Genomic DNA, 144,179 nt, shown 5'->3' with positions numbered 1-144,179 from the left:
AAATCGTACCAGAGAAATAGCACAAGATTGTAAACAAAAGTAAAAAAAAAAAAATAAAATAAATCAGAATAGGTCTCAAATAAAAGATAAAATATATGAATAGAATATAATTGCTAAAAAGATACATATACACAGTGATATAAAATAGAAATATGCTTAAATTACCCTTAAATCTAATCATGTTGTTAACATAAGGTAATTTACATATATACAGGTAAAATGGCTTACATGTATCAAATGATACCTGTGTAACAGCATGTATCAAAAGCATCATAGCAATTAATATAAACAGATAAACAAAATAAACAACAATAATAATATAAAGGAATGTATATGACTTAATATACAAAAACCCGTAACCATTATAATACGATGTATCCCCTAGCATAAAAATAAGGGGGTAACATCCATGAGATCAATGTTTTATAATCATATGTGAGTGTCCCTAGCCAGACAATAAGGGGCACCCACTACACTATCATAAAAGCAGCTAAGACACAAGGTGAATGCAAATGAAACAAGGCAGGAACTAAGACGAACTGTTTAGGGTGAGGCAGGTAGAAAAGGAGGGAACTGAATCTTCTACTACAAATTAGCTAGAGTCAGGGGAAAACTATGTTACCCGCTGTACTGCTGGGAATTTCAGAGCTTCCAAGGACTTAAGGTAGTGACGTTTGAACACTGTCGGCGATTTCCATCCGGTATAACTTTTTCAACTCAATCGAGTTCATATGTTGGTTAAATAATTAATTGAGGTGGCTACTGCCCTGACATCATGTGCTTTCGGGAAAGAGTCAGGATTGGCTTGCTTAATAAAGTACAGGATTTGCTGCCTGATGCCTTTAATGGATAAAGTTCCACCTTTTTCCCTCTTAAAGAGGGGACCCGATGAGGATGAGGAGGTCCTGGACAGAAAGGCTCGTAAGGTTGAAACTGGGCAAAGGGATACATCTTGTGGAAGGGGTAGTACCTTCCAAGGTTCCCACCTCATCAAAGGATCTTCATTCTTTGCTAAAAAGCTACGTTCCGGAGAAAGTAGGACTTCCCTGTGGGAAGGAATTGAATATGATCCGGATCCCTGGATAAAGCCGACAGTTCTGAAAATTCTTGCTCCTGAAGCTAAGCTTAATAAAAATAGGGTTTTTCTTAAGAGCATTATAAACGAGCATGTGTCATTATCGGTTTCGGAAGCCAGTTTTTAGACATCGTTTAAGAACCATGAAACTGACGTAGGTCTTACAGAAGGCCTAAGTCTAGCACATGCCTTAGGAATAGACGAGAAGTAGGAATCCGTCAAGTCTATGTTGAATCCAAATTGAAATATCACTTTTTTCAAAGCTGACTTGTTTGTCGTAATTGTGCTAGCTGCTAAACCTTTTTCAAATAAAGACCTGAAAAAGGATATAGCTGAATTAACTGTCATGATTCTAATATCTGATTCTCTCAGGAAGATTGCTAACTTTTTGACAGCAGCATCATACTGTCTCAAAGTTGAATCCCTTTTATCGGATTCCAAGAAGAGAATATTCTGAGGGTCAATATTCGCATCTCTCTTTGCCGCAAACTTCATGAAATCCATAAAGTTTAGGGTTTTGAGAATCCCTGAAGAAGCGAACACAGTCGTTCGTTTGTACTGACTGGAGAGCTTGGGACTGGGGATCCGAAGAGGACGAAGGCCCAGCTCCAAAATTAGAGGATACCAGTTGCTCTTCGCCAGTCTGGGGCTACTAGAGCCACTTGACCCTTGAATGTCCTGAGTTTGTCCAATACTTTCATGAGAAGATTCACTGGAGGGAAGACATAAATCTTCTCCCAGTTGTTCCAGTCTAGAGCCAGGGCGTCCGTGGCATAGGCCAGAGGGTCCAGGTTGGGGGCTATATAACACGGTATGTTTGTGGTTCGCTTGGGATGCGAAGAGATCCACCTGTAGCCCTGGGACTCTTTGAAGGATCCATTGGAACGAACTGTTGTCCAGTGACCATTCTGACTCTAGGGGGCACTGAATCGGGATAGGGAGTGCGTCTGCTATGACGTTTCTCACTCCAGCTATGTGAGTGGAGGAAAGATGCCAACTGAACTTGTCTGCCAGGGAGAAGATGGCTATCATGACGTGATTTAGATGACGTGACTTGGAGCCTCTCTGTTTTATACAATGTACTACACTGCGCTGTCCAGGACTAGCTTTATGTGGGAGTACTTTGGTGGGCGTAACCTTTTTAGAGTCAAGACACTGCCATTGCCTCCAGTACGTTTATATGGAACTGACGGAACTGAGGTGACCAAGTCCCTTGAACCTTTTGACCTGGGAATACCCTCCCCAGACCGCTTAAGGACGCGTCTGTGTGGATGGTGATCCCTGGTGGAGGGAACTGAAGGGGTACTGACATTGACAAATTCTTGACTCTCGCCCACGGCCGAAGTCGATTCTTTAGAATCAGAGGCACTGAGGATAGCTTGTCCCTGGACCTGACATTTGCTCGCGAGCGCCAGATTCTGGTTAGGTCTTTCAGTTTGGCTTTCATTAAGACGTTCGTCACGATGCAAACGGAGAGAACCCAGGATCCTTTCCTGAGCTCTCCTTGACGCTAGTTTGTGACTTAGAAATTGCTTGACTGACTCGCTATTCTTTCCTTTTGGTTGATGGAATCGACAGATGTGGGAGGATAGATTCCAGTGAATGCCCAGCCACTGAAAGTTTGACTCTGGAGTGAGTCTTGATTTGGTCCTGTTTATCTTGAAGCCTAGATATTCTAGGAACTGAATCACTTTCAGTGTAGCTCTGTTGCATTCCTCGACTGATGGGGCCCAGATCAACCAATCGTCGAGATACGCTACTACCATAATCCCTTGTGATCTGAGTTGTTGCACTACCACTTCCGCTAGCTTCGTGAACACTCTGGGTGCCACGTTGAGTCCGAATGGAACTACCTTGAAGGAGAATGTCTGGTCTCCTATCTTGAAACCCAGGTACGGACGGAAGTGTCTTGCAATAGGGATATGATAGTAGGCGTCTGTAAGATCGATAGAGGTGGTGACGGCCCCACGGTGGGGAAGTAAGGTCCGCACCTGTGGAGATCGTGAGCATCTTGAACTTGTCGCAGCGGATGGCTAAGTTTAAGCGGGACAAGTCTAAGATTACCCTTCTTTTTTGTGAGCCTTTCTTTGGCACGCTGAACAAGCGACCTTGAAATTTTAGTCTCTTGACTCTCGCTATAGCTCCTTTCTGAAGGAGGTCCTCCGCGTACTCTGTCAATTCTTTGGAAGGAAGTTGACGGAAAGGTCTGGCTGGAGGTGGGTTCGTCAACCAGCTCCAACCCAGACCTTTTGACACTATGCTCTGAGCCCATTGGCTGAAGTTCCATCGGTGGCGAAAGTGAAACAGCCTCCCTCCTACCTGAAGTTCTTCATTGGTTCTGGTAACCGCCTCGGCCTCCTCTGAAGTGCTTTCCCCTATTAAAGGGGCCTCCCGATCCTCTCCCACGAAAGGACCGCTTACCTCTGCCTCCCTTACCCGAGCGGTCATACTTCTGTGAAGCTTGACTCTCGAAGGCTTGATTGTAAGCTGGAGAGATGGCGTAAGAGGTGGAGGGCTGAGGCTGAGGGGATATCACATAAATTGGCTGTGATTGACCCTTAGAAGTGGAAGGTTGGGCTGTCTGCACTAACGGCACCGCTGGCACTTGTTGAGGAAAGCGTGGTTGCTTTTTCTGGTAAGGTTGGAAACGCCTGGGTTTCCTCTGTCCCTTACCTTTAGCTGTCAGGTCTTGCCTCCTCTTAGCCGTAAGGCCCCAACGGTCCTTAAGGCTCTGGTTCAACCTCGTAGCCTCTGACTGGACTTCCTTTACCATAGCTTCTGGGAAGAGATCTGCTCCCCAGATGTTAGACGAGAGTAACCTATTCGGCTCATGCCGAATGGTTGCCTCTTGTAGGACATGCTTCCTACAATTCGTCCTAGCAGTGGCAAAACTAAACATATCTGACTGTACCGTTTGAGTCAGGGATTTGGTCATGAGTCTTAAAATCGGTTCTGATCCATAAGCCATGGTTGCTACCTCAGTCATAGCCATAGAGTTTGATTGATCTGGCCAGCCGCGATTTTGCGTCAAATTCAGCCTGAATAAGGCTATCTGGGAGCCTGGGTAGCTTTCACCAAACTGCTCCATAGCACAGTCCGGTTTGAGTTTGCCAGCTGAGAAGTGTTCGGCAAGTCTTCCCACAATTCTCCAACTGAGGGGAGTAACGGAGATGTGGGATCTGCTTCCTTCAGCTGAGGTATAGGTTCCCCCTTCTGGGCCGCTGGGATGGTCGACCTCGCGATCTTGGTTAGGAACGGGAGCGGGGTACTCTCATCCATTGTGAAAATGGTAAAGGGACTCTTAAACGGTTGTATCTTGGTATTAGAACAATCCATGTCCTCTAAACACCTGAGCCATTCTCTCTGAGCCTGGTCTCGTGAATAGAGGACTGTCTCCTTTGGTACCCTATCGTCCCGAACCATAGCCGAAGGCGTAAGCCTTGCGTAGCCTATGAAACGGAGGCTGGAGGTCTTCCGGGTAGAACTCGAAGTCCTCTATTCTTCGAGTCCCAAATTCCGGTATAGAGATGAGACCGTCCTGGAAGGGGGCGTATGATGCTACTCTCCATGGGTTGTTCTAGAGAATGGAGGTAGTGAGTCATACGGAGGAAGCTGAGTTCCACTTGTGTTGGAAAGTGGAGGAGAGGCTAGAGGAGCTTCTCTCAGCCCGGCTATAATGGAGTCCTGGGAAGTAATCCTGTCCGACAAACGAGAGATCATTTGTTCCATGCTACTCTTTAGGGACCCAACCAGGTCGCCCACCTGTTGTAACAGTCCAGCATTGGAGTCCAAAGCCGGAGCTGCTGCGGAGGTGGAGGGGAGGCTCTGAATCGGAACCAAAGGTAGCGGAACTGGTGACTCTGCCGGAGTGCGAGATCTCTCTCTTTGGATGGATTACTCCTCGCAGGACTTAGAGCCGGAGCTAGAAGCTTTAGACCTGTCTGCTCCGGGATTCCCAGCCGGAGACTTACGGGAGGAGGATGAAGCCGAGGCCGTCTTCTTAGACGACGACGACGTCTTAGTCAAGGTCATCACTTTAGTCTTGACCTTAGGTCTAACCGAAGCGTCAGAGGAAGAATATATTTCGTCACCTGTAAAGCTTGGAAGGATGGAGAGGTTGCAGGGGTAGAAGAACAGTTACGCCCAAGGGTGACCCTTGGGTGTCCACCTTACCTACCTAGACAACAGGTCGTCTATACCTACCATAGGTTCAACATTAATATCCAGGGTCGCGACGTCCGTGGAGAATAGCCGGTCTTGATCAGTTAATGAGGCAGCCAGCTGTTGTTGGATGAAGGCGATAGTCGGGGCCCCAGCATCTACCGGGTCGACGTCTGTCGCCTTGCCTCCGGGGAAGATTAGTAATGCCAACCGCTTTCTCCAGGATTGTAGGGCTGTCCCTTGGCGGCGTTCTTCCCAAAACCGCCGACCCAGGCCCGCAGGGTAGCCAGCGCGGTATCCCTTACTGCCATGGCGCCTGGAAAGATGAGGCGGGGTAGTTTTAGATTTAAGAATCACTTACAAAACTAAAACCTTAAAGTAATAACTTAAAACTAGATGCCTTAAGTTAAAATAAATGATGAAAACTTAAGCACTAAAATAGAAGCGGAGCAGCTACTGGAGATGGAATACTTACCCCTTCCAAAAGCTGGCTCACCAGATCGTAACATATGGTACAACGTCTCAATGGTACCAGACCTGGATGTCCCCGTGCGGAGTTAGGCGGCATGGAGCATGGGGACCGGCGCAAACTTCGATTGTCCACATGGGTCCTGAAGTGTGGCGGAAAACAAATCCCGGATGCTCAACAGTTGGTTGGCCTGGTAAGTGGGGAAGAAAGACACATGAGTTATCTTAAAAAGCATCACTTACAGACTAAAGGACAGAAGAACTCCGTTGCATGCCGGAGCTCGGAAAAAATTTGGGCATAACCCCTCCCTGCATCGCCTGAATAGGCTATAATCCCGGAGAGATCCGGTAAGACATGTAAGGGAGGGGGGATGGTTTAAGGTACTTAAGATAAACTTATAGATAACTTAAACCTAAACACAAACGAACCGGACTAGGTCCAGTGCGTAGCGGAGTGTAGTAACTCAGCAATACGGTAAGGTTAGTAGTGACCCACTGTATGTTCCGGTCCACTCTGCTGGGTGGACTAACATCTTTCCGCTGGATACCAGGACTCCGATCAGGAAGGAGCCCTAGTAAGGTGGGAAAGGGCGAGAAGACATACAGGCTCGAGCTAGCCCGGAGCGACAAGGTAGCAACGGAGGGGGGGAAAGGCCAGAGCCCCCCACAACGTACCACCCGGCCGGACCGAGAAGCCGGAGAGGTCGAGACCAGTCTGGGTCTGTCCCGACTCCCTAGCCCCTCCGCCTGAGGGGAGAGAGGGAGGCAGGCTCGGGGTTATGCGGACGCGAGCATGGGCAGACCGACCCACCCCGCCCGACTCTATGGAAGAGCGGGAGGGGGGGGAAGGGTGACGGTGGGGCAGGGCGTCTGGCTGTCCCGTGATCACGTAGTGACCACGAGGCGGTAAGACCAAAATACGACAACTAAGCCTAGGACAACCAACTGATCAGAGAGATGCTATCGGGAAGCAACTTGAACTGAAAAGCGGTAGCATATAGGCCCACTGGGCCAAAACCAACTGATCAGAGAGATGCTATAGGGAAGCAACCGAACTGATGAGCGGTAGTATAGGCTCAAAGAGCCAGGACCTAGGCTAAGCCAGACGCCTCACTAACCTAACTAAAACAAAATACATAATATAAATAAATAAAAATGAAAGAAAGAAAGCAATATAGTAGGAGAAAAAATCCAGGAGTGTACGACTAACCCGCAAGGCAAGTCTATACCACTCAAAGCTAGTCAGAGGCCGATACTAAGAACCTGGACTAGGGTCTGGATAGAAGAAGCCTACATAAGGTAAAATACATGCATGCATGACAAACCTGAGTAGACCGTACCCTAAGTAAAGCGGATAATAATATAGAGCGTACATAAATAAGGGGGTGTTCTAGGTATGGGAGACCAAGAACGAACCCACCACGAGGCAGAACCATGCTGCCATGCTTCCGACCCGAGATCGTATTTATACCTAAAAAACGGCAAATACTGTCTCAGGGTGCCGGAAAAAAACCAACTAACCGTACTACTGAGTACTTAACTTAGGCTGCTGCGATAGCTGCACGCTCCATTATAGAAAATCCAATGAAAAGGGCACAAAAAACACAGAGAGAAAAATAACACGTGTGACTCGTGTGCGCTAACTGAAAAGGATGGCCACCAGAGGCGCAGCAGTCGCAGCATGGGATGGAGTAGTAGTAGTACGAGCTGCTCACCTCTGTGGGTCGGCTCCCCTCTTGGAGGGTTTTTTGTTATAGTGGGAGATTTCTATGGCATTTGGCGGTCGTGGTAGTGGTCTCACTCGCCTAGTGTTCATACCGACACCTGGAGGGTGAGCGAGTCAGTTATACTGACCTTTTTCTTTATTTTATTTATTCTCTGGTATGTGTTAGTACATTTACCCTAGAAATAATAGATTAAAGGATATTTCGCGCAGCGACACGAGCTGAGCCCAGAAAGGGGGTTAACCATAGTATTGGAAGGGTTCTTTTAATAGTATTAAGATGGTAGAATTGTAGATTCACTTTTGAAGAATTAGACTTAATTAGGTTGAGGTTCTTTAGGTGGGGAGGGGGGGATCTAGGATAAGTTTTGAAGACTATAGTATCAAGTGAGGCTAATCTAGGTACAGGGGAGAGGTTTTTTTTTTTTTTTTTTTTTTTGGCCAATTTTTTTGTATTAAGAAGAAAATAAGGTTTAAGGAAAATCAATTTTCATTTAATACCCTCCAAATCTTTTCCCATCATATTGCCCCAATTATGACCATATCAAAAGCCCCAACATAATAATGTGGCTCCTAAAGTGGGGCCTTTGATGGTAAAGAGTGGGGGCACATAATTGGAGATGGCAGGAGCAGGTTTGGAAGGTGTTTGGTTAGGTGAAGGGGAGCAAGGTTGGAATGAGAGGTGGGATAGGCTGGTGTACATGATGATCAGCATTCAGGATAAGTTACAGGAAGCCCAGGCAAGGGAGAACAGATTGGTTACAAGGATAGAGTGATGGATGAGAAAGTGTGTGAGATGGCAAAGAAAATGGCCGAAATGGCTAAGAGGAGCTCCAGTGTTGGGAAGGAAAGTGAGAACGATGAGGTGCAAGGTGTAAGGAAAGGATTCCTGAGAAAGAAAAGGAAGTACTCTTCATGGATGAGGAAGGTATGAGTGAGGTGAGTCAAAGCACTGAGGAAGAGAAAAGTCAAAGCACTGAGGAAGAGAAAAGTAAGAAAAGAAAGGGAAAGAAGGAAACACAAAAGGGAAAAGTTGTGAGGAAAGAGGAGTCTAGTTCCTGGATTTTGATTGGTAGTTTGAACTCAGAAGTTGAGGATCGGAAGATTGGAAGTAGTAGTAGTAGTAGTAGTAGTAGAGTAGTAGTAGTGATACAGAGGAGAAAGTAGCCAAAATGGTGTTCCTGTGGAGGTTCCCCAGGATTGAGAAATTTGGCATCGAGAAGGGGAGAATGAAAGAATGTGGATGAAGCAGCTGGGAGAGTTCCTGGATGGGCGGTTGAAGATGTGTTATAGAAGTATGTGTGAGGGAGAGCCAGGTTATGAGTCAGTCATATCAAGAGTAATTGAGCAGGTGAGAAGAAAGAAAGGAAGCATGGTCTACAAAAAGGACGATAGGTTTGAAGCGGCAAAAATGAAAGCTAAGGAAGAAGAGAAATGCTCCCTCAGAGTGAAATGAAGCTTCTAACAAGATGCTAGAGTGATCATCCTCTCCTTCTCACTGGTTCTCCACTGTAACATTTAGTGGGGATCGGTGAGGGGGAAGTGTCTCCCTCAGGAGTTGAAACAATGAGTGGAAGGAAGGTGCCAAAGACCTCCTTAGGTGTCATCAGCAGAGTGTCAAAAACACCAGGGATACCTTCCTACCCTTCTTCTTAGCTGCAAACTTTAACCATTGTTCTGACAGCCACTCCCAGAACTCAGAACATGGGCTATCACAGTTAAGAAATGTCTTCTGCAAAACGTGCATAGAAAATTGGGAATCGAGGCAGTACTGCAGCACTGTAACTGGACAAAGTAGCACCTTGTCCCAATCATCACCTATAGAGTAATTTATGGGGAGGGGGAACAAAAAGGACTCAAATCTGGCAACAGACACCCATGGATTCTGAGTCTTCGTTACAAATTCTGATACCAACTCAAGTATAAAGACTCCCATCCCCTCACGGCTCAAACGAATTTTGGAGATCTCTGCTGTGTTGTACCTAGCGGTTCCAAAAGTGGGCGGGTCTCTGTCACTTACACAAGCGATGGCAGTGCCACCACAAAATCTGAATTTTGGTCTGCTGTGGTAAGAAGCTTGCAGCTATACAATTGCTTAGTATGTATAAAATAAAACTTTACTTTATACTTACCGTCATTTACCGTAACTATCGAGCATTTATTAAGAGCGACGTTAAAATTGTCAAGTTGTTAATAAAACCTGTCAATTCTCAATGGTGGCTTCCTTAAGTAAAAATAAAATACATTTTCATTCATCCCTCACGCAATGGAGACCTCAAGAAAGAATACTACTAATTAGTAAATTGAAGCTGCAGGTTGTAGCCAAGGGTGAATAAAATTAATAACTGCCCAGGCGAAATTGATATTTGGAACTGGAGAAATCACATCGATTGCGTATACAGGCAGTCTCCGATTATCGGTAGGTGCTCTGCGATTATCGGTAGGTGCTCTGTTCACGGGGGGAGGGAGGATTGCAGAAAACCGCCATTAATGGAAACTCGGTGATTTATGGCACTTATGGCACTGAGTTTCGGTTAATGACGCCGATAACCAGTTAATGGTGCGTCTGTTAGGTATGTCATGGCGCTGATAACTGAAATTCAGCCATTATGGACACCATAAATTGCCAATTTTATGGCACTAGACAGGGGCAATAAAGCCAGATCGTCATTGACCTAGTCCGCCAATAACCGGGGACTACCTGTACAATGAAGTAATATGTGCACGTTTCAACCAAACTTGTTGCTTTAGGAGAAAAGGTATCTCCGAATTATATCTCTTCTAACAACTAACGGCAATGAAGATATCAATAATACATAATCAATCAGTCAAGATTTTGAGAATGTAAACAATATCAAATAAAAATGGTGCACATGACAATGTTTATATTCTGTAATACAGTAATAATATAATAGTAATAACTGTAATTGGATACATGCAAAACAACTTTTATTCAAGACATCATTATGATAAATAAATATAGTTGTACTGTCTAATTTTTGCAAATACAGGCGGTCCCCGGGTTACGACGGTTCCGGCTTACAACGTTCCGAGGTTAACGACGCTTTTTCTTAAATATTCAATGGAAAAATCCGTCCTGGGTTACGACGCTTGTTCCGAGGTTACGACGCTGACGCTTCCGACGCTCCGAGTTAACGGCGCTTTTAAAAAAACGCATACTATGATAAAAATCCTTTATAAGTTTTAGCACAGTATATTAATAAAAATAAGTTTCTGGTTAGATTACAACAAAAAATTTTGAGATTATGATGATTTTCGACACTTTTTATGTTGTATTTTTCTATGTTTTTTAGTGACGCCTCATATGCGGAACTAGTTTCCGAGCGAATGAATACATACTAGTTTACATATAACAGTCCAAAAGCGCAAATAATGAAAAAAATCATTGCTTGTTTCCAGTAATAATAACAAAACGAAGTTTCTGGTTAGATTACAACGCAAATTCCCAAGTATCCAAAGAGAGACATTATCCAGTAATTTGATCAGAGAGAGAGAGAGAGAGAGAGAGAGAGAGAGAGAGAGAGAGAGATAGAGAGAGAGAGAGAGAGAGAGAGAGAGAGAGAGGCGTCTTCCGACGCTCCGAGTTAAGGACATAGAAGTGTTCGTTTCGTTAAACGGCCTCTGACTCATGCCAGTAAATGTTTTGTTGATACTAATAATATAAGCCTATTTAAAGATCGTTTACTTTAATTAGTCTATATGATACTAAATAGTAATCAACTGTTCTTGTAGCCCTCAATATTTAGCAAAATCGAAGTATCCAAAGAGAGACATTATCCAGTACGTAATTTGATCAGAGAGAGGAGAGAGAGAGAGAGAGAGAGAGAGAAGAGAGAGAGAGAGAGAGAGAGAGAGAGAGAGAGAGAGAGACGCTTTGGCAACAATGGTCTCGGGGGTTTTTATAGCTTCCTTCTGCTTGATGATCGTGGATATTGTAGAAGGATTTCGACCATACTCGTTTGCCAAATCGACGATACGAACGCCACGTTCATGCTTTGCTATAATTTCATGTTTTGCTTCCATCGAAATCATTTTCTTGGGTTTTTCTTATCACCTGCTTTGTCTTTAGCTTTGAGACCCATGTTAATAATAAAATAGACAAAATAACACGAAAAATAGGCGCAAATACAACGAACTAAACAACGACGTGTTAACATGCAGCACCAACAAACAAACAGACTGAACGCCATTTATCGGTCGCCTATACAACTAACACTCATCGCAAAATCGTATCTCAAATATTTCGTTGTATATCAAGCTTGTATTTTCGCAAATTTTTCTGTATATCTCAAAACATTCGTATATTTAGGGCAATCGTATGTCAAGTTTCCAATGTAATTTGATCAGAGAGAGAGAGAGAGGAGAGAGAGAGAGAGAGAGAGAGAGAGAGAGAGAGAGAGAGAGAGAGAGAGAGAGAGAGAGACGCTTTGGCAACAATGGTCTCTGGGGATTGACGTAACGTTTAATTCTGAACGATAGGACAGAGAAGTGTTCGTTTCATTAAACGGCCTCTGACTCATGGCGGAGGAAATGTTTTTGTTGATACTAATTATATAAGCCTATTTAAAGATACATTTACTTTAATTAGTCTATATGATACGTAAATAGTAATCAGCTGTTCTTGTAGCCCTCAAGATTTTGCAAAATCACTCCAGGTTGTACATAAAACTTCAAGAATGTAATGTCACAGAGGATTACAATAGTACCTTCAAGAACCAGCATTCTTTTATGAAAATAACTCCAGGTTGTACATAAAACTACAGGAAACAACATGTAGTGTAAACCAAAGGATTACAAGTAAGGTTTTTATAACTTTTTATTATTGTTTAAGACATATTCCAAGCGTCGTTCCGGCTTACGACGATTTTCGGTTTACGACGCGTCTCAAGAACGGAACCCCCGTCGTAACCCGGGACTGACGTAATCACTTTTCTCCAAAAACCATTTCAGTTTTGTGATTCAGAAGTCGTCTCATACTACAGATTTGAGATAAATTCATAAAAATTTGCCATGATTTAGACTTAGTTGTATCTAAAGGTCATCTTATACACGGAAACATGCTGTAAGTTTCACAGACATCATCATTATTAGTACCAAGAAAGATAGCTGAGCACTACTGACATCCTCACTGCTCTTTTAAATGAAGAAAAATTGTGACTATCAATTTTGGACAATCAATGCTTTCACCCGTACATATTCCTATTATTATTTTGTATCCAGCATGTTTACTTTCATTAGCCCTTGGGTATCCAGAATTAGCATGTCTTAACAAGTTGGTAACTGAATCATTCCTGTCTTGGTGATTCTTCTCTTAAGTCTCTCTACGTATTTTAGAAGATCTGGAATGGATTACTGATTACCCATTGTTTTATGGACATTCACCCTCAGTTAAATAAAAGCTTTCTGAGACATATTTTGTTTATTATCTCCTTGGTAAACTATATATGTATACTATATGGTATATAATATTCCTGCAGCTTACAAAATCATATGTTATTGGCTAGATCATCATGATGGTCATTTGCTAATTTCTTTTAGGAAGGGATGGCTTTGCTGAACAAATCTCAAAACTGAAATATAAATGCAAAATATAGACTTCCTTTGGATGAAACTTATATGGAATGACTGATAGGTGTGGGATATCTTTGAATGTACAAGTATGCCAGGCTACATCATTGGGTCCTTGTTTGCGTATCAGATTTTGCCTTTTGTCAGGAGGCCAAACCACTGAGGCATTTGGTGAATGTAGGGCTACTGTGCAAATACCTACCTTACTTTAGTTTTTTTTGCCGTTCAATCGATCTACTATATTTCCAACCTTTTTCTGTCTCCCAGGGACTGTTCTGGAGGATATCTGAAGTCATTTTTTAGTTTTTCTGTTAAAGTAAACTATTGCGCTGGCTTCGTCTGTTGTTTGCCCTCAGATCCTACCAAATACTGAGGCTAAATGTCTCCATATTGGTATGTTGATCTCCCATCCTCTAATCATCAAGCATACCAAACTGTAGCCCTCTAGTCTCAGTGGTTTTTATTTTATTCAAGGTTAAAGTCCATAACCGTATTTCTGGCAGCGCTATGGGACACCAACAACATAGGACTCCCACCGAACCGTGGCTGAGTTTCATGGGCGGCAGCTAAAAGTTTTGGGCCATGGGCCCTGGCTGAGGCCACCATCAGACAGGAGGAAAAGTCGACTGCACGAAGAAACTTTGGCGCATTTTTTAAATATTGGTGTTGTTCTTCTGCCGGGGGTTTGTACTCCCTCTAACTTTGGCTGACCATCATACTGTTGTTACATCAATCTTCAGCCAGTTTTAATGGCCTCTAATGTTTCACTCTAATGTTTCACTGACATCCTCCTCTACGTTGTAATCCAGCAACCCTACTCATGTTTTACATATGTACAGTGTTACCCCCCGTATTCGCGTTCTCCGGATTCGCGGACTATCACGAGTCACACATTCTTCGCAGATTTTTTCCTTTTTTCTTTGGAATCTATCTAGCAAATTTATTCTTGCGGACCTTTCGGACTCTCGCCCTTATTCGCGGAATTTTTTCCCTTTCCGACGAAAATAATCACTAATTAGTGTATTTTGATGTTTATTTTTTTTTTCATGACTAAATACATTTTTATGATACAAAAATGATTTACTAATTTTCAAATATTAATTTTGATTAATACTGTATTAGTAAGTTTAATAAGTTTACATGATATCACATAATAAAAATAATAATTCTCTCTCTCTCTCTCTCTCTCTACTACAAAGTTTGTTTTTTTTTTTTGTATGATAAATAAATGAATTTACTATTTGTTTTCAAAATATTAATATTAATTTATACAGCAATAATTCCAATTCCATTAAAATAAAATACCATAGTGAATTAGTAAGATTTTAGCTTATAAATTTAAAAAATTATGGAAGAACGAAGGAAATCCCCACCCCGTCAGATTCTTTCTCTAATCAAGGTACTAAAACTCAGATATACGTATCAAGTTAAGTGACCAGGAGGGGGAAGGAGCTGAGTTTGTGGCTGCCATCACCGTGGGCATGAAATTTCCAAACCCTCTCTCTCTCTCTCTCTCTCTCTCTCTCTCTCCTCGTCTCTCTCTCTCATCGTCTCTCTCTCTCGTCTCTCTCTCTATCCTCTCTCTCTCATCTCTCTCTCTTTTAGATTTTTATGGCGTACATATATGCGTAAATAATGTTTATTAATATTTTCATAATAATAATAATAATAATAAATAATAATATTTCGGAAGGAGACCCTCTCGTAGACATGTTTTTTTTTTTTTTTTTTTTTTTGTTTTTTTTTTTTTTTTTTTTTTTTTTTTTTTAAATGACTGCTGCTTCAGCACTATTAATCTTATAAAGAGTCTTCTCTACCTTTCTGATGACGGCTTTCTCGTTGTTGCTTAGACTGGCGAGCAACGCACCAAAGGGCATGGTAAAAATTCGGTTGAGTCATTTGATTTATTATTGCTTATACAATTCTCTCTCTCTCTCTCTCTCTCTCTAACGCGACGTTTCCTCCTGATCGACAGGACATTATCAAGCGATAACTGCTGAGGGACTGAATTCCAGTGGCGAGTCCTCCTTCCTTTTATCGTGGTGTTGCGAGCTCCTCCAGTACGGTCAGAGCACTTCTCCGGTAGGTCGAGTTTTTATTGGTTCCCGGGAAGGTGACTCATACGGCGGGCGTTGACGAGTCTTGCAGACCTTCTCAGGTAGGGGGTATCACCGGGAGCCTCCTTGATTGGCTTCTACCTGAGTGACGTCACCCCTGGTATTATTCTCATGTCCGGTGTTCGTTCCATGCGCGCTGGTACTTTAGTTAGGGGAGAGAGGGGTGTGGTCCTCCTCACACACGTCGGTATCAGGAACGCTTCTTGGGTGGTATTGAGGGGAGGCTTTTCCTCGAGGATGAGCAGCGCTTCTAGAGACGCAGACGTCGTGGGTCAGGTGCTCTCCCGATGATCTTAATATTCCTGACGATGTCGTCTCTCGTGATGTTTCTGCGGTGTACTGCAAGGGCGTGCTGCCCTAATGGCGCCCTCCTGGGCGTGGCAGGAAATCCTTTTTGACAGGCGATCGTCGTCATGCGATGTAAATCCCAGGCATCATTTGGGCGGGGGCATACGTATCGGTAGAACGACGTTGGACTGCTTCAGGGGGTGTCCTGCCGGTGGGGAGGGTTGTTCTTCATCAGGAGGTCTTTCGTACGCCGATTCTTGTAGTAAATAATGAGGACACTCTCTTTCCTTCCTCCATGGGTACTCGAACAAACTCGTAAACCGAGAAACTCGAGCCGCCCTTGACAAGTGGTACCATGACGAAAGGAAGAGAGAAGGAACATTCCGCCCCCGGAGGATATCAAACTTTCTATAAAGCCTTCATGCACCACCAATACAAGGAAGAAGAAGCAGCCATGAAGAAAATAATAGAGGAAAACACGTCCGCCCCATGGAGGAAGGAAAGAGAGTGTCCCTCATCATTTACTACAAGGAATCGGCGTACGAAAGACCTCCTGATGAAGAAACAACCCCTCCCCACCGGCAGGAGACCCCCTGGAGCAGTCCAACGTCGTCTACCGATACGTATGCCCCGCCCAAGGATGCCTGGGATTTACATCGGCATGACGACGATGCGCCTGTCAAAAAGGATTTCCTGCCACGCCCAGGAGGGCGCCATTAGGCAGCACGCCCTTGCAGTACACCGCAGAAACAAATCATCACGAGAGACGACATCGTCAGGAATATTAAGATCATCGGGAGAGCACCTGACCACAGACGTATGCGTCTCCTAGAAAGCGCTGCTCATCCTCGAGGAAAAGCCTCCCTCAATACCACCCAAGAAGCGTTCCTGATACGACGTGTGGAGGAGGACCACACCCCTCTCCCCTAACGAAAGTACCAGCGCGCATGGAACGAACACCGGACATGAGAATAATACCAGGGGTGACGTCACGCAGGTAGAAGCCAATCAAGAGGCTCCCGGTGATACCCCCTACCTGAGAAGGTCTGCAAGACTCGTCAACGCCCGCCGTATGAGTCACCTTCCGGGAACCAATAAAAACTCGACCTACCGGAGAAGTGCTCTGACCGTACTGGAGAGCTCGCAACACCACGATAAAAAAGGAGGAGGACTCGCCACTGGAATTCAGTCCCTCAGCAGTTATCGCTTGATAATGTCCTGTAGATCAGGAGGAAACGTCGCGTTAGAGAGAGAGAGAGAGAGAGAGAGAGAATTGTATAAGCAATAATAAATCAAATGACTCAACCGAATTTTACCATGCCCTTTGGTGCGGTTGCTCGCCAGTCTAAACAACAACGAGAAAGCCGTCATCAGAAAGATAGAGAAGACTCTTTATAAGATTAATAGTGCTGAAGCAGCAGTCATTTTTAAAAAAAAATAATAATAATAATAATAACTGTAATTACAAAAATCATATGTGAAAGTATTTTTACAAATACTACGATAATCTCTCTCTCCTCTCTCTCTCTCTCTCTCTCTCTCTCCTCTCTCTCTCTCTCTCTACTCTCTCTCTCTCTCTCTCTCTCTGCAGAAACGGAGAAATTGCAGATTCAGACACAAAATGAATAATTATGATGAAGGAAGATCAATATTATGGAAAAGTGGATTTTTTTAATGTCAGAATTTCTGGAAATGAAAAAAAAGAACAACATACCAGAACAGGAAAGAGGGACATGGGAAAATCCTTATTACTACCATTATTAAATGAAGGAGAAAACACGCAAACCATCATAGTGATGAATGCGCAGGGTTTAGTTACGAGTAACTCAAAAAGAAAAATAGAGTACTTAGAAGAACTAACCCAAAAATGAAAAAGAAAATAGATATAATGAATATAAGTGAAACCTGGTATTCCCAAGAGACTTGGGAATGATGATCAAATAAAAGGGTTCCAAACTTATAGATCAGATAGAAAAAATAGGAATCAGGGGGAACGCAATATATGGGAAAGACAAAAAACAAGGAAAAATATATGAGAAATATAGTAACTCAGAATGTGAACTAATAGCGGTAGATTTGAATCTGAACTGAAAAATTGATGAACATAGTAATATATAGACCTCCTAATACTAAAGAGTTTGACTTAATAATTGAAAAAATGGATTGGATGATATATGTAGAAATCACAAGGACTGGACTATTCTCCTATCTGGTGACTCAAAAACTTCCTTTCGTAGAATGGAAAGAACGAATAGGAGATTGTGGTTGTACTTATACATATAAAAAAGAGAGTAATAGTAGTGCAGAAGATAAGAGGCAATTTGAAAAGCTATTAGATATGCTACTAGAAATACAACATTCAACAAATAAATCACCTGCCAACAAGAAAGGAAAATACTTTAGACCTAGTATTTGTGAACGAGATGAATTATGTTAAAGAAATAATAGTTTATAATGCGAGTATTTTCAGGGACCATAATGTCATAGAATTAACAGTCATTCCAAAGCAAGTGAAAATAGAGATAGCAAGAAAATGAAAAAGTGGGAAGGATATGGAAAATACAACTTCTACAGTAAAAAAATATAAAATAAAATGGTCAGAAAGTTAATGAAGAATTAAACAAAGATTGGGATAACATTTTCGTAAGTGATGACATAAGGGTAAATACGGAGATATTATATAAAATATTGGAGAAAATAGTGGAAAAATATATACCGAAGAAGAAAAGTAAACATCATTCATGCATACCAAGAGAAACAGAGGATCTTGTTCCAGAAAATCAGAAAGTGGAAAAAAGGTCTTGCAAAAGAAAAAAATGCATGGAAAGTTATAGAACTAAAAAGTAAGATAGAAAATGCAGAACAAAAGATTATACAATCAAAAGAAAATGAAAAACGGGACTTGGAAGAAAAACCCTATTAAATATCAAGCAAAACCCCAAACATTATACTCATATGCGAAGAAGATGAATAAAAGAAGAATAGAAATAGGCCCTCTGAGAATTGAAGGGAGATTAAACGAATGAAAAAAAAGGAAATTTTGCCAACATACTGGCAGGACAAAAAATCTAAGAAACGATATAAGAGAGAATTCACCCCTAGAATAGATAATGAAGATAATGATATAGAAGTAAGGGAAGAAAATAGTGAATATTTAGCTGACATAGAAATTAATGAAGTGATATTGTGCAGGCAATTAATGAAATTAAAAATGGAAGCTGCTGCAGGGCCGGATGGAGTCCTGATATTTTGTTAAAGAAAGTAGTTCATTCTATCGCAAAGCCACTTGCAATATTATTAAGACAAAGTGTAGATTACAGGCAAGATTTATGATGAGCACAAATTAGCATATATCACCCCTACTTTCAAAAGTGGATCAAGACTAGAGGCAAGTAATTATAGGCCTGTGAGTCTAACATCACATATTATGAAAGTGTATGAAAGGGAAATGAAGAAAAATATTATGAAACATTTAATAAAAAATAATTTGTTTAATATAGGACAACACGGTTTCGTACCCGGAAAAAGTACACAAACCCAACTGTTAGTTCCACCGTGAGAACATATTCAAAAATATGAAAAGCGGAAATGAAACAGATGTGGTTTATCTAGACTTTGCAAAAGCTTTTGACAAAGTAGACCATAATATATTGGCAAAGAAAATTAGAAAACACAATATCGTAGATAAAGTAGGAAGATGGTTAAAAGAATTTTTACACAACAGAAAACAGATAGTTATTGCAAACGATGAGAAATCGGATGAAACCAAGGTAATATCCGGTGTGCCACAAGGTACGGTGCTAGCTGCAATATTGTTTGTTATTATGATTGAAGACATAGACAGTAATGTTAAGGATTCGGTAGTGAGTAGTTTCGCTGATGACACAAGAATAAGTAGAGAAATTACTTGTGATGAAGATAGGAACGCTCTACAAACAGACCTTAACAAAGTATATGATTGGGCAGAGGTAAATAGGATGGTATTTAACTTGATAAATTTGAATCAATAAATTATGGAGACAGAGAAGGAAAGCTATATGCATATAGGGGACCTAATAATGAGACAATCACAAATAAGGAAGCAGTTAAAGACCTTGGTGTGATGATGAATAGGAACATGTTATGCAATGATCAAATAGCAATTCTGTTGGCAAAATGTAAAGCAAAAATGGGAATGTTGTTACGGCACTTCAAAACAAGAAAAGCTGAACACATGATTATGCTTTATAAAACATATGTTCGTAGTCCACTTGAATATTGCAATATGATATGGTACCCACACTATCAAAAGGATATTGCACAATAGAGAGTGTACAAAGGTCCTTTACAGCTAGAATAGAAGAAGTTAAGGACCTAGACTACTGGGAAAGACTACAATCCTTAAAATTATATAGTCTAGAAAGGAGAAGAGAACGCTACATGATAATTCAGGCATGGAAACAGATAGAAGGAATAACAGAAAAATATCATGGAACTAAAAATATCAGAAAGAGCAAGCAGAGGTAGATTAATAGTGCCCAAAACTATACCAGGAAAAAATAAGGAAAGCACAACAGGACATTAATCCACTACGCCACCAGCATCGATAATGCAGCATCTATTCAGGCGCTTTGCCAGCTCATCTGAGGAATATCAGGAGTGAGCGTAGATGTGTTTAAGAATAAGCTCGACAAATATCTAAACTGCATCCCAGACCATCCAAGATTGGAAGATGCAAAATATACCGGAAGATGTACTAGCAACTCTCTGGTAGACATTAGAGGCGCCTCACACTGAGGGACCTGGGGCAACCCGAACGAACTGTAAGGTCTGTAAGGTAAGGTAAGGTCTCTCTCTCTCTCTCTCTCTCTCTTAGCGATGTATGTTTTTTGGATGATAATTTACTAATTTTCAAATATCAATATTAATGTAAACATCAACAATATAAATTCATTAAAGAAAATACTAAAGTGAATTAGCAAGATTTTAGTTTAAAAATTTTTAAAAAAAAGAAATTACGTAAGCAAGAATGAAAGAAAATGCTCTTTACCCGCATCTCTCTCTTTGAAAACCAGTAGCAAGCCGAGTTGGCTGGGGTCCAAAACAACTGTGGTGCCATATCTCAGGATAATGTAAACTCTCTCTCTCTCTCTCTTACTGAGATGAGAGAATTTCTATGGTACATGTGTATGTTTATTAATATTTTTGCATAATAATAATAATAATAATATAAACTATATTCAAAATTCATATGTGATAGTATTTTAAAGAAGTACAATAATCATACACTTCACTTTTTTAAATAAGGACAACCCTCCCCCCTCTTCTCTCTCTCTCTCTCTCTCTCTCTCTCTCTCTCTCTCTCTCTCTCTCTCTCTCTCTGCTATTGGCTGTTTATATATTTCTAAATGGTAAAATGTTTAAGATTACTTTAAAATGATATTAATAATATCCAATTCAATGGTATATTTGATGTGGGATAATACTTTAAGTAGACATTGGGTATTTGTGATTTCACATTTCCATTGTTCCCTTGTAAAAAGAAAATGGATGTCTCAAATAGTAACAGTATGAAAGAAAACGTGCATGACTGAATACTTATGGGGGGACTGAATTATTTTTTCACATACGTAACTAAGTCATTCAGTACGTACATAGTATGTATTTAGTATAAACATAAAATGTAAGATTTACTTTAAAATAGTATTAATAATATTTCAAAGATTAATATGAACCATAATAGGATATTTTATGTATAATTTGATGAAGGCTGGTCTTTATTTAAGGGATACTTTGGTATTTGCATGTTTAGGATAGGAGTTTATGAGCATTTTTAGAGGGGGGTTCCAAAAACATTCGCGGATTTTAACTATTCGCGGGTGGGGGGGTCTGGTTACACATCCCCCGCGAATATGGGGGGACCACTGTACAATCGTATTCTACATACAATCAAGCCCCAGTATTTGTGAGGGATGTGTACCACAATCCCCTTGAGTAGTTAATATCCAAGAATACTTGACAACCCTCTAAAAATCCTTATAACAGCCTCTACTGATAGTTCAAACACCAAAAAAAACCATAGAAAAATTGCTTATACCTGAGTATTTAATTGTTTTATCACAAAAAATACATTTAGTCGCAAAAATTATATGGAAAATACAATAATTACTGAATATTTTCTCTATGAAAAATAGGATATTTTTATGATAAAATAATGTTTACTTATTAACTTACCTGGTAGTTACCCCCCCCCCCCCCCCCCCCCCAAAAAAAATTTTTTTTTTTTTTTTATTTTTTTTTTTTTTTAAGGGGCCAGCTTTTTGTAGTCTCTGACGTAACGGCAGAATTTCGAATTTCGCGGCAGCGCTAATTGACTGGTCAGGTGATTCCTGTACCCCATCCCTCTACCGGGGGAATGCAGAAACTACCACAGCTAAACCTCAGAATTTTGATGCCTACCTGTCCATGTGAGGGGAGGTGGGTGGCTCTAATGATGTAACTACCAGGTAATTATACGTAAAACATTATTTTATCATAAAAATATCATTTTTACGTATGCAACTTACCTGGTAGTTACATATAGCTGATTGGCACATTTTGGAGGTGGGGCCATGGCAGCTAACCATATTAAATGAGGAATTTCTATTGGAATTTAGTAGTTCTCTTTTAGTCCTTACCTTTTAAGATAGCTGACTTGAAGGTTACTGCCTCTTAAGTCTGCTTATCTTGAAAGCATTGACGAAGTACACGGAGCCTTGCGTCAAGCTATAGACACGTACCCAGCATTGGCGAGGTATATGGAACCGTGCGCCAAGCTATATATAGGTACCAGCATTGGCGGGGTATATGGAGCGCCACACCAGCATTGGCGTGATATATGGATCCGAGCGCCAAGCTATAGACATTTACATGTAGTCTAGGGCTAACCGTGGACTGACATGCGATAATTATACGTCTGCTCATGGAGCCGTACACAATAAACAATAAGGACAACAACAACATGGGAATCACCTTTAAACCTAAAATATTTTTACCCCCTTTACCTAAATGGGGGACTTAGGGTAAGGTCAACCACTAGTTACACTTCCGTACCCTCAGACACCCATAAAAAACAACACCCAAAGATACGTAGGGCCCCAACGAGAAGCACTTATTGTAATTTCACTCTTCACGTCTCTCAAGTAAAGAGAAAAAGCAAAATACTGAGTTGCATCTCCAGTATGTACAGGTTACAATATTGTTCAGCGACATATTCTTCTGAAACGCCAGAGATGTCGCAATGGCCGTTACTCATGTGCTTTAAACACTAAGGAGTTTAAACTGATCATCATCGCACGTCGCATGTGTCTCTGTTATGACGCTCCTCATAAAGAACACCAGAGCGTTCTTAGAAATGGGTCTTCTGGGATCTCTGACAGAACACCAGAGACTCTTTAGGTTGCCCTTAATCTTTCTTTTTTCTTCTTTCCAGGTAGAAGTTTAAGGGTCCTGACAGGGCACAGGGATCTCTCTATCTCTCTTCACTAAGGGTGAGAGCCCTTTGACCTCAAAACTTCAAAGCCAGGGCTAGGAGGGATTTATCGTTCTTCGCTAAGAACCAAGGTTTAAAAGAGCAGATTGCCAACTCCTTTAAACCCTACTCTAGCATCCAGAGCCTGAAGCTCGCTAACTCTTCTAGCAGTCGCCAGCGCTAAAAGAAACAGAGACTTTTCTAGTCAGGGCCCTGAAGGACGCCTGTTGATGGGGGCTCGAACTTGTCCGATACTAGGAACTTGAGAACCACATCTAAGTTCCAACTAGGCAGTCTAGAGTACTAATTCTTAGTCGTCTCAAAAGATCTGATAAGATCATGCAGATCTTATCCTGCGCGATATTCAGATCCCTGTTCCTGAACACCAAGGATAGCATGCTACAATAACGTTTAATCGTAGAGACAGCTAAGCTGCATTCTTCTCTTAAAAAAGAGAAGGAAGTCAGCAATTATGGTCACAGAGGTATTGGATGAGGATAATTTCTTCGTCCTGCTCATCTACGAAAACACTTCCCACTTCAAGTGGTAGACTCGCAAGATTGATGACCTGCGGCTCTGATGATCGAGCTAGCAGCCTTGTGCTAAAAGCCTCTCGCTCTGACAAATCTCCCGATAGTCTGAAGGTAGTCAGGCAGAGAGCGGGGAGTTTTAGTGAAACCTGTCACAGTGGGGTTGTCTGAGCAGATCTCTCCTGAGTGGAAGAGATCTGGGGAAGTTCACCGATCTTCATACCAGTACCTCTGTGAACCATTCCTGAGCGGGCCAAAAGGGAGTGACCAGAGTTAGTTTCGTTCCTGTTGAGGGGACGAACTTTCACAATACTTCCCCCAAAATCTTGAATGGGGGAAACGCGTAGCCGTCTATCCCTGTCCAGTCTAGAAGGAGTGCGTCTACCGTTATTGCTCTTGGATCCGAAATGGAGGAGCAAAAGTTGTCCAGTCTCTTGTTCTAATTTGTGGCAAAAAAGGTCTAAGTGTGGTCTGCCCCCAAAAGCTCCACAACATCTGCAAATGTCTTGATGGAGAGTCCATTCTGTGGGAGGATTAGATCTCTCCTGCTCAGCAGGTCCGCCCTTACATTCTTTTCTCCCTGAACAAAACTCTGGTGAGAAGTGTAATTTCTCTCTCCTCTGCCCACAGCAACCGGTCTCTTGCTGTTTCGTACAGGGAGACGTAAGGGAATGAGTCCTCCCTGTTTCCTTATATAGCCAGAGCCGTGGTGTTGTCTGAGTTGACCTGGACCACCGAGCCTCTGACTTCTGGTTCGAAACTCTCAGGGCCAGGAAGACTGTATTCAACTCCTTGTTGATGTGCCAGTTTCACCTGGTCACCCTTCCAGGTGCCTGACACTTCTTTCGCCAACTAGTATTGCGCTCCCCATCCTGACTCTGAGGCTTCTGAGAACGACACTAGGTGCGGTTCAGGTTTTTAGAAGAGACAAGTCCCTGTTCATTCTGAGTGGGGAAAACCACTAACTCAGCTCCTATTTAACCCTACCAGGCTCGGGAATGTGTCCACAGTGAAGTTCTTGGTACACTCAAACTAAATCTAGACAGCAGTTCGTAAATGACACGGCACTCTGACAGCTGCCGACTGACTGCGTTCGGTATCGAGGTAAGTTGTCCAAGAATCCGAGCAAGTCACGTGACTTTAGCCTTGAAGGGTTATGCCGAGAGACCATAAAAACGTATATTTATTTGTCACCGAAGCCGGATGGCGAGTTGATGATTCTGTTAAGGCATGTGCCCAACACAGGTGAAAGTCAATTGCCTTCTAGAGACCGAGGTTCCTGATGGCAAGACATTCTCATAGTAGTGAATCTCAGCTAAGGAGAAACAACACTATGTGCCGTAGAAGACGAGGAGGACAGAGAATGCAACGTACTTCTTCACAGCCGAATCGAGAGAAAGATTCTCAAGATTCTGAACCCGTGCTTACCAATGACTGAAACGCTACCCTGTATCTCATTGCTGTCCGGTGAGAAGTCGTAATTGCTCTGAAAGCGGGGCGTTTTTCAGTAATGAAATAACCCCGGGAAGTACTGCCTGTGTAATAAATACATTTTAGAATTACATAATCTGTAAATAAAAAACCATTGACCTGAGGTCATTGGCATAGGAGGGTCCTACGTGACCAATGCAAATCTAGATCACGCTATGCGATGTCTGCAGTAGCCTGGTTTAAGTTTGTTTAGAAATGTCATCGTTTTGCATTACTGATAACTTTGCATAACAACTCCATGGGAAGCGGTTGACCTGTTAACCTACACCAGAAACTTGTAACTTCCGAGCCGGCGGACTACGTATGTTTTTATATGAATCGCTGAGATAGCTAATGTTTCGCTATCGACGTGATGCTCTAAGGTTCAGTTCATTTCCAGCGATCAAACATATCGGTCTCCGACCGAACTGCCTCTCTTATTATTGAGTTACGAATAAAGCTGTTGTACCTTTTTCAACTTATCCGTTGAATCATCTCCTTTAGTTTAAGAAGAACCACTCTACTAAGATATACATAGGAGACGGAAGGAACCAGAAATACTTATGAATGACAGTCGTAAGGAAAAACAAACAGTTTTTCGCAAAAGCGAAGAGACTAATACCTGCAGAACTGCTTCTCATGGGTTGAACAATTGGAAGCAGAGCTGTCAGGCCTGGGAATAGGCGATGTCTTCCAATACATCTGTTAATTCGGGGTGAACAATGAACAATTGCACGCCTACGAATAAGAGATATTTTTTGAAGACAAACTCCGATGTCTGAAGAAAAAAACATTATCGCAGTGCGATCCAGCGGGTAGACTAGTACAGACTTTTGCTATAGTGCGGTAAACAGAAAAAAGAGAGTCCAAGAGATATCTCTGTTGAAAATTTCTCACAATGTCGAAGGCGATGAAACCGAGCATCACAGCAGTAGATGGTCATTCATGTATGCGAGAATCCCCGTTAATCACAGACCTAAGTCCGTGATTGTTGGGCAGAGATACGGTTCGGCAGCCAATCATTGCAGGGGAGAGAGAAGCAACCGACCGTACATCTCGGAGAGCCAGCTGGTACTGAGCTGATATCGCAGTGACAGCAGAGCAGACTCATACACTGTTAGCTCTCGCCGACTCGTCATCCTGAGTTGCCATGTAATCCATTCCACGAAGGAATGCGTTCGGCTAGAACCATCGAGCATAAAAATACGCTCGAGCAATTATATTTAAGCGAAACGGATTTCGGTAAATATAAAAGCTGAGCTGGTGTTGTCGTGACAATACCATAAGTATCTAAAACCAAATCTGGTAACTCATGGGAGGTTGCAGGGAGCCCCGATTAGCAGTTCAATTATGATACTAGATGTCTTGGTCACCATCCGTAGAGCTCATTACGGTATGCGCATACACCATGGACAGTTCAACTGCTTAACAGAATCATGTCGCGAACGGTAAAATACATATTATTTTTGTAGGTTTCTGTATAACTACCTCCATCCTACATTCTTTTCCCTACGAGGGAATGAGAGTAAGGATTGGAGATCAACTGCATTCGTTCTCTAGTCAAAAAAGAAATGAAGGAGAAGTCTTTCCCCGAAGGAAAGCTTTAATAGTAAACAGAGTACCGAAGACGATAGTTCAATCTTCTTATCTTATTGGGCAGAAGACTTCATGGACACTGTCTATGAGTCTGCTTTGCCTCAAGAGCCTCAGCGAGGTAGTGACCTATGACTGAGAGCTCTTCTGGATCTTGTCAATGGGGGCTTACCCGCTTACGCGACAGAGCCTTATTAGGATCTTTGTCAATGGGGACTAGCCCACTTACATGAAAAAGCCTTTTTGGATTTTGTCAACGGGGCCTTACCCACTTACATGACAGAACCTTTTTGGATCTTGTCAATGGGGGCTTACCCACTTACATGACAGACCTATTCCAAGAATTCGAGCATTTGGCGAGATTCCTGAATATCGATAATTATCGTCTTCAGAAACCTCTTCCAACACAACTCCAGGAGAAGAGCGCTTCCTAGGGGAGGAACTCTGCGAAGGAGAAGCACTTCTATCAACTGAAGAGCGCCTGGCAGGAATAGGGTGCTGCTGCTAGTCTGGCGCCTGTCCGGAGAGGTGCTTCTGTCCAAGGTATATAGAATAAGCTATATACCTTGCTTCTGTCTTACTGGAGAGCGCCTAGCAGGAGAAGGGATCCTGCTGGGATCCTGGCGCCTGTCAGGAGAGGCGCTTCTGTACACTACCGTATCCAAGCGCTTGGGAGATAGGCGCCTTGCGGCTACCTAGTCCTAATCCGTGCATCTGGTAGCTTGGCATTTAGCGGCTACTTCTTGAGAAGCCAGGCGCTTTGGCATCTGGTGTAACGCAGTTATCGTGTCATCAGGCTGGCGCCTTAACGATATTATAACCAGAAATTGAATCCTAATCATCTCTATTCTCCAAAGGCGAACGCTACTACTCGCATAAGTTTCTTCTCTTGTCTACGTACATCAGACTGGCGCTTATCAGTCACCTCGCGACTGGAAGACTTATGCTTCCTCCTCTTCTTCAACATCGGTCTCTCTACTTCCTCAGAAGTCGAAGAGAACGCTTCCGGCGCCTCCCAAAAACTACACGACAGCTCTTACACAGAAGCCGCGATCTTCTTCCTGGGAATTGCGGCTGGCACAACTTATCTCGTTCTCTTTAGTGTACGAGATTCATCTTAAACCTCCAACCTCTGCGAGGCGAATAGTTTGCGCTCGAAGAAGACAAAAGACACTTCTGCAATACTCCTTGAACACCTTTATAGCATTGCTCTTCTTCCTCAGCTGAAATTGCGGCAGAATCGCTGAGGGGACGACTGCGTGGTTCAATTCCGCTCGTCTCCCTTCGGCTTTCGGCATGCCTCCTCCCAATGTCCGGGGAGTTTGGCAGGGGCCCAGGCCTAGGAGAACGAGAGGACCGAACAGCCGCCTCCTCCACTGCACTATCACTTACAACACTTTCTTACTCTTTAATCTAGCATCAAAGTATGCACAGATTCTCCTAATCTATCCATTGCTGCCATAAGCACGCTAAAATCTTAAATCCATCTGTTCCCGTAAGCTGGCAACGGTGTCGGGTTTTGAAACAAACGGTGTCAGGGTCAGGAAATATGTTAGGCGGATCTGGGTTAGACATAGAACAAGGAAAATCCTGACTCTCTAATTCCTGAGAAGCTAAGGAAGAAGTCCCTAGATGAAGCTTTCCTTAATTTATCTTTCTAGCTTTCTCATATAACTGTCTAAACTCCTTCAAGCCTTTTCAGTCAAATCCTTACATTCATCACGTTAAACTTTTGCTACAGTTCTGACCTCTGCAATTAACGCACAAACAAAGTGCGGGTCTAACCTAGCTTTAAGTAACATGGTTTTGTAACCCTTGCTGCAAAACCCTAAAGTGAGATTCCGAATCTGACATTATAAATTTAACCCTTATGAAAATCACATATTATAGCCTATCTGGCTAAATAAAGATAAATAGCAACTGCCCGAAAGCCAAATCACAAAGAGTACGATACGTCACCAAATCGATGAGTATCCGTCGTGAAAAAGCAAAGAAATTCCACCAAACAAAAACCGGTGTTCCGGTTACGACGCAGAAAAAATCTGAGGTTTAGTTGTGGTAGTTCTACATTCCCGGGTAGGGAGGGAGGGGTTACGGGAATCACATGACCAGTCAATTAGCGCTGCCGCAAAATTCGAAATTCTGCCGTGACGTCAGAGACTACAGCTATATGTAACTACCAGGTAAGTTGCATACGTAAAAACTGCAAATAAGTGAATTTGCACGAAGAATATGGATATACAGTCCAAAGAAAAATCTGCAACTAGATAGAGATGCAAATCTGGAACCACAAATAGGCATGCGTCCACATAATACTATCAAAACTGGTGTAGTAATGCTATTCTGCTCATCCTCATCATTGCCTCTGATACCTCAGATGCTCAGGGCCACTGGGAAATTTTGCCAATCGTATCTTCCCCGCACTTGTACTTTATCTTCCACAAAACCCCACTCCTTTCCAGCCACCCTTCTCATAGTTCACATCAAAATACATTCTACTACACTGTTACTAAAGCTTACCGTATTTATAAAAGTGCTTAACGTAGACTTGAGATACTCGAGTCCTGAGGTTGCAACTACACTGTTGAAAGAAGCATGTTGGAGAGTGAATGATCGGTACAGACTTACTAATCTCTCTCGAAGCACCACATCCTGTACTCCTTCACTCTGGTATTCCCTGACTGGGCCTGTGTCTCTCTTCTTAGTGACCCATCCAAACGCCTACTGTCTATAAAAATAAAAAACATTCTTTATTTCTTTCAGTGTCTAAGCTTCACTCATCATCTAATACGACTCTCAGTTTTTTATTTTTCAAGCGGATGCAAAAACTGAAAAATGTACTGTAGTACTCTATTGACTAGCACTAGGAATTCAAGTCTCCAAGTCCTACATTCACTCTTTAACGTTACAGAACAGTACTATTCAGGTACGGTGGTCTCACTACTGTATGTCACACTAAAAAGGAAGAGCTAAAGCTGAATAGTAACCATTGACATCATGAGAGCTTACCAAATATTCCACATTAAAGCACAGGAATATGAGACCCTCAATGTCAACTCTGGAATAACATACCATAACCATCCACCACTTCAGGTTCTGGCTGGTAAAAACACTTGCCTGCCTTGTTCTTCTGTGTGAACACAGTCACAGTCTCCATCTTTCTTGAAATTACTGGAGTAGAAATAGAATTCATTGAGAAAATGATAAAAATAGGTTCACAATTCGGTTTTATCCGTCACATAACCACAAATTTATAGACAATAAAACCCATGAATGATGACTCATTTCCACCAAACATTTTATATAATCAGTATAACAGCATGGAATGACTTGGCATGGTTTGAGGAAATCAGAATACCAAATACATAAAAGCAAAAGTAAAATAACTAAAGGGACGGAAGAATAAATAACCAGAAGAACATGATCATGTGGCACCATTCACATTGATTTTATTAGATTTATCAGTCTGATCTGATGACTCAGTGATATGGGTTAATGTAATGTGTCATGTGCTAATTCAAAGAACTTAAGAGCTTCAGGTCCTGTTAATGTGATGAGGGCTATGATTCAGCCAAAGGCCATATATTTCTGTCTCGTGCACTATCTGCCTAAATTCTCATCAGTTCTAGGTCACTGTGATTTTGTCGGCAGCTTTCATAACAGTTTTCATCCCGATACTTTCATATCTTCTATTCTGACTAACCACTTCTCTCCACTTCTATCACACGCCCAACCTATCTCAGTCTTGAAAATCTCAGTCACTTCCACAGCCTCCATACACCATCTTTCGCAACAATACCATAACAATTACCGTATACAGAACACTGATATGGGAGAATGATAAAAATGATATTGTTATGATACAATAAAGTTTTATACATACATACCTGGCAGATATATACATAGCTATTACTCCGTCGTCCCCGACAGAAATTCGAATTTCGCGCACACGCGGCAGGTAGGTCAGGTGATCTACCCCACCCCCCGCCGCTGGGTGGCGGGAATAGGAACCATACCCGTTTTCTAATGTACATATTTTTTTCTTCCAGCTGTCTCCTGAGGGAGGCTGGGTGGGCCATTTAATTGTATATATCTGCCAGGTAAGTATGTATAAAACTTTATTGTATCATAACAATATCATTTTTATACATTCAACTTACCTGTCAGATATACATAGCTGATTCACACCATTGGTGGAGGGTAAAAGACAGCTATTACTGAATAGACAGGTAACAACATACGTTGTAGGTAATAAATAAATAAAAACCTTGGTTCCTATGTGTTTAGACGAAGGGTCGACTTCCTAGCTATTGCTAGTTATAGTCTGCTTCGTCTCAAGAGCCTCAGCGAGGATGTGACCTATGGCTAAGAGTTCTTGTAGATCTGTCAATGGGGTCTTATCCACTTACTTGACAGAATCTAGTGGTCATTGTCAATGGGTCTTATCCACTTACATGATAATACACCAATGCCTATTGGCATAATTTAAGGAGCACAACACCGATCCCGATCACCTGATCCACCTAACACGAGGGTTTATGCTTAATTTGAAAAGAGCTATCCCAAACTCATTTCAAATAAAACATAAGAAAATAATACACTTAAAAATAAAAAAAAATATAATTTTTTTTAATTCACTAGTTAAGGATCAGTGCCATCTCCCTATCCCAGCAGCGCATCCGTGGACATGTATAACAAAGAGAGAAGGATCTCTCATAGGCCCACTTGATCTCCTTCGTGCAAAGAGAAGTCAAAACACAGAGTTGCATCTCCCGTTATTACAGCTAATATGTCTCTCACGACATATTGTTATGGAAAGAACAAGAATTGTTAAAAGCTCGCACTTCAAGTGCTTTTAATTCTTAGCTGTTTGAAGGAATCATCAAGTTACTCAAGAAGTGCTTTAGAGATTCCACTGTTCCAAAGAAGACCAGGGCTTTCTTTGAAATAGATCTCTTCTGGATGAAGCCCAGAGCCTGGCTTGCGCCTGGCTGGCGCTTCGCGCCTGCCTGGCGCTCTCGCCTGGCTGGCACTCACGCGCCTGGCTGGCACCTCACTCGCGCCTGGCTGGTACCTCACTCGCGCCTGGCTGGTACCTCACTTCGCGCTTGCCTGGCGCCTCGCGTCTGGCTGCCTCGCGTCTGGCGCTCCTCGCGTCGGCTGGCTCTCGCGCCTGGACTGATTCTCACCCACTTGTTGGAGATTCGAGCTTGTTTAAGAGTCTCGATGAAAACTGGCGATGTCCACCTCGGACACTTTATTTGCCTGATTTATTCGCCTCTAGCGCATCTGCGCCAGATTGGAGGCTACTCCTTCTCCTCATCAGACAATGACAGTGTTTATTTGGACTCTGTCTTGCTCTGGCATCTTTACGCTGTTGGCATTTGGCGCCTGATTGGCGCTACATTGTCCGAAAGTCTGAACATCCACAATCGTTTATCAGGAGAATGGAAAAGGGTGGAAGAAATTCTTTCACTTTGAGCTTATGGCCTCGCAACAAGGGGAGGGTAATTTTAGTCAGCTACATCCAGTAGACGATAGGAAATCTAATAGTCCGAGAGACCAGTCTTCCTCCGAGGAGGATCATAACTGATACTTCCGTTGCTAACGAGCACTCTTCCTACATGTTGATGAGTTCTCTTGTTGCAAAAAATCTTCCCTATCCTTGCACGAAGGCAGGGAAAGAGCCTGAAGTCTAAGGAGATTCTGAGCTGAAATTGGGAGGATTCCTGATTTCTAGCTCTTTAAATATCTCTTCGAACCTTCTGGAAGGTTTTTGAGCCCTCATCGTATTCCAAAAGACTCTGTCAGCAAACGTTTAAACCTTATCTTCTTTTGTAGATGAAAACGTAAATAAATTGCCTGGACAACGAAAATCCTTTATCTGAAAGCGTTGATCCCAGGAAATAAAAGGTTTTAGTTCTTTTGCCAAACATACCATGCTGGGCAGGAACCCATTGCCTAGTCTTTCTAGAATTTGATTCCAGATTCCAAGCCCAAAATTTCACTCGTCCTTTTGGTCGTTTAGTACCAAGGAGAAACATTGATGAGGAGCAGTTCCCTCTTGTCAGAACACGGATCTGAGGCCAAATAGGATCCCATTGTAATTATAAAATCTCCTAGTCTTGTCGTTATAGAGGTATTGATAAGATCCCGAAGATCTTAAGCTCTGCTATCTCCAATTCCCTTTATAGAGACAGAGTATAGCGTTTTACTGCGTTCTTTGAAGTTGATATATACAAAGGTGATTCTTCCCTCTGACAGGGTGGAAGAAAAAAAACCGCTATGTGTTCACAGAGGTATCGGAAGAGGACAGTTTCCTCATTCCCTCTAGCACGATCTGCAGTAATTATATATCTTATTCATGACTACTGTCATTTACCTTGAAACAGCCTCTCATTCAGTCCACTTCTGGTCAGTCTGCACGCAGACAGACTCAGAGTGGAGAGGTTGTTAAGGTCCATTTAAAATAGATGCTGAAAGAAAAAATATTCAGACCTGTCTTGGAAAGACTTCCAAAACTTGCTGTGAGAAGAACGTGACCTCTGTGAATCCAAACTCTCTAAGTCAAAATGAGGGGCATAACGTATTATCCTCTCTTTCTTTGACGCCCTTTGGTTTTCTTACATTCTGTAAAGAGTTTATATTTTAGGGGAAAAAGACTAAATTTTATTCCCCTTTCTCTAAAATAAAGATGGCGTAGATTGCTACCTCTCTCTTATATTTCTTTCTTCCCGTCCTCGGTGCCTGGGCAACGAGAGAAGGAAAATTCTATCATCGTTATTCAGCAAAACAACAATTTATTATTATCCTATTCTCCTAATAAATGATCCAGGATCGAGGAGAATCATTCAAGATTCCTATCTTAGGACATCAGGCCGTAATGTACGGTTCAAATACTTGAAAAAAGCCTCTCCCCCAATACTGAAGAGCTCCTACGAGTCTTTTTCCAGTACCAAAAACATTACAAAGGTCTCCCTTGTTATATGTTTACATATGGAGTAGGATAATATAACATCCTGTTAATAACAATGAAAGAGGAGAAAGAGGAGCTGCATGGTTCAGGACTAGCCGAAACGTGCAATAAAAAAGGGGTTGCCAAGGTCTTTCTAAAACCTGCACCCAGATTAACTTATGAGTCCGATATATTTTCTATCACTTGTCTCATAAGGTTGAGGAAGCGAGAGACTTCTAAAGATATCGGTTTCTCTTCACCATGTTAAAGGTCTATAAAGCAGAAGAACCCACTTATCCTGACACGTACTACGTTCGCCTGTGCGATATCTAGAATAATTGTCAGTAGAGGGTTGATCTGGCAAAGAAAGTTTCTCCCAAAAACAACTCCTCTTGCCAGGAAAGAAGTCGCTCACGCGACCACTTTATCACCTGACATGAGAAGTCTGTTCTTGTTAGAGACTTCCGCAATTTCAGTTAATCCTGACAAGGGCCACGGCCGCCTGTGCGACAACTTGTGTCCCTGTCAGGAAAAAACTGATCTTGTGTCAGTTCTCAAAGAGGAAACTCTTGGAAAGTCTATCTCCAAATACTGAGAAATTGGAGATCCTGATGTCTTGCGCCTGGTTGGCGCCTCGCTCCTGGGAGGCGTCACGCTTCTGGCTGGCGCTTCGCAGCGTCCTCGCGCTTGCCTGGCGCCTCGCTCCTGGGAGGCGTCACGCTACTGGCTGGCGCCTCTGGTGCTCCGCGCCTGGTTGGCGCTTCGCGCCTGGTTGGCGCTTCGCGCCTGGCTGGCACCTACACTATCGCCTGGTTAAAGTCTGGCTGGAGCCTTTTATGGCCCATTACATTGCAAACCGTGGTCAGGAAATCTCGATATCAAAATAAGAAGAGGTTCTGTAAGAATCCTATAATTCTACAGTACTTCCATAGTTGGATGTTTTTCTTCTAATTTTCCTCTAATTCGAGTATATCGGAAGGGGAATTATTCTTTCCTCGGTTAATTCTTCCGATCCCCCCCCTACCCCCCCCCCTTTTTTCCTGAACGAGAAATATTTTGGATGGTACTCTTGGCTTTATTGCACCAGGCTGGCGCCTCCTACTAATTATCTTTATGTTATGTGCCAGAACATCTGTGTCTTTATGGTACCCGACATCCTTTCATATGTTAATTCCGTTCTTATTATGAAAAACTATTATATACGTAGTATAATCCATTCAGGGAAACCATTTCCCACTAAAGAATGTTTCCCATTCGACTCATACAACTTCTGCGCAATATCCGATTCTAAATACGGTTTGTGTCGTTTCTCGAAAGACTTAACCATAGTGTAGTCTTGAAGTGAATCTCTATTACATTCTCTTCTCACTAAGTATGTTTACTCTAATAAGACATGCTTTCGTAAGTATGAGTGCATTAAATAATATAATGTTCTGCTGCATTAGAATCCTTTAATCATGTTATCTACGGTAAACAGCATTGAAAGGTTGTAATATCTTTCTTATTGAAAGCTTCCTAACAAAAGGCAGACAATATTTTATTTATGATAGCTTCAGTATTCCCTCAATCCGAGGCTAAGACCACGATTGTAGGGAAGAGATACGGTTAGTTATCCCATTCCGCAGGAGAGAGAGCTGTAAACGACCGCTCACGACTGAGAACAACATGGTACTGCCGCTGGTGTCTCTCTCAATTCAAACCGAAAGCAATCTTCGAAAGCCGTTCTGGCCTTCCCTTTCCAGAGTTGTCAGTTACTCCATTAAATAAAGGAATCTTATAAAATTATTATCGAGCTTCAGGAAGTTTTATATAAGCATAATTAAGCGAACGAGACTTCGACAAGTCTAGAAACTAAATAGGTGTCGTCTAAACAATCCTTTTAAACAATTTCTTCCTAGGAAAGTCCTGGAAGGGTACTGGTAATTCATGGAAACCTCTTCTAACACGAAGAAAAATGTTTCTATCTACTCTCAATTCACCAATAAAGATATGCTTCTCCGATCACTTCTCGAAGATACAAAGCATCATATAACTCATACTCTAGTGTAATAGAATACTCTATAATACTGTTTACATTAAGGTAAACCGTATTATTAATTTAGGAAATTTTGTAAGGATTTCACTTGACCATTATAGCATAAATTTCGGTATGTGAGTATGCCTTGCCATACCGTAGTCCTAAGGCGATTTGTCCTAAGCATGGTAGGAGCTAGAAGCTTAAAAGTCATACATATATGCTTTATCACTCAACGAGATCCATATAATTCATTCGATTGACAAATAATCTAAATCGTTCTAATCAGAATAGATCTATATCTAAAAATGCACCGATGGGGAATCTCATGTTGAAATAACAATTTCATACCCCCATGGGATAGCGTTCTCGTCTAGTTGCGAAAAAAAAAGTTCGAACAATGACTTTATCACAAATGTTATCGAATGATCTCTAATATTAGAAGGTGCTAAATCGTCGCCTGATTCGAAAGGTGGATCGATTAATGTCATTCTCATTTTGAATAATTCTACCAGAAGGCATTATACGAGGATCTTCGTCAAATTCATTAATTCGAAGTTCTCCTATCCATCATGGAACAGTAGGCATAAAAAGGGAGAAAACACTGTTTTTAGGATGCCTTTCCAATGCTATCCCTGGGCAGTCTGGGACTCTACAGAACCTGCCTGCGAGTGGGGACGCGTGACCGGGTGGGGATTCTCTGAAACTCCCCTTAAGGTTTTCGACATTCCTTCTCCTCTAAGCTTGTGAGCTTGGAAGAGGTCTAGACTGAGAGCGAGACAGAGCCGATCAGACGCACCCTCCATTGTAATGGGGAACACTATATTCACTTCTACGTTCTAAGAGTTCGCATTTGAACTATATCCAAAGTCTACAATTTGCAAATATGATATTGAGATTCTGCGGAGTAAGAAGGTGATGAGGATGCAACAACTATTAGTACTGTTACTACTATAATTGGCTCGTTAACACAAGAGCTAATAAAGCTTCTAAGGATAGTTTACTTTTCTGACTTCCCCAACTAGGAAGAAAGATATACATTTTCTCAATCAAAATCTAACACTTATTTGTATTAATGAATAATATAAGTAATTCCCTTTCATGAAAGTATAAGTAATTCACTTTCGTGAAAGTGCTGAGGTGTCTACCGAAAACTTCGGTAGTTACACGTCGCAGATCTTCGAAATTTTCGAAGTTCATTTTACAAAAAGTTAACAAAAAGCGTTATGAAACGAAACAAAGATCCATTACTTCCCTGTAAAGTTAGCCCAGACGATCGATGGCGATGAAACACGAAATCCATCAGGAGAACTGCAAACGTTGTTTACATTCCAAGCGACAGAAAAAATATGAAGAATAGAAAACGGGTATGGTTTCCTATTCCCCACCACCCAGCGGCGGGGGGTAGATTTCACCTGACCTACCTGCCGCGCTTTGTGCCGCGAATTCGAATTTCTGTCGGGGACAACGAGTAATAGTATGTACATATCTGACAGGTAAGTTGAATGTTATAAAAAATGATTACCTTTGAGTGGGACTTTAGTGGGACAATGATAAAAAAATTATTATATGAAAGTTAAAAATATAAAATTAACAGACAGAAAATGGCAGGCAAAAAAAAGAATTCTCCTATTATACATACTACTATGGTAGAGTTAGGTGGGGTTACAGACTTTATTCAATCTCTAAATTTTGGTAACCTCATTCACCAACTTCCTGCCATGTGTTTTTTTTTTCTGATAAAAAACTCAGTTCTTTAGTATTATTTATCATATTGACAAGGTACTGTATATAGTGCAAAGGTTTACCAAAATGAACTGTTAGAGGGAAAATATGGTTGTGAAATTACAAATTTTTTAAGTTATTTGTAGTTTTCCTAAGATACAAACCTGAGGTGTTTACATATAGGATTAACTTTCAGCGAGATGGAAATTCAGCCGTTAAACTTTTTGCAAGCTGGTTATGGTAGCAGATACCAAAGGTGGGATGGCAGTACCGCCCACCTAGTCGGAGTTCGCTCAAATCTACACAGTTCACCTTTTGGCCCAGGTAAGAGAATGAGGGGTTGGTAAGAGGTGGGCCCTTTATGCAAAGACTTCAGGTTTGTATGTTATGAACAATACAAATTATCTAAAATTTGTCACTTGTTCCTACACGAATACAAAAGCTCAGTCTTTACATATGGGAGACTTACTTTTGGGGGGAGGATTCTAAGTAAATCTCTGAACTGACTGGTAGTTTGGCTCACTTGGGTACTCTCTTCCTGTCATGAAACAGCAAAGGAAGGAGATCATACCTCTGATCTATTGAGCAAGAGAAGTTCAATCATCAGGACTTCTGGGCAAAAGTAATATCCCCGATTCAAAAAGGTTTGGATGAACCCACAGTGTTAGAGAGGAAAATTATAAAAGCCTTGGAAAAGAAACAGGAAAAGAAAACCAGTAATAAAATGGTTTTCTCTCCCCTCTGTACAAGAAGGACCTCCTTGTTGAAATTATATTTAAGTGATATTGAAATATTAAAATGAGCTCTCTCTCAAGTTATTTTCTCTTTCTCCAATAACTTATGAATAATTTCACTCTTTTGATATTTGCCTCTCTCTCTCTCTCTCTCTTCTCTTTTAGTTGTAAGCCATGTATTTTTGGGGCAATGTTGTAAGATGACTTTGAAATTATATTTAAGTGTTTTAGATGATAGTTTATGGTGTATTTGGTACTCACTGGTCTGGCTAGACCTTAATGAGTCCCCTACACCAACACAGACAAATTCACATGGCCCTAAACAACACTAGCAAGTCGAGACAAAAGGCAACTGATCGAAGGCCTAGGCTCTCCCAGTGGTTGAAAAAATCATCTGCGGATTATGCCAAGGTGCTTTCTCTAGACCATCTCACTCACTAAAGAGCTTGACAACTCCTGAAAACTAACCTTCCACCTCATTATCTGAACCCTGGAGTACAGATCCTTGGGTTCTCTAAGCACCAACGTACCGAGATGCTCCCCATGCAGGATTGAGTGGACCCATCGGAAGCTCTAAGGGATCGTTCTAACCACTTATTGTGCCAAACATACTTTTAAGGAACTGTTGCCGATCATAGTCTTCATACCTCTGAATCTTATATACGTATGCATGATGATAACTTCAGCCGACATGTTTGATATTGAACAGGTATATGTCTTGTATTATTCAGTTTCATAGAACATACTTTTAAGGAACTTTTATCAGTCATACAGTTTTCATACCCCTCTTCCTGTTCCAACACTTTGAATGGAAATAAGTACCCCACCCCTGTACTTCTAAGAGCAGGAGCCCACTGTTTAATCCAAGTTTGAAACACAAAGGTAGTGTCTACCCTCAAAATCTCAGAATGTATTGCTGTTGGATCAGAACTCTGGCTTAGGTATAAAAAGTGAAACCTAAAAACTTGAGAAAAAAGGGATTTTGACGTAAGGAAAAATCTATTTCTGGGCAATTGGCTCGTGTCGCCAGCGAAATATCCTTTAATCTATTATTTCCAGGGTAATGTACTAACACATACCAGAGAATAAAATAAAATAAAGAAAAGGTCAGTACAACTGACTCGCTCACCTCCAAGAGGGGTGTCGGTATGAACACTATGGCGAGTGAGACCACTACCACGAACCGCTTGCCAATAGAAATCTCCCACTACAAAATCCCCACAAGAGGGGAGCCGACCCACAGAGTGGGCAGCAACTACTACTACTACCATCCCATGCTGCCGACCGCTGCGCCTCTGGTGGCCATCCTGAAGTTAGCAGACAATCTTGAGCGATGGGATGGGTAGGGCGGGATTTCGCTGGCGACACGAGCCAATCGCCCAGAAATAGATTTTTCCTTACGTCAAAATCCCTTTTCTGGGCTCAGCTCGTGTCGCTGCCGCGAAATCGTACCAGAGAAATAGCACAAGATTGTAAAGAAAAATAAATAACCAAAAGGGGTCTCAAATAAAAGAATAACATAAAATGAAGGATATAATTGCTACATAAATATACATATACACAATGGATACAACAGAAATATTACTTAAACTTAAACTTAATGCTAATATATTTCTTAAAACTTAACTTAAAATTTTACATATATACCAGGGCTTACATGGAATATGTTTGAAGTCAGTATCTGTGTATAGATATGTACAAAGAACTCAAAAGCAATTATAACAATAACTTGAACAGAACAAACTTCAATAATAATAATATAGGAAGGGAATGTATATGACTTAATATACAAAACCCGTAACCATTGTAAATAAGATGTGTCCCCCCTAGCATATAAGGGGATCATATCAAAGAGATCAATATATACAATCAAATTGTGAGTGACCCTAGCAAAAAAATAAGGGACACCCACTATATCATCATAAGAGCAGCTAAGACTCAAGGTAAACTAGATGAACATGACAGGTATAGACGAACTGTGAGACAGGTAGAAAGGAGGACTTGGATCTTCTACTAAAGATTAAGCAGAAGTCGGGGGAAACTATGTTACCGCCGCAACTGCTGAAATTTCAGAGCTTCCAAGGACTTTAAGTAATGAACGCTTAAATACTGTCGCGATTTCCATCCAGTATATTTTTTCAACTCATCGAAATTCATATGTTGGAAATAGTTAATTGAGGTGGCTACTGCCCTGACATCATGTGCTTTTGGGAAAGAGTCAGGATTGGCTTGCTTAATAAAGTACAGGATCTGCTGCCTGATGCCTTTAATAGATAAAGTACCACCTTTTTCTCTCTTAAAGAGAGGACCCGATGAGGATGAGGAGGTGTCCTGGACAGAAAGGCTCGTAAGGTCGATACTGGGCAAAGAGATATATCTTGTGGAAGGGGGTACAACCTTCCATGGTTCCCACCTCATCAAAGGATCTTCATTCTTGCTATAAACTATTTTCCGGAGAAAGTAGCACTTCCCCTGTGGGAAGAAATTGAATATGATCCGGATCCCTGGATAATGCCGACAGTTCTGAAATTCTAGCTCCTGAGGCCAAGCTTAATAAAAATAGAGTTTTTCTTAAGAGCATTCATAAATGAACATGTGTCATTATCAGTTTTTTCTGAAGCCAGCTTTAGAACATCATTTAAGAACCATGATACTGACGTAGGCCTTACAGAAGGTCTAAGTCTAGCACAAGCCTTGGAATAGACGAGAAGTAGGAGTCTGTCAAGTCTATGTTGAAACCAAATTGAAAAATCTTTTTCAGGCTGACTTGTTTGTCGTAATGGTGCTAGCTGCTAAGCCTTTTTCAAATAAAGATCTGAAAAAGGATATAGCTGAATTGATTGTCATGATTCTAATATCTGATTCTCTCAGGAAGGTTGCTAACTTTTTGACAGCAGCATCTACTGTCTCAAAGTTGAATCTCTTTTATCAGATTCCAAGAAGAGAATATTTTGAGGATCAATATTCGCATCTCTTTTAGCTGCAAACTTCATGAAATCCATAAAGTTAGGGTTTTGAGAATTACCTGAGGAAGCGAACACAGTCTTCGTTTGCACTGACTGGGAGAGCCTGGGACTGGGAATTCGAAGAGGGCGAAGACCCAGTTCCAGAATAAGAGGGTACCAATTGCTCTTCGGCCATCTGGGGCTACTAGAGCCACTTGACCCTTGAATGTCTGAGTTTGTTCAGTACCTTCAGGAGAAGATTCACTGGAGGGAAGACATAAATCTTCTCCCAGTTGTTCCAGTCTAGGCCAGGGCGTCCGTGCATAGGCCAGAGGGTCCAGGTTGGTGGGGGCCACATAACATGGGAGTTTGTGGTTCGCTTGGGATGCGAAGAGATCCACTTGTAGACCTGGAACTCTCTGAAGAATCCACTGGAACGAACTGCTGTCCAGTGACCATTCCGACTCCAGAGGCACTGATCAGGATAGAGCATCTGCTATGACGTTTCTCACTCCGGCTATATGGGTGGAGGAGAGGTGCCAACAAAACTGAACTTGTCCGCCAGGGAGAAGATGGCTACCATGACATGATTTAGATTGACGTGATTTGGAGCCTCCCCTGCTTTATACAATGGACTACCAACTTGCGCTGTCTAAGACTAGCTTTATGTGGGAGTTCTTTGCGGACGTAACCTTTTTAGAGGTCAAGAACACTGCCATTGCTTCCAGTACATTTATGTGGAACTGACGGAACTGAGGTGACCAAGTTCCTTGAACCTTCTTGAACTGAGAATATCCTCCCCAACCGCTTAACGAAGCGTCTGTGTGGATGGTAATCCCCGAGGAGGAGGAAAAAAAACTGAAGGGTACTGAGATTGATAAGTTCTTGACTTTTGCCCAAGGGGCGTAGACGATTCCGTAGAATCTGAGGGACTGAGGATAATTTGTCCCTGGACCTGACATTTGCTCGTGGGGGAGAGCCAGATTCTGGTTAGGTCTTTCAGTTTGGCTTTCATCAAGATGTTTGTCACTGATGCAAACTGGAGTGAACCCAGAATCCTTTCCTGGGTTCTTCTTGACGCAAGTTTGTGACTTAGAAATTGCTTTACTGACTTCGCTATTTCTTTCCTCTTGGTTGATGGAATCGACAGAGTATGGGAGGATAGATTCCATTGAATGCCCAGCCACTGAAAGTTTGACTCTGGAGTGAGTCTTGATTTGGTCCTGTTTATCTTGAAGCCTAGATATTCCAGGAACTGAATTACTTTCAGTGTTGCTTTGTGGCATTCCTCGACTGTTGGAGCCCAGATTAGCCAATCGTCGAGATACGCTACTACCATAATCCCTTGCGAATCTTAGTTGTTGAACTACCACTTCCGCCAACTTCGTGAACACCCTGGGGTGCTACGTTGAGCCCGAAAGGAACTACCTGAAGGAGAATGCCTGATCTCCTATCTTGAAGCCCAGAATACGGACGGAAGTGCCTTGCAATAGGGATATGATAGTAAGCGTCTGTAAGATCGATAGAGGTGGTGACGGCCCCACCCCGCGGGAAGTAAGGTCCCGCACCTGCGAGATCGTGAGCATCTTGAACTTGTCGCAGCGAATGGCTAAGTTTAAGCGGGACAAGTCTAAGATTACCCTTCTTTTTTGTGAGCCTTTCTTTGGAACGCTGAACAGCGCCCTTGAAACTTTAATCTGTTGACTCTCGCTATTGCTCCTTTCTGAAGGAGGTCCTCCGCATACTCCGTCAATTCTTTGGATGGAAGTTGGCGGAAAAGGTCTGGGTGGGGGGGGGGGATTCGCCACCCAACTCCAACCCAGGCCTTTGACACAATGCTTTGTGCCCATTTGCTGAAACTCCACCGGTGGCGGAAGTGAAACAGCCTCCCTCCTACCTGAAAGTCCTCATTGGTGTTGGTAGCCTCCTCGGCCTCCCCTGAAGTGTTTTCCTCTATTAAAGGACCCTCCCGTCCTCTCTGACGAAAGGATCGCTTACCTCTGCCATCCCTTACCCGAGCGGTCATACTTCTGAGAAGCCTGGCCCTCGAAGACTTGATTGAAGGCTGGGGAGAGGAGCTAAGAGGTGGAGGGTTGAGGCTGGGGGGAAATGACATAAAAAGGCTGCGATTGAGCCTTGGAGGTAGAAGGTTGGGCTGCCTGCACCAACGGGACAGCCGGAACACGGCTGGCAAAGTGTTGCTGTTTCTTTTGGTAAGGCTGGAAACGTCTGGGTTTCTTCTGAGCCTTACCTCTGACAGCTTGACTTGCTTGGCGTCTCTTGGCGTAAAAGACCCCAACGATCTTTAAGGCTTTGGTAAGCCTCGTAGCCTCTGCCTGGACCTCCTTTACCATCGCATCTGGGAAGAGGTCTGCTCCCCAGATGTTCGATTGCAAGCAACTTATTCGGTTCATGCCGAATAGTTGCTTCTTGAAGGACATGCCTTCCAACAGAAATTTGTTCTGGCCGTGGCGAACTCGAACATGTCAGACTGCACCGTTTGAGTCAGTGACTTGGTGATCAGCTTAAAAAGTGGCTCAGAACCATAAGAAATGGTAGCCACCTCGGTCATGGCCATGGTATTGATAGACCTGGCCAACCTAGACTTGGCATCAAATTCTGCCTGAATGACGGCTATCTGGAAGTCTAGGCAGCTTCTCACCAAACTGCTCCATAGCACAGTTCTGGTTTGAGTTTGCCCGCAGATAAAAAGTGTTGGGCAGGGTCTTCCCACAACTCTCCGGCTGAGGGAAGTAAAGGAGACGTAGGGTCCGCTTCTTTCAGCTGAGGCAACGAATCCCCCTTCTGGGCTGCTGGAATGGTAACCGTAGCAATCTTTGTCAAGAAAGAAGCGGAGTACCCTCTTCCATTGTAAAGATTGTGAAAGGACTCTTAAACGGCTGTATTTTCGTGTTTGAACAGTCCATGTCCTCTAAACACCTGAGCCATTCTCTTTGAGCCTGGTCTCGTGAATAGAGGACTGTCTCTTTAGGTACCTTATCGTCTCGTGTCATGGCAGAGGCGGTGAGCCTGGCGTAGCCGATGAACGGAGGTTGAAGATCTTCCGGGTAGAACTCGAAGTCTTCAATCCTTCGAGTTCCACATTCCGGGATAGAAATAGCCCGTCCTGGAAGGGGGCGTTATGAGCTACTCTCCCAAGGATTGTTCATACTGAACGGAGTAGAGAGTCATACGGTGGCAATTGCGCTACCCTGTGCCGAAGGGTGGGGGAGTAGCTAGCGGAGCTTGGCTCAGTCCGGCGATAATGTTGTCCTGGGAGTTGATCCTATCAGACAACCGGGAGAACATCGGTTCCATACTGGTTTTTAGAGACCCAACCAGATCGCCCACTTGTTGCAACAGGCCAGCGTTGGAATCCAAAGCCGGAGCTGCTGCGGAGGTGGACGGTGGCTCTGAACAGGAACCAAAGGCAGTGGAACGGTTGACTCCGCTGGAGTGTGTGATCTCTCTGGAGGATCTACTCCTAGAGGATTTGGAGCCGGACCCAGAAGCTTTAGACCGCTCTGCTCCGGGGTTTTTAGCCGGAGACTTACGAGATGATGATGACGCCGACGCCGTCTTTTTAGACGACGACGACGTCTTAGTCAAGGTTTTAACTGCTTGTCCTTTGACCTTAGGTCTAACGGAAGCATCAGGAGAAGTTATAAAGTTCGGCACCGGTAAAGCCTTGGAAGGAAGCTGGAGAATTTGCAGGAGTAGAAGATCCAGTGGCACCCAAGTGGGGCAGCCCTTGGGCGTCCAATGTACTCACCTCGACCAACAGGTCGTCCACACTGCCCTCGGTTCAATAAGTTTAGATCTAACGTCGCGACTTCCGAGGAGTGTTCCTGGCTGATCAGTCAACGAGGCAGCGAGCTGTGTTGTTGGATGAACGCAATAGTCGGGGCCGCCTCTGCTGGGCGACGTAGCCGTTGACTTGCCGCCGGGGAAGATCAGGACCGCCAACCTCTTCTCGAGAATGTATGGGCATACCCTTGGCGGCGTTCTTCCCAACGCGCCGACCCAGGCCCGCAGGGTTGCCAGTGCGTGTCCCTCACAGCCGGAAGGCCTGGAAGAGAGGGTATTATTAGTTTTTAAGATTAAACTTAAAACTAAACTAAATTAAAAGCTTAAGCTTAAAATTATAGGGGATGCGAAACTCCCCTGTAAATTTATCTTAAGTTTAAGAAAGATTAGAATTTTTAAAACTTAAGAACTATAAACTAAGTAGGGACTGGCTAACGGAGTTGGAAAATACTTACCCGTCTAAGAGCTGGCTCACCAGATCATAGCCGATGGTGCAGGTCTCGTGATACCAGACTGGAGGGTCCCCGTGCGGGTAGCGCCTGCATGGAGCATGGGGACCGGCAAACTTCAGTCCCACAGGGGTCTGAAGCGTGGCGGTGCATCCCGGATGCTCACCGTTGGTGGTCTGTAGTGAAAAGACACATGAGGCATCTTAAAAGGAATCACTTACAGGCTAAAGGTTAAAAGAACTCCGCTGCATGCCGGAGCTTTGGAAAAAAATTTGGGCATAACCCCTCCCTTACCGCCTGATAGGCTATAACCCCGGAGAGATCCGGTGTGGCAGGCAAGGGAGGGGGATGGGATGGTTTAAGGTAGCTTAAGATAAACTTACTTAGTTTAACAAAAACTAATTCTTAAACCTTCTAAATATCGAACGTACCGGACTAAGTCCAGTGAGTTGGCGGAGCGTGTCGCGACCTCAGCGCGACGGAGTGGTTAGTAGAGACCAACTGTATGCCGCAGTCCCAACCACCCCCCGCGGGTGTGAACTAGCATCTTTCCACTTGGATGCCGGAGCTCCGGTAGAGGAGCCCCAGTAAGGTGGGAAAGGGCGGCGAGAGGGCAAACAGACTCGCGCCTAGCAACGGAGCGACGGTAGTAGAGTAGAGCCGGAGGGGGGAAGGGCCAGTCCCCCCCCCTTTCCCTTTAGCCAATCCGGCCGAACCGAGAAAGCTGAGAGGTCGAGTCCGCAGTCTGGGTCTGTCCCGTCCCTACTCCCTCCGCCTGGGGGGAGAGGGAGGCAGGCTCGGGTATGCGGAGCGAGCGTGGGCAGACCAACCCTCCCCCCGACTCTATGAAAGAGTGCGGGAGGAGGGAAGATGACTGGACAGGCGTCTGGCGTGCTCCGTGATCACGTAGTGACCACGGAGCGGTAACAACGATACAATGAAACAATAAAGCCTAGAATACACAACCGGCTGATCAGAGAGAAGCTATAGGGAAGCAACCGAACTGAAGAGCGGTAAGCACATGGGCCCTATGGGCCATAAACCTAGGCTAGGTGAAGCCAGACGCCTTACACTAACATAAAAACATAATATAAAATAATAATTCACTAGTAAAGAAAGAAAACAAAATAGTAGGAGAAAAAATCCAGGAGTGTACGACTAACCCGAAAGAAAAAGTCTACCACTCAAAGCTAGCCGGGGGCCGATACTAAGAGCTGTGGCTAGGGTCTGGATAGAAGAAGCCTACGTAAGGTGAAAAGACATGCATGCATGACATAACCGCGTAGACTGTACCCTTAAAACAAACAGGATAACTAATAGAGCGTAATAAGTAAGGGAAGGTTCTGGGTATGGAAGACCAAGAACGAACCCGCCACGAGGCAGAACCATGCTGCCATGCTTCCGACCTAGAGCTCGTATTTATACTAAAAAACGGCAAATACTGACTCAAGGACGGAAAAAACCAAATAGCAATAAACATTGAGTACTTAACTTAGCTGCTGCAATGGCTGCACGCTCCATGATGAGTAATCCAATAATAAAAAGGGCACAAAAAAAACACAGAGCAAAAAAGGGCACGTGTATACGCTGTGCGCTTAACTGAAAAGGATGGCCACCAGAGGCGCAGCGGTCGGCAGCATGGGATGGAGTAGTAGTAGTTGCTGCCCACTCTGTGGGTCGGCTCCCCTCTTGTGGGGATTTTGTAGTGGGAGATTTCTATTGGCAAGCGGTTCGTGGTAGTGGTCTCACTTGGCCATAGTGTTCATACTCCGACACCCTCTTGGAGGGTGAGCGAGTCAGTTGTACTGACCTTTTCTTTATTTTATTTATTCTCTGGTATGTGTTGAGTACATTTACCCTGGAAATAATAGATTAAAGGATATTTCGCGCAGCGACACGAGCTGATGCCCAGAAAACATTTTTTTTAGTTAAGATTGAAAAAACATATTCCTGAAACTCCTCCCAAACCTGCTTGGAGTCTCCTGAAAAAACACAAGAACGAGCAATGCCAGCAATGTCAATGCTGGCTTTATATCTGCCAGCAACTTCCAAAGGGGGGTTCAAATTCATGTTCATTCCGAGTAAGGAACACATCCCTGAAGCTTTCATAAAATCTTCCCTGGGATCCCATGAACTCAGAATGACCAATGCCAGCAAATTTATCTCTGATTTCCACCCACCAGCAACTTCTCAATCCATCAAGAGGTTTAGTTCCACTATTTCAGAGTTAAGAACACAAGGCTGAAATTGTGGTATACAAATATTCATGAACTCAGTTAAATTCCTCATAATTATTTCATTATACAATTGCATTCAAAATGTAACAACTATCATAATATCTAAGTGGGATTTTAGAAAAATGTGCATGTTTTTGCTACTGGAAAGAAAGAAAATGTCCATTTAATTGTATGGCCAAACATTATTTGCTGTGCAATGCTCTCAAAATATAACTGCTCAGGATTTGAGAGATACCAAAAAAGAAAAGTCTGGCTTCTGTTTGTTGCTCATCATCAGTATCAAAGGTTCAAATTCACTTTTATTCAAAGTTAAGAATGCAAGGCTGAAACAATTCTAAGAAACTTTTGTGAGGCCTCATGAACTCATTCCAATTTCTCATAACCATTTCACTATATACAGGCAGCCCCCGATTATCGGCAGACTCAGTTAATGGCAATCCAGTTTTATGGGGCTTGTCTGTCCCATAAAATCGGCAATTTATGGCGCAATAACAGGCTGAGTTTCGGTTATTGGCACCCCATAAGGTGCAACAACAGTTATGGTGCCCATAACATACTAACAGAGGGCGCCATTAACCCTTAAAACGCCGCCATTGGACATATTAAACGTGGACGTATGGTACGTCAATGAAAAAAAGTTTTTTTAAAAATTTGCGGAAAAACAGTTATAGGCCTACTAGGCAAAAACTTTTGAATCACGCGCCTTGGGGGATGCTGGGAGCTCATGGATCAAGCTGTTGTTTTGTTTACAATCGTTACCCAGGCGCGCAAGCGCGAATTTCTTTCTTCTCGCACTAAAAAGCATCAGCGACTCATCTCAGAAATTATTTAGTCACTTTGACATAATTTTTGCACCATTTTATATTAGCCGTTACAGGAGTATTATATATAAAAATGTGCGCAATTTTCATGTAGAATACAACAAAAACAACTCATGGTTGTAGCTTTTATCAGTTTTGAAATATTTCCATATAAATAACGATAAGTGCCAAAATTTCAACCTTCGATCAACTTGACTACCAAAATGGTCAAAAAATGCAATTGTAAGCTAAAACTCTTATATTCTATAATATTCAGTCATTTACCTTTATTTTTGCAACAAATTGGATGTCTCTAGCACAATATTTCAATTTATGGTGAATTTATGAAAAAAACTTTTTCCTTACGTCTGCACGGTAACTCTTCCGAAAAAATCATAATTTTTTTTGTCCGATTGTCGTAATGTTTGCACCATTTTAAATTAGCCGTAATACATAAAGTTTTATATATGAAAATGTGTGCAATTTCATGTGAATACAACAATACAAACAACCCATGGTTGTAGCTTTATCAGTTTTGAAATATTTTCATATAAATAACTATAAGTGCCAAAATTTCAACCTCGGTCAACTTTGACTCTACCGAAATGGTAAAAAAAAACGCAATTGTAAGCTAAAACTATTACATTCTAGTAATATTCAATCATTTAAATTTATTTTGCAACAAATTGGAAGTCTCTAGCACAATATTTCGATTATGGTGAATTTATGAAAAAAACTTTCTTACGTCCGTGCGGTAACTTCCGAAAAAATCATAAATTTTTTTGTTCCAATTGTTGTAATGTTTGCACCATTTTAAATTAACCGTACATAAAGTTTTTATATATGGAAATGTGAGCAATTTTATTTAGAATACAGTCACAAAAAACAACCCATGGTTGTAGCTTTAATATCAGTTTTGAAATATTTTCATATTAAATAACGAGAAATAGAAAAACAAATTCGACCTTCGGTCAACTTTTTAAATTCAACCGAAATGGTTGAAAACTGCAATTGTAAGCTACAACACTTACCAGTCTAATAATATTCAATCAATTACCTACATTTTGTAACAAACAGGAAGTCTCTAGCACAATAACTCGATTTATGGTGAATTTTAGAAAACAGCTTTTTTTTTACGTCCACGCGTACGAATTCATGCATCATATTGTGATAATATTTTCTCAGTGTTGCTTTGATTGTTTTACAATTTGTTAGATACCAAAATCATCGCAATTTAGTGTACAATACAACGAAAAAATAATTAACTCATTAGCTTTAACCATTTTGCTCGCAGTGCGATTTGTATAAAATTAGATATGAAATTTTTTTTTTGCTCTGTCATATATTCCAATATTTATATATGATAATAATTTTTTTTTCATTTCTGATGGTTGCATACTAAACTTCATGCAATGACAAAAAAGAAGCCAAAAATAAAAATGAACTCTAAATCTTGAAAATTAAGCGTGCTGTGATTGAAAAAAAAAAACTTTTTCCGCTTCGGCGCTCACTCGCGAATGCTGCCGGCATATGGGAGACACTTTCGGTAAATACCGGCTCGGCATCTAAGGGTTAACAAAATTGGCGCCATAAGCACCATAAATCACAGAGTTTCAGTTAATGGCGGTTTCGCTTATCAGCACCGAGAAACCACAAGCCCCACTGATAACCAGGGACTGCCTGTACCAGTGTATGAAAAATACACATATCATAATAGCTACCAGAATTATATCTTCACAAACTAAGCACTCTTCTCTATAAAAAAAAAATGAAAATGCCCATTTTACATGACCAAACACTATCTGCTATGTGATGCTGTCAAAATGTAACAGCACTGAAAATCATAGAAATGAGAAAAAAAAGTAGCTTCTATTTATGTTACTCATTATCAGTATCGCTGTAGTCACTCCGGGCATCCTCCAACAGCTCCTTGTCTTCACTCCCAAAACTATCAGAGTGAGCTGATAAATCTGACGCAATGTTCAGTGTGGAGAGGCACTCTGCAGGAACCGAAACTGCCCAAGAAACCATTGGGGTTTGAAATTCATTGGTGGCTGCCAACTAGCCAAAATCATAAGGATTCCAGCCACAAGTTGGAATGGGTGCCTCCACCCTTCTCCACATCCTGGCAACATAGTCTCAACATTTGATATGCAGTGAAGCTGTCTTTTCACAGGAGGGAGGAAAGCACAGTCAAATTTTTTCACATTTTTGAGAGATGTTGCTTTCCCTCTACAGTCAGTTACCTTCAGGAAAGCTTTATAATACCAGTACAGTGTTCCATCCATATTCGCGGGGGATGCATACCAGATGCCCCCATGAATAGCTAGAACCCAAAATACAGTAATACCCCAAACTTATGCGATTCAATTTGCACGAATTCACAATAGCACAAACTTTTCATTGGAACCTAACTAATTATCATACTCGAGTTCTTCACAACAGCGCGAACATTTGTGAACCTTCCAGAAACACTGAAAAACCCTGCAAAAGTGTTTATATTTAATCTATTATGCAAATCTTTAAGTTTTAAAGGTTTTCTGTATAAAATATTTATTAAAAAATATATTATTTTATTTTCATACATGTATGAAATGATATTGTAATGATACAATTAAGTTTGTTCATACTTACCTGGCAGATATATATATAGCTGTATTTTTCCGAATCCCGACAGAAATTTAAACACTTACGACACACGCAGTGGGAGTCAGGTGGTTATACCCATTCCCCGCCGCTGGGAGGCGGGTATCAGGAACCATTCCCATTTTTTATTCCATAATTTTTATTTCCACTGTCTCCTGAGGGGAGGTGGGTGGGTACTTGATTATATATATCTGCCAGGTAAGTAGAACAAACTTAATTGTATCATTACAATATCATTTTGTTCATGAAACTTACCTGTCATATATATATAGCTGAATCCCACCTTTGGTGGTGGGAGTAGACAAAGAGGGAAGGATTTTTTAGGAAAAAAAAACATAATAAAAATTATGCAGATAATTGATATCTTGGTTTCCTTACCTGTTAGCATAGCTGACTTCGTGGTTACTGCCGCGTAAGTCTGCTTGTGCTAACTAGAGTTGCCAGCAAAGGTAGAGACCTATAAAGCTGGTGCACTCCAGATGATCTGTCAACAGGTGGGGCGAGACCACGACGTGACTAGACCATTGACCATACAAATGAGGGCAACGAAGTAAAACAAAACCACCTGGTGTAGCCTACCAAAGGTATCCCACTTAGACTAAGCTAATGGAAGGGAGATCCGCCGCAGGCGGTCAACCCCACAACCATAACACAAGTTAAAAAAAACTCCCTAACCATTAAAGGATAGGATGAGCGCTACCTCCTGCCCCCAAAACAGTGTCTGCAGCGACGTATGGTCCGAGCGAGTAACAATTTTCGTATGTTGCTTTCACCTCCCGCAGGTAGTGTGAAGCGAACACCGAATTGCTTCGCCAATAAGTGGCGCCCAAAATATCTTGATTCCCAAAAAAATTCTTGTGAAAAGCCACCGAAGTAGCAATAGCCCCTCAACTGTGCTTTCACTTTTAGAAGGCTCCATGTCACATTCACTACACTTTTCATGGGCTTCCTTAAACCGTACTTCTTAAGAACTGGCGTTCTTCGACATCGGAAGATCTGGTTTTTTCACAGAGCACCACAAGTTCTCCGAAGAGCCTCTGCATGCTCTGGTTTTCTGCAAATAAAACTTGAAAGAGCCCTGACAGGACACAGGACTCTCTCAGCTTCAGGTCCCACTAGCTCCGACAACCCTTTGATCTCAAACGTCCTCGGCCAAGGGTTGGAAGGGTTCTCGTTCTTTGCTAAGAACGTAGGACTTGAGGAACAAACTGCACTATGATCCTTGAACCCAATGTGCTTGCTTATGACTTGTATTTCGCTAACCCTCTTCGCCGCACCCAGAAGCGGTTAGGAAAATGGTCTTCTTAGTAAGAATTCCTAGCGAAGCTAAATGGAAAGCGGTTTTCAAAAAATTGACTCGACATGAGAAAAACTTAAGTACCAATGTTCTTAAGTTTTACACCGATGGTACTTTCGGTTGGAGAACTTTCACAGTCTCAAATGATCTAATGAGATCATGAATGTCTCTGTCATTCGCTAAGTCGAGTCCTCTATGCCTGAAGACCACAGAAAGCACGCCTTCTGTAGCCTTTAATCGTGGGAACGGCTAGTTTCGCTTCTTTCCTAAGGTGAAGAAGGAATCTGCTATCTGGCTCACAGAGGTTGAGGTGGAGGAAATGCCCTTCTTTCTGCACCAACTTCTAAAGACAGCCCACTTCGATTGGGTATACTGCAATTGAGGAGGGCCTTCCTTCCGAGGTGCAATCGCCGTTGCCACAGGTCTTGAAAAACCCCTCGCTCTGGCCAACTTCTTGATAGTCTGAACGCAGTCAGACTCAGAGCGGGGAGGTTTTTGTGGTACCTCTCGAAGTGGGGCTGTCTGAGTAGATCTTTCCTTAGGGGCAGAGTCCTTGGAAAGTCTACCAGGAAGGACATCACCTCCGTGAACAGTCGACCGCTGGCCAGAAGGGGGCGGGAGATGAGGGTCATCTCGCTCCCTCTGATGCAGCGAACTTCCTCATCACTTCCCCGAGGATTTTGAATGGGGAAAGCGTAAATGTCTAGTCCCGACCATTCCACAGTAGGGCGTCTACTGCCACTGCTCCCGGGTCCAGAACTGGGTAGCAATACAGCGGAAGTCTCTTCGTTCGGGAAGTTGCGAAAATGTCCACATGAGGACGTCCCCACAGCTTCCATAGCGCCTGGCATACCTCCTGATGAAGGGTCCATTCCGTCGGCAGAAGCTGTCCTTGCCAACTGAGAAGGTCCGCTCGCACGTTTCCATGCCTGACACGAATCTTGTCAGAATCGTGACGTTTTTGCGACTTCGCCCAAATCAGGATATTCTTCGCGATGGCGAACAGAGAAGGAGAGTGAGTTCCCCCCTGTTTCCTGAGGTATGCCAGGCTTGTGGTGTTGTCCGAGTTTATCTGAACCACTTTGTTGGAGACTTCCTCTTGGAAGAACCTTAGAGCAAGGTAAATTGCTGAAAGTTCTTTTAGATTGATGTGCCAGGACACCTGTTTCCCTCTCCAGGTGCCTGACACTTCTCTCCCTCCTAGTGGTTGCTCCCCAACCCGTGGAGGACGCGTCGGTAGAACAACACTAGGTCAGGGTTCCGAAGCTTGAGCGAAAGTCCTTCCGCAAGCTTCTTTGATCCAACCACCATTTGAGGTGCTTTTTCACTTCTTCCGTCAAAAACAAGACATATTCTAGATCCTGTTTGCGTGACCAATTGCTTGAGAGGAAGAACTGAAGTGGTCAAAGGTGCAACCTTCCCAGAGAAATGAAGTTTTTATTGTAAAACTAATATTGTAATACCTACCTGAAACACTGAATAAGCCTGGTCCACTTACCAGCCGAACCATCATTTATTAAAAATTTACCAAATCTTTGGTTAAAATAAACGATCAGTGTTGCCAATCTCCTAGCAAACACCCTCGTTACTAGTTACCAGCCCCACCGATCGCCGGTTAGACCTGCCTCAACGGGCCAGTCACACCTGCCCTCTCACGTCAATCATAACTCAATAACTCTGTATGAGAGGGGAGGAGGGTGGGAATCATTCAGGTGTTCAGGTAGGTATTACAATATTAGTTTTTACAATAAAAACTTCATATTGCAATACACCCCCTGAACACCTGAATAAGCCCGATTAACAACCATTAATTTGGAGGTGGGGAATCAAATCTACCCGGCCCTCCACTGTACCAGTTGTCAGTCAATATAATTGAGTACGCGGGTCAGTCTCTCAAGTTCATTTGTCACTCGTCCAAACTAATCTCCCATGCGTGGCCTTCTAGGCCTCCCATATGTGGAGGGAAAAACTCCCTGCACCTCTACTCTAAGGTCAAACTCTTGAGTGCGGGAGGGCTACAAACCTGTTTCCTCTCAGCTGGCACTACTGTAAAAATGCCTCACCTGAGTAGACGGAAAACTGAAGACCTCCCATGTGGCTCTCGGCCTCTCATGTATGGAGGGAATCTGAAGACCTCCCATGTGGCTCTTGGCCTCTCATGTATGGAGGGAATCTGAAGACCTCCCATGTGGCTCTCGGCCTCTCATGTATGGAGGGAAACTGAAGACCTCCCATGTGGCCTTAGGCCTCTCATGTACGGAGGAGACAACCATGTCATCGGTGCGTCTGCGACGGTGTCGTCGATCGTAGTGATGTCCTCTCTTGTAGTGTTGTAAACCTGCCTGTCTGTACTCTGCCTGGTTGGCACTTGGAAGAATACCCTCAGATAGACCCAGACATGTTTCTTTCCTATCTGTACCTAATACTTAAAATCATCTCGTGATATAATCTATCATTGAAATACCTTATACATATTCCTAATATTCGCTCCCTACTCTAATACTAACTCAGACAGCAAGATTGTTGGGTTTAAAAATAGAATTTAGGCCAAAGGCCGAGTATTGGGACCTATGAGGTTCAGTCAGCGCTGAATGGAAATTGACAAAGTTTGAAAAGGTGTGACAGGAAGAAAACCTCTGTTGCACAATGAGTCCAGTGTTAGGAGAGCGTGGAAAATAGGATGAGAGAATAAATCAGAATCAAGAGTAAGAGAGAGAGAGAGAGAGAGAAATACAATCGTCTAGGATAAAGAGATAATATAAAATCAGCAGAGAGAGAGAGAGAGAGAGAGAGAGAGAGAGAGAGAGAGAGAGAGAGAGAGAGGAGAGAGAGAGAGAGAGAAATTACAATCGTCTAACATCACCACCTCGTAAATTGCACCCTCTTCTAAGTTAAAAGTGTATTATCTTAACGATATACTCGTATAACTCCGTACAGCTATGAACAACCGAAACGGGAGAAACTTGTTGCTAATGCGATCGACTCCTATAACACATCACTTTATTATTGATCAAGCGTGTGACAGTAATCGAATCCGATAGCAACATCCGTTTATTGTATTCATCCGCGTGTGACGGTAATTACTGTATTCATGTTATAATGCAGCTGAAGCTAATAAAGCAAAATTACGTGCATCAGCAACCTGGACAGAAGTCCCGAGCTTTTGTATGAATTCAAACGCAGCCGTGGTAAAAGAAACTAATAGCATGAAAGAGCTCATTACTGTTGTTTTACACAGACAAAGAATTAATAAAGTATATAAAAAAAAGTGTAAGGTTCGTAATACCTATGAAAACGAGTGAAAAACGAAACAGAATCCTTAAAATCTTTAACGCCATCTAACCCAAGAGGGAAAACTAGCTTCCAAATTTTGGTCTTAAATTACATCGTAAGACGAATAGTATGACTTCGTTCCATGATTTAAGTATCCAGATATTCATTAATATGCTAACTAGGGACAAAAACATTAGCGAGACCAAGTGATATGGTTGAATCTCGAGCCAAGGAAAAAAAAAAAAAAAAAAAACAGACTAGCCGGCATCCTTGTCTATCTAAGCCACACCTCCTTACAATAGTGCTGTTTGACGACAAGCTAGTGTAATTGTAATTTAATTGAAATGTAATAAAATAATATTTAAAGGTAATTAAATTAACTTTATTAGGCCTAATATTAATTTCAGTTGTCATTGTAATTTGATAATACGACTGGTTAATAATTTGTAAACTGTAATTGACATAAGCGCAATGTAATTACTGACGGCAATAGTCGGTTAAACGTATGAACGAACGTCATACATACGAATTCCTTATATCTGACATCTGATTATATGCCCCAGATAGATACCTCATTGACTATGTTTAAAAATGTCAACATAGTTGAACACACGTCTCCTTCAAAGACGTTTTGTACATACTTTGGCATAAGTGAGTGTGTTGTTACGTTAGTCACTTTAGGCAATCAGGAGAGAATGAGATGGATACAAGGCGACGCAAACCCGTATTCGTCATCCGCTGATCCAGCGTGAATGACTGCCGAGTTAAGGTTTATACTACGCTAATATGATGATACATATAATACAGTATAATGCTTTAGTCGGACAGAATCCGATCTTCATTCTGTTTGATTACATTCATATTAATTATCCTCAGATCGGACTCTCGTTAGTTTTCAATTACACCTGTACTGAATTATCCGAAGTCAGAATGCCTTGAGCCCTACAGCGTTAGCCAATATAAAAAAAAATAATTAGAGTATGTTGTACAGCGAAATACTTTAGGCTAGGGCTAGGCTTACTGAATATGCAATAAACGATATATCATCGTTGAACCAAACTTGGCTAAAACTGTTTAGTTAATTTTATCGATTTTTCTCCATACTGAATATCGTAAGTCAATATGCATTGAACGGAGAATTAGTTGATATTAACAATTATCGTATCGTATAAGTAGAGGAAAGTACCTTAAAGACGAAGGAGCATATCTGAAAGACCAACCATGGCCTAAAAGCTTCTGATGCAAGGAACTCGAAAGCAGGAAAAAGCCTAAAGATGCTCTAAGGACACTGTGCCTCTATAAACTACTACTTTTAATAGCAAAACCGAACCCGAAGAAGCCTCTTCCTAAACTAAACACTATGTAGCCTATTATCCCTACTTGTCTATATCTGACCTAAAATTTTATCATCCTGAGAACTTACACATCGAGGGAAGGGGAATCTGCTGCCAACACTGCCTGCTCCGCGCCAGGGGGGACGGCGGATCCTGCCCTGTGGGCTTGCGGATCCCCATAACCCCAGCACGGTTAGGGCTGGTTCTGGAACAGGCAGGGGAGCTGGAAAACAAGAACGATTAGTAATTTCAGTATCCCTATTGCTCGATCTATCCTCACTTAATCTTGACATAAAATCGGTAACAGAGATGTCATACTCGATGTCAGCCTACTCTCAGTCTCTTAAAGAACACTGTCTCTAAGTCTTTATATTGTCTACGTTAGTCTCTTCCTGCCTACACTTACTTCTTAATACGAGACCTTTCCTACGTTTGAGATACCTAACATCTGGTCCAAAGACCACTCCTGACATTCAACATCTGGTCTTTACATTATATTGAAACAGGCCTACAATTTACGCATAAAGGAATGACTATCGTGTCATAGGTAACTCATCCTTTCTGGCATTGTTGGCAAAGACGATACATTGTTGAACCTCCGCTCGTCGTTTTTCTGTGATGTCGTGGCCGAGAATGCAGTAGTCGTTGTCGTAGCTTGTGTTGTTTCTTCCTTTGCAGAATCAATGTCTGATGACAAGGTATTAAGAGCAATCCAACCGTAATCCAAAGGGATGCGTAATTCGTCAACCAAAATCAATCAAATCAAAGGTGCAAATGAAGGCCGGGCAAGACCAAAAAGGAGTTCACTGTGGATAACATCTGTACTCCACCGCGAACGATAAGTGGATTGACGTGAGAGGCTAAGGTTGTGACTGCCCGTGAGGCAAGGTCTACCAGCGGTGGGGCTGGTAACTAGGTAACGAGGGTGTTTGCCCGCCAGATTGGCAACACTGATCGTTTATTTTAACCAAGATTGGTTAAATTTTTAATAAAATGATGGTTCGGGCTGGTAAGTGACCAGGGCTTATTCAGGTGTTCAGGGGGTGTATTGCAATACAAACTTCTCCAGTGAGGAAATGGTCCCCAGCAGACTCATCCATTCCCTCACCGAGCATGTTTCCTTCCCTAGAAAGGCTGACACTTTGTCTAGGCATTGCAGTTGTCGCCCCTGGGACGGAAAAGCCCGAAAAAAGCCACTGAGTCCATCTGAATCCCCAGATAGACTAAGGATTGAGAAGGAGTCAGATGCGACTTTTCCAGATTCACCAGAAGTCCCAGGGACCTCGCTAACGACAAAGTCGTGTGAAGGTCCTTCAGACACCGGTCTTGCGATGAGGCTCGAATAAGCCAGTCGTCTAGGTAGAGAGAGATCCTTATTTCCGCAGATGGAGCCACCTCGCAACGTTCTTCATAAGAACGGTGAACACCATCGGCGCCGTGCTGAGACCGAAGCAGAGTGCCCTGAACTGGAATACCTTCCCTTTCAGGACAAACCGCAGGTATTTTCTTGATCGGGGATGGATGGGGACGTGAAAGTATGTGTCCTGAAGGTCTAATGAGACCATCCAATCCCCCGGTCTTAAGGCTGCAAGCACGGATTGAGGTGTCTCCATCTTGAACTTCTGCTTGGTAACGAAGCGATTTTAGACTGCTGACATCCAGAAACGGGGGCGCCACCCCCCTGGACCGTGCTTCGGCACTAGGAACAGACGGTTGTAAAACCCTGGAGAACTCCAGTCGAAGACCTGTTCCACCGCCTGCTTCTCGATCATTTGATCTAGTAGATCGAGAAGCACTTTCCGTTTTTCTCCCTGATACGAAGGAGACAAATCCTTTGGTGTCGAAGACATTGGGGGGTAACTTCAGGAAAGGAATTCTATACCCCTTCTTGACGATGTCCAGAGACCAAGCGTCGGCACCTCTCTCTTCCCAGGCTCTCGCGAATGTAGAAGTCTGGCTTCCTACCGGTGGCTGAAGGACTTCCCTCTCACTTCTTGCTCTTAGAAGAGCGGGGGTCTTGCCTCTGAAAGAGCCCTCTTCCTCGAGGGGCTGGCTTCGAGGAAGAAGCAGATCGAAAGGGCTTCGATTTCTTCAAAGCAGAGGGACCCGAAGACGAAGTAGTTGTAGGCTTCCTAGAAGACTGCGCCAGAAGGTCTTGGGTTGCTTTTTCCTGGAGACTGGCCGGCTCGATAGTCCTTTACCATAGACTGGGGGAAGAGATGTTTCTGAGAGAAAGGCGCGAAAAGAAGATCCGCTTTTTGCGCTGGCGAGACCGACTTTGCGGTAAAATTGCAAAAGAGAGTGCTCTCTTCTTAAGCAGTCCCGTGCTGAAATGAGCAGCAAATTCCTCAGAACCATCCCTGACGGCCTTGTCCATGCAAGACAATACACTGGACAGCTCCCCAGACTGATGGAATCAGAACTCCTGGACCTGGCATCCAAAACTCCTAGGCACCAGTCAAGAAAATTCAAGAAAATTAAAGACCTCTAGTGTCCTGAAGAGGCCTTTAAGGTGAAAGTCTAGCTCACTATGCGTCCAAGAGACTTTGGAAGAAGACAGAACAGATCTTCTGGCGGCATCCACAATACTACCAAAGTCTCCTTGAGCCGAGGGCTGGAAGCTTAACTCCGATGTTTTTTCTCCGTCTCGTACACATACCAGCTTTGCCACAAAGTCTTGAAGGTGGTAAAGCGAAAGAAGTCTTGCCTGAAGCTTTCCTCTTTTCCATCCAATCATGGACCTTGCGAAAAGCTTGCTTCGTAGAAAGCGACTTCTTCATTTTCACAAAGCCCGAGATCTTAGTAGCTTTGGATGACGAAAACTGAGAGGGAGGAGTACGTGGAGCTTCAGGCTGGAAAGTGTCTGCAAAGACTGACTGTAGCAGACGAGTCAAAACCTTGTAGTCCGTCGAGACTGGAGCCAACTGCTGTTCTTCGTCCACTTCGACGAAAGCGTCACTAATTTCCTCTTCAGACACTGGAGAAGTCGGAGGAAGTAAGGAAGAGTCACGAGCTTTCTCAAAAGAGAAAGAGCGGCGAACAGGAAGAGTTCCCGCTTCCTCTTGCGCTTGCAGAGGTGGAAAAACTGACGTCCGTAGGGCGCAGCGCTTGGCGTCCGAAAGCCAATCTTCTGGCGCCGACTGAAGCGCACTCGACAGCAACAGGTGTACACCTGGCGTCCACTGGCGCGCGCCGAGCGTCCACTATAACGCACTGAGCGTCCACTGGCGCTCGCTTAACTTGCACCGAATCACGCTCGGCGTCCACTGAAGTGCGCTTGACTTTTCACAGAAGCGCGCTCGGCATCTAAAGAAACGCGCTTTCCTATCTACATGTTTCGTAGTAGCGGATACAAAACCGCTTCTCGAGAGCGAGAAAAAACTAATTTCTCGCCCTCCTCTAGAGAGTTGCTGGGGAGCAGAACGAACTCTAGAGGGAGGGATCAAACGGAAGAGAGAGAGAGCGAGGAGAGGGAGAGGGGAGAACGCCTCGACCTCTTCACAGGGAAGATTGTCATCCTTTCTACAGCGACGTGGAACAGTCTCTCAACGAAGAAATAACATCTCGAAGTTGCTGCTGAAGCGACTGGAGAAATCTCTTGCTTGTAGGTGAAAGCCCTCCTTTTCTTGGGGGAGGGGGCTGATCCTGTGAGCAGGCGAGTGGCGAGGGGACGCCTTCTTCCTACTCCCAGGAACCGCTACTTCACGACCTTAGAGCGACTGCGGCGCTCGAAAGAATCATCTAGGAAAGACTCCGCTCCGAAGAATCCTACGCTTTTTCTGCGGAGGAAAAGCAGCAAACGCACTATCAGGCGAAGAGCAAAGTTCCGGAGAACAACTTGGACGTTGAAAAAAGCGTCCCGAACACGAGCCGTCCTTTCAGCGGACGTGATTGCGGCATGAGAGCTCCACCCCTTGGCGCGGGGAAGAAGCTTCCGAAGAAGAAAAAAGCACCTCCTTGAGAAGACGTGCACGCAACCACGCTCCTTGGCAGTTCTGGGTAGGTTCGTCAGAAGCTGCCGAAGGCACGCCAGATCGGTGGGGGTTCCTTGTAACCCTCCTTCGACTTTCGACATGCTCTCTCCCCGTAACCCCCTGGGAGTCAAGCAGAGTCTAGGTCTAGAGGAGGAATGAGGCCGATCTGACGCACCTCCACTACACAAGGGGCACTTTCACTGCACTTTTCTTCACTTTTGCTCTCCAGAGCTAACACTTTTGATTCTAAGTTACGAATCGATTCAAGAATTAGCGATAAAGTATTACCTTCTACCAACACTGCTTCAGGGGCCGGAGCAACACACGGGGTAGGAGCATAAAACTCAGCAAGGAGGGTTTAGCAGGCGAATCATTAAAATCTTGCCTACCTGAAACACTCCTGGAGGAAGACCTCCTTAACCTATCTTGCTCAAGTTTCTTAAGATAGGTTTCATACGCCTTCCACTCAGAATCTGTTAATCTTTCACACTCCTTACAAACGACTTTCAAACGTACATTCATTCCCCCTGCAAAACCTTACAAACAGAATGTGGGTCTACTGAAGCTTTCAGTAGCCTACCTCTACATTCGGACATAGAACAAAATCTAGCGCTAGTTTGAACTAGACCCTGACATCTTGATCAAAGAAAAATCAATACCAAAAAAATCAATCCAATCAAAGTCAGCTTGGGTGCCAAGCCATCCGATCCCCAATTCAGATACCAAAGAAAAAAAAAAAAAAAAAACCAAAAGGGATACTCAAGTAGCTAGTAAGTTTCCCAAATCTGGACGGAGGTGCTGCAAACGTTGTTTACAGCACCGGCGACAGAAAAATTATGAATAGAAAATGGGAATGTTCCTGATACCCACCTCCCAAGCGGCGGATAATGGGTACTAACCACCTGACTCCCCACTGCGTGTGTCGTAAGTGTTTAAATTTTCTGTCGGGATTTCGGAAAATACAGCTATATATATATTCTGACAGGTAAGTTTCATTGAAAAAACAAATATGCAGTTAGTGCATATTACATACTTTTTTATAAGATGTGATACCCACTCATAAAGTTACTGCATTTCAAAGATGATATCCTTCAGAGAACTTTGTTTAATTTTTTAGAAGTATGTACTAATATACTACAATTAGTAGTGTTCATGCTTTTAAGTGTAAAAATCGGTAAGGAGATTGTGTATGCTATTTATAATTTTTTAAAATAATAGTAAAAAGGCAAGTAGGTAATTCAAGTGTTACGTTACTATATAAGAACTCATGATCAAACTAGTAAAATGTCAGAGTTGTCATTCTGTGAAAAATGGTTTCTTAACCTCAGAGAAAAGTGCTGGTACAATCTGTATGTAGTACTATGTTACATAATTACAGCACATACAGTTAATGTACTTTCAAAAGATGTGATCCCCATTTGCACTTTTTAAAAGTATGATACCCCTCCAGAGTTTTACCTCTCTCTCATCTCTCTCTCTCTCTTCTCTGCTACTCTCATCTCTCTTCTCTCTCTCTCTCTCTCTCTCTCTCTCTCTCTCATAGTTAGCTCGCACACTAGGTCATGATTTTAAAAAAACTGATTTAATTTTACCTTCACCCCTCTGCAAACATTACTTATTGTACATACATATCTTCTTTATTTTATTGGATTGTGTGACTTCGTTATGACTGCCTTGTGAAGTTTACCTAGTGATGCAAAGAAACTTTACTCTGACAGAAAAAAAATGGCATCCCATGAATTAGGGGGCATCGTTAGTATACGTACGAAAGTGGATACGTATGTACTATGTCATAGTAGTTACTGTAACTATATCTATGCCAACCAGTTATTCCTTTTTTATGGGTAATGTATTAAAATGATATTGTTATGATACAATAAAGTTTTATACATACTTACCTGGCAGATATATACTTAACTATAGACTCCGTCGTCCCCGACAGAAATTTGAATTTCGCAGAACACGCTACAGGTAGGTCAGGTGGTCTACCGTCCCGCCACTGGGTGGCCAGGAATAGGAACCATTACCTTCTAGAACCAGATTTTCTCTTCCACTTGTCTCCTGAGGGGAGGTTGGGTGGGCAATTAATCGTATATATCTGCCAGGTAAGTATGTATAAAACTTTATTGTATCATAACAATATCATTTTTATACATTCAACTTACCTGTCAGATATATACTTAGCTGATTCACACCATTGGAGGAGGGTAAGAGACAGCTAATTACTGAGTAGACAGGTAAACAACATACGTTGTAGGTAATAAATAAATAAAATCTTGGTTCCTATGTGTTTAGACGAAGGGTTGACTTCCTAGCTATTGCTAGGAGTCTGCTTCGTCTCAAGAGCCTCAGCGAGGATGTGACCTATGGCTAAGAGTTCTTGTAGATCTGTCAATGGGGTCTTATCACTTACTCGACAGAATCTAATGGTCTTTTGTCAATGGGGTCTTATCCACTTACATGACAATACGCCTATGCCTAGTGGCATAATTAAGGAGCACAACACCGATCCCGAGCACCTGATCCTAACACGAGGGTTTGTGCTTAATTTGAAAAGTTATCCCCAAAACTCCTTTCAAACAACCCAAACAAAAAAACACTATGTTAAAATAAAAATTAACTCACTAGTTAAGGATCAGTGTCGCCTCCCTATCCCAGCAACGTATCCGTAGACAACGTAACCAACCAGAGAAGGATCTCTCGTAGGTCAACTTGACCTCCTTCGTGAAATGGGAAGTCAACACAGATTGCATCTCCGTAAGTGACAGCTAATATGTCCTCATGACATATTGTTATGGAAAGAACAAGAATTCATAAAAGCTCGCACTTCATGCGCTTTTAATTCTCAGCTGTTTGAAGGAATCATCAAGTTACTCATGAAGTGCTTTAGCGATCACACTTGTTTCAAAGAAGACCCAGAGCTTTCTTTGAAATGGATCTCTTCTGGATGAAGATGAAGCCTAGAGCCTGGCTGGTTCCTCCCCACTTGCTAGAGCTTCGAGCTTGGTAGAGTCTCGAGGATGTTCTGGCGATGTCACATCGGACACTCTTAACTGTCCGATTTGTTCGCCTCTAGCGCATCTGCGCTAGGTTGGAGGCCCGCTCTTTCTCCTCATCAGACAATGACAGTGTTCCTTGGAACTGTCTGCCTCTGGTGTTTTTTACGCCTGTTTTGGCATTTGGAGCCTGGTTGGCGCTACATTGTCCGAAAGTCCTGAAACAAATCCACAATAGTTTTATCAGGAGACTGGAGAAGTGTGGAAGAAATTCTTCCACTTTTTGAGCTTTCGGCCTCTCCGGCAAGGGGAGGTGAACTTAGCTGATTCACTTGTAGTCAGTACATCCATTAGATGATAGGATATCTAACAGTACGAGAGATAAGAGTTCTTCCTCCGAGGAGGATCCTTCTTGAGTACTTCCGTTGCTACGAGATCTCTTCTTACATGTTGATGAGGTTCCTCATTGCAGAATCTTCCCTATCCTTGTCCGAAGGAAGGGAAGGAGCCTGGAAGTCGAAGGAGACTCCGAGCTGAATTGGGAGGACTCCTGATTTCTAGCTCTTTATTGTATCCCTCTGAATACCTTCTGGGAAGCATTTCGAGCCCAAAAAAAAAATCATCGCATCCCAAAGACTCTGTAGGCAAACGTTTTAAACCATTCTTCTTCTGTAGATGAAAACGAAAGTACCCTGCCTGGACAACGAAACCTCTATCTGAAAGCGTTGAGTCAGGAAAAAAAAATAGGGTTTTAGTTCTTTTACCGGACATACTATGCTGGCAAGAACCAATAGCCGAGTCTCCATAGAAATAAAATGATGCGAGATTTCCAAATGCACAAAAAAAAAACTTCACTTGTCTTCTTTTGGTCGTTTAGGGACCAGAGAAACAAAGAATTCCCTCATAAAATTTCTCAAAGAAGTTTAATGGAGGAGCAGTTCCATCTTGTCGGAACACAGAATCTGAGGTCCAAAAAAAAGGATCCCATTCGAAGTACATGATATCTACTCCTTGTCGTATTGAGGTATCGTATAAAGATCCTCGAAGATCTTAATCTCTGCTATCTCTAAATTCTCCTTGTAGAGACAGAGTATAGCCTTTTACTGCGTTCATTGATAGCAGATATACAAAGTGGATTCTTCCCCCTGAAAGAGAAGAATAAACCCGCTACAGGCGGTCCCGGGTTACGACGGGTTCCGTTCTTAAGACGCGTCGTAACCCGAAAATCGTCGTAAGCCGGAACGACGTTCTTGAAAACATGTCCACCGGGAAAATTTCACTACTAATTTGCAATTTTTTCTTAGGGCCATATCTCTAAAATTATCACTAATTTAACTTTTTTCATGTGCAACACCTGTGGTATTCACAAATTTACTGTATATTTTTCATTAAAATACAAGAGAGAGAGAGAGAGTCGAGAGAGAGAGAGAGAGAGAGAGAGAGAGAGAGAGAGAGAGAGAGAGAAGGAGGAGAGAGAGAGAGAAATAACTCCTTACGGTTTTCAATAGATTGAAGTGAATGTCTGTAGGCAACTTTTTCCCTCCCATAAATACATATATTTCTCCAGAGAAGAGAGAGAAAGAGAGGACTGTGCAATTATGTTTGTATGTCTATCAATTCTTTTGCTGAGAGCGAGAGAGATAAAAGGAAGAAATAGAAACACCAAATGTATGACAAGTATCTTGTGGAGAGAGGAGAGAGAGAGGAGAGAGAGAGGAGAGAGAGAGTTGTCCTTACAGTATTTAAAAGAGAGAAATGGAATGATTATTGTATTTAAAATACTCAGATATGAATTTTGTACTTATAGTATTATTATTGGAAATATTAATGATAAACTTATTACATACACGTCCATGAAAATGATCTCATCTCAGTAAGAGAGAGAGAGAGAGAGAGAGAGAGAGAGAGCGAGAGAGGAGAGAGAGAGAGATAGAGAGAGAGAGAGAGAGAAAAATTACATAAAACCATTAAATTCGTTGACCATTGTATGGCATTGTTAAACTCGAGTGTCACTCGAGTTGAGGTGGGGAAATTGATACAGAAAAAGACAAAGGGAAGAATTTTCTTTTGAAATTAGTTATCGTATTATTACTACTTCTATTATTATTATTATTATTATTATTATTTGAAAATATAATAAACACGTGCATCTACCATAAAAATTCTCTCATCTCAGTAAGAAAGAGGAATTATCCTTACAAGTGAAATGGAAAGGTCATTTTCATCTCTTTAAAATACGACCATTATGAAAATTTTGTAATTAAAGTTTTATTATTATTATTAAATAATTGAATTTATCAGTAAAAAACATTTTACATACTAGTATACCATAAAAATTCATTTCATCGGTCAAAAGAGAGAGGAGAAAGAGAGAGAGAAAAGAGAGAGAGAGAGAGAGAGAGAGAGAGGAGAGAGAGAGAGAGAGAGAGAGAGAGAGAGAGTGTGTTTATCTCTCTCTGTTCTCTCAAAAAATACTTATAAGCTTCCAGCGAAAGAGAGGGAGGGAGTTAACACTATGATCCATTATTATCTGTGTGTCAAAAGAGAAAGACAGAGAGAGAGAGAGAGAGAGAGAGAGAGAGAGAGAGAGAGAGAGGAGAGAGAGAGAGAGAGAGTTAAACCTTAATTAAAAGTGGACATGGATAGATTAGTACGTATTGTATTTCTTTAAAATACTATCACATATGAATTTTGTAATTACAGTTATTATTATTATTATTATTTGAAAGTATTAAAAACAAATAGTACAAGTACATAAAAAATCGAGTCTCAGTAAATTGAGAGAGAGAGAGAGAGAGGGGAGAGAGAGAGGGGAGAGAGAGAGAGAGAGAGAGGAGAGAGAGAGAGAGAGAGAGAGAAAATGTCAGGACCAGTGATTGCAACACTGCAGCTCTTCCCAAATTTCCCCTCCTGGCGGTCACAGAACTTGATATATCTACAGTTTTAGTACCTGAATCTGTAGAAAAGGTTACTGGAAGTTACTTGAAGATGACTGGGTTTCCTTCATCTTCCATAATTTTTTAAATATAAGCTAAAATCTTACTAATTCACTATGGTATTTTCTTTAATGAATTGATATTATTGCTGTATAAATTAATATTATATTTGAAAATAGTAAATCATTTATTTATCATACTAAAAAAACATACATCTTTGTAGTAGAGAGAGAGAGAGAGAAAGAGAGAGAGAGAGAGAGAGAGAGAGAATTATAGTGATTATTTTCGTTGGAAAATACAAAGAGAGAGAGAGAGAGAGAGAGAGAGAGAGAGTAGAGAGAGAGAGAGAGTGAGAGAGAGAGAAACTGTGGCTAAACTATAAAGGATTCTTATCTTATCATAGTATGTGTTTTTTAAATCGTCGTAAACTTGGAGCATCGGAAGCGTCAGCGTCGTAACCTCGGAACAAGCGTCATAACCCAGGGCGGATTTTTCAATGAATATTTAGAAAAAAAACAGCGTCGTTTAAGAAAAAAGCGTCGTACCTCGGAACGTCGTAAGCCGGCCCCAACCCCGTCGTAACCCGGGGACCGCCTGTATGGTGGTTCACAGAGGTATCGGAAGAAGGACAGTTTCCTCATTCCATCTAGCACGATCTGCAGCAATTCTATGTCTTTAACATGACTCTTGTCTTTTACCTTGGGGAAAAAAAAAAAAAAAAAAAAAAAAAAAAAAAAAAAAAAAAAAAACTCATTCATGTCTACTTCTGGTCAGTCTGCACTCAGACCGACTCAGAGTGAGAGGTTTTTCAGGTCTATCTATAATAAATTCTGATAGAATATCCAGACTCTCTTGGATAAGCCTTCCGAAACATTCTGTGAGAAGAACGTGACCTCTGTGAATCCAACCTCTCTAAGACCAAAATGAGGCATAAAGTATCATCCTCTCTTCCTTTGATGCCTTTATCTTAATATCTGTTAAGAATTTATATTTTTAGGGGAAAAAAAAGACTAAGTTTATTCCCCTTTTTTTAAACTAAGATGGCATATATTGCTACCTCTCTTGGATCAAGAATAAGGAAGCAATTCTATAGGAAGCCTGTTCGTCTTGCACCTTGCGAAGAGATCTATGAAGAAGACTTCTCGCTGGTTTTTTACAACTCTTTTCAATAAATGTTAGACGTACGTTAACAGTCATTATTGTCGATCCAGGTTTCTCACGGACGTGCAACATCTTGCAGTGAACCTCTTAAGGATCGTTACGTTTCATGTCTGTTTTCCAAATAGGTTCTCTTATGTCAACGCGAACATGGGCGAAAAAAGAGATTCTTGATGCTCCTTGCGATATGAGAAGCTGTGGAATTGGCCTAAGTGATTAAAATAATAATTTCATCCTTCCTTGGGATCGACCCCTTTCCGATTAGACGGGGAATGAAATCAGGAACGAATCTTGCCGTTACCGAGCCCTGCTGTCAGAGAGCTACTGGACTCTTAGGTTAATAACTCGCTAAAACGAGAAATTATCTTGGTTTGATGGCGCTTCTGGCAAACGAAATTTGCGCCAGGATGGCGCTTCTGGCGCATTGCGCCAGGCTGGCTCTTCTGGCGCTTCTGGAGCATTGAGCCAGCCTGGCTTTTCTGGTATTCCACTTGTGAGGTGGCACAGGTCCCGTCCCGTGTTGGCGCCTGGCTGGAGCCAGTCACCTAAATTGCTTGTAATTCTTTATAGACTTAATATGGTCCATTCAGGGACCCACATCTGCCACGAAGAGAATGTTTCCCATCCGACTCATCCATCTTCTCCTGAGCAATATCCGTTTCTAATAAGGTTATGCTCTCTTCATGCGCTTCTCGAAAGCATGAGAGAATTATATCATATCGTACTCTGCCGCATTAGAATCCTCTATAATACTGTCACATGTGCTAAACAGCATTAATTTAGGAAACCTTTGTAAGGATACTAGGAATTCTGTAGTTAAACTTCGGTATGTGCATATGACTTGACCATACCGTAGTCCTTAAGGTGAATTCTCTACTACCTTCCTTCCTCGCCCCGAGGCAGAGAGAGAATGGAAATTTTCTATCTTCGTTCTTTTCGTCAATAAGACGCAAGGATCTAAGAGAATCATTCCAGTTTCCTATTACTTGGACATAAGGCCGTAATCCGCGCCTCTATTACTTGAAGGAGCCTCTAGCCAAATAATGAGAGCTCCTACAAGTCGTTGTCCATTCCAAACAATTGCAAGGCTAAGGGCTCATTCTGAAACCGGTTTTTGCTGCATAGGTATTCTATAGAAGAGGATAATTTATAATCCTCTTAATAGAAAAGAACTAGGAGAAGGAGAGGTGGCAGGACTCCAGAGACTCGCCGATTCTCGCAATAAACGGGCTGCTAAGGTCTTGTAATCTGAAAGACCTGCACCCTCATTGACTTCCTAGTCTAATATATTCGGCCATCTCTTGTTCATAATGTTGGGAGAAGAGTGAGTCACTTGAGGAGAGAGCCTCTCTTCACAAAGTAAAGGGCTTTTAAGCAGTACCAGCTCCATCCTGTATAAGGGCTACGTTCGCCTGTGCGACATCTTGAATACCTGTCAGTGAAGGTTGATCTTGCAAAGAATGTCTCTCCAAAACAAAACACTCCTGACAGAGATGAAGTCGCTATGCGACCATATATTCCCTGTCATGAGAAGTTTGTTCTTGCTAGAAACTTCCCACAATCTCAGTCCATTCTGACACTGGCGATGGCCGCCTGTGCGACATCTTGCTCCCTGTCAGGAAAACAACTGATCTTGTGACAAATCTCAAAGAGGGAGACTCTTGGTGCACTATATCTCCAAACAAAGAAAGCTGAGATCCTGGAGCCTGGGCGCCTGGCTGGCACCCTGGGTGGGCGCCTGGTGGCGCCTGGCTGCGCCTGGGAGGCTCCTGGCTGGATCCCTGGCACCTGGGTGGCGCCCTGGCTTGGCGCCTGGGTGGCACTGACTGGCGCTTGGCGCCTGGGCTGGCTTCTGGCGCTGGCTAGAGCCTACTGGAGCCTTTTTGTGACTCGTTCTCGCAGCCTGGGTCAGAGAATCTCCAGATAAATAAGAAGAAGTGCTGTAAGAATCTTATAATTCGACAGTCCTTCCCTTGTTGGAACTTCGTCTTCTGAAATTTCCTTTAATTTGAGTAGATCAGAAAGAGATTGATCCCGTTTTATTGGATAATTCTTCCGTAGCCCTCCCTTTTTCTTCTGATGAGGACTTCTAATCTGTGAGTGACTGAGTGACTTTGCAGCTCTATATTGGAAAGCATGAGATGTTTCAGTCTCTAAAGGATCCCCGTAGACTGGTGATTCTTGCCTAACTGGCGCCTGGCGCTGACTGGCGCTTATGGCGCCTGGGTGGCGCCTCTGGCACCTGGCGCCTGCCTCTTCTTTTGGCAGGCTCCTCGCGCCTGTTTGGATCCTCAATTATGGTTGGTCTCTGTCCGTATTGAACCAATATTATCCTGTGTAAGTCCAAAGGACGAGACATCTTGATTGGCAGTAAAAACTTCCTTCTAAGGTTTTAATACCCATGACGAGATTATCTTGCATCTTCATGAAATCTTCGTCTATGAATCTTTCTTCTCCTTATCCGCCAAGGGGGAATAAAAAATAAGGGAACACACTGTTTAGGATGCCTCTTCCAATGGCTATCCTTGGCAGTCTGGGACGTTCTACAGATCTGCCGAGGGGACGCGCCTGACCGGTGGGGATTCTCTATAACCTCCGTAAGGCTTTCGACATTCCTTCTCCTCTGGGCCTGGGAGCTTGAAAGAGGTCTAGGCCTGGGAGCGAGATAGAGCCGATCAGACGCACCCTCCATTGCAAAGGGGGAACACTATAGTAATCACTTCTTACCTTTTAGTAGCTCGCATTTTGAGCTACATCCCTTTATCTTCAAATTGCAACTATGAATTTGTAGTATCTGTGAAGTAAGAAGGTGATGAGGATGCAACACTACTAGTACTGTTAATACTCTAACTGCTCGTTAGTACGAGAGCTATTAAAACTTCTAAAGGAAGCGTATCTTAGTTATATGCTTTTCTGACTTCCTAGAGTAAGAAGTTAGAGTTTTATATTTCCTCAATCAAATTCTAATACTTATTACACGTATTAATGAATAAATATTATTATTTCCCTTTCTTGCAAACTATGTGAGTGTCTACCGAAAATTTCGGTAGTTATACGTCATATATTTTTCGAAATTTTTGAAACTAAATTCATTACAAAGTTAATAAAGTGTATGCCTAACCAAAGACCCAGTACTTCCCTGCAAAAGACAGCCCAGAAGATCGATGGCGATGAAACACGAAAATCAAGTCAGGAGGTACCGCAAACGTATGTTTACAATACGGCCGACAGAGAAAATCTGGTTCTAGAACGGTAATGGTTCCTATTCCTGCCACCCAGCGGCGGGACGGTAGATCACCTGACCTACCTGTAGCGAGCCGCGAAATTCAAATTTCTGTCGGGGACGACGGAGTCTATAGCTAAGTATATATCTGACAGGTAAGTTGAATGTATAAAACTAACTTTTAAATCAAATTACAGTAACTTTAATTTCATTTAAATGTTAGCCTAATACTTAGGGAGATGATTAGGGTCATATTTAGTGTTCAAACTCTAGAAGTAAGCATTATTAGCAATTTCAAAGACCGTGCCAAACTTACGGGAAATTTTCCCCTTCGCAATGGGGTCTGGAACCTAACCTCATGTAAGTTCGGGGTATTATTGTAGTTGAGGACCCCTGTAAAAATGCTTAAAAACTGTCTATTTTGTACAGTTTTATCACAAAAAGTGCATTTTATGATGAAATTAAAACAAAAATGTTATTGTTATAATACAATTAAGTTTGTTTCATACTTACCTGGCAGATATATATATAGCTGTATTCTCCGAAGTCCGACAGAATTTCAAAATTCGCGCACACGCAGTGGGCGGCCAGGTGGTAGTACCCATTCCTGCCGCTGGGAGGCGGATATCAGGAACTATTTCCCATTTTCTATTCATATTTTATCAGTGCCACTGTCTCCTGAGGGAGGTGGGTGGGCACTTTAATTATATATATCTGCCAGGTAAGTATGAACAAACTTAATTGATTATAACAATAACATTTGTTCATGAAACTTACTGACAGATATATATATAGCTGAATCCCACCTTCGGATGGTGGGAAGAGACAGAATAGGATTTTTGGGAAACTAATTAAGTAGATGATATACTCTTGGTTCCTGACCTGTTAGCATAGCCGACTTCGTGATTACTGTCACCAAAGTCTGCTTCTGCGTTACTAGAGTTGCCAGCGAGGTAGAGACCTGTAATGCTGTGCGCTCTAGATGATCTGTCAACGGGGGCGTGACCACAATGTGACTAGACCATATGACCATACTTCTGAGGGCAACGAAGCTAAAACCACCACCTGACCTAACCTATCAAAGTAAGTTCCATAACTTCTAGGCTAAAGAAAAGGAACGCGCCTCAAGCGACCAACCCTTCAAAGTTAAAAGCACACCTATCCCTTTTCTATAGGATAGGATTCGTGTGCTTGCTGCCCCCAATAATATATCTATGGATATGTATGGTCCTAGCGACTTACAGATCTCAAATGTCGTCTTCACATCCCGTCGGGAGTGTGAAGCGAACACAGAGTTGCTTCGCTAAGCGTGGCACTCAGGATGTTACTGAGTGTCATGCTCTGTTGAAATGCTTCCGAGGCCGCGCCCTCACCTCTTGAGCATTCATATTAAGAAAAAATCTCAAATCTTTATGCAAACATAATGAATGAGACTTCTTAAAAGAACTCCTTGACTATAATGTCCAGGGTGTTCTTGGACATGAACCAGTCTGGTCTTTTACGGAACACCGCAGATTGTCCGTTGACCTCGACTTTCTATAGTTTTATCAAGATAAAACTTGAGAGACCCGACAGGGCACAGGACTCTCTAATGCCCTTGCCAATAATTTGTGCCATACCCTTGGTCTCCAAGCCTTCGGGTCAAGGGTTAGACAGGTTTTCGTTCTTATCAAGAACGGAAGGCTTAGAGGACAGACCGCATTATGTCCTTTAAAGCTAAACTCTGATGATGGCTAAAACCTCACTAACCCTCTTTGCCGTGGCTAGAGCGGTTAGAATGTTAGCCTTTCTGGTCACGTGTATTAAGTTCGCAGAAAGGATAGGTTCGAAATGCTTTTGGCATCAGAAACTCAGATACGTCTAAGTTCCATGCCGGAAACCTGCGATCCAGAGAATTTCAAGATCTCCCCAGACCTCAAAGATCGTGAGCTTTGTTGTTTGACAGAACCGAATCTCTGAGCCTAGAGGCCGTCAACAACATATTTGCATATTCTACAATAGTTAGGACTTCTAGCTTATCTCATACTTCATTCGGAAAATAGAACCATAAAGAAATTCACAGAGGTCGAGGTGGAGGAACAGTCATTTCCCTTCACTATCTCCAGAAACGGCCCCCTCCGATTGAACACTGAAAATAGGCAGCACTGCTTTGGCCTTGGCCAAGAGACTGCCATTAATCTTGAAGATCTTATCGCTTCTCGATAGTCTGAACGTCTTCAGACTCAGAGAGGAGAGATATTAGATACTTCACTAAGTGACGATGTTAGATTACACCGATTCTCTCGGGAAGGGTCTTTGGACAATTCTCTGAATTACCTGACCTCTGTGAATCCAACCTCTTAGAGGCCAACACTGTGGCGACTAAAAGCTAATCCTCTAGGATCATGAATAAGGGAACAACTTAAGAGGAAGCTCCTTCGTCTTCAATATTACGAAAAACTTAACGAAAGACGCCCTCAGTCTCTCCCAACAACTTTCGACATACTTCTAAGTGAGGATTACTCAGACGTCAGTAGTTGTTGCCTTCGATCGAGAAGACCCGCACGGACGTGCACTAGTTTAACGAACCTCTTGAGGATCGTTACGTTCCGTGCCCAAGCCCATAACTAAACTCTCTCTTCTTGAGCTATGAGAGAGCTGAGAAATTATCCGATATGATTTGGGCCACTCGATCCCAAACTCACCCTTCGAGGAACTGGAGAGCCGACCAATTTTGGCTTCCAATTCTTTCAGACAATGTGCCAGAACATCTGTTCCTCTGTTCGGATGTCTGGCACCCCTCTCGCTATCACCCGAGGTGATCCTCAAGCCCGTTGAGAGAAAATTAGAATTATTACTAGATCTTTGATGTTATTCCAATTTCTAGTGAGGAAAAATTGTAGAGTCTGAATTGCTGTTTATTCAGGGAAAACAAGCTTCTCCAGCGAGGAAATGGGTCCCCAGCAAACTCATCCATTCCCTCACTCAGCCTGCTTCCTTCCCTAAATAAGGCTGCGCTTTGCATAAGCAGGAGAGCATATTATAGTGCTATGCCGCGGTAGATTCATACAGAATTCTGTTACTGTGCGGTAAACCCGCACCGAACAAGTATAAGAGATATCTTGTTGAAATTTTCTAAGTAAACGGAAGGCATGTTCATTCATGATTACTTGAAATTTCCTCAACCCGAGGCTAAAATCCATGATTGTAAGGCAGAGAGACGGCTTATTCAGCCATTCCCGCAAGGGAGAGAGACGTAACCAACCGCGCATGTCACCGAGCTAGCTGGTACTGTGTAGATCACAGTAACAGCAGCCTTGTTCATCGTCTCGCACTATCTGCCTGAGTTGCCAGCTACTCCTTTTACGAAGGGATAGGTATGAAATTTATCGAGCAAAAGGAAACTCTCAGCAGGCATATTTAAACGAAACAAAATTCGCTAAATACAGAAGCTGAGTTGTGTTGTCGTAACAATACTGAAGAGTTGTTCTTACTCCGAAAACTCTTGGAAGGTTGAAGGGAAGGGAGTGTCAATTAAATACATTAGAACAACAGTTCTTTCGGCTTCTATCCGCAGAGGTAAATACGATATGCGTATATGACTTGACCCATGCGTTAGGCAAAATGACGCAAAGATAACTACGTAAGTATTGTAGTAATTTGAACATCGAATTCTCTACTACATCTTTCCTCGACGAGGAAGAGAGAAAGAAAGGAAAACGACTGTCCACGTTCTAATGAATGAGACTTTTTAAAAGAACTCCTTGACTCTTTGCCAAGACTCTTTGCCAAGAAAAGGGAGTAATATTCGAATAGAGATCATCAAGAGAGAACCGAGGATCGAAAAGGACCGTTCAATATTTCTTATGATATTGGACATAAGAACTTCCTGGATCTAGTCTACAAGTCTTTTCTTACTCCCTCCCCGGATGAGCCTCTGAAAATGAATGAGAAGCTCTTCCGAAATTTGTTAATGAGTTTATCCGCTTAAACGATAAAACGTTTAAAATCTGTCAATGAGAACTACCCCCTTTCCCCCATTTATGAGGGGTCCCCCACTTAAATGACAAAACGTTTAGTATCTTGACAATGGGGAAAACGTCCTTACTTGACAAAACTATTAGCACTTTGCTAATAGGGGGAAGGGGAAAACCCTTTAACATGACCGAAAGTCACCCAGGAATCCGAGTATATAATCTTCCCGATTCTCAGAGAAATCGATGAAGAGGAAAGAGGGATCGAAGAAAAAAAAAAAATTCGGGTATGTCTCTCCGCTAACTCCGAATCCTTTTTAAAAATTTACTGTAAAGGAATGTCCTGTGGAGAGTCCTGAAAAACCTCCTCTTGACGAGCGTTTATAAAGCGTCAAGCGTCCTAAGAAAACGTCCTGAACAGCAAATAAGACGCCTTCTACAAGTCTTTTCTCTCGCAAAGCGTCCTGCCGAGCTTCCACCACCGAAGCGTCCTGGCGAATGTCCACAAAAGCGTCCTCATAAGCGTCCTGCCGAGCGTCCTCAAAAGCGTCCTGCTTAGCGTCCTGGAAAGCGTCCTGCTGAGCGGTCCTCAAAAAACGTCCTGCTTAGCTACGAGCGTGTCTGAGCAGAGAACACCAAGTCTTCTGAACGACGTTTCAGAGAGGAACTCGTTTGAGCGCCCTGATGCATGCAAGGCCCGCCAAGAGGCGTCCTGGCGAGCGACCTTGCCAACATCTCAATGTTATGACGAACCGCGTTTTTGCGCATGACGTTGAATATTTTCAAGGGACGTCCTCATGCGAGTCTCCATGGAGAGCCGCACGCTGCTCCTGAAGTGTGTGAACACTAAAGGAAGACGTATGGCTTTCGTCTTCAAGACGGGCCTTAAAGACCTTCATACCTTCTTACAAAGACAGTGGCCGCCTGTGCGACAACTTGCGTCTTAGTAATGCAAAGAACATCTCCAGAAACGCACTCAGCAAAGGAACGCCGAGCGTCCGAAAGACACCCTCGCAAGGTGCTTGCCGAGCGTCCTGGAGAATGTCTCTTACTTATAGGACGTCGAGCACCTCCAAAAGCTTCCTCACGTCTAAATTGCCCTTCTTATGCCGAACCGAGACATAAGTTGTTTGACTGTGCAAAGCAGCTTGCCGGACGTCACTTTTTATTATCAGCTTGCTTTTTCGAGTAAAGCGAACGTTACATAACGTATACGGAGCGCCCATGAGGAGAGGAGACGAATACTGAGTTGCTCCTCCAAAAGGTGGAATCTAGAATGTCCTTGATTACCAAATCCTTTTGGAATGCTAGCGAGGTTGAAACAGCTCTAACTTCATGAGCGTTCACTCGCAGGAGGCTCAAATCACTCTTCTGGCAAGATGAATGAGCCTCCTTAATATGTCCCTTAGGAAAAGAGCCAGTGCATTCTTCGAAAAGGGTAAAATGTGGTCTCTTCCTGAGCACCATACATTACCCGAAGGACCTCTTACTTCCTTCGTTTATGTAAATAAAAATTCGAGAGCCCTGACCGGGCACAGGACTCTTTCATCCTCTCGTGACGAGAGAGAGGACGTGAAGCGTCCTCTTCTCTAAAGCTTCTTTAGGGGGCGCGAGTCCTTCCGAGAGCTCCAACCCCTGTGTGGGGAGGACGCCTCGGAGGACGAGAAGCAATCCTTCAAGATTCGTGCACGTGCTCGATCTTCGGCAGCCTGGGAAGCGACAACAGGACCTGCCGAAAGGAAGCCAGATCAGCATGAAAAACCCGTAAACCCTCCTTCGGCTTTTGACATGCCCTCTCCCTGGTTTCCTGGGAGTCCGACAGAGGTCTAGGCCTAGAGGCGTTTATGGGGCCGATCTGACGTTCCCTCCTGACGAGAGAGAGGACGTGAAGCGTCCTCTTCTCTAAAGCTTCTTAGAGGCGCGAGTCCTTCCGAGAGCTCCAACCTTGCGCGGGGAGGACGCCTCGGAGGACGAGAAGCATCCTTCAAGATTTGTGCACGTCACGATCTTTAGCAGCCTGGGAAGCGTCAACAGGTCCTGCCGAAGGGACGCCAGATCGGTGGGGAGCCCCCGTAACCCTCTTGCGGCTTTCGACATGCCCTCTCCCTGAGTCCTGGGAGTCCGACAGAGGTCCAGGCTAGAGGCATTATGGGGCCGATCTGACGCCCCCTCCACAACACAAGGGGCACTACACTTCACAACACTGATTGGAGAGCGAGCACTTTAGTCTAAGATTACTTGATGTAATCCTCTAGCAGACACTTCTTCTAGGCCCGTAAGCCATACCACAGGGTTAGGCAAAATAAAATCTACAGGAGGTTAGAAGGTTCATTAGTTTCTAACTTCTGTTTACTGTGGAGGAAAACTCCTGATTCTAAACACGCTCTAAAATGCGTACATGAATCCTACTTCTTCTGTAATCAGTCACACATTACACTAATTACATTGAACTTATGCCAAAAAAAACATGTAAACGTCATATATACTAAAGCGAGTGTCTACCGAAAGTTCCGGTAGCCTCACCTTACCCCATGCAGACAACAAAGTCTGAAACTAGGCTAACTAGCTTCAGACATCAAATGCAATGAAAAAATTTACGATAGCGTATGCCTAGCCACAAATCCAAGTCAATAATCGAAAGAATAATTAGGATACTTAAGCGGCTAATGAAGTTTCAAAAATCCTAGGCGGAGGTCTGTAAACAGTTGTTTACCGACCGGCGACAGAAAAAATATGAATAGAAAATGGGAATAGTTCCTGATATCTGCCTCCCAGCGGCGGGAATGGGTACTACCACCTGGCCACCCACTGCGCGTGTGCCGCGAATTTTGAAATTCTGTCGGACTTCGGAGAATACAGCTATATATATATCTGTCAGGTAAGTTTTCATGAACAAAACAGGAATTAGTGGATATTTCTTGTAGAAAAACACCGCGAATATGTGATTCCGCCAATCCAGAGTCTGCGAATATGGGAGGTTCACTGTATTCATTGATGTTATTGCCTGAGTACCCATACATACTGCAGATGAACTCTGTGACTCCCTCAGTGTCCTGCTTGTCTGATGCTAGGTAAAAGCAGAGGTAAACTCACAGCCAGTTAAGGTGTAAAAACCCAAAAGGGCATCTGTTAGACCATCATGATTTTTTTCCACCGCTAGAGAAATTAATCTGAGTTCATGAGGAATATTTTTACCGCAATTTCAGCCTTGTGTTTTTAACTCTGAGAATAGTGGAAATGAACCTCTGATGGATTGCGAAGCTGCTGACGGGCAGAAAGCCAGAGATAAATTTGCTGGCATTGGTCATTCTGAGTTCATGGGATCCCAGCGAAGGTTTTATGAAAGCTTCAGGCATATGTTCCTCACTCGGAATAAACATGAATTTGAATCCCCCTTTGGAAGCTGCTGGCAGATATAAAGCCAGCACTGACATTTTGCTGGCATTGCTCGTTCTGTGTTCAGGAGACTCCAAGCAAGGTTTAGGAGAGTTTCAAACATGTTTTTTACTCGTTCTGTGTTCAGGAGACTCCAAGCAAGGTTTGGGAGAGTTTCAAACATGTTTTTTACTCTGACTAAAAAAAAAAAAAAGTTTTCTTTTATTTAAGATTTTTACGGTTTACTTTTTATACCTAAGCCAGAGTTCTCATCCAACAGCAGATTTTATGGGTCGGCACTACTTATCTAGGGGGTCAAACATTTTGTGTTCAAAACTTGGAATGAACACTATGGGCCGTTGGTTGACTCATAGTTTCCTACCAATCCGGTAATCCGAAGTTTGAATCCCAGCTCGGCCAATGCGGAATCAGAGGAATTTATTACTGGTGACAGAAATTCATTTCTTGATATAATGTGGTTCAGATCCACAATAAACTGTAGGTCCCGTTGCTAGGTAACCAACTGGTTCCTAGCCATGTAAAAATATCTAATCCTTCAGGCTATCCCTAGGAGAGCTGCTAGTAATCTAAGTGGGGGTCTGGTAAAAACTTACTCATGGTTTCAAGATATCATTGAAAAAAACAATAAAACTTGTTTGATAATTGAAAGTTTCAGCGTTTCTAATGTGAATTGAAATTCTAATGATATAAATGTAGTCATGTACCCAAAACACTCAAAATCTCAAGTGCTTGATGGTTGCATATATTTCAGTTTTCCGTACTAGTTTTTAATTTTCACACTAATAGATTTTTCATTCAAGTGTTAAAATGACTTGTTACCCAAGCTCTAGCATAATATAAGCAAATATGACAATTTGTCGAAAATTGCATTTTCCTAACTATACAAACCTGAGGTCCTTAACAATAGGAAGTAGCTAGTGGCAGCTGGAACGGTCGTAAGCTTCGAACAAGGGAGAATGGTAGTTAACTGCTTGTCCGACAGTCGCGCGCCGCGCGACTGGGAGGTAAACAAATCATCTTTGCTTTTGGCCCATGCAAAATACGCAGAGTGAGGGGTGGCATGAGGAGGGACTATATGTAAAGGACCTCAGGTTTGTATAGTTAGGAAAAATGCAATTTTCGACAAATTGTCATTTGTTCCGATACGTAATACAAACCATCGGTCCTTTAACAATAGGAAGACTCACTTCTTGGTGGGAGGAGTCTGAGTCTTTTGATGAACAGACTGGTGTTCGTCCATCCCTGGAATGCCTCCCTGGTCGTAAGACGAGGGAGGGATCCAAGCCTCTGTCCGATTGATCGGGGTGTGCACCGCAGGATCAATGGTCAGACCTCTGGGCCGAGTACTAAGAGAGAGGCAAGCGTATCTCTTCGTACCAGCAAGCAAGAACTTGTTCCTGTTTGCAAGAGGCAACATAAAGTATGGGTTGTCTCAAGCTGGCATCCACTTCCTCCCCCTTGTTGTTGGAGGAAGTGGTGGATATACGCTCCTATCCCTAGTGAAAGGGATAGGATGGGGCTCTGTTGAGTAGCTCACCTGCATCTTGTCCTTATCCAGCAGGGTGACGACCGTGTCCCTCTAACCACAGGTAGAGGGGAAGAAAAAGATGGGAAGAGGAGCCAGTCACACTCTCATTACTCATCCATTCTTACGGTCACACCAGGACTCGATGCTGTTCAGCCTGCGAGGGTCTGGGTTCGCTACACGACGTGTTGAGCAGCCACCACGGGTCCCAAGGAAAAAGATCCAAGGACCTGTGGGCAATATCCCGAAGGTAGAAGGAAGGGCATGTGGTCTGGTTGGACCAGACCCCTGCCTTCAGTACCTGCGCCAAGGAGAAGTTCTTGCGGGACAAGGCAGCATCTCCTTCGCATCGAAGGCGGTGGAAGTCCATTAGGGAGGGGATTGTGAACGACTCGAACCCAATCGTCAGGGACCGAAGGGATTCTGAGTCTTCGCTACGAAGTTCGGTACGAAATCGAGCGTTACGGATCCCCATCCCCTGGATGCTTGACTTCGCGAGGAGAAGTCATGCAGTTCCTCAGAGGAAAAGAAGGAATAGTCGCATGACCTATCCCTCTTCTCTACTTCGGTGATGTCCAGTACCCATACTGGTCTGTCCGTTAGCAACGAAGTCTCTCGCATCCTCCTATCCCCATGCAGCGAAGTTCTCGGTAGTGATAGGACACCGACACTCCATGGTGGGTGTCAATGGTAGGGGTACTGTGACAAGCTATTAAAACGAAGTAATGGTTTGCTTTGTAACAACCGAACTAAGTCAACAGCGTAGTTCGTAACTGACTCGGGCGCTCTGACAGCTGCCGACTGACTGACTTGCGTTAGGTAGGAGCAAGTGCAAAGCATCCGAGTAAGTCACGTGACCTTCGCCTTTAAAGGGTTATGCCGAGAGACCAAACAAATAATGTATTTGTTTGTCACCAATGCCGGACAGCGAGGTGATGATTCTCTTAAGGCATGTGCCCAACAGGCGAAAGTCAATTGCCTTCTAGAGACCGAGGTCCCTGAAGGTAAAACATCTCATGGTTTGTTGAATCTCAGCCTAATAAGGAGAAACAACACTATGTACCGTTGAAGACGAAGGTAGATATTGAATGCAACCTACGTCTTCACAGATGAATCGAGGAGAAGGATCTCAAGATTCATAACCTGTGCTTACAAATGACTGAAAACGCTAACCGCTATTTCATTGTCTGTCCGGTGAGAAGTCGTAGTTGCAATGAAAGCGGGGCGTTCTTCAGTAATGAAAACACAGGGAAAGACGCCTGAAGAACTGCTTCTCATGGGCTGAACATTTGGAAAGTAGAGCTGTCAGGTCGGAGAGTAGGCGATGTCTTCTGACACATCTTGTAATTCGGGTTGAACAATGAACAATTGTACACCTACGAATACGAGATATTTTGAGACAAACTCAGATGTCTGCAAAAATCATTCACATTATCGCAGTGCGATGCAGCGGGAGACTTGTACAGACTTCTGTTACCGTGCAGTAAACAGAAAGATGAAAGAGTCCAAGAGATATCTCTGTTGAAAATTCTCGCAATGTCGAAGGCGATGGAATCTAGCGTCATCAGCAGTAGATGGTCCTTCATTATTGCGAGAATCCCCGTTAAATCAGAGACCTAAGTCCATGATTGTTGGGCAGAGATACGGTTCGGTAGTCAATCAAACCAGGGGAGAGAGAGACATACATGACCGTGAATCTCGGAGGCCCAACTGATACTGAGCTGCTATCAGGCAGTTCAATACGCAGTAGTTGAGCCTGAGCTCTCGCTGACTCGTCATCCTGAGTTGCCAGGTAATCCATTATTCCACGAAGGAATGCGTTCGGCTAGAACTACCGAGCATAAAAGATATGCTCGGGCAATTATATTTAGGCGAAAACGAATTTCGGTAAATATAAAAGTTGAAATGGTGTTGTCGTGACAAAACCATAAGTATATAAAATTGAAACTGAAAACTCCTGGGAGGTTGCAGGCAACCCCGAGTTTGCAGTTCAATTAGAATACTTCTCTTATAAGTCGCAATCCGTAGATTAATTAGGATATGCGCCTACCCCTTGGACAATTCAACTGCTTAGTAGAATCATGTCACGAGGTTAATATACGTAGTATATTTGTAGGATTCTGAACAAAACGATCTCCATCCTAAATTCTTTGTTTCCTTCAAGAAAACAAAATAAGGATTGGAGATCGACCACCTTCGTTCTCTATCAAAGAGAGTGAAGGAGAAGTCTTCCTCGAAGGAAAGCTTCAATGGTGAACAGAATACTAAGACGATAGTTTCAAGCCAAACTGGATATTCCGTCCGATCTCCTCTATTCCGAGGTTGGTCGCCTACTGTGAGATAGTTCTTTCAGCAGCAGTCTTCTTCCCAATGCTAGAAATTCCAGGAATTCGAGCATAGGCGAGGTTCCCGATTATCGTGTAACATATCGGGGATTCTCGTCTCGCTCACTTTGGACCGTGGTCTCGCGTAAGTGTTTGAAGATCGTAAAAAACTCGTCGAACACTCTGAATGCGCTAGAAATTCCGTAGAATTCTAAGCAGTCTGCGAAACCCCCCCCACCGAATTCGTGAAACGATATCGGCTGGTGGTCCTCTCGATTCCCGTAGAAATCGAGAATGGGGCAGGATTCCCTCCTCAACGACCGGGGGCTTACGTCAGGTAGGACCCGAAGGTCCCCCGGTAGCGCAGTCCCGAACGTGGGATCCTACAAAGAAATCTCTGTAGGATCCCTCCCCTTTCCCTCGTAGCCGTAAGGAGAGAGGGAATGGGGTACGGAATTCGATACTCGCTCGCCTTCCCAGTGGAACTAGCAGTTGGAGAAGAGTATGAGCAGCAGCCATCGCCTTGCGGCGATGGCCTCTCAGAGTCTGGGAAAACGTATCGTCAGGAGAAAACGTTTTCCCGCGGAGGGTTACGAACTCTCACTGTAGGTAAGGGTCTGCCGCCACTGTGAACGTCGTCTGGGTGGGGCTGATCGACACCTGACAGGAGAGAGCCGATACCGTCCTCCGACTCATTCCAGTCCTCGTCGAGGTCGAAACCTCTCAGGAGGACCGAAGGAGTATTTAAATACGGTTCCGAAGACACGTAGAAACGAAAACGCCGCTGTCGCAGTAGAGGAGGTGGAAGTAGCTTGATCGACCGGCCAGAACTGAGAGAGCCTTCTTGTCCGGAGACGAGAGACTCTGGTTCGAGACAGAATCGGCAAGCTCCGATCGCGGCAGACCCACCGTCGGTTTGGGTTCCCTCTCGGGCCCCAAAACGACTCGAGCAGAGACGTGGGCTCTGCTGGTGGGAGCGGCAATCCTCCGCAGGGTCATTATGCTGACGAATCAGCTTAATGACTTCTGCAAATTCCTCTGTATCTCGGGAGTAACCGCGTCTTGCGGAGTAGGACCGTCCCAGTCCCTCCAACAAGAACAGATCCCGAGATACTCCTCCTTCAGAAGGAGGAACAGCGGCAGACCCCTGACGGTCGCCTCCAGCTACTTGCGCGTATGTCCTGGTCGGTCCTAGACCGTGCCTGTCACCATACGGCGTCATAGCGGGATCGCGAGCGCGCACCTCTCGCGAGCACTCATAGTACCTCGCTCCTCCCGGTGTAGCCCGAGGAGGTTGAAGGTACAGGAGAGGCAGACCTGACGCTCCCCCCTAGCTCGCTGGCAGGACCAGCGTGCTTGGAGGGCTGCTGCTGATCGTCAACCCGCTGGTGGCGATCGAGCAGCAGGCCTAGCCTTGCCGCTCGCCTGGGGCGAGAGGCTCGGCTGAGAACGTCGACACTGATCTCTAGCATCAGGCGAGCTGTTGCTGGTTACCGTCTCCGCCCGGTCCCGATGGGAGCGGCATCAGGTGACCTGCTAGGCTCGCTGTCGCGGTGAGAGACCGGCGAGCGTCCCTCTCGGCGCGTCGAGCCGCTGGTACCAGCCGTGGCTGGTACCGACGGGCCGCGGGGACCCCTTCCTCGCCTCAACCCGTGGCTGGTCAGCGACCGTCACGTCAACCCGAGCAGCCAGCTGGTCGCTGCGAGAGCGTCCACTGGCCTGGCGAGAGTTGTCTGCACGACACTCGCCAGTCTTCTGCTCCGCGCTTCAGTCTTGGCGGCGAGCGAGCTCGGGTGTCAAGACTTTGGCTGGACGGTCTCCCGCGGGAGACCGTCCACTCGGTACTTCTCGCTAACGAGAAGCCGAGGCGGATCCTGGTTTAGCGGCAGAACCGCTAGAACCAGGCGAGGAAGTGCCAGCCGAAGCTGGTACTCCTCTGGTCCCCGTCTTCTTCTCCTTGGTAGAAGAAAAGACGGGCCCTGTTCCCGAGGGAGCAGGACAGGCCAGCAGAAGAGCTCCCCGAATCAGCCGGAGCAAGACGGGCCCTTAGAAGGTCCCGAAGGAGCCTTCTTAGGGGGGAAAACCCGGGTTACCAGCTGGTCGCTGCAAGAGCGGCCGCTGGCCTGGCAAGAGTTCACCTGAGCGTCATCTCACCAGCCTTCTGCTCCGTGCCGCGTCTTGGCGCCAAGCGAACTCTGGCGCCGAAACTTGGCTGCACGGTCTCCCGAGGGAGAACGTACACTCGGGATCTCTCGCGAACGAGAGACCGAGCCGGAACCTGGCGTAGCGGCATCGCCGCTAGCACCAGGCGAGGAAGTACCAGAGCTAACCGATACTCCTCTGGTCCCCGTCTATCTCTTCCTTACGGAAGGGGAGACGGGCCCCGCTCCCGAAGGAGCAGGAGGACCAGCAGAAGGACCCCCCCGTCCCACCGGGGTGGGACGGGCCCTTAGAAGTTCCCGAAGGAGACTTCTTAGGGGGGAAGGCAGCCTTCTTCTTCTTCGGCTTATGGGCCCTTAGAAGTCGAAGGGGAAGAGGCAGCAGCAGACGATGAAGACGAAGATGACAGCCTCTTCTCTTCTCCTCTTCCTCGTCAGCTCACGCAGGACAGTCGTCAGGTCCTCCATCCAGGCCGGAGCCGGGGCTATTGCCGAAGAAACAACACGGCCCGACTGCACCTGTCCGGAAGGACCTGGGACTGGGGAAGACACACCATGGGCAGGACCAGCATGGACAGGCTCAGGAACCAGGAGCGACAGGAACAGCAACCAGCTCAGGAGCGGCAGGAACAGCGGCAGCGGTAGACCCAGAAGGGACAGCCAGACAACAGCGGAATCACATCAGCGGCAGGTACGGCAGGCCCAGCGATCGCCTCATAGAATCATCGGCAGCCAGCGGAACCTGGGTACTGGCGGGCCGGTCCCAGGGCGAGCTGCTGGAACAGCGGAAGTCTGGGGCAGGCAACACGAAGAAAACAGGCGGCGGCGGCAAACACCCCCTCGGTACGGCGGCGGCCCTAGTAGCGGCAGACGGCGTCATCGACACAGCATGGGGAGTGTAGACCAGGAGGGGGGGTGGGGGGGGAGCAGCATAAGCGGCCGTGGTAGTAGTGGAGACCGCCCCAGACCTCGCTAGACGCTGCAGCAGCCCGTGGATGCTAGGCACGCCCTGCCGCCGCGGTGGTCCATACCTGTCCAAGGTCGTCTCCCACGGATGTAGCACCTGCCGGTAACAATAGATAGATTAGTAAGAGGGGTTCCCTCACGCACGGGGGGAAGGCATGCCCCACCCCGAACGCAAGAAGACCCCAAATACAAAATACAACGAAGAAGCTGAGCGGGGGGCAGGAAGGAAGACGAAGAATCGGATACCAAGGGAGTCGCGGGAGAGCTTCCGACGACTTCCTGGCAGACCTTCGCTTCCCCTACCCCCGCACAGCAGTGAAAAGTAATATGAAAATGAAACAGAAATACTGCCCTTGCGATTCACTTCATAGAACTTAAAGGGGAAAAGATCAATTCCGGGTAAGAACGGAAACTTGATCCAAATAATATGATGCTATCATAAAAAATATATATGAAAATGAAACAGAATACTGCACTTGCGATTTCACTTTCACATAAAATAATCGTAAGGATCAATTCCCGGGTAAGAACGAAAATTGATCCAAATTAAATTTCATGCAAATAAATAATGAAAATGAAAAGAATATTGCAATTGCGAATCCACTTTCATTGCATTCTATATACAAAATAAAAGGCTCGTGTCGAGCGCAATCCACGCTCGGTAACGAACGCACAGGCAAAAATATAATGAAAAGAGTACTTACATTTTCAATTACACACTTCCGCCACCCAAAATACATGACTCGGCGCGAGCGCGCCCGCCCTCGGCACCGAGACATAATTCAAGGGTTCAATTCATGAAAAGAGAGGAAATCGCCGCATCTACGGCGATAGCTCCATGTTGGTTCATAATTAAGTAATGAAAATGAAAACAGTGTACTTACAGTTTCATTTTTCAAGTCAAACAAACCATTAGTAGAAAACACAATATAAACAAAGCATAGACGACGATGAGCGGGCAGAGAGCGATGACGAACACGTCCTTCACACCCGCGGCCGAAACAAAGCAAAAGTGGTTTGTTTACCTCCCAGCTCGCGCGGCGCGCGACTGTCGGACAAGCAGTTAACTACCGTTCTCCTGTTCGAAGCTTAAAGGACCGATGGTTTGTATTACGTATCGGAACAATAGCTATTTTTTGTAGTTTAGGAAGCAATGGAATTTGAATAAATGTTTAAAAATAAATAATAAAAATCGGCCTGTTTTTTTTCAGGTTCTGTTTATTTTATGAAAAAAAAAATTCCAAATAAGTTATTTATTAAAAAAAAAACCACAGGTTGCAGCCCTACTGGCACCCTTGACCAATCTCACAGAGACAGAGCCTCCATCAGGTAAGCAAAGCGGTTGTCAACCTGTCTTGACAACGTACTCACATGCTGTGCAGCGTGGACTTGCTCACTTGAATATGGGCAAAAACTCTCTACAATCATGTCACAACCCTCCTACAAGCTGAAACTTCTACAGGAAAGGCGGGAGGATAGAGGGCTTCCTCTTACATGGGCTGTCACTTTCACAAGCCCCTGAAAAGGAGGAAGGAAGAATGAACGAACACCTGCACAGACAGTTCTCGCATGCTCACGCTCACACTAGCTTTACTGGCAAGAGATCCCTAATCAATGGAACAGGCACCATGGGCTGTCTAACTGGTCTGGCTAGCCAGGCTGGTACTGGTACCCCTGGGTTCCAGGGAACCCTCAGTTGGTCACACCATGCCAAAAGCAATGGTTGCAGAGATGCTCGCAGCACTACTAACATGAGTCCTGTCGGTTCTATCCACAGAAGAGGACCGACCCCTGCAGGGAAAGTAGGACATAGCAGCCTTCCTCTCCTTCCACCCAAAGATTTTGTAAAAGGTAGGAGAGGAGGAGGTAGAAATACTCCAGGATACCCATCACTACCGAGAAACCCAATCCATCAATAGCAGATGAGCTGCATAACCAAGTGGCATGTGTCCCTCTCTATGCACCCCAAAAGAGTCATAAAGATGGGCTGGAGAAACCAGCAGCTCACTGGATACCTGCCAACCAGCTCCTGTCCCCCACCAAAACTCGATTCAAGAGCAAAAATTCAGGAATCTTACAGGCCTCATGAACAAGTTGCACGAACCCTTTTCCGTGCAATCCCATAATCATTATTATATTAAAGCCTAGTTTAAGCAGACCACTGAGCTGACTCTCAGCCCTCATAGGGCTGGCCCAAAGGATTAGAATAAAATGCCAGGTCTATCCCTGAGGCCAATAATTGAGGCCAAATAGGTCATTCGGTATGAAGCTGAATAATTAAAATTAAAAACGGCACAAAGGCATATGCTTTCATACTGGAACACACACAATAAATACATTTACTCATGCTTCCATATACACAGAATAAGTTGATTAGAAGGATAGGGATTTACTGTCTACTATTGCAAAAGAATGAAAAAGAAGGCACCACTTGAGGATTACCTCATCTAAGGCAATGAAAGTCTTGCAGTCCTTTCAAATGGCCAAGTCTGATATACCTAAAGGTAAAACTATTAGTGAGTCATTAGAACAACAACACAGATGCTACAAACACTACCACATTTCCAATGAAAACAGGCATTCATCCCAGCAAGGATAACTGATTGGAATTCCTTGCAAGCATCCCTATTTGACCAATGGATTTGAATCATAACAACACAATCAAAACCAAATAAGGAAAAGTTATATTCAAGTGTAGTCATCAAAAAGTTTGACCAGCAAAGTTGGGAAGAGCCCTAGAGACATCTGAACTCCACAGCAGCTGGAACAAAGTGGAGTGCTGACCAAAGGTGGGCACAGTGTTCCCTACCTGTCAGTAATTAACTACCTCATCAATGTTTGAAATGTCATTTCCAATTTGTCCTTGAAGCTAAATCCTTATAACATAGCAAAGGGTTATATCTGTGTAGGAACCATTTAATGACTATTTATTTCCATAATAGCCATAAGCTTACAAATCGACCTGTTACCTTGAAAAGCGGGTGATGGCTTCTGCAAGTCCTATGTTTCGAACTTGTGTGTCAATATTTTGAGAAATGGGATGATAAAACAATATTTTTTCATGTTCCTGCAAAGTAAATAAATAAATAAATAAATAAATAAGTAAATGGAATCTAAAATATCGACAATTTTAAAAGTAATATGATAGTTTTTTATAAGAAAAGGTTTTATATATACTTACCAAGTAATTACATACATATTAATTTCACTTGTCCGGCAGTTAAAATTTTGAAACTAACAGGTCATGCTAGAATGTTTTGGGGGTAGGCGACTCATGCCAGCCCACTTTTGTGGGGGAAAAAAAGAGAGGTATATTGTAGCAAAGGGCTTCAATTTGTTTATGCCCTTATGTTCATGAGACGGAGGGAGGAGTCTGATCATGAAAAATGACAATTTGTTCAAAAATGACAATTTGTCGAAAATTGCATTTTCCTAACTATACAAACCTGAGGTCCTTTAACAATAGGAAGTAGCTAGCGGCAGCTGGAACGGTCGTAAGCTTCGAACAAGGGGAGAACGGTAGTTAACTGCTTGTCCGATCGTCGCGCGCCGCGCGACTGGGAGGTAAACAAATCACTTTTGCTTTTGGCCCATGCAAAATACGCAGAGTGAGGGGTGGCATGAGGAGGGACTTTATGTTAAAGGACCTCAGGTTTTGTATAGTTAGGAAAAATGCAATTTTTCGACAAATTGTCATTTGTTCCGATACGTAATACAAACCCTCGGTCCTTTAACAATAGGAAGACTCACTTCTTGGTGGGAGGAATCTGAGTCTTTTTGATGAACAGACTGGTGTTCGTCCATCCCTGGAATGCCTCCCTGGTCGTAAGAGCGAGGAGGGATCCAAGCCTCTGTCCGATTGATCGGGGTGTGCACCGCAGGATCAATGGTCAGACCTCTGGGCCGAGTACTAAGAGAGAGGCAAGCGTATCTCTTCGTACCAGCAATCAAGAACTTGTTCCTGTTTGCAAGAGGCAACATAAAGTATGGGTTGTCTCAAGCTGGCATCCACTTCCTCCCCCTTGTTGGAGGAAGTGGTGGATATACGCTCCTATCCCTAGTGAAAGGGATAGGATGGGGCTCTGTTGAGTAGCTCACCTGCATCTTGTCCTTATCCAGCAGGGTGACGACCGTGTCCCTCTAACCACAGGTAGAGGGGAAGAAAAAGATGGGAAGAGGAGCCAGTCACACTCTCATTCACCATCCATTCTTACGGTCACACCAGGACTCGATGCTGTTCAGCTGCGCAGGGTCTGGGTTCGCTACACAACGTGTTGAGCAGCCACCACGGGTCCCAAGGAAAAAGATCCAAGGACCTGTGGGCAATATCCCGAAGGTAGAAGGAAGGGCATGTGGTCTGGTTGGACCCAGACCCCTGCCTTCAGTACCTGCGCCAAGGAGAAGTTCTTGTGGACAAGGCAGCATCTCTTCGCATCGAAGGCGGTGAAGTCCATTAGGGAGGGATTGTGAACGACTCGAACCAATCGTCAGGGACCGAAGGGTTTGAGTCTTCGCTACGAAATTCGGTACGAAATCGAGCGTCACGGATCCCCATCCCCTGGGTGCCTGACTTCGCAGGAGAAGTCATGCAGTTCCTCAGAGGAAAAAGAAGGAAATAGTCGCATGACCTATCCCTCTTCTCTACTTCGGTGATGTCCAGTACCCATACTGGTCTGTCCGTTAGCAACGAAGTCTCTCGCATCCTCCTATCCCCATGCAGCGAAGTTCTCGGTAGTAGATAGGACACCGACATCTCCATGGTGGGTGTCAATGGTATGGGTACTGGTGACAAGCTATTAAAACGAAGTAATGGTTTCTGTGTAACAACCGAACTAAGTCAACAGCGTAATTCGTAACTGACTCGGGCGCTCTGACAGCTGCCGACTGACTGCGTTCGGTAGGAGGCAAGTTGTCAAAGCATCCGAGTAAGTCACGTGACCTTCGCCTTTAAAGGGTTATGCCGAGAGACCAAACAAATGATGTATTTGTTTGTCACCAATGCCGGACAGCGAGGTGATGATTCTCTTAAGGCATGTACCCAACAGGCGAAAGTCAATTACCTTCTAGAGACCGAGGTCCCTGAAGGTAAAACATCTCATGTTTGTTGAATCTCAGCTGAGGAGAAACAACACTATGTATCATTGAAGACGAAGGTAGATATTGAATGCAACCTACGTCTTCACATATGAATCGAGAGAAGGATCTCAAGATTCATAACCTGTGCTTACAAATGACTGAAAACGCTAACCGCTATTTCATTGCTGTCCGGTGAGAAGTCGTAGTTGCAATGAAAGCGGGGCGTTCTTCGGTAATGAAAACACAGGTGAAAGCCGCCTGAAGAACTGCTTCTCATGGGCTGAACATTTGGAGGTAGAGCTGTCAGGTCGGAGAGTAGGCGATGTCTTCTGACACATCTTGTAATTCGGGTTGAACAATGAACAATTGTACACCTACGAATACGAGATATTTTGAAGACAAACTCAGATGTCTGCAAAATCATTCGCATTATCGCAGTGCGATGCGATGCAGCGGGAGACTTGTACAGACTTCTGTTACACGTGCGGTAAACAGAAAGATGAAAGAGTCCAAGAGATATCTCTGTTGAAAATTCTCGCAATGTCGAGGCGATGGATCTAGCGTCACCGCAGTAGATGGTCCTTCATTATTGCGAGAATCCCCGTTAATCAGAGACCTAAGTCCATGATTGTTAGGCAGAGATACGGTTCGGTAGTCAATCAAGCAGGAGAGAGAGACATACATGACCGTGAATCTCGGAGGCCCAGCTGATACTGAGCTGCTATGAGGCAGTTTCAATACGCATGGTTGAGCCTGCTGACTCGTCATCCTGAGTTGCCAGGTAATCCATTATTCCACGAAGGAATGCGTTCGGCTAGAACTACCGAGCATAAAAGATATGCTCGGGCAATTATATTTAGGCGAAACGAATTTCGGTAAATATAAAAGTTGAAATGGTGTTGTCGTGACAAAACCATAAGTATATAAAATTGAAACTGAAAACTCCTGGGAGGTTGCAGGCAACCCCGAGTTGCAGTTCAATTAGAATACTTCTCGTCTAAGTCGCAATTCGTAGAATAACTAGGATATGCGCCTACCCCTCGGACAACTCAACTGCTTAGCAGAATCATGTCGCGAGGTTAATATACGTAGTATATTTGTAGGATTCTGAACAACGATCTCCATCTAAATTCTTTCCTTCAAGAAAACAAAATAAGGATTGGAGATCGACCACCTTCGTTCTCTATTAAAGAGAGTGAAGGAGAAGTCTTCCTCGAAGGAAAGCTTCAATGGTGAACAGAATACTAAGACGATAGTTCAAGCCAAACTGGATATTCCCGTCCGATCTCCTCTATTCCAGGTTGGTCGCCTACTGTGAGATGGTTTCTTCAGCAGCAGTCTTCTTCACAATGCTAGAAAATTCCAGGAATTCGAGCATAGGCGAGGTTCCCGATTATCGTGTAACGTATCGGGATTCTCGTCTCGCTCACTTTGGACCGTGGTCTCGCGTAAGTGTTTGAAGATCGTAAAAAACTCGAACACTCTGAATGCGCTAGAAATTCCGTAGAATTCTAAGCAGTCTGCGAAACCCCCCCCCGAATTCGTCAAACGATATCGGCTGGTGGTCCTCTCGATTCCCGTAGAAATCGAGAATGGAGCAGGATTCCTCCTCAACGACCGGGGCTTACGTCAGGTAGGACCCGAAGGTCCCCCCGGTAGCGCAGTCCCGAACGTGGGATCCTACAAAGAAATCTCTGTAGGATCCTTCCCCCCTTTCCCATCGTAGCCGTAAGAAGAGAGGGAATGGGGAAAGGAATTGGATACTCGCTCGCCTTCCCAGTGGAACTAGCAGTTGGAGAAGAGTAGGAGCAGCCATCGCCTTGCGGCGATGGCCTCTCAGAGTCTGGGAAAACGTATCGTCAGGAGAAAACGTTTTCCCGCGGAGGGTTACGAACTCTCACTGTAGGTAAGGGTCTGCCGCCACTGTGAACGTCGTCTGGGTGGGGCTGATCGACACCTGACAGGAGAGAGCCGAACCGTCCTCCGACTCATTCCCGTCCTCGTCGAGGTCGAAACCTCTCAGGAGGACCGAAGGAGTATTTAAATACGGTGTCCGAAGACACGTAGAAAAACGCCGCTGTCGCAGTAGAGGAGGTGGAAGTAGCTTGATCGACCGGCCAGAACTGAGAGAGCCTTCTTGTCCGGAGACGAGAGACACTGGTTCGAGACAGAATCGGCAAGCTCCGATCGCGGCAGACCCACCGTCGGTTTGGGTTCCCTCTCGGGCCCCAAAACGACTCGAGCAGAGACGTGGGCTCTGCTGGTGGGAGCGGCATCCTTCCGCAGGGTCATTATGCTGACGAATCAGCTTAATGACTTCTGCAAATTCCTCTGTATCTCGGGAGTAACCACGTCTTGCGGAGTAGGACCGTCCAGTCCCTCCAACAAGAATAGATCCCTAGATACTCCTCCTTCAGAAGGAGGAAGAGCGGCAGACCCCTGACGGTCGCCTCCAGCTAATTGCGCGTATGTCCTGGTCGGTCCTAGAACCGTGCCTGGTCCATACGGCGTCATAGCGGGGTCGCGAGCGGCGCACCTCTCGCGATCACTCATAGGTACCTCGCTCCTCCCGGCGTAGCCCGAGGAGGTTGAAGGTACAGAGAGGCGACCTGACGCTCCCCCCCCTAGCTCGCTGGCAGGACCAGCGTGCTTGGAGGGCTGCTGCTGATCGTCAACCCGCGGTGGCGATCGAGCAGCATGCCTAGCCTTGCCGCTCGCCTGAGGCGAGAGGCTTGGCTGAGAACGTCGACGCTGATCTCTAGCGTCAGACGAGCTGTTGCTGGTTACCGTACTCCGCCCGGTCCCGATGGGAGCGGCGCCAGGTGACCTGCTAGGCTCGCTGTCACGGTGAGACCGGCGAGCGTCCTCTCGGCGCGTCGAGCCGCTGGTACCAGCCGTGGCTGGTACCGACGGCCGCGGGGACCCCTTCCTCGCCTCAACCCGTTATGGGAGAGGCAGACCTGACGCTCCCCTCTCGCTCGCTGGCAGGACCAGCGTGCGTGGAGGGCTGCTGCTGATCGTCAACCCGCGGTGACGGTCGAGCAGCAGGCCTAGCCTTACCGCTCGCCTGGGGCGATTGGCTCGGCTGAGAACGTCGAGACCGATCTCTACGTCGGCGAGCTGCCGCTGGTCCGTCTCCGCCCGTCCCAATCGGGAGCGGCGGACGGGTGACCTGCTAGCTCTGTACGCGTCGAGACCGCCACCGTCTCGGCCCGTCACGGGGGGGGCGGGACTGTAGGCTGTAGCGGTCGAGACCCGGCCCGGTCCTCTCGGCGTCACGTTAGCCCGAGCAGCCAGTTGATCGCTGCGAGAGCGTCCACTGGCCTGGCGAGAGTTGTGTGCACGACTCTCGCCAGTCTTCTGCTCCGCGCCGCTGTCTTGACGGCGAGCGAGCTCGGGCGTCAAAACTTTGGCTGGACGGTCTTCTTGGAAGAGCGTCCACATCGGTGCTTCTCGCGAACGAGAAGCGGCCGAGACGGGAACCTGGTTTAGCGGCAGACCCGCTAGCACCAGGTGAGGACGCACCAGCCGAGGCTGGTGCCCTCTGGTCCCCGTCGACTTCTTCTTTGCAGAAGAGCGACGGGCCCCGTTCCCGAAGGAACAGGAGGACCAGCAGAAGAGCTCCCCAGCTCGCCTGAGCGAGCCGGGCCCTTAGAAGATCCCGAAGGAGTCTTCTTAGGGGGGAAGGAGGCAACCCTTCTTCTTCTTCGGCTGTTTGGCCTTAGAAGTCGAAGGGGAAGGAGAGGCAGCGGACGACGAAGAAGACGACGAAGACGACGACGACACCTTCTTCCTCTTCTTCTTCTTCTTCGCAGGCTCCGCAGGACAGGCGTCAGGTCTTCCATCCAGGAGGGAGCCGGGGCAGTTGCCGAAGCAACAGGGCCCGACTGCACCTGTCCGGAAAGACCTGAGACTGTGACAGCATCACAACAGCAGGAACAACAGGAACAGGTCCAGGAACAGCAGGAACATCTGAAAGTGAATGAGCAGCAGGCACCTGATCTGAAAGGGAATGAGCGGCTGGGACAGCAAACAGGTACGGCAGGCACGGCAGATACCACAGGAGAGACAGGCGTCCTGTCGGCCGCTACCGTCATCCTCGGCACTGGCGGCAGGTCCAGGGGGGTACTCTTTGGGCAGCGGCAGTCCGGGGTCGGCAATACAAAGAACCCAGGTGGCGGTGGCACCGTCCTGATTGGCACGGCAGGAATTGGTTCTGGATTGCAGCCGTGGGTGTTACCGACATGACATGTGGTGTGTACACCAGGTGCGGTGACATCTCATATGCTGGTGTCGAGATTGTGGTTGTTGTAGTGGTTACCGTATCATGAGTGACCACTGCCGACCCCGCCAACCGCTGAATCAACCCCTGCAGTCCCAGCGACTCCCACACCTGTTCCAGGTCGTCCTCGCTGATGGCAACCTGCGGAAGCAACAGTCGGGTTAGTTAGAGGGGCTTCCTCGCGCCTGGGGGGAGAGAACCCCACCCAGAGCGGACGGAAGACCCCGAGTACAACTGGACGTCCGTTACCAAAGGAGTCACTGGACTTTCGATGACTTCTTGTGTCCTCGTACAGCACCCACTGCGCCTCTGACGAATGCATACACGTTACACAGGGTCGTTGCGGGAGCACTCTCGCCCCCGACAACGAGTACAACCTCGTGAGGATCTACATCTACTCCAAGGTCGTCTCCCACGGATGTAGCACCTGCGGTATAGATAGATTAGTAGAGGGGTTCCCTCACGCCCGGGGGGAAGACATGCCCCATTCCGAACGCAAGGAGACCCCAAATACAAAATACAATGAAGAAGCTGAGCGGGGGGCAGGAAGGAAGACGAAGAATCGGCTACCAGGGGAGTCGCGGAGCTTTCCGACGACTTCCTGGCAGACCTTCGCTTCCCCCACCCCGCACAGCAGTGGCAAAGTAATATGAAAATGAAACAGAATACTGCCCTTGCGATTCACTTCATAGAACTTAAAGGAGAAAAGATCAATTCCCGGGTAAGAACGGAAACTTGATCCAATAATATGATGCTATCATAAATATATATGAAAATGAAACAGAATACTGCACTTGCGATTTCATTTCACATAAAAATCGTAAGGATCAATTCCCGGGTAAGAACGAAAATTGATCCAGATAAAATTCTCCAGATTAAATCATGCAATCAATAAAAGAAAATGAAAAGAATATGCAATTGCGAATCCACTTTCATTGCATTCTATTATACAAACTTAAAAGTTCGTGCCGAGCGCAATCACACTCTCGGTAACGAACGCACAGGGCAAAAATATAATGAAAAAAGTACTTATTTTTCATTTTTCAATTACACCCTTCGCCCAAATACATGACTCGGCGCGAGCGTGCCCGTCCTCGGCACCGGAGACATAATTCAAGGGTTCATAATTAAGTAATGAAATGAAAACAGTGTACTTACAGTTTCATTTTCAAGTCAAACAAACCATTAGTAGAAACACAATATAAACAAAGCATACGACGATGAAGCGGGCAGAGCGATGACGAACACTCCTTCACACCCGCGGCCGAAAGCAAAAGTGATTTGTTTACCTCCCAGTCGCGCGGCGCGCGACGATCGGACAAGCAGTTAACTACCGTTCTCCCCTTGTTCGAAGCTTACGACCGTTCCAGCTGCCGCTAGCTACTTCCTATTGTTAAAGGACCGAGGGTTTTGTATTACGTATCGGAACAATGCATTTTTCCTAACTATACAAAACCCTGAGGTCCTTTTACAATAGGAAGGTTACTAGCGGCAGCTGGATAGGTCGTAAGCTTTTGAACAAGGGGTTCGGTAGTTAACTGCTTGTCCGACAGTGCGCACGCCGCGCGACTGGGAGGTGAAGAATCACTTTTGCTTTAGGCCCAAGCAAAACTGCAGAGTGAGGGGTGGCATGAGGTGGGGCTATGTGTGAAAAGGACCTCAGGTTTGTATAGTTAGGAAAAATGCAATTTTGGACAAATTGTCATTTGTTCCGACACGAGATACAAACTTTTCGGTCCGTTTACAATAGGAAGACTCACTTCTTGGTGGGAGGAATCTGAGTCTTTGTGAACAGACTGGTGGTTCGCCCAACCTTAGAATGCCTCACCCTGGCTCATACAAGAGCGAGGGAGGGATCCGAGGGCTCTGTCCGATTGATCGGGGTGTGCACCGCAGGATCAAATGGTCAGACCTCTGGACCAAGTACTAAGAGAGAGGCAAGCGTATCTCTTTTGTACCAGCAAGCAAGAACAAGTTCCTGTTTGCAAGAGGCAACATAAAGTTATGGGTTTGTCTCTTGGTTGGCATCCACTTCCCCTCCCTTGTAGGAGGAAGTGGTGGATATTCGCTCCCACCCCACCCTAGTGAAAAGGGATAGGATGGGGCTCTGTCGAGAGCTCACCTGCATCTCGTCCTTATCCAGCAAGGTGACGACCGTATCCCTCTACCCACAGGTAGAGGGGGAGAAAAAGATGGGAAGAGGAGCCAGTCACTCTCTCATTCACTCATCCATTCTTACAGTCACACCAGGACTCGATGCTGTTCAGCCTGCGAGGGTCTGGGTTAGCTACACAACGTGTTGAGCAGCCACCACGGGTCCCAAGGAAAACGATCCAAGGACCTGTGGGCAATATCCCGAAGGTAGGAGGAGGTGCAAGTGGTCTGGTTGTACCAGACCCCTGCCTTCAGTACCTGCGGCCACGGAGAAGTTCTTGTGGAACTCGAGGGAGTGTACTTCTTCTAGGTCATCCTGGTGCTGACGAAGAGGCTCCAACACTCAGCCTGGGATGTCGAGTTTCTTCAGATAGCGCCGTCGCGCCTTCACTGGACAAAGCAGCATCTCCTTCGCATCGAGGCGGTGAAGTCCATTAGGGAGGGGATTGTGAAGGACTCTAACCGATCATCAGGGACCGAAGGGTTCTGAGTCTTCGCTACGAAGTTCAGTTACGAAATCGAGCGTCACGGATCCCCATCCCTGGATGCTTGACTTGCAGAAAAGTCATGCAGTTACCTCAGAGGAAAAGAAGGGAAATGGTCGCATGACCTAACCCTCCTTCTCGACTTCGGTGATGTCCAGTACCCATACTGGTCTATCCGTCTGCACCGAAGTCTCGCATTCTCCTATCCCCATGCAGTGAAGTTCTTCTTGTCGGTAGTGGATAGGACACCGACACTCCATGGTGGGTGTCGATGGTATGAGTACTGGGACAAGCCGTTAGGACGAAGAAAAGATTGATCTGGAACAACCGAACTAAGTCCACAGCAAAGTTCGTAACTGACTCGGGCACTCTGACAGCTGCCGACTGACTGCGTTCGGTAGGAGGCAAGTTGTCCAAGCATCCAAGCAAGTCACGTGACCTTCGCCCTAAAAGGGTTATGCCAAGAGACTAAACAAATTCATTTGTTCGTCACCGATTGCCAGACGGCGAGGTGATGATTCTCTTAAGGCATGTGCCCAACAGGCGAAAGTCAATTGCCTTCTAGAGACCGAGGTCCCTGATGGCAAGACATCTCATAGTATAGTTGATTCTCAGCTAAGGAGAAACAACAATGTGTGTCGTTGAAGACGAAGGTGTACAGAAAATGCAACCTACGTCTTCACAGCTGAACCGAGAGAAGGATTCTCAAGATTCTGAACCTGTGTTTTACAAAGAATGAGAATGCTAACCGCTATTTCATTGCTGTCCGGTGAGTGTCGTAGTTGCAATGAAAGCGGAGCGCTTTTCAGTAATGAAGAGACAGCGAATTACTGCCTGAAGAACTGCTTCTCATGGGCTGAACATTTGAAAGTAAAGCTGTCAGGTCGGACAGTAGGCGATGTCTTCTGACACATCTGTTAATTCGGGGTGAACAATGAACAATTGCACACCTACGAATACGAGATATTTTGAAGACAAACTCAGATGTCTGCAAAAATCATTCGCATTATCACAGTGCGGATGCAGCGGGTAGACTAGTACAGACTTTCTGTTACCGTGCGGTAAACAGAAAGATGAAAGAGTCCAAGAGATATTTCTGTTGAAAATTCTCGCAATGTCGAAGGCGATGAAATCGAGCATCACAGCAGTAGATGGTCCTTCATGTTTGCGAGAATCCCCGTTAATCAGAGACCTAAGTCATGATTGTTGGGCAGGAGATACGGTTCAGTAGTCAATCAAAGCAGGGGACGAGAGAGACATAACTGACCGTGCATCTCGGAGACCCAGCTGATACTGAGCTGCTATCAGGGCAGTTCAATACGCAGTAGCTCTCGCTGACTCGTCATCCTGAGTTGCCAGGTAATCCATTCCACGAAGGAATGCGTTCGGCTAGAACCATCGAGCATAAAAATACGATCGAGCAATTATATTTAAATGAAACGGATTTCGGTAAATACAAAAGATTTGGTGTTGTCGTGACAATACCAAGTAACTAAAATCGAAAACTGGTAACTGCTGGGAGGTTGCAGGCAGCCCCGAGTTTGTAGTTCAATTAAGATACAATTCGTCTCTGTCACAATCCGTAGAGTTAAACTACGGTATGCGCCTAACCCCCGGACAATTCAACTGCTTAACAGAATCGTGCCGCAAGGGTAATATACGTAGTATATTTGTAGGTTCTGTACAACGACCTCCATCCTAAATTCTTTTCCCCTCAAGGAATGAGAATAAGGATTGGAGATCGACCGCCTTCGTTCTCTAGTCAAGAGAGTGAAAGAGAAGTCTTCCTCGAAGGGAAAAGGCTTCCAATGGTGAAACAAGGAATAACCGAAGACGATAGTTCAAACCAAACTGGATGTTCCCGTCCGTTCTTCTCTATTCCAGGTTGGTCGCCTACGGTGAGATACTCTTCTTTTAGCAGCAGTCTTCTTCCAAATGCTAGAAAGAAATTACAGGAATTCGAGCATAAGGCGAGGTTCCGGATTATCGTGTAACAATTATCGGGGATTCTCGTCTCGCTCACTTTGGACCGTGGTCTCGCCTAAGTGTTTGGAGATTGTAAAAAAATCGAACACTCTGAGTACGCTAGAAATTCCGTAGAAATTCTAAGCACTCTGCGAAACCCCCACCGAATTCGTCAAACGATATCGGCTGGTGGTCCCTCTCGATTCCCGTAGAAATCGAGAATGGGGCAGGATCCCTCCTCACAACCGCCGGGCTTACGTCAGGTAGGACCCGAAGGTCCCCCCGGTAGCGCAGTCCCCAACGTGGGATCCTACAGAGAAATCTCTGTAGGATCCCTCCCCTTTCCTCGTAGGCCGTAAGGAGAGAGGGAATGGGGGAGGAATTGGATACTCGCTCGCCTTCCCAGTGGAACTAGCAGTTGGAGAAGAGTAGGAGCAGCCATCGCCCTCTCAGAGTCTGGGAAAACGTATCGTCAGGAGAAAACGTTTTCCCGAGGAGGGTTACGAACTCGCACTGTAGGTAAGGGTCTGCCGCCACTGTGAACTCGTCTGGGTGGGGCTGATCGACACCTGACAGGAGAGAGCCGATACCGTCCTCCGAACTCATTCCAGTCCTCGTCGAGGTTGAAACCTCTCAGGAGGACCGAAGGGGTATTCAAATACGGTGTCCGAAGACACGTAGAAACGCCGCTGTCGCAGTAGAGGAGGTGGAAGTAGCTTGTTCGACCGGCCAGATCTGAGAGAGCCTTCTTGTCCGGAGACGAGAGACTACCTGGTTCAACACAGTCGGCAAGCTCCGATCGCGGCAGACGCACCGTCGGTTTGGGTTCCCTCTTGGGCCCAAAACGACTCGAGCCGAGACGTGGGCTCTGCTGGGTGGGAGCGGCAATCCTTCCCCGAGGTCGTTGTGCTGACGAAGCAGCCGCCTACAACCTCTGGACAAAGTTCCTCTGGATCTCGGAAGTCACAGCATCTTGCAGAGTAGGACCGTCAAGCCCCTCGAACAAGAGCATTTTCCGAGAACCCCCCCCTTCAGGAGGGGGAACAGCGACAGCCCTCCCGGTCTCCTCCTGCCACTTGCGCGTACGTCCTGGTCGGTCCGAAGATCGTGCCTGGTACATACGGCGTCGTGACAGGATCGTGCGGGGCGCGCCCCTCACGATCACTGCGCTGTGCCTCGCTCTTTCCCGGTGTAAACGAGAAAGTTGAAGGCACGGGAGAGAAGACCTGACGCTCCCTTCGCTCACTGGCTGAACCAACGGGCTTGGAGGGCTGCAGGCGATCGCCAACCCGTGGTGGGGATCGAGCGGCAGGCCTAGTCGAGTCGTTTCCTGGGAAAAACGGCTGGACCGAGAACAGCGGCCCCGATCTCGTGTCAGGGGAACAGGGGAATGCTGCTGGTTGCCATACCCACACGTTCCCTGTGGGAGCGACGGTCGGGCGACCTGCGAGACCACTGTCACAGTGAGACCGGAGCTAGTCCTCACGGCGCGTCACACCGCTGGTGCCAGCCGTGTCTGGTACCGGCGATCGGGGGGACCTCTTCCCAGCCTCGGCACGTGGCCGGTCAGAGACCGTCACGTCAGCCCGGGTAGCCAGCTGGTCGCCGTGAGAGAGAGCTGGCCTGGTGGGAGGCGCCTGAGCGGCTCTCACCAGCCTTCCGCTCCGTGCCGTGAAACTGGCGCCGAGCGAGCTCTGGCGCCTGATTCTTGGCTGCACGGTCACTGGTAGGTGACGGTACACTCGGTATCTCTCGCGGACGAGAGGCCGAGACGGAACCTGGTGTAGTGGCAGAGCCCCTGACACCAGGCGAGGAAGTACCGGTGTTAGCCGGTACTCCTCTGGTCCCCGTAGTCTTCTTCCTTGCAGAAGAAGAGACGGGCCCTGCTCCCGAAGGAGCAGGAGGACCAACGGAAGCAACCCCCGTCCCACCGAGGTGAGACGGGTCCCGAGAAGCTCCCGAGGGAGACTTCTTAGGAGGGAGGAGGCAACCTTCTTCTTCCTCGGCTGTGAAGCCTTGAAAGTCGAAGGGGAAGAGGCGGCAGCCGACGACGATGAAGAAGATGAAGACGACGACGACGACACCTTCCTCCTCTTCTTCGTCAGCTTCCTCAGGACAGACGTAAGATCTGCCATCCAGGGCGGGCGGAGCCGGGGGCTGCTGTAGCCGAAGCCACAGGGCCCGGACGCACCTGTACAGACAGACCAAAGTCTGGGGCAGTACCACCACGAACAGGGACGACGTCAGCAGGTATGGGCATCTCAGGAACGGCAGGAACAGCAGGCACAGCCAGCACAGCATCGGCAGGGACAGCCAGCGCAGCAACGGCAGGGACAGCTAGCACAGCAACGGCAGGGACAGCCAGCACAGAATCGGCAGGTACGGCAGGCAGCACCGGTAACACAGGAGGTGGAGCAGCAGCCAGCGACATCCTGGTACCGGCGGCAGGTCCAGGGGCGAGCTCTAGGGCAGTGGGAGTGTGGTCGCGGCAGCGCGGCAACCACGAGCGGCGGCGGCACGCCCCCCCCTCGGTACGGCGAACGGCCCTGCACAGCGGCTGTAGGCGAGACTGTTACCACGTGAGGCGAGTACACCAGGTGAGGAGGGACGGCGTCACCTGGAGTCGACATCGTTGTCGTGGTCACCGCTCCATGGGTGACCGCAGCAGGCCCAGGCAGATAGAGCAGCAGCCCCTGGACACTAGACACGCCCTGCAGACCGAAGGACGCCCATACCTGACCAAGGTCAACCCTCGTGGCAGTAGCACCTGCGGAAGTAACAGTAGAGTGATTAGTGGGGGGGAGTCCCCTCGCACTCGCGCGCGCGCGGGGGAGGGGGGGGGCAGCCCCACTCCGAACGAGCGGAAGACCCCGAATACCATTGTACATCGGGGGCAGTGAGTGCCCCCCTCCCCGCGCGCTCGATGGATCGGGCGAGGAGAAGGACCCAGATAACCCCCCCCCCACCCCCCCCCCCCCCCCCCGGAAGGGGAAGGGCCATCCGCGGGAGCTGAGCGGGGGGGGGGGGGGGGGGGGGGATTCTCGTTCCCCACCCCCGCACAGCACCCATGTACCCAAAACAAAAATACTACAGGGCCCGAGAGCAATCGTGCCCTCGGCACCGAGTGCAAGGGCACAAGAATCAATTCTGGCTGAGCGGAATCTTGATCCAAAAAGGATCATTGATGCAATCAATAATAAAAGGATATAAAATGAAAAAGAATCTTGCATTAACGATTTCACTTCACAATGAATAAAGGCTCGGGTCGAGCGCATTTGCGCCCTCGGACCGAGCGCAAGGGGAAAGGATCCATCCCGATTATGAGCGGAAACCTTGACCCACGATGAATGATTGCAATCACATACAGAAAATGAAAAGAATACTGCGGGCTTGCGAATTCAACTTATACAAGATAAAAGGGGGAAGATATCAATTCTCGGGTAAGAGCGGAAACATTGATCCCATGAAAATGATGCAATCAAAATAATATATGAAAATGAAAAAGAATACTGCACTTGCAATTTCACTTCATACAAATAATAGGGGGAAGGATCAATTTCCGGGTAAGAGCGGAAACTGATCCAAAATGACAATTTGTCGAAAATTGCATTTTTCCTAACTATACAAACCTGAGGTCCTTTAACAATAGGAAGTAGCTAGCGGCAGCTGGAACGGTCGTAAGCTTCAAACAAGGGGAGAACGGTAGTTAACTGCTTGTCCGACAGTCGCGCAGGAGGTAAACAAATCACTTTTGCTTTTGGTTTTGGCCCATGCAAAATACGCAGAGTGAGGGGTGGTGGCATGAGGAGGGACTATATGTAAAGGACCTCAGGTTTGTATAGTTAGGAAAATGCAATTTTCGACAAATTGTCATTTGTTCCGATACGTAATACAAACCCTCGGTCCTTTAACAATAGGAAGACTCACTTCTTGGTGGGAGGAATCTGAGTCTTTTGATGAACAGACTGGTGTTCGTCCATCCCTGGAATGCCTCCCTGGTCGTAAGAGCGAGGGAGGGATCCAAGCCTCTGTCCGATTGATCGGGGTGTGCACCGCAGGATCAATGGTCAGACCTCTGGGGCCGAGTAACTAAGAGAGAGGCAAGCGTATCTCTTCGTACCAGCAAGCAAGAACTTGTTCCTGTTTGCGAAGAGGCAAACCATAAAGTATGGGTTGTCTCAGCTTGGCGATACACTTCCTCCCCCTTGTTTGGAGGAAGTGGTGGATGATACGCTCCCTAGCCCTAGTGAAAGGGATAGGATGGGGTCTCTGTTGAGTAGCTCACCTGCATCTTGTTCCTAATCCAGGCAGGGGTGACGACCGCGGTCCCTCTAACCACCAGGTAGAGGGAAGAAAAAGATGGGAAGATGGAGCCAGTCCACACTCTCATTCACTCATCCATTCTTACGGTCACACCAGGACTCGATGCTGTTCAGCCTGCGAGGGTCTGGGTTTGCTACACAACGTGTTGAGCAGCCACCACGGGTCCCAAGGAAAAAGATCCAAGGACCTGTGGGCAATATCCCGAAGGTAGGAAGGAAGGGCATGTGGTCTGGTTGGACCAGACCCCTGTCCTTCAGTACCTGCGCCAAGGAGAAGTTCTTGCGGACAAAGGCAGCATCTCCTTCGCATCGAAGGCGGTGAAGTCCATTAGGGAGGGGATTGTGAATGACTCGAAACCAATCGTCAGGGACCGAAGGGTTATGAGTCTTCGCTACGAAGTTCAGTACGAAATCGAGCGTCAATGGATCCCCATCCCCTGGATGCTTGACTTCGCAGGAGAAGTCATGCAGTTCCTCAGAGGAAAAGAAGGAAATAGTCGCATGACCTATCCCTCTTCTCTACTTCGGTGATGTCCAGTACCCATACTGGTCTGTCCGTTTGCCATGAAGTCTCTCGCATCCTCCTATCCCCATGCAGCGAAGTTCTCGGTAGTGGATAGGACACCGACACCATGGTGTGTGTCAATGGTATGGGTACTGTGACAAGCTATTAAAACGAAGTAATGATTGCTCTGTAACAACCGAACTAAGTCAACAGCGTAGTTCGTAACTGACTCTGGGGCGCTCTGACAGCTGACGACTGACTGCGTTCGGGGTAGGAGGCAAGTTGTCAAAAGCATCCGAGTAAGTCATGTGACCTTCGCCTTTAAAGGGTTATGCCGAGAGACCAAACAAATAATGTATTTGTTTGTCACCAATGCCGGACAGCGAGGTGATGATTCTCTTAAGGCATGTGCCCAACAGGCGAAAGTCAATTGCCTTCTAGAGACCGAGGTCCCTGAAGGCAAAACATCTCATGGTTGTTGAATCTCAGCTAAGGAGAAACAACACTATGTACCGTTTTTGAAGGGACGAAGGTTTAGATATTGAATGCAACCTAACGTCTTCACAGACGAATCGAGAGAAGGATTCTCAAGATTCATAACCTGTGCTTACAAATGACTGAAAACGCTAACCGCTATTTCATTGCTGTCCGGTGAGAAGTCGTAGTTGCAATGAAAGCGGGGCGTTCTTCAGTAATGAAAACACAGGGGAAAGCCGCCTGAAGAACTGCTTCTCATGGGCTGAACATTTGGAAGTAGAGCTGTCAGGTCGGAGAGTAGGCGATGTCTTCTGACACATCTTGTAACTTCGGGTTGAACAATGAACAATTGTACACCTACGAATACGAGATATTTTGAAGACAAAACTCAGATGTCTGCAAAATCCTTCGCATTATCGCAGTGCGATGCAGCGGGAGACTTGTACAGACTTCTGTTACCGTGCGGTAAACAGAAAGATGAAGAGTCCAAGAGATAATCTCTATTGAAAATTCTTCGCAACAAATGTCGAAGGCGATGGGGATCAGCGGTCACACAGCAGTAAGATGGGTCCTTCATTATTGCGAGAATCCCCATTAATCAGAGACCTAAGTCCATGATTGTTGGGCAGAGATACGTTTTCGGTAGTCAATCAAACCAGGGGAGAGAGAGACATAACTGAGCGTGCATCTCGGAGGCCCAGCTGATACTGAGCTGCTGTCAGGCAGTTCAATACGCAGTAGTTGAGCCTGAGCTACTCGCCGACTTGTCATCCTGAGTTGCCATGTAATCCATTATTCCATGAAGGAATGCGTTCGGCTAGAACTACCGAACATAAAAGATATGCTCGAGCAATTATATTTAGGCGAAACGAATTTCGGTAAATATAAAAGTTGAAATGGTGTTGTCGTGACAAAACCATAAGTATATAAAATTGAAACTGAAAACTCCTGGGAGGTTGCAGGCAACCCCGAGTTGCAGTTCAATTAGAATACTTCTCTTCTAAGTCGCAATCCGTAGATAAGCTAGGATATGCGCCTACCCCTCGGACAATTCAACTGCTTAGTAGAATCATGTCGCGAGGTTAATATATCGTAGTATATTTGTAGGATTCTGAACAACGATCTCCATCCTAAATTCTTTCCTCAAGAAAACAAAATAAGGATTGGAGATCGACCACCTTCGATCTCTATCAAAGAGTGAAGGAGACGTTCTTCCTCGAAGGAAAGCTTCAATGGTGAACAGAATACTAAGACGATAGTTCAAGCCAAACTGGATATTCCCGTCCGATCTTCTCTATTCCAGGTTGGTCGCCTACTGTAAGATAGTTTCTTTCAGCAGCAGTCTTCTTCCCAATGCTAGAAATTCCAGGAATTCGAGCATAGGCGAGGTTCCCGATTATCATGTAACATCGGGGATTCTCGTCTCGCTCACTTTAGACCGTGGTCTCGCTTCCTAAGTGTTTGGAGATCGTAAAAAACTCGAACACTCTGAATGCGCTAGAAATTCCTTAGAATTCTAAGCAGTCTGCGAAACCCCCACCGAATTCGTGAAACGATATCGGCTGGTGGTCCTCTCGATTCCCGTAGAAATCGAGAATGGGGCAGGATCCCTCCTCAACGACCGGGGCTTACGTCAGGTAGGACCCGAAGGTCCCCCCTGGTAGCGCAGTCCCGAACGTGGGATCCTACAGAGAAATCTCTGTAGGATCCCTCCCCTTTCCCTCATAGCCGTAAGGAGAGAAGGGTGGGGGGAGGAATTGGATACTCGATCGCCTTCCCAGTGGAACTAGCAGTTGGAGAAGAATAGGAGCAGCCATCGCCTTGCGGCGATGGTCTCTCAGAGTCTGGGAAAACGTATCGTCAGGAGAAAAAACGTTTTTCCCGCGGAGGGTTACGAACTCTCACTGTAGGTAAGGGTCTGCCGCCACTGTGAACGTCGTCTGGGTGGGGCTGATCGACACCTGACAGGAGAGAGCCAATACCGTCCTCCGACTCATTCCAGTCCTCGTCGAGGTCGAAACCTCTCAGGAGGACCAAAGGAGTATTAAAATACGTGTCCGAAGACACGTAGAAACGCCGCTTGTCGCAGTAGAGGAGGTGGAAGTAGCTGATCGACCGGCCAGACTGAGAGAGCCTTCTTGTCCGGAGACGAGAGACTCTGGTTCGAGACAGAATCGGCAAGCTCCGATCGCGGGCAGACACCGTCGGTTTGGGTTCCCTCTTGGGCCCCAAAACGACTCGAGCAGAGACGTGGGCTCTGCTGGTGGGTTAGCGGCAATCCTTCCGCAAGGTCATTAGCTGACGAATCAGCTTAATGACTTCTGCAAATTCCTCTGTATCTCGGGAGTAACCGCGTCTTGCGGAGTAGGACCGTCCAGTCCCCTCCAGCAAGAACAGATCCCGAGATACTCCTCCTTCCGAAGGAGGAACAGCGGCAGACCCCTGACGGTCGCCTCCAGCTACTTGCGCGTATGTCCTGGTCGGTCCTAGAACCGTGCCTGTCCATACGGCGTCATAGCGGGATCGCGAGCGGCGCACCTCTCGCGATCACTCATAGGTACCTCACTCCTCCCGGTGTAGCCCGAGGAGGTTGAAGGTACAGGAGAGGCAGACCTGACGCCCCCCCTAGCTCGCTGGCAGGACCAGCGTGCTTGGAGGGCTGCTGCTGATCGTCAACCCACGGTGGCGATCGAGCAGCAGGCCTAGCCTTGCCGCTCGCTGGGGCGAGAGGCTCGGCTGAGAACGTCAACGCTGATCTCTAGCGTCAGGCGAGCTGTTGCTGGTTACCATCTCCGCCCGGTCCCGATGGGAGCGGCGTCAGGTGACCTGCTAGGTTCGCTGTCGCGGTGAGACCGGCGAGCGTCCTCTCGGCGCGTCGAGCCGCTGGTACCAGCCGTGGCTGTACCGACGGCCGCGGGGGGACACCCCTTCCTCGCCTCAACTCGTGGCTGGTCAGACCGTCCACGTCACCCGAGCAGCCGCTGGTCGCTGCGAGAGCGTCCACTGGCCTGACGAGAGTCGTCTGCACGACTCTCGCCAGTCTTCTGCTCCGCGCGTTCGGTCTTGACGGCGACGCGAGCTCGGGCGTCAAGACTTTGGCTGGACGGTCCTTCCCACGGGAGGACCGTCCACGGTCGGTACTTCTCGCTAACGAGAAGCCGAGGCGGATCCTGGTTTAGCGGCAGAACCGCTAGAACCAGGCGAGGAAGTGCCAGCGAAGATGGTACTCCTCTGGTCCCCGTCTTCTTCTCCTTGGTAGAAGAAGAGACGGGCCCTGTTCCCGAGGGAGCAGGAGGACCAGCAGAAGAGCTCCCCGAATCGCCGGAGCAAGACGGGCCCTTAGAAGGTCCCGAAGGAGCCTTCTTAGGGGGGAAAACCCGGGTTACCAGCTGGTCGCTGCAAGAGCGGCCGCTGGCCTGGCGAGAGTCACCTGAGGCGGCTTCTCCACCAGCCTTCTGCTCCGTGCCGCGTCTTGGCGCCGAGCGAACTCTGGCGCCGAAACTTGGCTGCACGGTCTCCCGAGAGGGAGAACGTACACTCGGGATTTCTCGCTAACGACGAGAGACCGAGCCGGAACCTGGCGTAGCGGCATCGCCGCTAGCCACCAGGCGAGGAAGTACCAGAGGCATAACAGATACTCCTCTGGTCCACGTCATCTCTTCCCTTACGGAAGGGGAGACGGGCCCCGCTCCCGAAGGAGCAGAGGACCAGCAGAAGACCCCCCGTCCCACTGGGGTGGGACGGGCCCTTAGAAGTTCCCGAGGAGACTTCTTAGGGGGGAAGGCAGCCTTCTTCTTCTTCGGCTTATGGGCCTTAGAAGTCGAAGGGGAAGAGGCAGCAGCAGAACGATTGAAGACGAAGATGACAGCTTCCCTCTTCTCCTCTTCCTCGTCAGCTCAGCAGGACAGTCGTCAAGTCCTCCATCCAGGCCGGGAGCCGGGGCTATTGCCGAAGCAACACGGACCCAAACTGCACCTGTCCGGAAGGACCTGGGACTGGGAAGACACACCGTGGGCAGGACCAGCATGGACAGGCTCAGGAACCAGGAGCGACAGGAACAGCAACCAGCTCAGGAGCGGCAGAAGGGCAGCGGCAGCGGTGGACCCAGAAGGGACAGCCAAGCCAACAGCGGGAATCACATCAGCGGCAGGTACGGCAGGCCCAGCGATCGCCTCGTAGAATCATCGGCAGCCAGCGGAACCTGGGTACTGGCGGCCGGTCCAGGGGCGAGCTGCTGGAACAGCGGAAGTCTGGGGCAGGCAACACGAAAAGAAGAAACAGGCGGCGGCGGCAACCCCACCTCGGTACGGCGGTGGCCCTAGTAGCGGCAGACGGCGTCATCGACACAGCATGGGGTAGTTAGACCAGGAGGGGGGGTAGCAGCATAAGCGGCCGTGTAGTAGTGGAGACCGCCCAGACCTCGCTAGACGCTTGCAGCAGCCCATGGATGCTAGGCACGCCCTGCCGCCGCGGTGGTCCATACCTGTCCAAGGTCGTCTCCCACGGATGTAGCACCTGCGGTAACATAGATAGATTAGTAAGAGGGGTTCCCTCACGCACGGGGGGAAGACATGCCCACCCCGAACGCAAGGAAGACCCCAAATACAAAATACAACGAAGAAGCTGAGCGGGGGGCAGGAAGGAAGACGAAGAATCGGATACCAAGGGAGTCGCGGGAGAGCTTTCCGACAACTTCCTGGCAGACCTTCGCTTCCCCTACCCCCGCACAGCAGTGAAAAGTAATATGAAAATGAAACAGAATACTGCCCTTGCGATTCACTTCATAGAACTTAAAGGGGAAAAGATCAATTCCCGGGTAAGAACGGAAACTTGATCCAATAATATGATGCTATCATAAAATATATATGAAAATGAAACAGAATACTGCACTTGCGATTTCACTTTCACATAAAAAAATCGTAAGGATCAATTCCCGGGTAAGAACGAAAATTGATCCAAATTAAATTTCATGCAAATAAATAAATGAAAATGAAAAGAATATTGCAATTGCGAATCCACTTCCATTGCATTCTATTATACAAAATTAAAAGGCTCGTGCCGAGCGCAATCACACTCTCGGTAACGAACGCACAGGGCAAAAATATAATGAAAAGAGTACTTACATTTTTCAATTACACACTTTCGCCCAAAATACATTGACTCGGCGCTCGAGCGCGCCCGCCCTCGGCACTGAGACATAATTCAAGGGTTCAATTCATGAAAAGAGAGGAAATCGCCGCATACTACGGCGATAACTCCATGTTGGTTCATAATTAAGTAATGAAAATGAAAAACAGGGTACTTACAGTTTCATTTCAAGTCAAACAAACCATTAGTAGAAAACAAAACACAATATAAACAAAGCATACGCGATGAAGCGGGCAGAGAGCGATGACGAACACGTCCTTCACACCGCGGCCGAAAGCAAAAAAAGTGATTTGTTTACCTCCCAGTCGCGCGGCGCGCGACTGTCGGACAAGCCAGTTAACATACCGTTCTCCCCTTGTTCGAAGCTTACGACCGTTCCAGCTGACCGCTAGCTACTTCCTATTGTTAAAGGGACCGATGGTTTTGTATTACGTATCGGAACAAATGAGTATTGATGCAATCAAAATTAATACTATATGAAAATGAAAAGAATACTGTACAGTGGTCCCCCCGTATTCGCGGGGGATGCGTACCAGACCCCCCCCGTGAATAGTTAGAACCCGCAAATGTTTGGAACCCCTATAAAAATGCTAAAAACAGCCTATTTGTTAGTTAAAACTCAAGAAAAACCCACTAAAAATTTTCATACATGGTTTTTTTTAATAGTTTTATCACAAAAGTGCACTTTATGATGATATTTATCAAAAAAACCAGGAATTTGTGGATTTTATATCAGAAAAATACCACGAATGCGCGAATTTTCCGCGAATAATGCAGGGAAACGTTCCCGAGAGAAATCCGCGAATGTGTGAGTCCGCGAATCGGAGAACGCGAATACGGGGGGGTCCACTGTACTTGCGATTCCTTTCATACAGAATAAGTTTTCATGCCGAGCGCATTCGCTCGGCATCGAGCACACAGGTAAAAAAAAAAATAAATGAAAAAGAGTATACTTACTTACAATTTTCATTCACACATTTCCAACCAAAATATATGGCTCGGAGCGAGCGCTCTCCCACCTTCGGCATTGAGCATACACAATACGAGGATCATTCTGGGAAACTTTGAATTCCCGCACTTACGCCCTTCAGTCCCGGGCACTCGGGTAATCGGAGGGTGTGGTGAAACCATGATCCTTTAATTCACAATTGAATTCAATGGAAATAAAGTTGAAATGATTTTACTTAAAATTCAATTTCACTAGGTAAATAGAAAAAAAGAAAACACAACCATGCGAAAGCAACGACGATGAAGCGGGCACGAGAGCGATGATACACACGTCTACACGCCAGCAGGCCGAAAGCAAAAGTGGTTCTTCACCTCCCAGTCGCGCGTCGCGCGCACTGTCGGACAAGCAGTTAACTACCGAACCCCTTGTTCGAAAGCTTACGACCTATCCAGCTGCCGCTAGTAACCTTCCTATTGTAAAAGGACCGAAAGGTTTGTATCTCGTGTCGGAACAAATTACTGGGTAAGTATAGTATACAGTCAAACCTCAGTTTTCGTACGCCTCTCATTTCATACGTTTCAGTTTTCGTAGAATTTTTTCTACGAAATTTTGTCTCGGGCTATCATACATTTCCTCGGTTTTCGTACACTTAGAAATGCTCCATCCGGGGCCCAGCGTGTGACTGGGCCCCGTATCGAGCGCCCAAACAAAGCATCCCATCTTCTGTCGGTACCCATTCTGCTTTTGTGTTCGTTGTTTTTGTGCTTTTTGTGATTTTTTATTTGAGTGCAACTACTAAATAAGCCATCATGGGGCCAAAGAAAGTTTCAAGTGCTAGCCCTTGTGTAAAAAGGGCAAGAAACACAATATAGAATTTAAGAAAGAACTCGTAGCAAAGTGTTGGAGGAAGTTGCATGCCAATCTCACTGAGAAAATGCCTACAACAAGCGCTGCTTTTAAGTAAATTTAGGGCCAGCAGAGACTGGTTTGAAAAATTCAGAAAATGAATGGGCATACATAATGTGGCTACTTCAAGGATTAAGGACATGTTTGCAAAGTGGAATAATGTAAGAAATTTCGTGGAGAATTATCATCCCAACAAAGAAGTTATAATCCATGTCTGCAACATGTTTAATGACAATGTCGTGCTTCATTGTAGGCAAATTTTAAAGGAACCCCAGAAACAAATGTTCTCTGGACAGTTTGTTGTGCGACAGGGGACCAGAAACTCTAAAGCTGGTCCTAGTGCCAGTAAAAACCGAAGAGAAGTAACCCCAGATAGGTCCTTGATACCTGAAGTCCTTCTGGAGGGAGATTCCCCTTCCAAACAATAACCTCTCCTCCTCCCTCCCCCCTCCTCTCCATCTTCCATATGCTAACAGGTGTTTTTCATAAAGGTAAGAGTGATGTTGAATTTTCATTTATTCATTTCATTATTCCTTATGGGAATTATTGTTTCGGTTTTCGTATGTTTCAGTTTTCATGGGAGGTTCTGGATCGGATTATGTATGAAAACCGAGGTTCCACTGTATACTACCACTGCAGAGGATTGTCTGAGGTATCCTCCCATCTCTGTTGCTGCTCAGTGAGAAAAGCCTCTCGCTTGCAAGAGATGATGGATAACCTCCAGCAGTGAAGACACAGAGAAGGCACTGCCTGATGGTACAGTTCTACATGCGGTTGTCACAGAAGGTCATGCCAGGGCGGAATCTCTCTCGGAGCCTCGGAAAGCAGAGCCAGAAGGTCAGGATACCAAATGGGCCAAAAGACTGCCTGGAGAGCTGCCATAGCAGTAACCTCCAGGTTCACTACTTTCTGCTGTGAGAGAGATAAACTCTCTGCAAGTTAGGTGCTGCAGCAAAAGACCTGGACCTAGTCAAACTAAGTCTTGGTCAATCTGTTTTGTTGGAAGCAACTTTGCCAAAGGCATGAAGTAAAAAAGAGATCTGCTCCTTCATGGCCAGGAGGATCCTTGTGGTAGCTGCCTCCTTATCCTTATCGGGAGGAGGGGAAGGCAATCTGGAAGTTACCTGGGGCTCCACGACAGCAACGGGAGACAAGAAGGCTCTCTTAACTCTCTTGATTTCCGAGGGCGACTCTTCTGGGGAGCGTTCCGGACTCGAATCAAGAGCAGGTGCTTTCCAGCTCCTCTTCAGCGGGCGCGAAAGATTAGTATCCCTCCAACCGCATCTGGGAGACGAGGATCCTGATGATGAGAAGCACTCACGCAGGACGCTTTTGCAATAGCGATCCCTGGTAGTCTGAGGAGTAACAGAACCTGCCGAAGGGACGGCTGATCGGTGGGGAATCTCCACAACCTCCGTACGGCTTTCGACATTCCTTCTCCTCTGGGCCTGGGAGCTTGGAAGAGGTCTAGGCCTGGTAGCGTGTGGAGCCGACCAGTACGCCCACATCACTGTCCACTGCATAATTCACTTCAAAATCACTATGCTTACCTTCCAAAGCTGCCATCTTACTCTCCATTATTTTAAAGGCAGCTTTAAGATCTGCAAGTTCCGTTGCTGAATCTGCAGGTTCAGCAATAGGTGAAGGGGCTGAAACAGAAGGAGAAGTAGCACTTCTTATAAGAGGGGAAGAAGTTCCCAAACTAGGAACTAGCTCGTTAGATCTAGAACCACTCAAACTTTTGGAGGAAGCTTTCCTCATTCTCTCTCTTTCTAACTTCTTCAAGTAAGAAGTTAGAGTCTTCCACTCTTTAGCACTCAAACCCTCGCACTCTTTACAGGTGTTAGCAAAAGAACATTCATACTTTCTGCAACCCTTGCATACAGTGTGAGGATCTACCGAAGCCTTCGGCAACCTCACCTTACAGCCCTCATTCACACAAACTCTCATCACAACACTAGAGTCAGACATCATAAGAACAATCCAAAGCGAGTTCAAGAAAACAGTCCACGAAAGCGTATGCCAATCCAACGATCCAAATACGTCACCAAAAGTCGGTCAAGAAGATCAATTGCGATGAAAAATGAAAATCCAGTCAAGAGGAACCAACAACAATGTTGATGGTACCGGCGACAGAGAAAATCTGATTAGAAAACGGGAATGGTTCCTAGTCCTGCCACCCAGAGGCAGGGCGGTAGATCACCTGACCTACCTCTAGCGTGTGCCGCGAAATGACAATTTGTCGAAAATTGCATTTTTCCTAACTATACAAACCTGAGGTCCTTTAACAATAGGAAGTAGCTAGCGGCAGCTGGAACGGTCGTAAGCTTCGAACAAGGGGAGAACGGTAGTTTAACTGCTTGTTTCCCGATCGTCGCGCGCCCGCGCGACTGGGAGGTAAACAAATCACTTTTGCTTTTGGCCCATGCAAATACGCAGAGTGAGGGGTGGCATGAGGAGGGACTATATGTTAAAGGACCTCAGGTTTTGTATAGTTAGGAAAAATGCAATTTTCGACAAATTGTCATTTGTTCCGATACGTAATACAAACCCTCGGTCCTTTAACAATAGGAAGACTCACTTCTTGGTGGGAGGAATCTGAGTCTTTTGATGAACAGACTGGTGTTCGTGCCATCCCTGGAATGCCTCCCTGGTCGTAAGAGCGAGGGAGGGATCCAAGCCTCTGTCCGATTGATCGTGGTGTGCACCGCAGGATCAATGGTCAGACCTCTGGGCCGAGTACTAAGAGAAGAGGCAAGCGTATCTCTTTGTACCAGCATTGTAAGAACTTTTTCCTTTACATGAGCAAATGTAAAGTAATGGGTTGTCTCATGTCGGCATCCACTTTCTCCCCCTTGTTGGAGAAAGTGGTGGATATTTACTCCTATCTCTAGTTAAAGAGGTAGGATGGAGCTCTGTTGAATAGCTTACCTGCATCTGACTCCCTTCCAGCAAGGTAACGACCGTATCCCTCTGCCCACAGGTAGAGGTAGAAAAAGATGGTGAAGAGAAGCCAGTCACTCTCTCATTCACGCATTCATTCTCCCAGTCATACCAGGAATCGATGCTGTTCTGCCTGCCTCGGGTGCTGGGTAAGCTTACACAACGTGTTGAGCAGCCACCACAGGTCCCCAAGGAAAAAGTATCCAAGGACTTGTGGGCAATATCCCGAAGGTAGAAGGACGTGAAGGTGGTCTGGTTGGCCCAGACACCTGCCTTCAGGACCTGCGCCACGGAGAAGTTCTTACGAACGCTAAGGAGGGTCCGATACCTCTGACTTCGTGGGCTCTCGGACGGAGCGTACGGATGTCGTCGCTACCATCAGCTTCGTACGCTCTCCTGATCACCTCACGCAGCCAGAAAGAAAGCGTGTTCTTGGAGACTTCTTTCTTGGTAACCCCAGTGCTAACGAAGAGGCGTCGACACTCAGGACTGAGATGTCGAGTTCTCTTCAGATAGCGCCGTAGCGCCCTCACAGGACAAAGCAGCATCTCATCCGCATCATTATCGTGAAGTCCAGGAGGAGGGGGGGATCGTGAAAGACTCGAACCTGTCGTCAGGGATCGACGGATTCTGAGTTCTTTAGCTACGAAGTTCGGGACGAAATCGAGCGTCACAGATCCCCAGCCTCTGGTATGTTTAACATCATAAGAAAGGGCCATGTAGTTCCCTACTCTCTTCGCCGATGCAGGGCCAGCAAGAAGAGGGTCTTGAGGGTCAGATCCCTGTCTGACGACGCTCGGAGAGGCTCGAAGGGTCTTCGAGTCAAACTCCTAAGTACGAGAGTCACATCCCCACGCAGGGGGCCTGAGTTCCCTGGGTGGGCAAGACCTTTCGAAGTCCTCATTAGCAAGGATATCTCGAACGAATTCGAGATGTCCAGTCCCCTCAGTTTTAGGACGAGAGCCAGGGTGGCTCTATATCCCTTAACTGTGGGTACTGAGAGGAGCTTCTCTCGGCGAAGAAACACGAGGAAATCCGATACCTGCTGAAGAGTGGCTCTGAGAGGAGACAGGACCCTGTCTACGACACAACCACAGAAGACGGCCCACTTCCCCTGGTACACAGCTGCAGAGGACTGTCGGACGTGTCCAGCCATCTCTGTTGCTGCGCTACGAGAAAAGCCTCTCGTTCGCAAGAGATGGTGGATAACAGCCAGCCGTGAAGTTGAAGGGACTGGACTGCCTGGTGGTACCGTTCCTAACGTGTGGCTGGGCTAGAAGGTTGTGCCAAGTGGGTAGCTCTCTCGGTCGCGTCCGCAAGAAGAGCCAGCAGGTCCGGATACCAAACGGCTTGTGGTCGTTTGGGAGCACCAGGATCATTCTGAGATTGGTTAGTGACCAGCGCTTTCGACTGATCACTTTTCCGAATCAGACAGAAGGGAAGGAAAGGCGTAAGCGAAGAGGTTGTCCCAGGGGTGTTGGAGGGCGCCCTCTGCGCTGCCCATGGGTCCGGCACAGCTGAAAAAGAAACCTGCAGTTTTTCTGTTGTGCCGGGTGGCGAACAGGTCTACGACTCCGGTCGCCCCCACAGGTTGAAGAGCCTTTCCGCCACGTCTTGGTGTAGAGACCATTCGGTCCCTATCACCTGATCCCGACGGCTGAGCTTGTCTGCTACTACATTCCTCTTGCCTGGAATGTAGCGTGCTGACAGCTCTATCGAAGTGAGACCGTGGCCCACTCGTGCCACTGCACCGTCAACTGATGGAGCGGAAGAGACACTAGCCCCCCCTGCTTGTTGACATATGCCACTACTGTGGTGTTGTCGCACATCACACCACTGAGTGTCCCACCAAGCGTCCTGAAACTCTTGGAGAGCGTTGAACGCCGCCTTGAGTTCCAGGACATTGATGTGAAGGTGCTTCTCGTGATGGTCCCACACACCTGCAGTCAGCAACTCCTCCAGGTGTGCGCCCCATCCCTCGGTCGATGCGTCTGAGAACAGAAGCATCTCAGGGGGGGGATGCGTATGGGCACTCCTCTTAAGAGGTTCTTGTCGTCGAGCCACCATGGCTAGGTCCTGCCTCACCTTGTCCGTGAGAGCCACGGGAAAGTAAGGAGGATCCTTGGCCTGAGATCAACTCTCCCTTAGTCTCCACTGGAGAGACCGCAGGTGAAGACGCCCGTGAGGGACTAACTTCTCGAGTGACGACAGATGGCCGATCACGGACTTGCCATTGCTGTGCTGGCCTGTTCCTGCCGAGACAGGAACGGCCGGCTCTGCCTCCCTGAATTTGCTGATACGCAAGTCTGCGGGAACGACTTGCCCTGCTACCGTATCTATCAGCATACCCAGGTACTCCATCTTCTGCTTGGGTTCGAGGTCGGACTTCTCGTAGTTTATCACGATCCCCAGATCGCGACAAAAACTTGAGGAGTCGATCTCTGTCCTGTAGCAACATAAACCTCGCAGAGCGGGAGCTCGCCAGGACTAGCCAATCGTCGAGATACCTCAGAAGACGTAGTCCCGTTCGAATGGGCCCAAGCCGACACCAAGAGTGAACACTCGCGTGAACACCTGTGGGGCGGTTGAGAGACCGAAACAAAGTGCCCTGAATTGGTACACCGTCCCGTCGAAGATGAAGCGGAAGAGGTACTTTCTGGAGGACTGATGGATGGGTATTTGAAAATACGCGTCCTTCAGGTCCACTGAAAGCATGAAATCGTTCCCCCTGATCGAGTCGAGCACTGAGCGTGCCGACTCCATCGTGAACCGCGTCGTGCGAACGAAGCAGGTTCAGGGGAGAGAGGTCTATCACCGGACGCCAGCCCCCCGATGCCTTCTCCACTAGGAAGAGGCGGCTGTTAAAAGCCCGGTGACTGGTCCTCCACGATTTCTACAGCTCGTTTCGCCAGCATGGTCTTGATCTCCTGTCGAAGAGCGTTGTCCTTTGCTGATCCCCGGACATAGGTCTGGTAGATGGACCGGTTTGGAGATGAGGGGGGGCCGAGACTCGAAGGGTTAGTAGATATCCCTCCCGAAGGACGTCTACTATCCAGTTCTCGGCGCCGTAGCGCTGCCAAGTCGCCCAATGGCTCGCTAGGCACCCCCCACTTCCGGCAGCAGGTGAGGGGGAACGCCGTCCCTAGCGTTTCCCTCCTCGTTTCGACTTCTTTCCAGCACCTCCTCGGGGAAAGGAGGGCTGGGAGGAGGGCCTGGTTTGCGGCCTCCTCTAGCAGAAGTTGAAAACAGCTGGAGTCTTCACACGGGGTTTGGACGGTGCAAACCGTCTTCGCCGCCGTGGAAGCGCTAGCCAAGCTCTTTGGTTTGGCCGCAGTTACTCGAGATTGCCCAGAAACCTTCGAGACTGCCTGGTGGACTAAGCGGTCACTCGTCAGTGCGCCGCCGTTCCACCGCAGCGTCCACCATCTCTCCAGGAAAGAGAGCTGGGGAAACTCCTAAGAGGTCCATTTCGTAGCCCGACGTGCCGCCTCACGCCCGGCCCCCTTGGTCACTCGGGTAAGGACTGCGTCCCTACGTCGAAGAACCAAGTTGGCCCACAGGTTAGCAGTCTGATGGGCGAGGTAAGAGATTGCTCTTCCTCCAGACTGGCACAGTCTCCTGAAAGAAGCGTCGTCTTCGAGAGCAGAACTCCCAGAGTCGGCCGCTACTTTGGATATTGTGAGGGACCACAAATCCAACCAGGAAACAAACTGCCTGGAATGCTGCCATAGCGGTAGATTCCAGGGCAAGTGCCTCCTGCTGCGAGAACCATAGGTTCTCCGACAGGAGCTGCTGCAGGGACACACCTGGAGTCAGCCTCGCTAACTCCGGGTTAACCTGTTTCGGCAGTATCGGGTCTTCCGAAGGCACGTAAAATCGCCTCTGTCGCTGTAGAGGAGGAGGAAGCAGCTTAGAGGACCGTCCGGATTTTAGCGAGTCCTCCCGTCCTGAGACGAGATTCTCCACCTGATCCAGGACTGAGTCCGCAAGCTCTGATCGTGGCAACCCCACCATCATTTTGGGCTCCCTCTTGGGACCCCAAAATGATTCGAGCCGGGACGTGGGCTCTGCTGGTGGTAGCGACGATCCTTCCGCAAGGCCATTATGCAGACGCATCAGCTTAATGACCTCTGCGAAGTTCCTCTGTATCTCAGGCGTTACAAGCGTCTTTGTGGAGTAGGACCGTCCAGTCCCTCCAGCAAGAGCATATCCCTCGATACTCCTCCTTCAGAAGGAGGAACAGCGACAGACCCCTGACGGTCGCCTCCAACTACTTGCGCGTACGTTCTGGTCGGTCCTAAGACCGTGCCTGAGCCGTACGGCGTCATAGCAATGGGTCACGAGCGGCGCACCTCTCGTGATCGCTCCTCGGTACCTCGCTCCTCCCGGTATAGCCCGAGGAGGTTGAAGGTACGGGAGAGGCAGACCTGACGCTCCCCCCTCGCTCGCTGGCAGGACCAGCGTGCGTGGAGGGCTGCTGCTGATCGTCAAACAAGCCCGCGGTGACGGTCGAGCAGCAGGCCTAGCCTTGCCGCTCGCCTGGGGCGATTGGCTCGGCTGAGAACGTCGAGACCAATCTCTAGCGTCAGGCGAGCTGCCGTCTGGTCACCGTCTCCGCCCGGTCCCATCGGGAGCGCGGCGGAGTGACCCTGCTAGGCTCTCTGTCGCGTCGAGACCGGCCAGCGTCCTCTCGGCGCGTCAAACCGCTGGTACCAGCCGTGGCTGGTACCGGCGGCCGTGGGGACCCCTCCTTCCTCGCCTCAAACCCGTGCCGTGTCAGCGACCGTCACGTCAGCCCGAGCAGCCAGTTGATCGCTGCGAGAGCGTCCCACTGGCCTGGCGAGAGTCCGTGTGCACGACTCTCGCCAGTCTTCTGCTCCGCGCCGCTGTCTTGACGGTCGAGCGAGCTCGGGCGTCAAAACTTTGGCTGGACGGTCCTCTTTGGAAGAGCGTCCACTCGGTGCTTCTCGCGAACGAGAAGCGGCCGAGACGGAACCTGGTTTAGGCGCAGAACCGCTAGCACCAGGTAGGACGCACCAGCCGAGGCTGGTGCACCTCTGGTCCCCGTCGACTTCTTCTTTGCAGAAGAAGCGACGGGCCCCGTTCCCGAAGGAACAGGAGGACCAGCAGAAGAGCTCCCCAGCTCGCCTGTGCGAGCCGGGCCCTTAGAAGATCCCGAAGGAGTCTCTTAGGGGGGGAGGAGGCACCCTTCTTCTTCTTCGGCTGTTTAGCCTTAGAAGTCGAAGGGGAAGGAGAGGCAGCAGACGACGAAGAAGACGATGAAGACGACGACGACACCTTCTTCCTCCTCCTTCTTCCTCTTCTTCTTCGCCAGCTCCGCAGAACAGACGTCAGGTCTTCCATCCAGGAGGGAGCCGGGGCAGTTGCCGAAGCAACAGGGCCCGACGAATGCACCTGTCCGGAAAGACCTGAGACTGTGACAGCACCACCAGCAGCAGGAACAACAGGAACAGGTCCGGGAACAGCAGGAACGGCAGGAACATCTGAAAGAGAATGTGCAGGCCGATCTGAAAGGGAAAAAGTAGCTGGAACGGCAACAGGTACGGCAGGCACGGCAGGTACCACGGGAGAGCCAGGCGTCCTGTCGGCAGTCACCGTCATCCGTGGCACTGGCGGCAGGTCCAGGGGGGTACTCTTTGGGCAGCGGAAGTCCGGGGTCGGCAAAGGAAAAAATCCAGGTGGTGGTGGCACCGTCCTCTTTGGCACGGCAGCAATGGGTTTTTGTACAGCCACCGTGGGTGTCACCGACATTATATGGGGCGTATATACCAGATGCGGTGGCATCTCATATGCTGGTGTCGTTACTGTGGTAGTAGTAGTGGTCACCGCACCATGAGTGACCACCGCCGACCCCGCCAACCGCGACTGAAGCAACCCCTGGATGCTGGGCACTCCCTGCAGTCCCAGCGACTCCCACACCTGTCCCAAGTCGTCCTTCGCTGATGGCACACCTGCGGAAGCAACAGTCGGGTTAGTTGGAGGGGCTTCCTCACGCCCTGGGGTGGGGGAGAAACACCCCCCCCAGAATGCGGACGGAAGACCCCGAGTACAGCTGTACGTCCGGGTAGCGGGCGCCCTCATCCACACTCGACGGATCGAGAGAGGAAAAAAGGACTCCGCTACCCCCCCCCGCAGGGGAAGGCGCAAAACGTGGGGGCTGGCCGGGGGGCAGGAAAGAGGACGAAGTGTCCGTTACCAAAGGAGTCACTGGACTTTCCGATGACTTCTTGGGCGGCCTAAGTCTCTCCTCCCTGCGTACAGCACCCACTGCGCCTCGGACCAATTCATACATGTGACACAAGGTTCGTTGCGGGAGCACTCTCGCCCCCGACAACGAGTACAAACCTCGTGGGGGTCCACGTCAACAAATGACCTGAAACCTCCACATCTAACGCCCCCTCCAGCCGGGACACACTCTACGGGCGACTGGAGGGCGCGGCGATATCTCCATTTCTTCCAATTCACTCATTGCAAGATCAATAAGAATTGTAAAAGTACTTACAGTCACTCCTGATTATACAGAAAGAGAGGCAAATACTCAAACTCAAAGCAAACGACAAAGCGGGCAGAGCGATGGCGAACACGTCCTTCCCACACACGGCCGAAAGCAAAAGTGATTTGTTTACCTCCCAGTCGCGCGGCGCGCGACGATCGGACAAGCAGTTAACTACCGTTCTCCCCTTGTTCGAAGCTTACGACCGTTCCAGCTGCCGCTAGCTACTTCCTATTGTTAAAGGACCGAGGGTTTGTATTACGTATCGGAACAAATTTGAATTTCTGTCGGGACGACAGAGTCTATAGCTAAGTATATATCTGGCAGGGAAGTTGAATGTACAAAATGATGCAATCAAAATAATATATGAAAATGAAAAAGAATACTGCACTTGCAATTTCACTTTCATACAAAATAAAATGGGAAGGATCAATTCCCGGGTAAGAGCGGAAACATTAATCCAAAATGAGTATTGATGCAATCAAAAATAATATATGAAAATGAAAAAGAATACTGCACTTGCGATTCCACTTTCACACAAAAATAAAGTGCTCGTTCCGAGCGCATTCGTGCCCTCGGCACCGAGCGCACAGGGCAAAAATATAAATGAAAAAGAGTACTTACTTACAATTTTCACTCACACATTTCCACCCAAAATACACGGCTCGGCGCGAGCGCGTTCCCGCCCTCGGCACCGAGCACACAATATACGAGGATCAATCTGGGAAACTTTTGAATTTCCCGCACTTACGCCCTTCAGTCCCTGCCGTCGTCGGTACAGGAGGGCGTAGGGAACTCATGATCCAAAACAAATCACTTCAATATAATTGAATAATAAAGAAAATTGAATAATTGTACTTACAATTTTCAGTTACACAATGTAAACAGAAAAAGAAACACAATTATACGAAAAGCAAACGACGAAAAAGCGGGCAGAGAGCGAAGATAAACACGTCTATCCACCAGCGGGCCAAAAGCAAAAGTGATTCTTCACCTCCCAGTCGCGCGGCGCGCGCACTGTCGGACAAGCAGTTAACTACCGAACTCCCTTGTTCGAAAGCTTACGACCATCCAGCTGCCGCTAGTTACCTTCCTATTGTAAAAGGACCGAAAGGTTTGTATTCCGTGTTGGAACAATATAACAATTACATGAATAGCTGATAACAATCTGCATGATTAACTAGTAGACTGTTCTGCAAGAAAGTTGAGTATAGCAATTCATTTACAATTGGTACGAAAGTCAAAATGTCGTGACGTCATAATACAGGTCTTAAAAAAACGTTCTAATTCCAAAAAATAATTACTTAAATTTGAGTCAGATATCGAGTTACTTTTCAATAACGAATATTTTTAAATTAATCATCAGAAATATGTAAAATATTAATGTTTTACTATTTATTTAAATAATTATCTAGTGCACGCTTCATCGTTTTCTTCTACCAAAACCATAGTTTCCTTAAAAACGTTGTGGCAAGGTACCGTTTTCCGATTGTTGTGGTGAAAGTGCCCCAGCATCTACGGGTACAAGTGGTGTGTGGATTTATCACAGGAAATGGGAAGTTTGTTGACACAAGCGACTCCACAAACATCGAGATGGCGTCAATCTTCTAAATAATTCGAGTTGTAAGCAAAAATGTTGAGCGCGTTTTAGCGAGATTTGCAGTACGTTTGAGACCGTTTTCACTACCCTCTGTTTAAATCGTTAAAATTGGCCTTAATTTCTAACTTTGGAGAAAATACTTACTTCAAAAGGAGAGTAGAGGTCTTTAGCTCGTTTCTCACCAACAACAAGTCGCGACTGATGCCCATCTCCGATTGTCAGGACGCGTTATAATGTACTTTTTTTGGGATTGTACACACTGATCGAACATGGTCCACCCTGGACCCTACGGGTTATTTACCCTACATCGAAAGGAGAGTAGAGGTCTTTAGCTCCTTCTCTCACCAACAACAACTCGTGACTGATGACCATCTTCGGTGTCAGGACGCGTTAAAAGTACTTTTTCGGAGGGTGGCCAGCCGTGATAGTCGGTGAGTTGGGCCAGTCCACGAGGTGTTTTACCCTAGGTATACTAGATATACTAGGTAGCTACCTAGCTAGGTAGGAACCCAAATCCTAGGCTAGGCATCTTTGCAGCATTTGCCGTTGAGGAAGTTACGAATTCTGCTTAAAATTTATTTTAAAAAATGACTAAACTTGATAAAATCGATGCCCCGTTCGAAAAATGTCACTTGGGGGAGGAGGCAGGGGCAGCACTACTAGTAGTGACAGGTCAATCTAGCCTAGTAGCTACACTGGCGGCCGCGGGAGGAGGCCGCTAGACACCGATGGACTCACCTGGCCTTCCTTCTGGCCGTAATTGGCATTAAAAATGAATAGATTCAACAGCTTGGGCTCCGAGATATTTTCCTCTGACATGATAAGCAACAAACGCTGAAAAACACATAAGAAACATATGTGACAGATGGGCAACAACGCCTGTCTCAAAACACTGGCGGACTTGTTCGATTCCTTTCGTTTCGGTCATGATGTCGTCTGTCTCTTTCAATTCAGGACATCAATATTTGCTGGGAGCTGCTAATACTTTTTAATTATTTACATAAATAAATTTTTGATGGCAATGATCGCATTAACATTGACATTATCAATTTTATTTGCATAATGAAGGAATACGAAGTCGTTTTGATACATACGGACACAATTCAGCTGTTTTTCTCGCATTTGTCCATAAACGAACAATAATATTGTCAAAACGCATCGTAGAAAAATCCAAGTTTTTTTCTTTGAAACAATTTCGTCTCTTTTCACTCAAACAGAATTCCAAAATAAAGCCGTGAGACAAAAGCTTAATGAAATTCGTTTAATTAACCTGTGGGTTTATTTGGCCATATGCCAGCACGGGCTCTTGCAACTGGTCAAGCACAAAATTAACACTCCTCATACAACATTTACTCTGGGCTGATGTTTACTTTAGTTTGATAAACTTAGGAAATGTATATGGTATGATATCATTACCGATATCAAAAGTTAAGAACCTTCAGCGTTTCTTATTGAATGAGGTGGCGATGAAAATATCCCTCAGCAAAAATTTTCCAGGTTCCAACTAAAACAGGTTTGGTAAAAATTTTTGAAACTAATGGCTATTTCAGCCGCGATTATTTTGTATACAAGTTTCTCTATTCTATTTATTAATGACTTTTCTTCTGCAAAACGCCAAATGGGGAATTCGTGTAAAAAAACGTGGTATTTGTCATATTGAATATAGACCTATTATACAAAATGCCGTACAATTGGATCTTAAGGCTAAGTGACAAAGGATACTAAATGGCTCGTTCTGGGTTCCTCTTCCTCAGGGCTTCTACTCCTCTCTCTTTCTCTCTCTCCCCCCCCCCCCCCACCCCCCCCCCCTCTTTTCTTCTCGCAACGTTTCGTCCTTAAACCCAGAAGGACATCGTCTGGCAGGTGTTGTGGGACTGAAATTCTTGCATTGTTGTTGTTTATGATTAGGCCAGCCTTGTGCTGGCAGGGGCTCTTGCTCCTGGAGCAGCCTGTAACTGAATAATCTGTAAAAATATGAAAAAAAAGTGCTTTGGGTGGTTAGCTGTAGAAATAAAAGAGGGTGACAACTGACAGGCAAGATTGCAACCCCTTTGAACCTTATGGTAACCATCAGTAGGAGAGAAATATTTATAGTAGTGAGACTCTGCCTAGGAGGAGGAGAGGGCTGAGTAGGAAAATGAAGCGAGTTTTTGTTTGAGGAAAAGATGGCCTTAAAAAAAAGAAAAAAACTATCGACTCCTAGGAACACTATGTATATGTGTGTGTAGTATCGAAATATATGGCTATTTATATCAAACAGAGAAATAAGAAAAATATAGAAAAATTTATATATGTAATAGAATTACGTACAAAAATGGAAATGCATCTTATTTCCATTATAAAAAAATATCGTTATGCTCTGTATAATAAGTCAGGGAGGAAATCTCAAAATTATCGTGTCCACTCAGGATGTGTTGCAAATACTGAATCATCATTTTTCTTATAAAAACAGGTGCCTCATCAGTTCGCTGAGTCTACGTGACCAAACTCCCATTATGGAGGAGTTATGGAGTTCCATTAGACAATGTCTGTGTGTGTGTGTGTGTGTGTGTGTGAGAGAGAGAGAGGCGAGAGAGAGAGAGAGAGAGATTATTTATTTATTTAATAAATTTATTACGCCCAAAGACGTCAAACAAAGTTACATATTAGCAGTTTACATATTAGCAGTACATACATTACATCAGAAATCAACAGAAAAAAAAAAAATTAAAAAATTAAAAAAAATTACAGCATTGAATCATCGGTAAATCAGTTACAAAATAACATATATGAGATCGTATTCTATTATCACAACAACTACAACAGACAGTTTTAGCAGCCACCAAAAACGTGAGGAGACGAGTCAAAATTATGTCTAGGTGGTCATCTTTGAGTAAATATTGGCAGGTTTGAAGTAAATTTTGTCCTTGAGGTAACAGATTCCTGACAGTGGGGCAATGAAGGCAGTAGTGTTCAAGGTTATTGGCATTAGCAAGGTTACACAGTTTACATGAGGTGTAGTGTGGTATATCTAGTGTCTGTCCAACCTGCCACACAGGACGATATCCCAACCTTATCCTGCACTTACAACATTATGCCTACGCACCATGAGTCACGTCGCCGGTACTTGTGAAGGCTCTGCAAAAGTTATCATGATGTTGTATGGAAACACTAGTGCCCCTCTCTGCATCCCTACGCTGTACTGTACAGGCAAAAGCGGCTGAATATATTCTATGTTTAAGACAGCGAAGTGAAGGCTCAACATTTCTGTCATCAAGGTCCAGCGTGCAGGCAGCTTTAGCAAGACTGTCCACCATGTCATTCCCAGCAAGCCCAATATGGGAGGGCATCCACATGAAAGACAAGACAAGCGAGGCATTGTAAGCAGCAACGAGTTGACACAATATGTCTCGCACAACACGGCCACAGCTGGGCCTAGAAGATGTCAGTGCCTGGAGTGCAGATTGGAGTCACAGATCACCACCAATCATTTCACATTTCTTCTAACAAGTAGGGTTACTGCATCCCATATACCTTGAAGTTCGCAATAGTGGAACTGGATGAGTTTGGCAACTACGACCATGCCACCCACCCTCAGGAGATTCTAAAGTGGGGGAGAACATAGCACATGCTGCACTTCCATCTGCCTGTACTGAGCCGTCAACGTAGATGTGGTGTCCTGCAGGAACTGAACTTGACACTTTTGGATATTGTTTCCAAAACCAGCTGCTTCTGTAGACTGGTTATGGGCATCTTTAGAGGTTGGTGTGAAAGTGACAGCAGGAATAGGAACCTGCCATGGTGGCAAATCTTGGATGACTGCTTGCTCAGGTACACCGATATCAAGGTGTCGAAGATTTTCACATACTGCCCTAACTAGGTTATGGCCCCCTGGCCGGAGTTGAGGTCTTGGTGCATCTTCGTCAAGTGATGCTCTGAGGACAGCAGAGAAGTTTGGAGTAAATTGTGGAGAATGTAGACATTTAACAGAAAACAAAGTTACATTGGCATAAATTCTCTCTATTAATGGAGGTAACATGAGTTCGGTCTGCATGTTGACTATCCGAGTGGAAGGAGGGCATCCTAGGATAACCTCATTACTCTATTTTTGGAACAGTTCTAGAGGTTGTAACGCCTGTCTGGGTAATTGAATTAGAGCAGGAGATAAATAGTCAACAACTGACCTTAGGAAGAGGATATAGAGGGTTTTAGCCACGGGGATAGATATACCTGTGGCCCTGGTGGCAAGCCACTTGATGGGAGTAAAGCGAGGCTCCAGTCGATCAAGAAGGTTTTTCACCATGGGGTGGATTCGTTGTCGTTGCAGGTATAGCAGGGGTGATCCTGAACTGGTGCACCTAGATATGTATACTGTGTGCAGTGAGGTATGGATATTCCCACCCATAATGAACTCTGGCAGGTCTCGGAGATCCGGGCAGAGAAGATTCTGCTTTTTTTCTGGGGAGAGTATGAGGCCACTGGAGGTTACAGGACTGTAGAAGTCTGAGGACACGTGAAGGTCTCGAGGGGGTAGTGGAGTGGATGCAGACATCATCAGCATAGCAGGTACAGTGATTCCAGGGATAGCAGGGAGGAGAGACAGTACACGGTGCATAAGTATATTAAAAAGAAATGGGCTCAATACACCGCCCTGAGGTGTGCCAAGCTCAAAATTTCATAGGAGCTACATGCACCTTTAAAAAAAACACGTGATTTTCTGTTACTGAGATAACCGTTTATCCACTTCAGAAGGTTTCCTCTGATACCAAAGTCGACAAGCTGATCAAGAATGATATCCCTGTTGGCTATATCAAAAGCACTTTTGAGGTCAAGGAAGGCAACTACACTGTGGAGGACAATCGGGAGTAGAGTTCAGCTAAACAGTGATGAGTACTCCTCTGAGGAGAAAGCCATACAAATGGGAGAAAGTTTTTCTTGCAACCGGTACATTAGCCTGGTAGTAATATACGCTCAAACACTTTACTAAAACATGAGGTGAGGGAGATAGGTCCGATATTTATCAGTTCCAGGCTTTGGGATAGGAATAATTGTGCTAATGGTCCAGCCAGCAGGTACATATCCATGTTGGTAGCAAAGATTATACAATTGTAGAAGAGGATTTCCAGGAACTTCTGGAGGAGACGAAGCACTTGATAAGTAAGGCGGCATCATCCCCAGGAGACAGAATTTTTTTTTTCCCATAACAGCACGTCGCAGCTCATCCTCGGTGATCAGCTCTTTGTCCTCCTTGTCTGATTCCAACAATGCAGCCATCAGACGAAGGTTGCGTAAATTGCTCTGGGAAGAAAGTGCTTCTTGGATTTGTACAGGGAGATTTACTGGACTGTGACTGGGTTGACAAGTAGTGATGAGATCCTGGGCATATGCTTGTGGACTGTGATGAAGTGCACATGTGGGTTTTTTTCTTTTTTTGACAGTCCTTTTGATGAGATGCCACATGGTCCCAACGCTAGTCTGGTGGTTAATTAGGTCAGTGTATTTATACCATGACTCAGTGTAGACACACTTCTGGGGAGCAACTAAATCATCCCTCGCTGCTGATACTGAAGTAGATGATTAGGTGTCGGTTGTGTCTGAAAGGCAAGGCCAGCATCAGCTGCAACTCTTTCTGCTTGCATAATGCGTTGATCCAAGGTCCAGGCATGGGCAACAATATGACTTTTAATGTGAGGTCTGACAATATATAGTTGATAGAAGTCATGGGTAGCTTTACTTTTCCAAAGAATATACAGGTGTTCTGGAGAGTGTTTATCAAAGGTAGGTAGGAGAGAGGAGATGTATGAAACATATGTTGGGCAGTACTTGGGTGGAATGGTGATCCGGGTACGATGATAGGAGTCACTTGGATGAGTCTGTATTGTGTACTGTAGGCATAAGGCAACATGGTCAGAAAAGAGCGAGGGAACAGAATGACAGGAGACATGTGATGCCACGAGCCCAGATGTAAGGATATGATCAAGAGTGCCCCCCGGATGTGTGTGGCACCACCTATATCCCAACGGGTTAAATGGTAACGATGGATGTTAGTTGAGCAGAGGAACTCCACTGCGGTTGGGAATCGGAGAGACATCACCAAGATCTGGGTGTCTGGCATTGAAATCACCCATGTAGATCATGCCAAGGTTTGTAGGTGTAGGAAGTGCCGAGAGGTTAATTAGGCCAGGGGCAGAGTAAACATTGCATAAACGAATATGACCATCACCTATCTTAACCTGAAAAAGTTGGAAGGTCATGTTAATATCTCTGATGAGCGAAGGAGTTGATGAGGGAGAGAAGAGTGGATGTAAGTAATAAGACCATTCCTGACATGATGTACATATGAAACATAACCGAGAGTGTTGGAGCTTCATCACCTGGCTGAGCACCGCCAGGGAAGGCTTCTTGAATAATATTTACTGTGGGTGATGGCGATAAACATATGTCCTGAGTGCAGTGAGTCTGGAGTATTGTCTAATTCCAAGGGCATTCCATGAAAGGACATGTAGTTGCATGAGTCTAGCGAAGTTTACCCTTAACACTGCGAGAGACAGGTCGAGCATGTACTGGAGAAGCAGCACTGTTAGATGGTGCACCAAGTGTAGGAGGCTGAGCTGGCAGGAGGCCACTGACCCTTTCAAGACAAGAGGCAACAGTATCTAGCTTCTCAGTAAGTGAAGGCAACAGAGGTTATGAGAACTTGTTGTGCCTTGACTAGTGTGTCGATGTTACTTGCAGTGGTAGCCTGCTGAGCGATCAAGCTATCGAAGCGTACATCAATAGCATCAAAGCGTGTCGTTAGTGCTGTACAGTGCGATTCCAAGGCAGCAACAGCCTTACGAAGTTTTGAAATTTCAGCTGATTCAGGAGGGCATAACGAGGAGGTTGACACTGGTTGTGGTGGTGGTGTCAGTGGAAGTGACTGCGTGGCAGCGCGCGACCGTCTGGAACATCCATGCCAAACATTAACTCCTGCTTCACCACAACGAGGGCATTTCCAATGCACAGTCTCTTGGAGTTGATGATGATTCTGACAATGAGGTGGAAGCATCAGTAACAGGTTTACGGTATGGACAGGTGCGTGTGGAATGGGCTGCAGCACACCAGGCACATTAGGTGAGGCAGAGCAATATCGGGAGATATGGCAGTGCCCCAGCAGTTGAAGCAGTTGGGCTGATCATCCCTTCATCCTGCGTAATTCACAAGGAGGGATGGCAAGGGAGGAAGGAAAACTCATAAACAGATGGTGGATGGTTCTAGTAGACTCCATGTGATGACAATGGCGATTAATAGGTTTCCCATTTTGAAGAAATCTTCGTGTACTGTATACACCAGGCAGTTCCTTAGCAAGGTTAGGGTCTGCTTCAATAGGGTAGCGAGTAATGAGATATGTTAAATACTTACGGGGTCTGTCTATTGAATCTTGAATATCCAGGCTTATGGACAGAAATTCACCACCCATTCACCCTGCCAATGATGTCCTCACGACTCCTTGCAATATATACAAATTTAGAGTGATTGCAGACATTTTCACCTCTGCCAGCTCCTTATCAAGATTGAAGGTTCTGTTTACTTCAGTCAGCCACCGTAGTTTAGTGTCAGTGCTCAAATTTTCTTTGAAGACCAACCTAACATATTCATCACGGGGAGCAAAAGCTGGGGTAGCAGAGGAAGCAAGTCGTGTAGGGGGTTTGAGGCAGAGTTGACATCACTCTTTTGTCTAGTGAAAATCTCTTGACATTTGGATGTTTTAGCAGCAGGAGACTGTGGAGCACTGCTAGTATCTGACCCATAATCCACTGGGCGCTTCATGGGGTATTAGAGCAACAGTACTGGAGGGCTTATGAGGAAGAGATTGTGTGAGTGGTGGCCAATGAGTCATATACTACATCCTCATCATCAGTCAGGTGCAGATCATTTTTTTTTTCAACCTCCGAAACAGAGGCTGGTCCGGAGTAATCCATTATTAGTGAACCGCAGCAGGCCTTTTCACGTCACAATGACATCACATGCACACTGCGCATGCGCGAACTGAGGCGCCGCCGACCGAGTGGGTATGCCACGGAGAATGAGTTTTTTTATATCGTAACTACAGAGTAGTATAAAAATCCTATATACACACTGTTGTTACTAAAATGGTCACTGAGTCTTACTGTAACTTTATATAACACGGTGAAAGGTGTAGTATCCCTAGAACTTGCACAAAAACTCATTATATAGAGAGCTCACACAAAGCGTGTTTACAATCAGAGAGCATTCTTCTTCTTTTTTCAGAGAGAGAGAGAGAGAGAGAGAGAGAGAGAGAGAGAGTAATTGGTGGTTGGATGGTTAACGATTGGATTGGCTGTTGGAGAGTTCTGGGTTGTCTGTTGGTGCTGTTGTGTTAGAGGTCTGTGTTTTGAGTGAGTGTTTTTGGTCAGTCTTTGGTGAGAGCTGGTGATGTAGTGTCGGCAGCAGTTTTGAAGAACTGAAAGTCAGTTGAGTTGCGTTATTGATTTGTTGTTTGTTTTGTTTAGTTTGATATTGTTTGCTTAAGAGTTGTTGTGCCTGTATTGTTGGGTTTGTTGTGGCTATGAGTTATGCGTGAGTTCCTGAGGGTTGTATGTGATTGTTATAGCTAGTTGAGGGTTGTTGTAGTTGTTAGTTATTGTTAAGTTTGGTGTTGTTAGTGGGAGTGGGTGTTGCCTTTTTTTGTGGTTGGGTTTCTTTTTTGTTAGTAATTGTTTGTGCAGTGGTCTTGTGTTGTGGTTGAGTTCCTTGTTGTTTGCTGGTGGGTTGGTTGTTCCTTGGTTGTTTTTCTGTGTGTCGAGTTGGGGATGTGTTCCTTGGTTGTTGTTGTGGTTCTTGGGTGTTGTGTTGTTGTTGGGTTGTGGTCCTTGGTTGTTGTTATAGTTGTGGGGTTGTGGTCTTTGGTTGTGGTTCTTGGTTTTTGTCTTGTGGTTGTTACTGTTCCAGTGACCTCGACCAGCAGACAGCACAGGATAGCCTGGAGTAACTGAAGTGGTTGGTAAGTACATGTGTTTTGTGTGTTTTTTGTTTTCTTTTTTTAGCTATAGGTCAATAGTTCTGCGTGTATTTTGTTGTGTAAAGAGGAATGTGTGACAGACGGTGAGTTTGGCAGCTGGATTGATTAGGTTTATGTGGGGGGGATTTGCCACTTGTTTTTTTAAGCTTGTGATCCCGCCACACCATGAGAATCTAGATCAAGGCCTTGAATCATTATTCTTTCTCATGACCTCAAAAGTCATGTGTGTATGTTAGTTTATACATATCACTTTTTCCTAAGATCAAATTGAGAACTTTGTATTCACTCTCTTTCGATCTCCCATCTACTCAAGAATCCTTCAAAGAATCCATACCTCTAAGATGAGTCTCGACTTGTAAATACTTAGATAGAATAGAGTATTCTTTACACTTCGATGTGTTTTAAAGAACTTGAAGAATACCAACTATGAACGGAAGTGAGAAGATGACCCTAGTCCCCCACTAGACACGGCCATCAGAGACAGACAGAGAGAGACTAATTATGCGCCTCGAATATCAACCGCTATTCACGACGACTATGAATCAGAAGTACAGATACACACCTACTCACATTTATACATATGTTCCTTAAGATATATTTCACATTGGCAGTGGCAAACAAACTGTGTTCCTGAAATTGTGCTAAAGTGAAGTAGAGGGTTTGTGCATAGCTATGTGCAGACTTTGGTGGTTCATTTTCAGTTTTAATTATGAGAGATTTCTTTTTTTCTGGGGAGGTGGGTGGGACATCAGGAGATTCCCGTGTGTTTCTGTGTGTTTTTTTTTTTTTTTTACAATGAGAGTATTCTTTTCCTAGGAGGTTGGGGCAGGACATCTGGTGATTCCCACGTGTCCTTGTGATTTTTACTGTGAGATTCCTCTTTTACCTGGGAGGTGGGCGGGACATCAAGAGATTTCCATGCGTCCCTATGTTGCTTAAGACGTGTCTGGTGACCTGTGCCAGTGTCAGCTCATTTTCGGTCAGATGTGACCTGAGAGACTGAGTCTCTGGTCAGTCTAGTAGGTAGTGCTCAAGGGGCTGGATTGCCTCTCGGTCACAGTACTGACATGACCTGCCCTCATTCCTAATCATTTGCCAGGTGCATAAGTATCCTAGGCTTAATCTGTGTGTGATGACCGAAAGTTTTCTGTTGGTTTGGTTTGCGATGTCATGAGGCCTGATTCTTACCGGATTCTTATGGTATATATAGTGTGTTGCACAGCATGGGGTCCTTATCAGCGAATTCTTATTGACTAACTGGGTCAGTTGCTGATCCCTTGTTGGCGGATGCCTCAAGATCAGAGGTGGGTCATATGCGGACGCTGCAGAAGTCACTCAGACCATCGTAAGGGAAGGAGGGCGCCTCTCTGTGTAGGATTCTGATTGGTTGGAGGAGGCGGTTGCATGAGTCACTACTTGCCAAATTGTCATTGGCTAGTCGTTGCTGCGTGACGTTATGCCTGGTGTATATAGTCTGGTGTTTCTTGATCTGGGTGTCTTGTTGATGGTCGTATCTGGTGTGGTATTATTTAGTAATACCATGTCGTCTTGGTTTAGGCTTCTCGTATGCTAGTAGGGAGTAGGAAGGCCTCTTGAGTAGTATTCAAAGAGGACTTCTTGTCAAGGATGAGGATGGCTTCCAGCAAACGTGGTCTTCTTGGGTCTGGGGCATTGCCGATGATGGTGGTGTTGTTGCTAATGCTGTCGCAGAATAGAGCCTAACTGTGACAGGTGAGGGCATGGCTCTTGATGGCACCCTCTTGCATGTGACATGAAATCCTTTTTCATTTGTCGTGAATTTAATGATCTGTCTAGGGACATACCTTAGTAAAATAGCCATCAGCATTCCATTCAGCTTCTTCTTGGGATCTGGATTTGAAAAAAGGGTTTCATTCTTTCTAGGAAGACTTCTTGATATTTGCAATCCTCTCGATATCAAGTTATATCGAACAACATTGGGTTGCAAATCCTTAGGCTCTAAATCAAACATTTCGAAGAACATCTTGGCTAAAATAACGTGAAACCATCTGTAGCTGATTTTACGTCAAGTCCATACATAGGCTGTGTTATGCCCAACAAGGTCTCCTTGGTGGTTTGAGTCATTGCAAATCTTTTAAACCTCATTCTAGTTTTGATAAGGAACCATTGCACTCAAACAAAAGGCTCGAATCTGGAGTCAGGTTGAGCTTACAGATCCCCATCCCCCAGAGTGCTTAGCATCAAAGGCCATGATGAAGTTCGCCTACTCTCTTCACCTAAGCCAGGGCAAGAGAGGAAGACAGTTTTAGAGTCAGATCTCTGTCTGGTGACTCTCAACGGCTCATGCGACATACGAGCTCGGCTCCTTAAGCCGAGAGTCCTGTCCCACTAGAGCAGGGGTTTTCAACCTCGGGTAGCACGCCAAGGGTCTGTCAATGGGTACAGTTTCAGCCATTTCATGAACTCCCTTTGCAGCTGATGTAATAATAATATATTTTCTTTTTGCAGCTTATTACTGTAACCTTGAAAATTTACTGAATGTCCAGAGGTAAATAAATATAAAAAAATTTCTTTATTTTTTTATGTAATTTTTTATGTTTACAATATTTCTGGTTCTGTCTGGAGAGTTATGTACTTTCTTCCGGCCCGTCTGTACAATACTTGCAAATATACACAATGGAATGTTTTTCTGGGTTAGTTTTGTTTTCCACGTTATACAGTGAAGAGGGTACATTACTGAAGTTACAAATGCCCGAAAGGGTACAGGGGAGAAAAGGGTTGAAAATTTTCCCTTACACTGGAGGGCCTGAGTTCCCTGGGTGGAGACAGTGTTCGAAAACATCTCAGAAATATAAAGATCTCTCATGAGGACGAGAGGTCTATTCCCTTCTACAGAATGACTTGGCCAAGACTGCTCTGTAGCCCTTAATAATGGCCAACATGGTGAGATTTTCTCGTGGAAGAAAGGTGTGAAAGTCCGCTACTGGCTGAAGAGAGGCTCTGGCTGTCGAGATGTCCCATCGACTCCACCAACCAATCACAGAGGACAGCTCATTTCCACTGGTACTTCACAGCTGAGCTGATGAGGGTTTCTGCAGGTATTCAGACTCTCTTCGCTGTGCCAAGAAACAACCCTCTCACTCGCAGGAGATGCTAAGATAGTCTCCAGCTGCGTAGTGTCAGCACTTCCACTGCTGGTGATACCTCTTTTGACATGCAAACTGGCCATAGGAGGTTGTGCCAAGGGAAATCTCTCTTAGAGCTTCAGATAACAGAGCCAGCAGACTCAGTAACCACTCGGTGTGTAGCCACTGGTAGTCAATCTGATGAATCAGATAAAACAGAGGGAAGGCATAAGCCTTTAAGTTGTCTCCTGTGTGCCGGGAAGCATCCTCCATTACAACCCATAGGTCCAGTACAGTTGAGTGGAACACCAGCAACTTTCTGTTGTACCGGGTCATGAAGAGATCATGGTTGGGACTCCCCATATCTTGAAGAGTCTCTCCACAATGTCTTGGTGTAGGGACTCTGTCACTATCACCTGGCTCTGGTGACTGAGCTTGTCTACCACCACATTCTGAGATGCCAGAATGTACCTGGTTGACAGTTCCACTGAGTTGTAGTTGTGTTACTGCCCACTCGTGCACTTGCATTGCCAACCTACACAGCTGTAAGGACACAAGCCACCCCCATTATTGACTTATGCCACTACCGTAATGTTGTTGCTCATCGACACCATAGAGTCCCCCACCACCCAGTCCCAAAACTCTTGTGGGCTAAAAGAATCTGCCTTCTTGAGTTCCAAGACATTGGAGTGTACGTGTCTGTTGTTCTGGTTCACACACACGCACGCCTGAAACTAACACTTCTTCCAGCTGTAGCTACACCCCATCCTTTAGCTGATGCGTCTGACAACACAAGCCACCTCGGGAGGGGGAGTGCCACATGGCACCTAAAAAGAAGTTTCTGTCGTCTAACCACCGAGGAGCTAGATCTCTCCTCACCTCCTCTGACAAAGGCACAGGAGAGCAGGAAGGGTCCCCCACTCAAGACCAATCCTTCTTCATCCTCCACTAAAGGGAGTGTAGATACATCTGCCCATTAGGAACCATCTTTTATCTTTTCCAATGATGACAGGTGACCCAGAATGACATGCTACTGCTAAGCAGTTTGTTCCTGCTGTGACAGGAACTTCTGCACTGCCTCTCTGAACATGCCAATACACGAATCCAAATGGAAGACCCTCGCTGCTGCTGTCTATCAGCATACCCAGATAGCAACCCTCTGCTTGAGCATGAGATCTGGCCTTTCAAAGTTGATCACTACACCCAGGTCGTACTGCAAACTCCAAAAACAGATCTCTGTCCCAAAGCAACAGCAGTAACACGCTTGCCAGGACCAGCCAATCGCCTATAGGTACTTCCACAGACGTACCCATGGAAATGAACTCGAGCCGAGATCCATGTGAACAGCCAATCGAATGAACACTTGGAGAACGGTTGAGACTCTGAAACAAAGCTCTTTGAACTAGAATACCTCCCCCCCACACCAACAACCCCCGCCACAGAAAACGAAGTGGAGGATCTTGTGGGAGAACCGTGTTGAAAACGCATATCCCTCAAATCCTCCGAAAGCACGAGGGCGCTTCTCTCATGGAATTGAGAAGCAAGATGCGATAATGAAAAAAAAAAAAAAAAAAATACAGAAAGTTACAATGACTATTTTGTAATAGTTCCATGGATACAGTGTCCAACTGAAATGAAACATTTCTTGAAAGAGTAACGCTGTTATGTAATGTGTGAGGAATTCCTCTCACAACGATTTTATTTTCTAATGTTTTTGTGTATTCACTTGTTTCCGTGATATTTGTCTTTTATTATAGGTATTAGTGTCTGTCGCATAAGAAATTATTGATTGATTTTCACCGCGTATTGCCGTCTGTCAGGTAATCGACAGACAGGAACTATGTTGCTGTATTTGTATTCATGTGAAAACCAAATGTATTCGCATGCCCATATATTTTGTAAAGATATGTACGTCTATATTGCATGACATAATAAGGGTGAAAGAACCACATCTACTCGAGAATGACAATCTTAACATTATTTTAACTGATTTTGCTATGTTCTGGTACGTAGTATCTGTGGTGCTCTTAGCACCAAAAAGATGGTTTTACACAAAGACGAAGTCTTTTGACATAAACGTCAGTAGACGTTTTAGTAACGAAGTATAATTACTGTTTTAGTTATGATAATTCATTTGTCCTTATATATATATATATATATATATATATATATATATATATATATATATATATATATATGAAATTGCTCTTGGTGAATGTACTGCGTATATTACGTATTGGTAAGAGTTGAAGGTATTATTGGGTCTTGTTTGTGCCTCTCGCCAGGGATGGGGGGGGGGGGGGTGGTAATAGTCGCCCCTCTGAACGCTCCTTTGCGTGCCCGCCCCTCTAGGGGTGTGTATGCGTATGTGCGTAGTACACTGTATGGGCGTGATATCGCCCAAAATTGTATTGACACACACCACCAATTAATTCACTACATTTAATAAATATGTTGAAGTTGCACACTATTATATTTGGAATTTATTTTTGACAACGAACTTGATAATTATTGTAAAGTTTTTTATGTACATGAAAACCTTGTAAGTCAGTTCTGCGTTCGTGGTAATTGTATAACTTGTCTCTTTTCCCCAACAAAACCCGAATGCAGGACGGAAGTCACGGAACGAACAGCTTCTTGGCTCAACTTTTGAGGTGACCTGACATCTAGTGTTGTGCAGTGATGTGTGTGTGAATTTAGAAAGGGCGATTGCCCTGATTCTTTGAATTTTGTCGTAATTTGTTTAATTTGAGTGCCATTGATTTACAATTCCCCTTGAGTGATTAATTTCATTTGTCACTTAAATGTTATTACTCTTTGATATGTTTAACTTTTAGTTATTAAATTAATTTTAACTTTATCAAATGCGTTTCAATATCTCTCGATTTTATTTCATTTTTCCTGTGTTTTCAGTTTTGTGGATGGTGAATATAAATTGATCTGATAAACCTTTATTGTGTTCATACTTTAAGGTTATGCAAATAACTTTTAGAAACGAGATAACACAGCCGTCCTCTAAGGTCTGAAAATCAACCCGTGAGTACTCGCAACGTTTAGAGAGAGAGAGAGAGAGAAAGGCGCGTACCTCTCGTCGTATCTCGTGTAGCGATTTATGATCTGAGTTCATGTCTACAAGGACTGCACAGTAAGTGAAAGTACTTAATTGTGCTACTATTCATTAATGATATTGGTGTATTATCCTCGTTAATAATGAATTGGGTTGAGAAATATCTCCCCGTAATTTTAGAAACCGCAAAGGGAGTTTTGTGGAGTTGGTACGGAAGGCTTTTAGCGGTTTTTGACCAAGTAACAACGTTAAGCATATAATACAGTCCACTATAAGTCCATCTTTTTCGCCACATAATGCGTGCAATACAATACAATAAGGGTATACATTTAATTTACTTGAAATGAAAGAATATACTGTAGAATGGAAGGAAAACAAAGTGACCTTACCTCATCAATTAGCAATAGCTGAATCACTGTACCTATATTAGGAAGCTTGCCCCGACTTCGATCAAACTCCTGCTGTCTATAGTTTACCTGGTGTTTTAATGTTTGGTGTCACTCAGTTCTTGGCTCCTCACCTCATAGGTAGCGACTTGCCTCATATACTACAGTTTGTCTGTCCATTCTTATGCATTTCATGATGAATTTCTCCAGTCTAGACCGTTCTTCTTCTTCCCAGCTTTATCCCTAATTGGAGTCGCCGTTTTTAATAAGTCTCTTCCGTCTACCTCTGTCCTGTGTCATTTCCTCCCGTACTCCCTTCCCCCTCATATCACCTCTAATGCAATCTCTCACCTGGTCTTAGGTCTTCCTCTTCGTGTTCCATCCACCTCAACGCCCAGTCTAGACCGATAATTTTCATTATTGCATTTTCAGCTCTTTGTTCTGTTGGTTGGCATTTATGATTCTCATTTCCACACACACACATACAAATAAAGGTTTTTTGCCACGAAGGAAAAAATGAAAAGCTATCTCGCTTTTTCATTTTTTCCTTCGTGGCAAAAAACCTTTATTTGTACATAGCATCACGTTTTATATACTTCGTGATCAAGTTATTCATATATGTATATATATATATAATATATATATATATATATATATATATATATATATATATATATATATATACTTGAAAATTTAGAACAAACTACGAAAGTTCTTGTTCAAAGCCCCGCCTTTAAGTGGATGTGGATTTTGTGATATTCTCAAGCACGCGTTCACTCGTGCTACATTATATATATGTAAGTGTTTACATAATAAAAATATGGAATGTTAGTCCATATATATAAAAGATTGCTTGCAGGAATGTGATCAGACTAGAGACGCTAAAGATGACGTATACAATAAGTAGTAGGCTAAGATAACATGCCGTCACCTGTAGTCATTCAATTGTTTATAAACATTAGTCCAAGCTCCCTGCTTGAGAACAACTACCCCGACCTATTATTCAAACGGCCTACGTGATCTGTGCTGTAGCGTGTCTCATTAGATTGTGTGTTCGTATGAAACTATGTCATTTGGATTGTACTGTTCATATGTTCGAACTACTGTCTGTTCCTTCATAACTTGTAACAGAGATGGTAGACAGCAGAACAGAGTTAGTGATCGTCATTAGAAGACCTGTACCTCTTTACCTAAGCTTTATCATGTAGAGGAATAGGATTAGCCATCATCATTGGCAGAAGCGATCAAGCTATCGTCATAGAAGACTTGTACGATCATCCCTGATCTTCATCATGTAAAACTTCAGAAAATTATACTATTTTTATACCTTGTGTTTTTCTACAGAACCTCACCGAACCATGAGTTTAATACATCGTCGTAAAGATAATACCGACTTCGTAAGTGATCTACAAAACCCCAGACACTCCATTGAAGATGGAAGTGCAATACCAACCGACTTAGCGTATAGATTATCGCTAGTCTAACATTACCTCATAGGGCGCCTTATCATATAGGCACAAGCCCTAATATTGGTGGCCAGCGGACCAGAAGAACTCTACAACGTCCTACGAAGAAAAAACAGAATAATAAATCATGAAGTCAACGACGACGAAAGCAGCAGATTCTTCAAGCAACCTAGTATCATCATTAGTGAGCGACTTCAGAAAACAACAAGATTCGTCAAGCAACTTAGTATCATCGTTAGTGAATAACTTCAAGAAACAAAACCGACGTGTCATTTTCCTACGGCAACGGAAGCTTCGTCTCTCATTAGAATCATTCAAGAAAACATCGTTAGTGAGCGTTTCCGGCACTGCAAGAAACAAACCGAACGCGTCTGCAGCATCGGATTTTCAAGGGCTCGAATCATCGAAACAACGCGCACGGGGGAAACTGAAGCCAAACCAGGTCGTCCACTAAATAGAGAAGGAGGACCAAGGCCGTGTGTCGTTATCGGAACACCGTGACTTCCCACAAAAGCAAGCTAAGTACAATTTTTATTCATTTGGAGTAACTTTGAGTGTTTCCTTTACAGGTAGAATTCGTTATTCCTGTGGCTGAAGTTACGAGACATTCTTAATCTTACTTTTTACAGAAATTATCTATATCATTGAGATTTCGCTACTGCGAGTTTTTATCTTTGAGTGTCTGTTTCCAGAAGTTCTACTGAAATATCATAATCATATACTATGTTAACTTTATCATTTTGGGTGATTATTAATCCCACTTACGTAACAAATCATATTAAACAGTGAATATGCGTTTACGCAGTGGACGTCTGTATTTATACAGATGCATGGATAGGGTCGTTAAGCACCGTAGTGATTAGAAAACACACAAAAAAAACAAGTGGAACACCCGTACAAATCTATATAAATTAGAGGTAACACTATTTCGGGTCATGACAATAAATGCTCCTTTGCAAAGTCCCGATCGCAGTTTTAGCCTTGAGTTTTTTGAGTTATATAAAATATCGAACCTCAATGACTCAACTTAACTTTAAAAATATGGCTGGATTGCAAGGAAAACATGTCTGTAAAAAACTTTCATCAGGCTAAATGCGCTGACCAGGATCCCTCACTATTTCAAATTTTAGCAAAGAATGAAGTACAAACAGTTAAGATTGAATACAGTAGAGATAACTCGTCTTAATTAGTAATCGCTCAGTTCCTAATAGTTAGTCATTCCATTGCTTTATACGTAAACCAGCAACATAATGTTTCTAAAAAAACACAATACGTTGCCGATGGTAATAAAGAGAAGGATCCTAATTATTACAAAAAGAAATAGAAACAGTAGCCTTTCAGAATCAAACAAGCAAACTCGGTTACTGTGTCACCTAGTCAAGCGGTCAAGGTTAGTCAAAAACTGCCGAAGTGTTCAAAAACATAGCAAATTCCACACAATAAGCGACTCTAGCAGAGTGGGGAAAAGCGATGTTGGTTCATACCAATATCTTTTTGAATTAAAAAGGATTTTTCCTATGAAACACACGACCGTATAAGTAATCAGAGCAGGTTTTTCGTTTTTTTTTTTTTTTTTCAATACATAAGTTATTATGAGTACTGGTGATTAAGCCCAACTGTACGCGCCGTAAAAATTAGAATATCTTGTTTTATTTCTTTAATACACGTAATATCTTGTTATTTACGGACTCACCGTCTGTTGTTCGAACTTCCCTAATGAGAAGTCCGGATAAGCGAGCGCTTACAGATACCTCTATAGTTATAAAAAACATTGATCTGTATGTAGTGTTATTGTAAGATCCATCTAGGGTATACAAAATATTATCTTACATCCTGCCAAAATAAGGCGTGTTTATCAAAGGAAAATCCTATAAACCTTCAAACATATTAAAATCCGTTTGAAACAAAAATGAGACAGTTAATAATAACTTATATAAAGGAACTATACATTTGTCTCATAAATCGTAACATTGTTCAAATGACCCAACAGAATTCTCCCACAACCGCAGTCGTACTTTGCACGCAAAAATCTCGAGAAGCGTGCACCCTCGAATGTCTTAGTGCGTGTAAAAGACTTTGCTGGGAAATGAAATTTTTAATCCTTCCCGACACTCTGAAATATAACGGTTTCCGCGAACAAAGCCCTAAAAGTATACATATCGTGGATACGGAAGTTATAAATATCGCATTTTTTATTGTTGCTAGTTTTTAATCACGCCCAACCAGTCGTGGATGAATCTCTCTGAATAATATCTAAAGTAATATCCGTAAAGTCATTCAAGCAGAGGTGATTCAGCAGAATTTTTTTTTATCTTCTACCTGAATACCGGGAAGTTTCTCCACTAGCGAGTGATCTCTGGGAGAAAAACGGATGTCATTGAAAACAAAATACGGTCTAAGGACAAACATAAAGCTATATACGTACCTTCGTGTAGAAACCCAATGAAATTTCAAAATGGAAATTAAATGGACGACGTTGAAAAAGGTTAGTAATAGGAGTCATTAGGAAATCAAATAGCCCATATAATTTTTCTCTCAAACGTCATGTCATAAAGGATCGGACTTGGCGTATCTGCGTAGATTTCTGTCGCTTAAACAAGGGAAACGACTTCCGATAGTTTCCAGTGCGATGTACCGACGACATCTTATCTCTGTTAGTTAGAATAAATTTTTTTTCACCATCTTGGACTTACTTAAATGCTTTTACCAGATACCATTACCTAAGTGATTGTACCTCATGCACCGTTTTCAGCACACCCAGGGGACATTATCAATTTTTACGTATGCCTCCGGCTTACGTTTGCGCCCCAAATTACAATATAGTGTTTGGACTTTTAGGGGATAACCTACATGCCTATATGGATGATTTTGTAATCTTTTCTAATACCTTAGGAGTACATTCACATAAAGTAGAGCTAGTGCTACAGAGACAAAGACAAATAATCTCAGAGTAAAATATCTAAATGTGAGTTTTTTAAAACCGAACATGTTTATCTAGGTTTTATGTGTCTGGTCAAGGTCTTAAAAGTAGTCCATGGTAAGGTGTCGGCTATTCATAACTTTCCGGTACTTATTAACGTAAAAGGGGGAAAAGGGGATACACAGCACTTTTGCGCTGTAGTGGGTATTACAATCGTATGCAAATATGTAACTCTTCAATCATGACAGCTCCTTTAACAGATCTTACGAAGAAGAGCGTGGATTGATTATGGTCTAACAAGCATCAACAGGCGTTCGATATCTTAATAGCGGAATAATGCAGCTTACCTAACTTAATAATCCCTGATTTAAATAAGGATTTTTTTTTTTATTGCAACAGACGCCTCAGACCAAGGGGTAAGAGGGATACTACTCAGTAATATGATAAACAGTTCTTTCCTATAGCTTTTTATTCACGTAAACTAAAGCCCTCTGAAAGTAAATATGCAGTAATAGGCAAGGAAGGGCTAGGTATCTTTAACTCACTAGTATATTTTAAGTTCATAATCTATGGCTATCCTGATAAAATCCTTACTGAACATGAGTCCTTTACCGAGTTTTTCAAAGGCTTTAATCACAGTCCAAAAGGAACTCGGTGACAAATGATCATTCAGGTCTTTGGGGCCAAGATAAGATATCTACCTGGGAAAGCAATTGTCATAGCTGACGCATTATCCCGCAAATCCCGCACCATACTGCAAAGAACCATTAATTAGACTAAAAGATATAGAAACATCCGTGCCTATTGTTAAAACCGTATCTAAACAAGAAAATTCCTTAACCCAAGAGATCGCGAGCATTGAATATCTGGGTCGGAGCGCAGAACTGTTACAAACTGAACAAAGCAAGAGTCAACAGACATGACCCAAACAATAAACACTTCAGACGGAAACAGAGTCAGCAGCAATAAACACCAAACAATAAACACTTCGAAACGGAAACAGGGTCAGTGGCTAGGCAAAAAACGATAAACACTTCGGGCAGAAACCTTAAAGCAAAAGTACATTTAAAGTATGTGTATCAGAATAATGTAATCAAATGTAATATTATATGTAGGTCTGTGACGAGGAAAACCCGAAGAACACAGCAGATGACTAACGACCAGGTAGTAGTAATAATCTCTTTCATACCAATCGTCATAAACTGGTTGCATTCCGTCATCCAGGGTTTCCTACTATGTCACAGAAAGCCAAATCACTATTTTACTGGCCTACAATGCTTACAGATATAAAAAGCACATAACTAATTGTAACACGTGTCATGAGAACAAGAGATACACTAAGACACCTGTCAGTTTAGGAGCCTATCCTGTGCCAAATCAATCCTTGAAAGAATATACGTAGAATTATTAACAGAATTACGAGTCTGACAGAGGGAATAAACACTTCTTAGTGTTAATAGTTCCTTGACACGTTATATAGAATTAATAGCACTAAAAACAAACACCGCAATTGAGTGCGTTACGAATATTTATGAGTGCTAAATCAGTAAATATGGAATTCAACACATAATAATCTGTGA

At 45.2% G+C, this 144,179-nt stretch overlaps 1 long non-coding RNA gene across 1 annotated transcript; it reads right to left on the bottom strand.

Annotated features, from left to right (window-relative positions):
* Window positions 1-29,629: 29,629 nt before the first annotated feature.
* On the bottom strand, window positions 29,630-123,583 carry LOC135213196 (uncharacterized). The gene is made up of 3 exons (XR_010314093.1): window positions 123,394-123,583; window positions 88,299-88,396; window positions 29,630-29,674 (listed from the first exon to the last, which is right to left on the bottom strand). It is a non-coding gene; the product is annotated as an uncharacterized LOC135213196 (long non-coding RNA).
* Window positions 123,584-144,179: the final 20,596 nt, after the last annotated feature.

This window comes from Macrobrachium nipponense, chromosome 42 (assembly GCF_015104395.2).
Source record: "Macrobrachium nipponense isolate FS-2020 chromosome 42, ASM1510439v2, whole genome shotgun sequence".
In the NCBI taxonomy this organism is placed as follows: Eukaryota; Metazoa; Arthropoda; class Malacostraca; order Decapoda; family Palaemonidae; genus Macrobrachium; species Macrobrachium nipponense.
The sequence above is the reverse complement of the archived record's forward strand: the minus strand, read 5'-3'. Positions and strand labels throughout refer to the sequence as shown.